We start from the raw sequence: 144,179 nt of genomic DNA, 5'->3' as shown, positions 1-144,179 counted from the left end.
CAATATCTTTATTTTGGAGGAATTTTAAAATAAAATATTGAAATCTTTGTAAATTCTGGTCAAAATATTACTGCTTGAAGAGAAAAATATTAATTTCCACTATTCTAAAAATTAAAAGAATAAATGAATGAAATGGAAAAAATAAAAGTAAAAGAAATCCCGAGAGGGCGTTTCGAACCTACGGCCACGGATTTGCATGCTGTCACTCGGACCACAAGGCCACATACGATCCGTTGGCAGATGGAATATAAAGTCACATGTTTATTTTTTATTTATACTCTATAATGGTGCAAATCCTTGCTTGAAAACCATGTGTATATCAAAAAGGATGACACTGCGCATGCCCAAAATCTCTGACCGAGTTTATTCTTTCGTGTCTACTATATCTTTATTTTGGAGGAATTTTAAAATAAAATATTGAAATCTTTGTAAATTCTGTTCAAACTATTACTACTTGAAGAGAAAAATATTAATTTCCACTATTATAAAAAATTAAAAGAATAAATCAATGAAATTGAAAAAATAAAAGTGAAAGAAATCCCGAGGGGGCGGATCGAACCTACGGCCACGGGTTTGCATGCTGACACTCAAACCACAAGGCCATTTACGATAAGTTGGGAGATCGAATTTAAAAGCCACATGATTATTTCTTTATTAATACTCTATAATGGTGCAAATCCCTGCATGAAAGCCATGTGTATATCAAAAAGGATAATTCTGCTCATGCCCAAATTCACTGACCGAGTTTATACTTTTTTTTCTACAATATCTTTGTTTTGGAGGAATTTTAAAATAAAATTTTGAAATTTTTGTAAATTCTGGTCAAAACATTACTACTTGAAGAGAAAAATATTAATTTCCACTATTCTAAATTTTAAAAAAATTAATCAATGAAATGGAAAAAATAAAAGTAAAAGATATCTCGAGAGGGCGGTTCGAACCTATGGCCACGGATTTTCATGCTGGCACTCGGACCACAATGCCATTTACGATAAGTTGTTAGATCGAATTTAAAGCCACATGTTTATTTCTTTATTAATACTCTATAATGGTGCAAATCTCTGCATGAAAGCCATGTATATATCAAAAAGGATGACTCTGCGCATGCCCAAAATCTCTGACCGAGTTTATACTTTTATTTCTACAATATCTTTATTTTGGAGGAATTTTAAAATAAAATATTGAAATCTTTGTAAATTCTGGTCAAAATATTACTACTTGAAGAGAAAAATATTAATTTCCACTATTCTAAAAATTAAAAGAATAAATGAATGAAATGGAAAAAATAAAAGTAAAAGAAATCCCGAGAGGGCGGTTCGAACCTATGGCCACGGATTTGCATGCTGACACTCGGACCACAAGGCCACATACGATCCGTTGGCAGATGGAATATAAAGTCACATGTTTTTTTTTTTTATTTATACTCTATAATGGTGCAAATCCCTGCTTGAAAACCATGTGTATATCAAAAAGGATGACACTGCGCATGCCCAAAATCTCTGACCGAGTTTATACTTTTATTTCTAAAATAACTTTATTTTGGAGGAATTTTAAAATAAAATATTGAAATCTTTGTAAATTCTGGTCAAAATATTACTACTTGAAGAGAAAAATATTAATTTCCACTATTATAAAAATTAAAAGAATAAATCAATGAAATTGAAAAAATAAAATTGAAAGAAATCCCGGGGGGCGGATCGAACCTACGGCCACGGGTTTGCATGCTGACACTCAGACCACAAGGCCATTTACGATCCGTTGGGAGATCGAATTTAAAAGCCACATGATTATTTCTTTATTAATACTCTATAATGGTGCAAATCCCTGACTGAAAGCCATGTGTATATCAAAAAGTATGATTCTGCGCATGCCCAAATTCTCTGACCGAGTTTATACTTTTATTTCTACAATATCTTTGTTTTGGAGGAATTTTAAAATAAAATATTGAAATTTTTGTAAATTCTGGTCAAAATATTACTACTTGAAGAGAAAAATATTAATTTCCACTATTCTAAAAATTAAAAGAATAAATGAATGAAATGGAAAAAATAAAAGTGAAAGGAATCCGGAGAGGGCCGATCGAACCTATTACCCCGAGTTTTCATGTTGAGGCTCGGACCACAAGGCCACATACGATCCGTTGGGAGATCGAATTTAAAGCCACATGTTTATTTCTTTATTTATACTCTATAATGTTGAAAATCCCTGCATGAAAGCCATGTGTATATCAAAAAGGATGTCTCTGCGCATGCCCAAAATCTCGGACCGAGTTTATACTTTTATTTCTACAATATCTTTGTTTTGGAGGAATTTTAAAATAAAATATTGAAATTTTTGTAAATTCTGGTCAAAACATTACTACTTGATGAGAAAAATATTAATTTCCACTATTCTAAATTTTAAAAAAATAAATCAATGAAATGGAAAAAATAAAAGTAAAAGAAATCCCGAGAGGGTGGTTCGAACCTATGGCCACGGATTTGCATGCTGACACTCGGACCACAAGGCCACATACGATCCGTTGGCCGATGGAATATAAAGTCACATGTTTATTTTTTTATTTATACTCTATAATGGTGCAAATCCCTGCATGAAAGCCATGTGTATATCAAAAAGGATGATTCTGCGCATGCCCAAAATCTCGGACCGAGTTTATTCTTTCATGTCTACTATATCTTTATTTTTTAGCAATTTTAAAATAAAATATTGAAATCTTTGTAAATTCTGGTCAAAATATTACTACTTGAAGAGAAAAATATTAATTTCCACTATTCTAAAAATTAAAAGAATAAATGAAGGAAATATAAAAAATAAAAGTAAAAGAAATCCCGAGAGGGCGGTTCGAACCTACGGCCACGGATTTGCATGCTGACACTCGGACCACAAGGCCATTTACGATCCGTTGGGAGATCGAATTTAAAAGCCACATGATTATTTCTTTATTAATACTCTATAATGGTGCAAATCCCTGACTGAAAGCCATGTGTATATCAAAAAGTATGATTCTGCGCATGCCCAAATTCTCTGACCGAGTTTATACTTTTATTTCTACAATATCTTTGTTTTGGAGGAATTTTAAAATAAAATATTGAAATTTTTGTAAATTCTGGTCAAAATATTACTACTTGAAGAGAAAAATATTAATTTCCACTATTATAAAAATTAAAAGAATAAATCAATGAAATTGAAAAAATAAAAGTGAAAGAAATCCCGAGGGGGCGGATCGAACCTACGGCCACGGGTTTGCATGCTGACACTCAGACCACAAGGCCATTTACGATCCGTTGGGAGATCGAATTTAAAAGCCACATGATTATTTCTTTATTAATACTCTATAATGGTGCAAATCCCTGCTTGAAAACCATGTGTATATCAAAAAGGATGACACTGCGCATGCCCAAAATCTCTGACCGAGTTTATTCTTTCATGTCTACTATATCTTTATTTTTGAGGAATTTTAAAATAAAATATTGAAATCTTTGTAAATTCTGGTCAAAATATTACTACTTGAAGAGAAAAATATTAATTTCCACTATTCTAAATTTTAAAAAAATAAATCAATGAAATGGAAAAAATAAAAGTAAAAGAAATCCAGAGAGGGTGGTTCGAACCTATGGCCACGGATTTGCATGCTGACACTCGGACCACAAGGCCACATACGATCCGTTGGCCGAAGGAATATAAAGTCACATGTTTATTTTTTTATTTATACTCTATAATGGTGCAAATCCCAGCTTGAAAACCATGTGTATATCAAAAAGGATGACACTGCGCATGCCCAAAATCTCGGGCCGAGTTTATTCTTTCATGTCTACTATATCTTTATTTTTTAGGAATTTTAAAATAAAATATTGAAATCTTTGTAAATTCTGGTCAAAATATTACTACTTGAAGAGAAAAATATTAATTTCCACTATTATAAAAATTAAAAGAATAAATCAATGAAATTGAAAAAATAAAAGTGAAAGAAATCCCGAGGGGGCGGATCGAACCTACGGCCACGGGTTTGCATGCTGACACTCAGACCACAAGGCCATTTACGATCCGTTGGGAGATCGATTTTAAAAGCCACATGATTATTTCTTTATTAATACTCTATAATGGTGCAAATCCCTGACTGAAAGCCATGTGTATATCAAAAAGGATGATTCTGCGCATGCCCAAATTCTCTGACCGAGTTTATACTTTTTTTTCTACAATATCTTTGTTTTGGAGGAATTTTAAAATAAAATATTGAAATTTTTGTAAATTCTGGTCAAAATATTACTACTTGAAAAGAAAAATATTAATTTCTACTATTCTAAAAATTAAAAGAATAAATGAATGAAATGGAAAAAATAAATTAAAAGAAATCCCGAGAGGGCAGTTCGAACCTACGGCCACGGATTTGCATGCTGACACTCGGACCACAAGGCCACATACGATCCGTTGTCAGATGGAATATAAAGTCACATGTTTATTTTTTTATTTATACTCTATAATGGTGCAAATCCCTGCTTGAAAACCATGTGTATATCAAAAAGGATGACACTGCGCATGCCCAAAATCACTGACCGAGTTTATTCTTTCATGTCTACTATATCTTTATTTTGGAGGAATTTTAAAATAAAATATTAAAATCTTTGTAAATTCTGGTCAAAATATTACTACTTGAAGAGAAAAATATTAATTTCCACTATTATAAAAATTAAAAGAATAAATCAATGAAATTGAAAAAATAAAAGTGAAAGGAATCCGGAGAGGGCAGATCGAACCTATGACCCCGAGTTTTCATGTTGAGGCTCGGACCACAAGGCCACATACGATCCGTTGGGAGATCGAATTTAAAGCCACATGTTTATTTTTTTATTTATACTCTATAATGTTGAAAATCCCTACATGAAAGCCATGTGTATATCAAAAAGGATGACTCTGCGCATGCCCAAAATCTCTGACCGAGTTTATTCTTTCATGTCTACTATATCTTTATTTTGGAGGAATTTTAAAATAAAATATTGAAATTTTTGTAAATTCTGGTCAAAATATTACTACTTGAAGAGAAAAATATAAATTTCCACTATTCTAAAAATTATAAGAATAAATCAACGAAACGGAAAAAATAAAGTAAAAGATATCCCGAGAGGGCGGTTCGAACCTATGGCCACGGATTTTCATGCTGGCACTCGGACCACAATGCCATTTACGATAAGTTGTTAGATCGAATTTAAAGCCACATGTTTTTTTCTTTATTAATACTCTATAATGGTGCAAATCCCTGTATGAAAGCCACGTGTATATCAAAAAGGATGACTCTGCGCATGCCCAAAATCTCTGACCGAGTTTATACTTTTATTTCTACAATATCTTTATTTTGGAGGAATTTTAAAATAAAATATTGAAATCTTTGTAAATTCTGGTCAAAATATTACTACTTGAAGAGAAACATTTTAATTTCCACTATTCTAAAAATTAAAAGAATAAATGAATGAAATGGAAAAAATAAAAGTAAAAGAAATCCCGAGAGGGCGGTTCGAACCTATAGCCACGGATTTGCATGCTGACACTCGGACCACAAGGCCACATACGATTGGTTGGCAGATGGAATATAAAGTCACATGTTTATTTTTTATTTATACTCTATAATGGTGCAAATCCCTGCTTGAAAACCGTGTGTATATCAAAAAGGATGACACTGCGCATGCCCAAAATCTCTGACCGAGTTTATACTTTTATTTCTAAAATAACTTTATTTTGGAGGAATTTTAAAATAAAATATTGAAATCATTGTAAATTCTGGTCAAAATATTACTACTTGAAGAGAAAAATATTAATTTCCACTATTCTAAAAATTAAAAAAAAAAATCAATGAAATGGAAAAAAATAAAAGCAAAACGAATTCCGAGAGGGCGCTTCGAACCTACGGCTACGTGTTTGCATGCTGACACTCGGACAACAGGGCCACATAAGACCCTTTGGAAGATCGAATTCAAAGCCGCATGTTTATTTCTTTATTTATACTCTATAATGGTGCAAATCCCTGCATGAAAGCCATGTGTATACCAAAAAGAATGACTCTGCGCATGCCAAAAATCTCTGACAGAGTTTATTCTTTCATGTCTACTATATCTTTATTTTGGAGGAATTTTAAAATAAAATATTGAAATCTTTGTAAATTCTGGTCAAAATATTACTACTTGAAGAGAAAAATATTAATTTCCACTATTATAAAAATTAAAAGAATAAATCAATGAAATTGAAAAAATAAAAGTGAAAGAAATCCCGAGAGGGCGGTTCGAACCTATGGCCACGGATTTGCATGCTGACACTCGGACCACAAGGCCACATACGATCCGTTGGGAGATCGAATTTAAAAGCCACATGATTATTTATTTATTAATACTCTATAATGGTGCAAATCCCTGACTGAAAGCCATGTGTATATCAAAAAGGATGATTCTGCGCATGCCCAAAATCTCTGACCGAGTTTATACTTTTATTTCTACAATATCTTTGTTTTGGAGGAATTTTAAAATAAAATATTGAAATTTTTGTAAATTCTGGTCAAAACATTACTACTTGAAGAGAAAAATATTAATTTCCACTATTCTAAATTTTAAAAAAATAAATCAATGAAATGGAAAAAATAAATGTAAAAGGAATCCCGAGAGGGCCGATCGAACCTATGGCCACGGATTTGCATGCTGACACTCGGACCACAAGGCCACATACGATCCGTTGGCAGATGGAATATAAAGTCACATGTTTATTTTTTTATTTATACTCTATAATGGTGCAAATCCCTGCTTGAAAACCATGTGTATATCAAAAAGGATGACATTGCGCATGCCCCAAATCTCTGACCGAGTTTATTCTTTCATGTCTACTATATCTTTATTTTGGAGGAATTTTAAAATAAAATATTGAAATCTTTGTAAATTCTGGTCAAAATATTACTACTTGAAGAGAAAAATATTAATTTCCACTATTATAAAAATTAAAAGAATAAATCAGTGAAATTGAAAAAATAAAAGTGAAAGAAATCCCGAGAGGGCGGATCGAACCTACGGCCACGGGTTTGCATGCTGACACTCAGACCACAAGGCCATTTACGATCCGTTGGGAGATCGAATTTAAAAGCCACATGATTATTTATTTATTAATACTCTATAATGGTGCAAATCCCTGACTGAAAGCCATGTGTATATCAAAAAGGATGATTCTGCGCATGTCCAAATTCTCTGACCGAGTTTATACTTTTATTTCTACAATATCTTTGTTTTGGAGGAATTTTAAAATAAAATATTGAAATTTTTGTAAATTCTGGTCAAAACATTACTACTTGAAGAGAAAAATATTAATTTCCACTATTCTAAATTTAAAAAAAATAAATCAATGAAATGGAAAAAATAAAATTAAAGGAATCCCGAGAGGGCCGATCGAACCTATGGCCACGGATTTTCATGCTGGCACTCGGACCACAATGCCATTTACGATCCGTTGTTAGATCGAATTTAAAGCCACATGTTTATTTCTTTATTAATACTATATAATGGTGCAAATCCCTGCATGAAAGCCATGTGTATATCAAAAAGGATGACTCTGCGCATGCCCAAAATCTCTGACCGAGTTTATACTTTTATTTCTAAAATAACTTTATTTTGGAGGAATTTTAAAATAAAATATTGAAATCTTTGTAAATTCTGGTCAAAATATTACTACTTGAAAAGAAAAATATTAATTTCCACTATTCTAAAAATTAAAAAAAATAAATCAATGAAATGGAAAAAAATAAAAGCAAAACGAATTCCGAGTGGGCCGATCGAACCTATGACCCCGAGTTTTCATGTTGAAGCTCGGACCACAAGGCCACATACGATCCTTTGGGAGATCGAATTTAAAGCCACATCTTTATTTCTTTATTTATACTCTATAATGTTGAAAATCCCTGCATGAAAGCCATGTGTATATCAAAAAGAATGACTCTGCGCATGCCCAAAATCTCTGACCGAGTTTATACTTTTATTTCTACAATATCTTTATTTTGGCGGAATTTTAAAATAAAATATTGAAATCTTTGTAAATTCTGGTCAAAATATTACTACTTGAAGAGAAAAATATTAATTTCCACTATTCTAAAAATTAAAAGAATAAATGAATGAAATGGAAAAAATAAAAGTAAAAGAAATCCCGAGAGGGCGGTTCGAACCTATGGCCACGGATTTGCATGCTGACACTCGGACCACAAGGCCACATACGATCCGTTGGCAGATGGAATATAAAGTCACATGTTTATTTTTTCATTTATACTCTATAATGGTGCAAATCCCTGCTTGATAACCATGTGTATATCAAAAAGGATGACACTGCGCATGCCCAAAATCTCTGACCGAGTTTATACTTTTATTTCTAAAATAACTTTATTTTGGAGAAATTTTAAAATAAAATATTGAAATCATTGTAAATTCTGGTCAAAATATTACTACTTGAAGAGAAAAATATTAATTTCCACTATTCTAAAAATTAAAAAAAAAATCAATGAAATGGAAAAAAAAAAAGCAAAACGAATTCCGAGAGGGCGCTTCGAACCTACGGCTACGTGTTTGCATGCTGACACTCGGACCACAGGGCCACATAAGACCCTTTAGAAGATCGAATTCAAAGTCACATGTTTATTTTTTTATTTATACTCTATAATGGTGCAAATCCCTGCTTGAAAACCATGTGTATATCAAAAAGGATGACATTGCGCATGCCCAAAATCTCTGACCGAGTTTATTCTTTCATGTCTACTATATCTTTATTTTGGAGGAATTTTAAAATAAAATATTGAAATCTTTGTAAATTCTGGTCAAAATATTACTACTTGAAGAGAAAAATATTAATTTCCACTATTATAAAAATTAAAAGAATAAATCAATGAAATTGAAAAAATAAAAGTGAAAGAAATCCCGAGAGGGCGGATCGAACCTACGGCCACGGGTTTGCATGCTGACACTCAGACCACAAGGCCATTTACGATCCGTTGGGAGATCGAATTTAAAAGCCACATGATTATTTATTTATTAATACTCTATAATGGTGCAAATCCCTGACTGAAAGCCATGTGTATATCAAAAAGGATGATTCTGCGCATGCCCAAATTCTCTGACCGAGTTTATACTTTTATTTCTACAATATCTTTATTTTGGAGGAATTTTAAAATAAAATATTGAAATCTTTGTAAATTCTGGTCAAAATATTACTACTTGAAGAGAAAAATATTAATTTCCACTATTCTTAAAATTAAAAGAATAAATGAATGAAATGGAAAAAATAAAAGTAAAAGAAATCCCGAGAGGGCGGTTCGAACCAACGGCCACGGATTTGCATGCTGACACTCGGACCACAAGGCCACATACGATCCGTTGGCAGATGGAATATAAAGTCACATGTTTATTTTTTTATTTATACTCTATAATGGTGCAAATCCCTGCTTGAAAACCATGTGTATATCAAAAAGGATGACATTGCGCATGCCCAAAATCTCTGACCGAGTTTATTCTTTCATGTCTACTATATCTTTATTTTGGAGGAATTTTAAAATAAAATATTGAAATCTTTGTAAATTCTGGTCAAAACATTACTACTTGAAGAGAAAAATATTAATTTCCACTATTCTAAATTAAAAAAAAATAAATCAATGAAATGGAAAAAATAAAAGTAAAAGGAATCCCGAGAGGGGCGATCGAACCTATGGCCACGGATTTTCATGCTGGCACTCGGACCACAATGCCATTTACGATCCGTTGTTAGATCGAATTTAAAGCCACATGTTTATTTCTTTATTAATACTATATAATGGTGCAAATCCCTGCATGAAAGCCATGTGTATATCAAAAAGGATGACACTGCGCATGCCCAAAATCTCTGACCGAGTTTATACTTTTATTTCTAAAATAACTTTATTTTGGAGAAATTTTAAAATAAAATATTGAAATCATTGTAAATTCTGGTCAAAATATTACTACTTGAAGAGAAAAATATTAATTTCCACTATTCTAAAAATTAAAAAAAAAAATCAATGAAATGGAAAAAAAAAAGCAAAACGAATTCCGAGAGGGCGCTTCGAACCTACGGCTACGTGTTTGCATGCTGACACTCGGACCACAGGGCCACATAAGACCCTTTAGAAGATCGAATTCCAAGCCACATGTTTATTTCTTTATTTATACTCTATAATGATGCAAATCCCTGCATGAAAGCCATGTGTATACCAAAAAGAATGACTCTGCGCATGCCCAAAATCTCTGACAGAGTTTATTTTTTCATGTCTACTATATCTTTATTTTGGAGGAATTTTAAAATAAAATATTGAAATCTTTGTAAATTCTGGTCAAAATATTACTACTTGAAAAGAAAAATATTAATTTCCACTATTATAAAAATTAAAAGAATAAATCAATGAAATTGAAAAAAATAAAAGTGAAAGAAATCCCGAGAGGGCGGATCGAACCTACGGCCACGGGTTTGCATGCTGACACTCAGACCACAAGGCCATTTACGATCCGTTGGGAGATCGAATTTAAAAGCCACATGATTATTTATTTATTAATGCTCTATAATGGTGCAAATCCCTGACTGAAAGCCATGTGTATATCAAAAAGGATGATTCTGCGCATGCCCAAATTCTCTGACCGAGTTTATACTTTTATTTCTACAATATCTTTATTTTGGAGGAATTTTAAAATAAAATATTGAAATCTTTGTAAATTCTGGTCAAAATATTACTACTTGAAGAGAAAAATATTAATTTCCACTATTCTTAAAATTAAAAGAATAAATGAATGAAATGGAAAAAATAAAAGTAAAAGAAATCCCGAGAGGGCGGTTCGAACCAACGGCCACGGATTTGCATGCTGACACTCGGACCACAAGGCCACATACGATCCGTTGGCAGATGGAATATAAAGTCACATGTTTATTTTTTTTTTATACTCTATAATGGTGCAAATCCCTGCTTGAAAACCATGTGTATATCAAAAAGTATGACATTGCGCATGCCCAAAATCTCTGACCGAGTTTATTCTTTCATGTCTACTATATCTTTATTTTGGAGGAATTTTAAAATAAAATATTGAAATCTTTGTAAATTCTGGTCAAAATATTACTACTTGAAGAGAAAAATATTAATTTCCACTATTATAAAAATTAAAAGAATAAATCAATGAAATTGAAAAAATAAAAGTGAAAGAAATCCCGAGAGGGCGGATCGAACCTACGGCCACGGGTTTGCATGCTGACACTCAGACCACAAGGCCATTTACGATCCGTTGGGAGATCGAATTTAAAAGCCACATGATTATTTATTTATTAATACTCTATAATGGTGCAAATCCCTGACTGAAAGCCATGTGTATATCAAAAAGGATGATTCTGCGCATGCCCAAATTCTCTGACCGAGTTTATACTTTTATTTCTACAATATCTTTGTTTTGGAGGAATTTTAAAATAAAATATTGAAATTTTTGTAAATTCTGGTCAAAACATTACTACTTGAAGAGAAAAATATTAATTTCCACTATTCTAAATTTAAAAAAAATAAATCAATGAAATGGAAAAAATAAAAGTAAAAGGAATCCCGAGAGGGGCGATCGAACCTATGGCCACGGATTTTCATGCTGGCACTCGGACCACATACGATCCGTTGGCAGATGGAATATAAAGTCACATGTTTATTTTTTTATTTATACTCTATAATGGTGCAAATCCCTGCTTGATAACCATGTGTATATCAAAAAGGATGACACTGCGCATGCCCAAAATCTCTGACCGAGTTTATACTTTTATTTCTAAAATAACTTTATTTTGGAGAAATTTTAAAATAAAATATTGAAATCATTGTAAATTCTGGTCAAAATATTACTACTTGAAGAGAAAAATATTAATTTCCACTATTCTAAAAATTAAAAAAAAAAAATCAATGAAATGGAAAAAAATAAATGCAAAACGAATTCCGAGAGGGCGCTTCGAACCTACGGCTACGTGTTTGCATGCTGACACTCGGACCACAGGGCCACATAAGACCCTTTGTAAGATCGAATTCAAAGCCACATGTTTATTTCTTTATTTATACTCTATAATGGTGCAAATCCCTGCATGAAAGCCATGTGTATACCAAAAAGAATGACTCTGCGCATGCCAAAATCTCTGACAGAGTTTATTCTTTCATGTCTACTATATCTTTATTTTGGAGGAATTTTAAAATAAAATATTGAAATCTTTGTAAATTCTGGTCATAATATTACTACTTGAAAAGAAAAATATTAATTTCCACTATTATAAAAATTAAAAGAATAAATCAATGAAATTGAAAAAAATAAAAGTGAAAGAAATCCCGAGAGGGCGGATCGAACCTACGGCCACGGGTTTGCATGCTGACACTCAGACCACAAGGCCATTTACGATCCGTTGGGAGATCGAATTCAAAAGCCACATGATTATTTATTTATTAATACTCTATAATGGTGCAAATCCCTGACTGAAAGCCATGTGTATATCAAAAAGGATGATTCTGCGCATGCCCAAATTCTCTGACCGAGTTTATACTTTTATTTCTACAATATCTTTGTTTTGGAGGAATTTTAAAATAAAATATTGAAATTTTTGTAAATTCTGGTCAAAACATTACTACTTGAAGAGAAAAATATTAATTTCCACTATTCTAAATTTTAAAAAAAATAAGACAATGAAATGGAAAAATTAAAAGGAAAAGGAATCCCGAGAGGGCCGTCGAACCTATGGCCACGGATTTTCATGCTGGCACTCGGACCACAAAGCCATTTACGATCCGTTGTTAGATCGAATTTAAAGCCACATGTTTATTTCTTTATTAATACTCTATAATGGTGCAAATCCCTGCATGAAAGCCATGTGTATATCAAAAAGGATGACTCTGCGCATGCCCAAAATCTCTGACCGAGTGTCTACTTTTATTTCTGCAATATCTTTATTTTGGCGGAATTTTAAAATAAAATATTGAAATCTTTGTAAATTCTGGTCAAAATATTACTACTTGAAGAGAAAAATATTAATTTCCACTATTCTAAAAATTAAAAGAATAAATGAATGAAATGGAAAAAATAAAAGTAAAAGAAATCCCGAGAGGGCGGTTCGAACCTATGGCCACGGATTTGCATGCTGACACTCGTACCACAAGGCCACATACGATCCGTTGGCAGATGGAATTTAAAGCCACATGTTTATTTCTTTATTAATACTCTATAATGGTGCAAATCCCTGCATGAAAGACATGTGTATATCAAAAAGGATGACTCTGCGCATGCCCAAAATTTCTGACCGAGTTTATACTTTTATTTCTACAATATCTTTATTTTGGAGGAATTTTAAAATAAAATATTGAAATCTTTGTAAATTCTGGTCAAAACATTACTACTTGAAGAGAAAAATATTAATTTCCACTATTCTAAATTTTAAAAAAATAAATCAATGAAATGGAAAAAATAAAAGTAAAAGAAATCCCGAGTGGGCCGATCGAACCTATGGCCACGGATTTTCATGCTAGCACTCGGACCACAATGCCATTTACGATCCGTTGTTAGATCAAATTTAAAGCCACATGTTTATTTCTTTATTAATACTCTATAATGGTGCAAATCCCTGCATGAAAGCCATGTGTATACCAAAAAGAATGACTCTGCGCATGCCCAAAATCTCTGACAGAGTTTATTCTTTCATGTCTACTATATCTTTATTTTGGAGGAATTTTAAAATAAAATAATGAAATCTTTGTAAATTCTGGTCAAAATATTACTACTTGAAAAGAAAAATATTAATTTCCACTATTATAAAAATTAAAAGAATAAATCAATGAAATTGAAAAAAATAAAAGTGAAAGAAATCCCGAGAGGGCGGATCGAACCTACGGCCACGGGTTTGCATGCTGACACTCAGACCACAAGGCCATTTACGATCCGTTGGGAGATCGAATTCAAAAGCCACATGATTATTTATTTATTAATACTCTATAATGGTGCAAATCCCTGACTGAAAGCCATGTGTATATCAAAAAGGATGATTCTGCGCATGCCCAAATTCTCTGACCGAGTTTATACTTTTATTTCTACAATATCTTTGTTTTGGAGGAATTTTAAAATAAAATATTGAAATTTTTGTAAATTCTGGTCAAAACATTACTACTTGAAGAGAAAAATATTAATTTCCACTATTCTAAATTTTAAAAAAAATAAGACAATGAAATGGAAAAATTAAAAGGAAAAGGAATCCCGAGAGGGCCGTCGAACCTATGGCCACGGATTTTCATTTTGGCACTCGGACCACAAAGCCATTTACGATCCGTTGTTAGATCGAATTTAAAGCCACATGTTTATTTCTTTATTAATACTCTATAATGGTGCAAATCCCTGCATGAAAGCCATGTGTATATCAAAAAGGATGACTCTGCGCATGCCCAAAATCTCTGACCGAGTTTATACTTTTATTTCTACAATATCTTTGTTTTGGAGGAATTTTAAAATAAAATATTGAAATTTTTGTAAATTCTGGTCAAAACATTACTACTTGAAGAGAAAAATATTAATTTCCACTATTCTAAATTTAAAAAAAAATAAGACAATGAAATGGAAAAATTAAAAGGAAAAGGAATCCCGAGAGGGCCGTCGAACCTATGGCCACGGATTTTCATGCTGGCACTCGGACCACAAAGCCATTTACGATCCGTTGTTAGATCGAATTTAAAGCCACATGTTTATTTCTTTATTAATACTCTATAATGGTGCAAATCCCTGCATGAAAGCCATGTGTATATCAAAAAGGATGACTCTGCGCATGCCCAAAATCTCTGACCGAGTGTCTACTTTTATTTCTGCAATATCTTTATTTTGGCGGAATTTTAAAATAAAATATTGAAATCTTTGTAAATTCTGGTCAAAATATTACTACTTGAAGAGAAAAATATTAATTTCCACTATTCTAAAAATTAAAAGAATAAATGAATGAAATGGAAAAAATAAAAGTAAAAGAAATCCCGAGAGGGCGGTTCGAACCTATGGCCACGGATTTGCATGCTGACACTCGTACCACAAGGCCACATACGATCCGTTGGCAGATGGAATTTAAAGCCACATGTTTATTTCTTTATTAATACTCTATAATGGTGCAAATCCCTGCATGAAAGACATGTGTATATCAAAAAGGATGACTCTGCGCATGCCCAAAATCTCTGACCGAGTTTATACTTTTATTTCTACAATATCTTTATTTTGGAGGAATTTTAAAATAAAATATTGAAATCATTGTAAATTCTGGTCAAAATATTACTACTTGAAGAGAAAAATATTAATTTCCACTATTCTAAAAATTAAAAAAAAAATCAATGAAATGGAAAAAAATAAAAGCAAAACGAATTCCGAGAGGGCGCTTCGAACCTACGGCCACGTGTTTGCATGCTGACACTCAGACCACAATGCCATTTAGGATCCGTTGGGCGATCGAATTTAAAGCCACATGTTTATTTCTTTATTAATACTCTATAATGGTGCAAATCCCTGCATGAAAGCCATGTGTATATCAAAAAGGATGACTCTGCGCATGCCCAAAATCTCTGACCGAGTTTATACTTTTATTTCTACAATATCTTTATTTTGGAGGAATTTTAAAATAAAATATTAAAATCTTTGTAAATTCTGGTCAAAACATTACTACTTGAAGAGAAAAATATTAATTTCCACTATTCTAAATTTTAAAAAAATAAATCAATGAAATGGAAAAAATAAAAGTAAAAGGAATCCCGAGAGGGCCGATCGAACCTATGGCCACGGATTTTCATGCTGGCACTCGGACCACAATGCCATTTACGATCCGTTGTTAGATCGAATTTAAAGCCACGTGTTTATTTCTTTATTAATACTCTATAATGGTGCAAATCCCTGCATGAAAGCCATGTGTATACCAAAAAGAATGACTCTGCGCATGCCCAAAATCTCTGACCGAGTTTATTCTTTCATGTCTACTATATCTTTATTTTGGAGGAATTTTAAAATAAAATATTGAAATCTTTGTAAATTCTGGTCAAAATATTACTACTTGAAGAGAAAAATATTAATTTCCACTATTATAAAAATTAAAAGAATAAATCAATGAAATTGAAAAAATAAAATTGAAAGATATCCCGAGAGGGCGGGTCGAACCTACGGCCACGGGTTTGCATGCTGACACTCAGACCACAATGCCATTTACGATCCGTTGGGAGATCGAATTTAAAGCCACATGTTTATTTCTTTATTAATACTCTATAATGGTGCAAATCCCTGCATGAAAGCCATGTGTATATCAAAAAGGATGACTCTGCGCATGCCCAAAATCTCTGACCGAGTTTATACTTTTATTTCTACAATATCTTTATTTTGGAGGAATTTTAAAATAAAATATTAAAATCTTTGTAAATTCTGGTCAAAACATTACTACTTGAAGAGAAAAATATTAATTTCCACTATTCTAAATTTTAAAAAAATAAATCAATGAAATGGAAAAAATAAAAGTAAAAGAAATCCCGAGTGGGCCGATCGAACCTATGGCCACGGATTTTCATGCTAGCACTCGGACTACAATGCCATTTACGATCCGTTGTTAGATCAAATTTAAAGCCACATGTTTATTTCTTTATTAATACTCTATAATGGTGCAAATCCCTGCATGAAAGCCATGTGTATATCAAAAAGGATGACTCTGCGCATGCCCAAAATCTCTGACCGAGTTTATTCTTTCATGTCTACTATATCTTTATTTTGGAGGAATTTTAAAATAAAATATTGAAATTTTTGTAAATTCTGGTCAAAACATTACTACTTGAAGAGAAAAATATTAATTTCCACTATTATAAATTTTAAAAAAATAAATCAATGAAATGGAAAAAATAAAAGTAAAAGGAATCCCGAGAGGGCCGATCGAACCTATGGCCACGGATTTTCATGCTGGCACTCGGACCACAATGCCATTTACGATCCGTTGTTAGATCGAATTTAAAGCCACATGTTTATTTCTTTATTAATACTCTATAATGGTGCAAATCCCTGCATGAAAGCCATGTGTATACCAAAAAGAATGACTCTGCGCATGCCCAAAATCTCTGACCGAGTTTATTCTTTCATGTCTACTATATCTTTATTTTGGAGGAATTTTAAAATAAAATATTGAAATCTTTGTAAATTCTGGTCAAAATATTACTACTTGAAGAGAAAAATATTAATTTCCACTATTATAAAAATTAAAAGAATAAATCAATGAAATTGAAAAAATAAAATTGAAAGATATCCCGAGAGGGCGGGTCGAACCTACGGCCACGGGTTTGCATGCTGACACTCAGACCACAATGCCATTTACGATCCGTTGGGAGATCGAATTTAAAGCCACATGTTTATTTCTTTATTAATACTCTATAATGGTGCAAATCCCTGCATGAAAGCCATGTGTATATCAAAAAGGATGACTCTGCGCATGCCCAAAATCTCTGACCGAGTTTATACTTTTATTTCTACAATATCTTTATTTTGGAGGAATTTTAAAATAAAATATTGAAATCTTTGTAAATTCTGGTCAAAACATTACTACTTGAAGAGAAAAATATTAATTTCCACTATTCTAAATTTTAAAAAAATAAATCAATGAAATGGAAAAAATAAAAGTAAAAGAAATCCCGAGAGGGCCGATCGAACCTATGGCCACGGATTTTCATGCTGGCACTCGGACCACAATGCCATTTACGATCCGTTGTTAGATCGAATTTAAAGCCACATGTTTATTTCTTTATTAATACTCTATAATGGTGCAAATCCCTGCATGAATGCCATGTGTATATCAAAAAGGATGACTCTGCGCATGCCCAAAATCTCTGACCGAGTTTATACTTTTATTTCTACAATATCTTTATTTTGGAGGAATTTTAAAATAAAATATTGAAATCTTTGTAAATTCTGGTCAAAATATTACTACTTGAAGAGAAAAATATTAATTTCCACTATTCTTAAAATTAAAAGAATAAATGAATGAAATGGAAAAAATAAAAGTAAAAGAAATCCCGAGAGGGCGGTTAGAACTTTCGGCCACGGATTTGCATGCTGAAACTCGGACCACAAGGCCACATACGATCCGTTGGCAGATGGAATATAAAGTCACATGTTTATTTCTTTATTAATACTCTATAATGGTGCAAATCCCTGCATGAAAGCCATGTGTATATCAAAAAGGATGACTCTGCGCATGCCCAAAATCTCTGACCGAGTTTATACTTTTATTTCTACAATATCTTTATTTTGGAGGAATTTTAAAATAAAATATTGAAATCTTTGTAAATTCTGGTCAAAATATTACTACTTGAAGAGAAAAATATTAATTTCCACTATTCTTAAAATAAAAAGAATAAATGAATGAAATGGAAAAAATAAAAGTAAAAGAAATCCCGAGAGGGCGGTTCGAACTTACGGCCACGGATTTGCATGCTGACACTCGGACCACAAGGCCACATACAATCCTTTGGGAGATCGAATTTAAAGCCACATGTTTATTTTTTTATTTATACTCTATAATGGTGCAAATCCCTGCTTGAAAACCATGTGTATATTAAAAAGGATGACACTGCGCATGCCCAAAATCTCTGACCGAGTTTATACTTTTATTTCTAAAATAACTTTATTTTGGAGGAATTTTAAAATAAAATATTGAAATCATTGTAAATTCTGGTCAAAATATTACTACTTGAAGAGAAAAATATTAATTTCCACTATTCTAAAAATTAAAAAAAAAAAAATCAATGAAATGGAAAAAAATAAAAGCAAAACGATTTCCGAGAGGGCGCTTCGAACCTACGGCTACGTGTTTGCATGCTGACACTCGGACCACAGGGCCACATAAGACCCTTTGGAAGATCGAATTTAAAGCCACATGTTTATTTCTTTATTTATACTCTATAATGGTGCAAATCCCTGCATGAAAGCCATGTGTATACCAAAAAGAATGACTCTGCGCATGCCCAAAATCTCTGACCGAGTTTATTCTTTCATGTCTACTATATCTTTATTTTGGAGGAATTTTAAAATAAAATATTGAAATCTTTGTAAATTCTGGTCAAAATATTACTACTTGAAGAGAAAAATATTAATTTCCACTATTATAAAAATTAAAAGAATAAATCAATGAAATTGAAAAAATAAAATTGAAAGAAATCCCGAGAGGGCGGATCGAACCTACGGCCACGGGTTTGCATGCTGACACTCAGACCACAATGCCATTTACGATCCGTTGGGAGATCGAATTTAAAGCCACATGTTTATTTCTTTATTAATACTCTATAATGGTGCAAATCCCTGCATGAAAGCCATGTGTATATCAAAAAGGATGACTCTGCGCATGCCCAAAATCTCTGACCGAGTTTATACTTTTATTTCTACAATATCTTTATTTTGGAGGAATTTTAAAATAAAATATTGAAATCTTTGTAAATTCTGGTCAAAACAATACTACTTGAAGAGAAAAATATTAATTTCCACTATTCTAAATTTTAAAAAAATAAATCAATGAAATGGAAAAAATAAAAGTAAAAGAAATCCCGAGAGGGCCGATCGAACCTATGGCCACGGATTTTCATGCTGGCACTCGGACCACAATGCCATTTACGATCCGTTGTTAGATCGAATTTAAAGCCACATGTTTATTTCTTTATTAATACTCTATAATGGTGCAAATCCCTGCATGAATGCCATGTGTATATCAAAAAGGATGACTCTGCGCATGCCCAAAATCTCTGACCGAGTTTATACTTTTATTTCTACAATATCTTTATTTTGGAGGAATTTTAAAATAAAATATTGAAATCTTTGTATATTCTGGTCAAAATATTACAACTTGAAGAGAAAAATATTAATTTCCACTATTCTTAAAATAAAAAGAATAAATGAATGAAATGGAAAAAATAAAAGTAGAAGAAATCCCGAGAGGGCGGTTCGAACTTACGGCCACGGATTTGCATGCTGAAACTCGGACCACAAGGCCACATACGATCCGTTGGCAGATGGAATATAAAGTCACATGTTTATTTCTTTATTAATACTCTATAATGGTGCAAATCCCTGCATGAAAGCCATGTGTATATCAAAAAGGATGACTCTGCGCATGCCCAAAATCTCTGACCGAGTTTATACTTTTATTTCTACAATATCTTTATTTTGGAGGAATTTTAAAATAAAATATTGAAATCTTTGTAAATTCTGGTCAAAATATTACTACTTGAAGAGAAAAATATTAATTTCCACTATTCTTAAAATAAAAAGAATAAATGAATGAAATGGAAAAAATAAAAGTAGAAGAAATCCCGAGAGGGCGGTTCGAACTTACGGCCACGGATTTGCATGCTGACACTCGGACCACAAGGCCACATACGATCCTTTGGGAGATCGAATTTAAAGCCACATGTTTATTTTTTTATTTATACTCTATAATGGTGCAAATCCCTGCTTGAAAACCATGTGTATATTAAAAAGGATGACACTGCGCATGCCCAAAATCTCTGACCGAGTTTATACTTTTATTTCTAAAATATTTTTATTTTGGAGGAATTTTAAAATAAAATATTGCAATCATTGTAAATTCTGGTCAAAATATTACTACTTGAAGAGAAAAATATTAATTTCCACTATTCTAAAAATTAAAAAAAAAAATCAATGAAATGGAAAAAAATAAAAGCAAAACGAATTCCGAGAGGGCGCTTCGAACCTACGGCTACGTGTTTGCATGCTGACACTCGGACCACAGGGCCACATAAGACCCTTTGGAAGATCGAATTTAAAGCCACATGTTTATTTCTTTATTTATACTCTATAATGGTGCAAATCCCTGCATGAAAGCCATGTGTATACCAAAAAGAATGACTCTGCGCATGCCCAAAATCTCGGACCGAGTTTATTCTTTCATGTCTACTATATCTTTATTTTGGAGGAATTTTAAAATAAAATATTGAAATTTTTGTAAATTCTGGTCAAAATATTACTACTTGAAGAGAAAAATATTAATTTCCGCTATTCTAAAAATTAAAAAAAAAAATCAATGAAATGGAAAAAAATAAAAGCAAAACGAATTCCGAGAGGGCGCTTCGAACCTACGGCTACGTGTTTGCATGCTGACACTCGGACCACAGGGCCACATAAGACCCTTTGGAAGATCGAATTTAAAGCCACATGTTTATTTCTTTCTTTATACTCTATAATGGTCCAAATCCCTGCATGAAAGCCATGTGTATACCAAAAAGAATGACTCTGCGCATGCCCAAAATCTCTGACTGAGTTTATTCTTTCATGTCTACTATATCTTTATTTTGGAGGAATTTTAAAATAAAATATTGAAATCTTTGTAACTTCTGGTCAAAATATTACTACTTGAAGAGAAAAATATTAATTTCCACTATTATAAAAATTAAAAGAATAAATCAATGAAATTGAAAAAATAAAAGTGAAAGAAATCCCGAGAGGGCGGATCGAACCTAAGGCCACGGGTTTGCATGCTGACACTCAGACCACAAGGCCATTTACGATCCGTTGGGAGATCGAATTTAAAAGCCACATGATTATTTATTTATTAATACTCTATAATGGTGCAAATCCCTGACTGAGAGGTCATGTGTATATCAAAAAGGATGATTCTGCGCATGCCCAAATTCTCTGACCGAGTTTATACTTTTATTTCTACAATATCTTTGTTTTGGAGGAATTTTCAAATAAAATATTGAAATTTTTGTAAATTCTGGTCAAAACATTACTACTTGAAGAGAAAAATATTAATTTCCACTATTCTAAATTTTAAAAAAATAAATCAATGAAATGGAAAAAATAAAAGTAAAAGGAATCCCGAGAGGGCCGATCGAACCTATGGCCACTGATTTTCATGCTGGCACTCGGACCACAATGCCATTTACGATCCGTTGTTAGATCGAATTTAAAGCCACATGTTTATTTCTTTATTAATACTCTAAAATGGTGCAAATCCCTGCATTAAAGCCATGTGTATATCAAAAAGGATGACTCTGCGCATGCCCAAAATCTCTGACCGAGTTTATACTTTTATTTCTACAATATCTTTATTTTGGAGGAATTTTAAAATAAAATATTGAAATCTTTGTAAATTCTGGTCAAAATATTACTACTTGAAGAGAAAAATTATAATTTCCACTATTATAAAAATTAAAAGAATAAATCAATGAAATTGAAAAAATAAAAGTAAAAGGAATCCCGAGAGGGCCGATCGAACCTATGGCCACGGACTTTCATGCTGGCACTCGGACCACAATGCCATTTACGATCCGTTGGCAGATGGAATATAAAGTCACATGTTTATTTTTTTATTTATACTCTATAATGGTGCAAATCCCTGCTTGAAAACCATGTGTATATCAAAAAGGATGACACTGCGCATGCCCAAAATCTCTGACCGAGTTTATTCTTTCATGTCTACTATATCTTTATTTTGGAGGAATTTTAAAATAAAATATTGAAATCTTTGTAAATTCTGGTCAAAATATTACTACTTGAAGAGAAAAATTATAATTTCCACTATTATAAAAATTAAAAGAATAAATCAATGAAATTGAAAAAATAAAAGTAAAAGGAATCCCGAGAGGGCCGATCGAACCTATGGCCACGGATTTTCATGCTGGCACTCGGACCACAATGCCATTTACGATCCGTTGTTAGATCGAATTTAAAGCCACATGTTTATTTCTTTATTAATACTCTATAATGGTGCAAATCCCGGCATGAAAGCCATGTGTATATCAAAAAGGATGACTCTGCGCATGCCCAAAATCTCTGACCGAGTTTATACTTTTATTTCTAAAATAACTTTATTTTGGAGGAATTTTAAAATAAAATATTGAAATCTTTGTAAATTCTGGTCAAAATATTACTACTTGAAAAGAAAAATATTAATTTCCACTATTCTAAAAATTAAAAAAAATAAATCAATGAAATGGAAAAAAAATAAAAGCAAAACGAATTCCGAGTGGGCCGATCGAACCTATGACCCCGAGTTTTCATGTTGAGGCTCGGACCACAAGGCCACATACGATCCTTTGGGAGATCGAATTTAAAGCCACATGTTTATTTCTTTACTTATACTCTATAATGTTGAAAATCCCTGCATGAAAGCCATGTGTATATCAAAAAGGATGACTCTGCGCATGCCCAAAATCTCTGACCGAGTTTATACTTTTATTTCTACAATATCTTTATTTTGGCGGAATTTTAAAATAAAATATTGAAATCTTTGTAAATTCTGGTCAAAATATTACTACTTGAAGAGAAAAATATTAATTTCCACTATTCTAAAAATTAAAAGAATAAATGAATGAAATGGAAAAAATAAAAGTAAAAGAAATCCCGAGAGGGCCGTTCGAACCTATGGCCACGGATTTGCATGCTGACACTCGGACCACAAGGCCACATACGATCCGTTAGCCGATGGAATATAAAGTCACATGTTTATTTTTTTATTTATACTCTAAAATGGTGCAAATCCCTGCTTGAAAACCATGTGTATATCAAAAAGGATGACACTGCGCATGCCCAAAATCTCTGACCGAGTTTATACTTTTATTTCTAAAATAACTTTATTTTAGAGGAATTTTAAAATAAAATATTGAAATCATTGTAAATTCTGGTCAAAATATTACTACTTGAAGAGAAAAATATTAATTTCCACTATTCTAAAAATTAAAAAAAAAATCAATGAAATGGAAAAAAATAAAAGCAAAACGAATTCCGAGAGGGCGCTTCGAACCTACGGCTACGTGTTTGCATGCTGACACTCGGACCACAGGGCCACATAAGACCCTTTGGAAGATCGAATTTAAAGCCACATGTTTATTTCTTTATTTATACTCTATAATGGTCCCAATCCCTGCATGAAAGCCATGTGTATACCAAAAAGAATGACTCTGCGCATGCCCAAAATCTCTGACTGAGTTTATTCTTTCATGTCTACTATATCTTTATTTTGGAGGAATTTTAAAATAAAATATTGAAATCTTTGTAAATTCTGGTCAAAATATTACTACTTGAAGAGAAAAATATTAATTTCCACTATTATAAAAATTAAAAGAATAAATCAATGAAATTGAAAAAATAAAAGTGAAAGAAATCCCGAGAGGGCGGTTCGAACCTACGGCCACGGGTTTGCATGCTGACACTCAGACCACATGGCCATTTACGATCCGTTGGGAGATCGAATTTAAAAGCCACATGATTATTTATTTATTAATACTCTATAATGGTGCAAATCCCTGACTGAGAGGTCATGTGTATATCAAAAAGGATGATTCTGCGCATGCCCAAATTCTCTGACCAAGTTTATACTTTTATTTCTACAATATCTTTGTTTTGGAGGAATTTTAAAATAAAATATTGAAATTTTTGTAAATTCTGGTCAAAACATTACTACTTGAAGAGAAAAAATATTAATTTCCACTATTCTAAATTTTAAAAAAATAAATCAATGAAATGGAAAAAATAAAAGTAAAAGGAATCCCGAGAGGGCCGATCGAACCTATGGCCACGGATTTTCATGCTGGCACTCGGACCACAATGCCATTTACGATCCGTTGTTAGATCGAATTTAAAGCCACATGTTTATTTCTTTATTAATACTCTATAATGGTGCAAATCCCTGCATGAAAGCCATGTGTATATCAAAAATTATGACTCTGCGCATGCCCAAAATCTCTGACCGAGTTTATACTTTTATTTCTAAAATAACTTTATTTTGGAGGAATTTTAAAATAAAATATTGAAATCTTTGTAAATTCTGGTCAAAATATTACTACTTGAAAAGAAAAATATTAATTTCCACTATTCTAAAAATTAAAAAAAATAAATCAATGAAATGGAAAAAAAATAAAAGCAAAACGAATTCCGAGTGGGCTGATCGAACCTATGACCCCGAGTTTTCATGTTGAGGCTCGGACCACAAGGCCACATACGATCCTTTGGGAGATCGAATTTAAAGCCACATGTTTATTTTTTTATTTATACTCTATAATGGTGCAAATCCCTGCATGAAAGCCATGTGTATACCAAAAAGAATGACTCTGCGCATGCCCAAAATCTCTGACCGAGTTTATTCTTTCATGTCTACTATATCTTTATTTTGGAGGAATTTTAAAATAAAATATTGAAATTTTTGTAAATTCTGGTCAAAATGTTACTACTTGAAGAGAAAAATATTAATTTCCACTATTCTAAAAATTAAAAAAAAAAATCAATGAAATGGAAAAAAATAAAAGCAAAACGAATTCCGAGAGGGCGCTTCGAACCTACGGCTACTTATTTGCATGCTGACACTCGGACCACAGGGCCACATAAGACCCTTTGGAAGATCGAATTTAAAGCCACATGTTTATTTCTTTATTTATACTCTATAATGGTCCCAATCCCTGCATGAAAGCCATGTGTATACCAAAAAGAATGACTCTGCGCATGCCCAAAATCTCTGACTGAGTTTATTCTTTCATGTCTACTATATCTTTATTTTGGAGGAATTTTAAAATAAAATATTGAAATCTTTGTAAATTCTGGTCAAAATATTACTACTTGAAGAGACAAATATTAATTTCCACTATTATAAAAATTAAAAGAATAAATCAATGAAATTGAAAAAATAAAAGTGAAAGAAATCCCGAGAGGGCGGATCGAACCTAAGACCACGGATTTTCATGCTGGCACTCGGACCACAATGCCATTTACGATCCGTTGTTAGATCGAATTTAAAGCCACATGTTTATTTCTTTATTAATACTCTATAATGGTGCAAATCCCTGCATGAAAGCCATGTGTATATCAAAAAGGATGACTCTGCGCATGCCCAAAATCTCTGACCGAGTTTATATTTTTATTTCTACAATATCTTTATTTTGGAGGAATTTTAAAATAAAATATTGAAATCTATCTAAATTCTGGTCAAAATATTACTACTTGAAGAGAAAAATATTAATTTCCACTATTCTTAAAATTAAAAGAATAAATGAATGAAATGGAAAAAATAAAAGTAAAAGAAATCCCGAGAGGGCGGTTCGAACTTACGGCCACGGATTTGCATGCTGACACTCGGACCACAAGGCCACATACGATCTGTTGGCAGATGGAATATAAAAACACATGTTTATTTTTTTATTTATACTCTATAATGGTGCAAATCCCTGCTTGAAAGCCATGTGTATATCAAAAAGGATGATTCTGCGCATGCCCAAAATCTCTGACCGAGTTTATTCTTTCATGTCTACTATATCTTTATTTTGGAGGAATTTTAAAATAAAATATTGAAATCTTTGTAAATTCTGGTCAAAATATTACTACTTGAAGAGAAAAATATTAATTTCCACTATTATAAAAATTAAAAGAATAAATCAATGAAATTGAAAAAATAAAAGTAAAAGGAATCCCGAGAGGGCCGATCGAACCTATGGCCACGGATTTTCATGCTGGCACTCGGACCACAATGCCATTTACGATCCGTTGTTAGATCGAATTTAAAGCCACATGTTTATTTCTTTATTAATACTCTATAATGGTGCAAATCCCGGCATGAAAGCCATGTGTATATCAAAAAGGATGACTCTGCGCATGCCCAAAATCTCTGACCGAGTTTATACTTTTATTTCTAAAATAACTTTATTTTGGAGGAATTTTAAAATAAAATATTGAAATCTTTGTAAATTCTGGTCAAAATATTACTACTTGAAAAGAAAAATATTAATTTCCACTATTCTAAAAATTAAAAAAAATAAATCAATGAAATGGAAAAAAAATAAAAGCAAAACGAATTCCGAGTGGGCCGATCGAACCTATGACCCCGAGTTTTCATGTTGAGGCTCGGACCACAAGGCCACATACGATCCTTTGGGAGATCGAATTTAAAGCCACATGTTTATTTCTTTACTTATACTCTATAACGTTGAAAATCCCTGCATGAAAGCCATGTGTATATCAAAAAGGATGACTCTGCGCATGCCCAAAATCTCTGACCGAGTTTATACTTTTATTTCTACAATATCTTTATTTTGGCGGAATTTTAAAATAAAATATTGAAATCTTTGTAAATTCTGGTCAAAATATTACTACTTGAAGAGAAAAATATTAATTTCCACTATTCTAAAAATTAAAAGAATAAATGAATGAAATGGAAAAAATAAAAGTAAGAGAAATCCCGAGAGGGCCGTTCGAACCTATGGCAACGGATTTGCATGCTGACACTCGGACCACAAGGCCACATACGATCCGTTAGCCGATGGAATATAAAGTCACATGTTTATTTTTTTATTTATACTCTAAAATGGTGCAAATCCCTGCTTGAAAACCATGTGTATATAAAAAGGATGACACTGCGCATGCCCAAAATCTCTGACCGAGTTTATACTTTTATTTCTAAAATAACTTTATTTTGGATGAATTTTAAAATAAAATATTGAAATCATTGTAAATTCTGGTCAAAATATTACTACTTGAAGAGAAAAATATTAATTTCCACTATTCTAAAAATTAAAAAAAAAAAATCAATGAAATGGAAAAAAATAAAAGCAAAACGAATTCCGAGAGGGCGCTTCGAACCTACGGCTACGTGTTTGCATGCTGACACTCGGACCACAGGGCCACATAAGACCCTTTGGAAGATCGAATTTAAAGCCACATGTTTATTTCTTTATTTATACTCTATAATGGTGCAAATCCCTGCATGAAAGCCATGTGTATACCAAAAAGAATGACTCTGCGCATGCCAAAATCTCTGACAGAGTTTATTCTTTCATGTCTACTATATCTCTATTTTGGAGGAATTTTAAAATAAAATATTGAAATCTTTGTAAATTCTGGTCAAAATATTACTACTTGAAGAGAAAAATATTAATTTCCACTATTATAAAAATTAAAAGAATAAATCAATGAAATTGAAAACATAAAAGTGAAAGAAATCCCGAGAGGGCGGATCGAACCTACGGCCACGGGTTTGCATGCTGACACTCAGACCACAAGGCCATTTACGATCCGTTGGGAGATCGAATTTAAAAGCCACATGATTATTTATTTATTAATACTCTATAATGGTGCAAATCCCTGACTGAGAGGTCATGTGTATATCAAAAAGGATAATTCTGCGCATGCCGAAATTCTCTGACCGAGTTTATACTTTTATTTCTACAATATCTTTGTTTTGGAGGAATTTTAAAATAAAATATTGAAATTTTTGTAAATTCTGGTCAAAACATTACTACTTGAAGAGAAAAAATATTAATTTCCACTATTCTAAATTTTAAAAAAATAAATCAATGAAATGGAAAAAATAAAAGTAAAAGGAAACCCGAGAGGGCCGATCGAACCTATGGCCACGGATTTTCATGCTGGCACTCGGACCACAATGCCATTTACGATCCGTTGTTAGATCGAATTTAAAGCCACATGTTTATTTCTTTATTAATACTCTATAATGGTGCAAATCCCTGCATGAATGCCATGTGTATATCAAAAAGGATGATTCTGCGCATGCCCAAAATCTCTGACCGAGTTTATACTTTTATTTCTACAATATCTTTATTTTGGAGGAATTTTAAAATAAAATATTGAAATCTTTGTAAATTCTGGTCAAAATATTACTACTTGAAGAGAAAAATATTAATTTCCACTATTCTAAAAATTAAAAGAATAAATGAATGAAATGGAAAAAATAAAAGTGAAAGAAATCCCGAGAGGGCGGTTCGAACCTATGGCCACGGATTTGCATGCTGACACTCGGACCACAAGGCCACATACGATCCGTTGGCAGATGGAATATAAAGTCACATGTTTATTTTTTTATTTATACTCTATAATGGTGCAAATCCCTGCTTGAAAACCATATGTATGTCAAAAAGGATGACACTGCGCATGCCCAAAATCTCTGACCGAGTTTATACTTTTATTTCTAAAATAACTTTATTTTGGAGGAATTTTAAAATAAAATATTGAAATCTTTGTAAATTCTGGTCAAAATATTACTACTTGAAGAGAAAAATATTAATTTCCAGTATTCTAAAAATTAAAAAAAATAAATCAATGAAATGGAAAAAAATAAAAGCAAAACGAATTCCGAGAGGGCGCTTCGAACCAACGGCCACGTGTTTGCATGCTGACACTCGGACCACAGGGCCACATAAGACCCTTTGGAAGATCGAATTTAAAGCCACATGTTTATTTCTTTAATTATACTCTATAATGGTGCAAATCCCTGCATGAAAGCCATGTGTATATCAAAAAGGATGATTCTGCGCATGCCCAAAATCTCTGACCGAGTTTATACTTTTATTTCTACAATATCTTTATTTTGGAGGAATTTTAAAATAAAATATTGAAATCTTTGTAAATTCTGGTCAAAATATTACTACTTGAAGAGAAAAATATTAATTTCCACTATTATAAAAATTAAAAGAATAAATCAATGAAATTGAAACAATAAAAGTGAAAGAAATCCCGAGAGGGCGGATCGAACCTACGGCAACGGGTTTGCATGCTGACACTCAGACCACAAGGCCATTTACGATCCGTTGGGAAATCGATATTAAAAGCCACATGATTATTTCTTTCTTAATACTCTTATAATGGTGCAAATCCCTGCATGAAAGCCATGTGTATATCAAAAAGGATGATTCTGCGCATGCCCAAAATCTCTGACCGAGTTTATACTTTTATTTCTACAATATCTTTATTTTGGAGGAATTTTAAAATAAAATATTGAAATCTTTGTAAATTCTGGTCAAAATATTACTACTTGAAGAGAAAAATATTAATTTCCACTATTCTAAAAATTAAAAGAATAAATGAATGAAATGGAAAAAATAAAAGTAAAAGAAATCCCGAGAGGGCCGTTCGAACCTATGGCCACGGATTTGCATGCTGACACTCGGACCACAAGGCCACATACGATCCGTTGGCAGATGGAATATAAAGTCACATGTTTATTTTTTTATTTATAATCTATAATGGTGCAAATCCCTGCTTGAAAACCATGTGTATATCAAAAAGGATGACACTGCGCATGCCCAAAATCTCTGACCGAGTTCATACTTTTATTTCTAAAATAACTTTATTTTGGAGGAATTTTAAAATAAAATATTGAAATCTTTGTAAATTCTGGTCAAAATATTACTACTTGAAGAGAAAAATATTAATTTCCACTATTCTAAAAATTAAAAAAAATAAATCAATGAAATGGAAAAAAATAAAAGCAAAACGAATTCCGAGAGGGCGCTTCGAACCTACGGCCACGTGTTTGCATGCTGACACCCGGACCACAGGGCCACATAAGACCCTTTGAAAGATCGAATTTAAAGCCACATGTTTATTTCTTTATTTATACTCTATAATGGTGCAAATCCCTGCATGAAAGCCATGTGTATACCAAAAAGAATGACTCTGCGCATGCCCAAAATCTCTGACAGAGTTTATTCTTTCATGTCTACTATATCTTTATTTTGGAGGAATTTTAAAATAAAATATTGAAATCTTTGTAAATTCTGGTCAAAATATTACTACTTGAAGAGAAAAATATTAATTTCCACTATTATAAAAATTAAAAGAATAAATCAATGAAATTGAAACAATAAAAGTGAAAGAAATCCCGAGAGGGCGGATCGAACCTACGGCAACGGGTTTGCATGCTGACACTCAGACCACAAGGCCATTTACGATCCGTTGGGAAATCGAATTTAAAAGCCACATGATTATTTCTTTATTAATACTCTTATAATGGTGCAAATCCCTGCATGAAAGCCATGTGTATATGAAAAAGGATGATTCTGCGCATGCCCAAAATCTCTTACCGAGTTTATACTTTTATTTCTACAATATCTTTATTTTGGAGGAATTTTAAAATAAAATATTGAAATCTTTGTAAATTCTGGTCAAAATATTACTACTTGAAGAGAAAAATATTAATTTCCACTATTCTAAAAATTAAAAGAATAAATGAATGAAATGGAAAAAATAAAAGTAAAAGAAATCCCGAGAGGGCCGTTCGAACCTATGGCCACGGATTTGCATGCTGACACTCGGACCACAAGGCCACATACGATCCGTTGGCAGATGGAATATAAAGTCACATGTTTATTTTTTTTATTTATACTCTATAATGGTGCAAATCCCTGCTTGAAAACCATGTGTATATAAAAAAGGATGACACTGCGCATGCCCAAAATGTCTGACCGAGTTTATACTTTTATTTCTAAAATAACTTTATTTTGGAGGAATTTTAAAATAAAATATTGAAATCTTTGTAAATTCTGGTCAAAATATTACTACTTGAAGAGAAAAATATTAATTTCCACTATTCTAAAAATTAAAAAAAATAAATCAATGAAATGGAAAAAAATAAAAGCAAAACGAATTCCGAGAGGGCGCTTCGAACCTACGGCCACGTGTTTGCATGCTGACACCCGGACCACAGGGCCACATAAGACCCTTTGGAAGATCGAATTTAAAGCCACATGTTTAATTCTTTAATTATACTCTATAATGGTGCAAATCCCTGCATGAAAGCCATGTGTATACCAAAAAGAATGACTCTGCGCATGCCCAAAATCTCTGACAGAGTTTATTCTTTCATGTCTACTATATCTTTATTTTGGAGGAATTTTAAAATAAAATATTGAAATCTTTGTAAATTCTGGTCAAAATATTACTACTTGAAGAGAAAAATATAAATTTCCACTATTCTAAAAATTAAAAGAATAAATCAACGAAACGGAAAAAATAAAAGTAAAAGATATCCCGAGAGGGCGGTTCAAACCTATGGCCACGGGTTTGCATGCTGACACTCACACCACAAGGCCATTTACGATCCGTTGGGCGATCGAATTTAAAAGCCACATGAATATTTCTTTATTAATACTCTATAATGGTGCAAATCCCTGCATGAAAGCCATGTGTATATCAAAAAGGATGATTCTGCGCATGCCCAAAATCTCTGACCGAGTTTGTACTTTTATTTCTACAATATCTTTGTTTTGCAGGAATTTTAAAATAAAATATTGAAATTTTGGAATTTTTGGTCAAAACATTACTACTTGAAGAGAAAAATATTAATTTCCACTATTCTAAAAATTAAAAAAAATAAATCAATGAAATGGAAAAAATAAAAGTAAAAGGAATCCCGAGAGGGCCGATCGAACCTATGACCCCGAGTTTTCATGTTGAGGCTCGGACCACAAGGCCACATACGATCCGTTGGGAGATCGAATTTAAAGCCACATGTTTATTTCTTTAATTATACTCTATAATGGTGCAAATCCCTGCATGAAAGCCATGTGTATACCAAAAAGAATGACTCTGCGCATGCCCAAAATCTCTGACCGAGTTTATACTTTTATTTCTACAATATCTTTATTTTGGAGGAATTTTAAAATAAAATATTGAAATCTTTGTAAATTCTGGTCAAAATATTACTACTCGAAGAGAAAAATATTAATTTCCACTATTCTAAAAATTAAAAGAATAAATGAATGAAATGGAAAAAATAAAAGTGAAAGAAAGCCCGAGGGGGTGGATCGAACCTACGGCCACGGGTTTGCATGCTGACACTCAGACCACAAGGCCATTTACGATCCGTTGGGAGATCGAATTTAAAAGCCACATGAATATTTCTTTATTAATACTCTATAATAGTGCAAATCCCTGCATGAAAGCCATGTGTATATCAAAAAGGATGATTCTGCGCATGCCCAAAATCTCTGACCGAGTTTATACTTTTATTTCTACAATATCTTTGTTTTGCAGGAATTTTAAAATAAAATATTGAAATCTTTGTAAATTCTGGTCAAAATATTACTACTTGAAGAGAAAAATATAAATTTCCACTATTCTAAAAATTAAAAGAATAAATCAACGAAACGGAAAAAATAAATGTAAAAGATATCCCTAGAGGGCGGTTCGAACCTATGGCCACGGATTTTCAGGCTGGCACTCGGACCACAATGCCATTTAAGATCCGTTGTTAGGTCGAATTTAAAGCCACATGTTTATTTCTTTATTAATACTCTATAATGGTGCAAATCCCTGCATGAAAGCCATGTGTATATCAAAAAGGATGACTCTGCGCATGCCCAAAATCTCTGACCGAGTTTATACTTTTATTTCTACAATATCTTTATTTTGGAGGAATTTTAAAATAAAATATTGAAATCTTTCTAAATTCTGGTCAAAATATTACTACTCGAAGAGAAAAATATTAATTTCCACTATTCTAAAAATTAAAAGAATAAATGAATGAAATGGAAAAAATAAAAGTAAAAGAAATCCCGAGAGGGCGGTTCGAACCTATGGCCACGGATTTGCATGCTGACACTCAGACCACAAGGCCACATACGATCCGTTGGCAGATGGAATATAAATTCACATGTTTATTTTTTTATTTATACTCTATAATGGTGCAAATCCCTGCTTGAAAACCATGTGTATATCATAAAGGATGACACTGCGCATGCCCAAAATCTCTGACCGAGTTTATACTTTTATTTCTAAAATAACTTTATTTTGAAGGAATTTTAAAATAAAATTTTGAAATCTTTGTAAATTCTGGTCAAAATATTATTACTTGAAGAGAAAAATATAAATTTCCACTATTCTAAAAATTAAAAGAATAAATCAACGAAACGGAAAAAATAAATGTAAAAGATATCCCGAGAGGGCGGTTCGAACCTATGGCCACGGATTTTCAGGCTGGCACTTGGACCACAATGCCATTTAAGATCCATTGTTAGGTCGAATTTAAAGCCACATGTTTATTTCTTTAATTATACTCTATAATGGTGCAAATCCCTGCATGAAAGCCATGTGTATACCAAAAAGAATGACTCTGCGCATGCCAAAATCTCTGACAGAGTTTATTCTTTCATGTCTACTATATCTTTATTTTGGAGGAATTTTAAAATAAAATATTGAAATCTTTGTAAATTCTGGTCAAAATATTACTACTTGAAGAGAAAAATATAAATTTCCACTATTCTAAAAATTAAAAGAATAAATCAACGAAACGGAAAAAATAAAAGTAAAAGATATCCCGAGAGGGCGGTTCAAACCTATGGCCACGGGTTTGCATGCTGACACTCACACCACAAGGCCATTTACGATCCGTTGGGCGATCGAATTTAAAAGCCACATGAATATTTCTTTATTAATACTCTATAATGGTGCAAATCCCTGCATGAAAGCCATGTGTATATCAAAAAGGATGATTCTGCGCATGCCCAAAATCTCTGACCGAGTTTGTACTTTTATTTCTACAATATCTTTGTTTTGCAGGAATTTTAAAATAAAATATTGAAATTTTGGAATTTTTGGTCAAAACATTACTACTTGAAGAGAAAAATATTAATTTCCACTATTCTAAAAATTAAAAAAAATAAATCAATGAAATGGAAAAAATAAAAGTAAAAGGAATCCCGAGAGGGCCGATCGAACCTATGACCCCGAGTTTTCATGTTGAGGCTCGGACCACAAGGCCACATACGATCCGTTGGGAGATCGAATTTAAAGCCACATGTTTATTTCTTTAATTATACTCTATAATGGTGCAAATCCCTGCATGAAAGCCATGTGTATACCAAAAAGAATGACTCTGCGCATGCCCAAAATCTCTGACCGAGTTTATACTTTTATTTCTACAATATCTTTATTTTGGAGGAATTTTAAAATAAAATATTGAAATCTTTGTAAATTCTGGTCAAAATATTACTACTCGAAGAGAAAAATATTAATTTCCACTATTCTAAAAATTAAAAGAATAAATGAATGAAATGGAAAAAATAAAAGTGAAAGAAAGCCCGAGGGGGTGGATCGAACCTACGGCCACGGGTTTGCATGCTGACACTCAGACCACAAGGCCATTTACGATCCGTTGGGAGATCGAATTTAAAAGCCACATGAATATTTCTTTATTAATACTCTATAATAGTGCAAATCCCTGCATGAAAGCCATGTGTATATCAAAAAGGATGATTCTGCGCATGCCCAAAATCTCTGACCGAGTTTATACTTTTATTTCTACAATATCTTTGTTTTGCAGGAATTTTAAAATAAAATATTGAAATCTTTGTAAATTCTGGTCAAAATATTACTACTTGAAGAGAAAAATATAAATTTCCACTATTCTAAAAATTAAAAGAATAAATCAACGAAACGGAAAAAATAAATGTAAAAGATATCCCTAGAGGGCGGTTCGAACCTATGGCCACGGATTTTCAGGCTGGCACTCGGACCACAATGCCATTTAAGATCCGTTGTTAGGTCGAATTTAAAGCCACATGTTTATTTCTTTATTAATACTCTATAATGGTGCAAATCCCTGCATGAAAGCCATGTGTATATCAAAAAGGATGACTCTGCGCATGCCCAAAATCTCTGACCGAGTTTATACTTTTATTTCTACAATATCTTTATTTTGGAGGAATTTTAAAATAAAATATTGAAATCTTTCTAAATTCTGGTCAAAATATTACTACTTGAAGAGAAAAATATTAATTTCCACTATTCTAAAAATTAAAAGAATAAATGAATGAAATGGAAAAAATAAAAGTAAAAGAAATCCCGAGAGGGCGGTTCGAACCTATGGCCACGGATTTGCATGCTGACACTCAGACCACAAGGCCACATACGATCCGTTGGCAGATGGAATATAAATTCACATGTTTATTTTTTTATTTATACTCTATAATGGTGCAAATCCCTGCTTGAAAACCATGTGTATATCATAAAGGATGACACTGCGCATGCCCAAAATCTCTGACCGAGTTTATACTTTTATTTCTAAAATAACTTTATTTTGAAGGAATTTTAAAATAAAATTTTGAAATCTTTGTAAATTCTGGTCAAAATATTATTACTTGAAGAGAAAAATATAAATTTCCACTATTCTAAAAATTAAAAGAATAAATCAACGAAACGGAAAAAATAAATGTAAAAGATATCCCGAGAGGGCGGTTCGAACCTATGGCCACGGATTTTCAGGCTGGCACTTGGACCACAATGCCATTTAAGATCCATTGTTAGGTCGAATTTAAAGCCACATGTTTATTTCTTTAATTATACTCTATAATGGTGCAAATCCCTGCATGAAAGCCATGTGTATACCAAAAAGAATGACTCTGCGCATGCCAAAATCTCTGACAGAGTTTATTCTTTCATGTCTACTATATCTTTATTTTGGAGGAATTTTAAAATAAAATATTGAAATCTTTGTAAATTCTGGTCAAAATATTACTACTTGAAGAGAAAAATATTAATTTCCACTATTATAAAAATTAAAAGAATAAATCAATGAAATAGAAAAATTAAAAGTGAAAGAAATCCCGAGGGGGCGGATCTAACCTACGGCCACGGGTTTGCATGCTGACACTCAGACCACAAGGCCATTTACGATCCGTTGGGAGATCGAATTTAAAAGCCACATGAATATTTCTTTATTAATACTCTATAATGGTGCAAATCCCTGCATGAAAGCCATGTGTATATCAAAAAGGATGATTCTGCGCATGCCCAAAATCTCTGACCGAGTTTATACTTTTATTTCTACAATATCTTTGTTTTGCAGGAATTTTAAAATAAAATATTGAAATTTTTGTAAATTCTGGTCAAAACATTACTACTTGAAGAGAAAAATATTAATTTCCACTATTCTAAATTTTAAAAAAATAAATCAATGAAATGGAAAAAATAAAAGTAAAAGGAATCCCGAGAGGGCCGAACGAACCTATGACACGGAGTTTTCATGTTGAGGCTCGGACCACAAGGCCACATACGATCCGTTGGGAGATCGAATTTAAAGCCACATGTTTATTTCTTTATTTATACTCTATAATGTTGAAAATCCCTGCATGAAAGCCATGTGTATATCAAAAAGGATGACTCTGCGCATGCCCAAAATCTCTGACAGAGTTTATTCTTTCATGTCTACTATATCTTTATTTTGGAGGAATTTTAAAATAAAATATTGAAATCTTTGTAAATTCTTGTCAAAATATTACTACTTGAAGAGAAAAATATTAATTTCCACTATTATAAAAATTAAAAGAATAAATCAATGAAACGGAAAAAATAAAAGTAAAAGAAATGCCGTGAGGGTGGTTCGAACCCATGGCCACGGATTTGCATGCTGACACTCGGACCACAAGGCCACATACGATCCGTTGGCAGAATGAATTTAAAGTCACATGTTTATTTCTTTATTTATACTCTATAATGTTGAAAATCCCTGCATGAAAGCCATGTGTATATCAAAAAGGAGGATTCTGCGCATGCCCAAAATCTCTGACCGAGTTTATACTTTTATTTCTACAATATCTTTGTTTTGGAGGAATTTTAAAATAAAATATTCAAATTTTTGTAAATTCTGGTCAAAACATTACTACTTGAAGAGAAAAATATTAATTTCCGCTATTCTAAATTTTAAAAAAATAAATCAATGAAATGGAAAAAATAAAAGTAAAAGAAATCCCGAGAGGGCGCTTCGAACCTACGGCCACGTGTTTGCATGCTGACACTCGGACCACAGGGCCACATAAGACCCTTTGGAAGATCGAATTTAAAGCCACATGATTATTTCTTTATTTATACTCTATAATGTTGAAAATCCCTGCATGAAAGCCATGTGTATATCAAAAAGGATGACTCTGCGCATGCCCAAAATCTCTGACCGAGTTTATACTTTTATTTTTACAATATCTTTATTTTGAAGGAATTTTAAAATAAAATATTGAAATCTTTGTAGATTCTGGTCAAAACATTACTACTTGATAAGAAAAATATTAATTTCCACTGTTCTAAAAATTAAAAAAAAATAAATCAATGCAATTGAAAAAATAAAAGTGAAAGAAATCAAGAGAGGGCGGATCAGACCTACGGCCACGGGTTTGCATGCTGATACTCGGACCACAAGGCCACATACGATCCGTTGGGATATCGAATTTAAAGCAACATGTTTATTTCTTTATTTATACTCTATAAATGTGCAAATTCCTGCTTGAAACCATGTGTATATCAAAAAGGATGACTCTGCGCATGCCCAAAATCTCTGACCGAGTTTATACTTTTATTTCTACAATATCTTTATTTTGGTGGAATTTTAAAATAAAATATTGAAATCTTTGTAAATTCTGGTCAAGATATTACTACTTGATAAGAAAAATATTAATTTCCACTGTTCTAAAAATTAAAAAAAAAAAAAAAAAATAAATAAATGCAATTGAAAAAATAAAAGTGAAAGAAGTCAAGAGAGGGCGGATCGAACCTACGGCCACGGGTTTGCATGCTGACACTCGGACCACAAGGCCACATACGATCGTTTGGGAGATCGATTTAATGCCACGTGTTTATTTCTTTATTAATACTCTATAATGGTTCAAATCCCTGCATGAAAGCCATGTGTATATCAAAAAGGATGACTCTGCTCATGCCCAAAATCTCTGACCGAGTTTATACTTTTATTTCTACAATATCTTTATTTTGGAGGAATTTTAAAATAAAATATTGAAATCTTTGTAAATTTTGGTCAAAATTTTACTACTTGGAAAAAAAAATAATAATTTCCATTATTCTAAAAATTAAAAAAATTAATCAGTGAAATGTAAAAAAATAAAAGTAAAAGAAATTCCGAGAGGGCGTATCGAATCTACTGCCAAGGGTTTGCATGATGACGCTCGTACCACAAGGCCATAGGCATTGTAGAATTATTTTATATGTAAAATTTGGATATGTATTTGAAATTAGCCGTTACTAATAAAAATAATGGATTTTTTATAAGTCTAAAAAGAAGACAGTCCCTCCCCCATTGAATTGAAAAATATTTTACAGGCTACTTTAGAAGGTATTCGGTTTTCTTCGGTTTCTTCCTATCGCATTTTTCATTTTTCTTCATTATAAAAAACGGAAAAAAACAATTAAAACAATGAAATAAAACGAATTTAAATGGCAGAAAAGGGAAAGAGGTTTTATATCCAATGAAGAATTCCGGAATGTACAATAATATAGCTATAAAAATAAAGGCAAGCATATCCAATTAGCTAGTACTAATTTGCAAAGTAGAGGACGCTGCGATCGCTTATGAAACATTTTTTTTTATGAATAACTGATTTGGAATTTCAGTCTAAGGACTTTCAGCTATTTTAATTTATTCCTAATGAAGGTAAATTTTCTGAGCTTGTCATATTTAATGAGTAAAATGTTATATACTTTTGGTAAAATTGTTTCTCTTAACTGAAATGGAAAATTATTTCGTCATTCTTATTTCCTACCAATTTTTATTTCTCAAAAACTTTCTCACAAATTTCAGATGAAAATGAAAAATATTTGTAAAAGATATTTCGTGTTCGTGCAGACGAATATCATATACACCCTACTCATTTTTTTTCCCATCCAGTTAGTTATCTATCTCTGTGCATTTTTACATGTTTATCTTTCTGAGGAGCTTTTGTTAGATCAGAAAAAGGAAAAATGTGTGTAGGAGAAAAATGCTCATAAATGAATGAATAAAATGCATGAATACTATGAATAAAAGAAAGAATTGTACAATAAATAAATATGTGAGCTGTTACAAAAGTGTCAAAGATTTTGTTTTCAATTTCGATTGGTATACCACTAGATAAGAATACAGTTCTTCCAGAGTTTTATAAAATTTGTCTAGAATGAAGCAAATATCGTGAAGGTTGAAGAGCTTGTGGAACTGAGTGTTGACCGTCAATGCGGCAATCATACGTGACCGAATTCATTCCCGAATTCGGCAATCTTACAAATGGCAATGTTCATGTCTATTTACCTTTTCTTAAGGATACAACTAATAACAACAGAAAATGACCAAAAAATAAAAATAATTGAATAGTTATCAGTCAGACTAGCGTCTCAATCGCAACGTCTATCCCTAAGGGATGGGCGAATTCATCCCAAACCATACTTTCGACAGGTAGGGACGTTTGACCGAGATGGGCAGCAGGGATAAACGTTGTCTTTTAAATGTTGAGTTGTAGCTCTGCTTGTAAAGTATTTTTTTTTTCTTACTTTCGTCGATTTTTCTTGTGGTGTAAAATGGCTGGTATGAATGTGACAAATGAGGAATCCCTTAAATGGAGGGGTTTTTTTCGATTTAGAACGTTTGGTAGCGAAAGCGTGTGTTGAATGGTGCATGAAAATGGATTTAATTGCTGATGGAAGTGTGGTGAATGCGGGCAGGATATGGTATTAACAGAAAGGAAAGGTTTGTAGAAGAGAAGGGCATTATTGTAAATTAACGAAATTCACATCGTTAAATCGGGTGAGTTAAAAAAAATTTGTATTGTTATTTTTGAGCATTTTTTTAAATTTAACATTGTTCAAATTGTGCTATTTTTAATTATTTCTTATATAATTATTCTTATTTTATAATTATAATATTCTAAATTCTATTATTCTAATATTCTATAATATTCTAAATATAAATATAATATTATAATGTTCTATTAAATATAATTATTCTTATTTTTGTTCTTTTTGTATACTTCATGCCAAATTTTTCTCCTGCCATCGCCCCAAGGACACTGTAATCTTCAGAAAAAAATCTCTTGAAAATAGTCATAATATTCAGAAATACAATTCTGAAGATTACAGCGTCCGCGGGGCTTGGCGAGAAAAATTTGGCAGGAAATCGCCAAATGGTACCCGTCTCTAGAACTGTACCGTTATTTAAATTCAATAAGTTATTTCATTCCTGTTAGTTTATTACCTTTACAAGAATTTAACATGCATTTACTTAAAACTACAAAGCACAAGAGTAATATAATGACAAAAAAAAATCAAGTATGAAAATGAAATGGTTAATGATTTGCTTTATTTCCATATTACATACTGAAACTTAAATATCAATATCACATTACCTCTTCATTCACAATGTAATTTTATACATTTCTAAAAATTATATATGATCCGTTTATGAAATGCAACACAAGAACAAATTTGTAAACATTTTCAAAGATAAGAAATAGTGATTTAAAAATAGACATTAATAGAGAGGAAAACTATATCCAAATTCACATGCTAAAGTAATGACAACGTATTCCCTCGTGATCAACGAAAAACGATTCAAATGAACCGGGATAAGCGTTGAGCTACAACTCAACATTTAAAAGCCAACGTTTATCCCTGCTGCCCCTCTCGGGCAAACGTACCTACCTGTGAAAAGTACGGTTCATGATGGATTCGCCCATCCCATAGGGATTACGTTGCGATTGAGACGCTAGTATAAAAGACTAGACATGTTTTTTTAAATTGTCCTGCATCTCGAGTCGTACGGTGCCATGTGGTCTGAGTATCGAACTGCCAGTCAAATAACACAGGTTCGATCCCAGGGAGGTATTAGTTTTACTCCCATTACTTTTTTTAAATTTTCTTAAAAATATTTAAATTATTAAAGTGAGAGCAAATTATTTTTGTCTTTTCAAGTAATGACATTTTTTCAATAAATAAAAAAAATAGTTTTCAATCTTTTATTTAAACATCGTACAAACTAATGAAATAATGAAATAAAAGTCTAAATTAATCCGGAGATTCTGGACATGCGCAGACTAACCCGTTCATTTAAACACACTTCTTCCAAGCAGGGATTCGCACCATTATAGAGTATAAATAAAAGACTAGGCATGTTTTTTTAAATTGTCCTGCTTCTCCAGTCGTACGGTGCTTTGTGGTCTGAGTATCGAACTGCCAGTCAAATGACGCAAGTTCGATCCCAGCAAACAATTAGTTTTACTCTCATTTCTTTTTTTTTTAAAATTTTCTTAAAAATATTTAAATTATTAAAGTGAGAGCAAATTATTTTTGTCTCTTCAAGTAATGACATTTTTTCAATAAATAAAAAAAATAGTTTTTAATCTTTTATTTAAACATCGTACAAACTAATGAAATAAGGAAATAAAAGTCTAAATTGTTCCGGAGATTCTGGACATGCGCAGAATGACCCGTTCATTTAGACACTCGGCTTCCAAGCAGGGATTCGCACCATTATAGAGTATAAATAAAAGACTACACATGTTGTTTTAAATTCTCCACATTTGATTTTCCGATTCAGTCTCCAGTCATGGAAGGTGACGGTCGTTCTGAGAGCAGATGCTCAAGTAGCTGTTCTATGAGCATCAAAGGCTCTACTAATGCAGTAGGATTTAAAGATAGAGTTTATGATAGCGCTTCCTCTAGGGGAACTAATTACTCCTACAAACACACAGCACCTATGGGATCGGACATCACGCCAAGGAATGTTGCAAATCCCAGAGCAAGCAGTCATATTAACAATAAAGAAAAACAAGGTTCTTCGGAATTATTGATGACCCCATATAGACAGGAAATACGAAAAGCTTTGGAAAAAATAAGAGCAGGGAAAAAAGTCAAAGGCAATTATCCCAACTTTGAGATTGACCTAGATGTTAAGGATGATAAGCAAATGGATATCGATAACACATCCCAAGCAAAACACAAGATAGACGAAAATAATAGCGATAAATTCCAGCAAGTAAACCCAAAAAAGGCTGCAAAAATCAAGAAAACGGAGGAAATCATTGACAGCATGGACACATCAAACAGATATGAAATACTTAGCCAAACCCAGAAAAACCAAGAAACAACCACCAGTAGACCCGCTGCAATAAACCTGAAATTATCAAGTAACTGCAATATTACTCTCCAAGACGTCCATAGAAAATCCCCCCGAACTGAAAATAAGCTAATCAGAAACATGATCGCAATTCACCCAGCAACTGAAGAAGAAAGATCCAAAATCATAGAAATCCTAACAGAGAAAAGAGAAGAATTTATTTTATCAGAAAATAATGATGAAAGGCCTCCCATTAAACGCAGATAAAGACGAAATCACAAAAGAATTAGAAGAGAAAAATTACGAAATCATCAGAATCTCCCAACTTAGAAATTACAAGCTGCAGTCCCTATATCCAATATTCCTGCTGGAAGTTAAGAAAACTAAAAGTGCTATCAACATATATAATGAAAAATTTCTCCTCCACCTAAAGATTAAGATAGAAACCTACCAACGAAAATCAGCTGCAACAATGTGCTACAACTGTGCAGGATTTTACCACTCCGCTAGAAATTGTAGATTAGCACCCAAGTGTATCAAATGCGGTGGAAATCACGCAACAAAAAACTGCAACATCACCGAAAAAATCAAAGATCCAGTGTGCGTAAACTGCAGTGAAACAGGACACACAGCTGCCTGGAAAGGATGTTCCAAATTTCCCAAACTGACAACCATCAATGGAAGACCCTCCTACGCAGAAATGACTAAGAAAAATCATAGAAAACAAGATCCTCATCTCGTTCCCCCACCACGAAAACTGAATATGGAGCCCACTTTGACAGCAGCTGATGAATTCCCTTCCCTCCTAGAAACCCTCCAACTACTAAAAGAACTTAGAGAAGTATTGGAAGAATTCCCCAATTTAATAGAAGCAGCCAAGCTCGCAAGGAAAACCGAAAATAAAGAAGAAAAAAAGATGATAATCCTTAACGCACTGATCGGCTAAGTCCCAACAAAAGTAAAGTTAATCCTCTGCAATAACCCAGCTTTCTGATTGGTCACCTACGTACAATAGTTTATCCCTCACCGAGCTCCGAAAACCCACTGCATCACCCTCTCCTACTCCCCTGACAACCTGCTTTCCTATTGGCCGAGACATCTCACCCACTCTCCCTCACCTGCAAAGACGAAAATTCGTTTGAAGTTCCAAGGCAGTTTCTCATGCTTAAAAGAACGGACAAATTCCTTGAGGATATGAAATTTATCAACGAAAAATGTTTCCCTATTGAAAGCAAATTAAGTGGACCCTACATAAAACTTTACGTTAATGAAGAGGAAGAACACAGAAAGCTAACTAAATTTCTAAAAAACAACAATCTCGACTTACTTCATAATCACCCCTAGAGCAAACCATCCCATCAAAGTTGTGATTAGAGGACTACCTCATAATATGTCAACACAAACTATCAAGGAAGCTCTTGTGACAGATTGCAACTTCAAAATTGAGAAAGTGGCGCAACTAACTAGATTCAGGACCAAAGACCCCCTCCCTCTTTTCCAAGTAACTCTCCCTAATTTGGAAATAAATAAACAAATCTGGAAACTGTCATCACTACTTTACCTAAAAATTAAAGTTGAAAAGTTTATCAGGAAAACCGGCACAATTCAGTGCTTCAACTGTAACTACTGGCATCACAGCGCAGCCGCATGTCACATGAAACCGCGCTGCATTAAATGCGGCAAGGAACACACTAAGGATCAGTGCGAATCACCCCCGGAAAAACTTACCTGCATTAATTGTGGAAAGGGTCATTCTGCATCTTACAGAGGCTGCGAAAAATTTCCTAAATCCCCGCGCAATAATACAACAAATAAATATAAAATGGTCAACCCCAACATTAGCTACGCAAACATTGTAAACAAAGAACCCTATCTAGTCGAATTACCCCCCCCCTGAAAAAATGTCAAAAGCAGATTTCGTAAATAATGTGCAAGCAGAAGTCCACTTCCCTGTGCAAAACATTACTGAGCTGGAAAGCATTAAATACATCTTAAGTGAATTTCGAAGGCTGTTTGGTGGTCACGACATCATGAAATTCTGCACACAACTTCAAAACGCTCACAGCGATGTTGATAAAGTGGCTCTTTTCTTCAACTCAATGACTGTTTTTAACAGTACCAAGACTGCTTAATTGCCTTTTCTCTGACACGCCTCTGGGCTGCAATCCAAAGTAAACTCCTCCCCCCACGTACCTACTGATTTTCTCTTTTTTTTTTCACATCAAAACAGTGACTGTACACAAATTCCCCAATAGTTCAATTAAATGGTGCACACGTTAACCTAACAGGATAGTTTCATTTGCGCTAAGTTCCAATAATACCAGATTTGCAGATGGTGGGGCCTGAGGCCCCAATGAGCTGCAACTCCCCCCCTACAACAAGCAAGGCAGTTTCTCTCCTTCCACCGTATAGTCAAGACCCATCACAGTTATCATGGCAATATACTAAAAGTCATGTTTTCCACCAGTTTTGTCATTAAGGGGATAGTCCTATTCCAAGGACGGGTGCCCAATAAGCTATCACCGAGTTCGAGTTTGTTTTAAATTCTCACTCATCTCGAGCCGAATGGGGCCTTGTGGTCTATCGATCTGAAAGGCAAATTACACAGGTTCGATCCCAACAAAAATTTTGTTTTACTATCATTTCTTTTTTTTTATTTTATTAAAAATATTTAAATTATTAAATTGAGAGAAAATTATTTTTTCTTTTCGAGTAATGAAATTTTTTCAAAAAGTAAAAAAAAAAAAAAAAAAAAAAAAATCAATCTGTTATTTACACATTGTACAAAGTAATGAAATAAAAGTCTAAATTGTTCCGGAGATTCTGGACATGCGCAGACTGACCCGTTCATTTATACACACGGCTTCCAAGCAGGGATTTGCACCATTATACAGTATGAATAAAAGACTAAGCATGTATATAAATTACTTATGACATATATATTATTATTTTTTAAGACATGTATATTATTATTTATCAAAACTATTTACAGTACATTTCAGCTTACATTAAATAAAGCTTCCCACATGTAAAAAGGTTCTTGAACATTCATGAAAATTAGTTCTCCATTCCAGTTTCAATGCAGAATTGATTACTTCAGCTGAATCTAAAATACCTAAAAGGAACTTTCCTAAAAGTTAAAAGCTTAAGAGAAAGCCAGAGAATATCTAGACAATGACTTAAACCTAACCATTGGGAATGTTATTCCTTTATTAGAAGACAAAATAAATAAAGTGGCATTTTTAATAATGCAAGCAACAACATGAATACTTAACAATTTTTTCATTCCTTCCAGCACATAAAAAAGCACACACTTCAATATCTAGAATTTACATCATAATCTTTTAATTAAAAAAAAAACACCTCTAATAATCATAAAAATACATTTCTTTTTCTACTGGTTCTTTTATCATATAGAACTAAATATCGTTTGATGTAAATTAAACATTTTTTTTCATTTAATATATTACATATTAGCATTTTATTAAAATTATTTTACTGCCAGAGAAGGAGGATGCACAAGATTTATCACTTTATTCCATTTTTTAAAAAAAAAATAATATCTATTATAATAATAATAAAGATGATTGTATGTGTGTTGACTCTCTACAGGCCACATCATTTGACCTACAGTGTCAAATTTGGGACATAATTGAAATTAAGTACTACCAATATCCTGATAAACTAGCTATGTCGACAAAGACATCTAATAAAGTTGATGATTTTAAATTCTAACATGATTTTTTTATTGGCTATATTTCTATACTAAACTTAGATGAATAAACTCACAGCTTTTGCATTTATACTTTATTTAGATGTGCTTGATTTTACAATGATCAAATTCTAATTAATATATATAGTTCTAAAACATCATCATAAGATCCTATGATTTAAAAAAATTTTCAGCAAATAAAAGTATGAAAAAGTATCTTTATTAATAAAAATTAACATATTCATTTTAAATCATAAAATCTGAGTTTTTATATATATATATATATATATATATATATATATATATATATCAGTAAATATTTATATTGCAATCATAAACATTAATATTTCAAAGAAAATTCCAAAGGCATTGAGCTGATTATAACTGTCGGATAAATAAAAGTTATTTTAAGTTACAGAAACCCTTTTCTTACATTTGTCGTCTAAAAAAATCATGTTTCTTATTTTTTTTCATAGATACCTGTTCAGAATTACATTTTCCTAGATTTAATTTTTTTGTGAACCTATTAGTTTTAGCTTTTTTTTATAGACTATTAATTTGAGCTTTTGTTAACGTGATAGCAAAACATTGAAAGATCATTCTTTTTCACTTCATACAAGCATAATGCATGTTATTTGCCTTGTGTGTGTGTGTGTGTATGCATGTACACAAACATATTGTTGAAACACATGTTTAAATTATTTAAAAACTGACTCAAAATTGAAAACAATTATTTTTTTATGATTTTTTGATGCTTGAAGGGTTATTGCCAAAGACAACAACAACAAAAAAAGATCTAGAAATAAGATGAAGAAAGTGAATACGGCTTTTAAGTTGGCTGTTAATAAATAAGTAATAAGAAAAAGTAACAATTTTAATGGAAAATAATTACATTTTCAATTCCTATAACAGGATTATTTTAGATGCAAATGAAAACCACTTTAATTGAATTTTCATTTCCTATTACTCAAAAATATTTACAGTACATTTCAGCTTGCATTAAATAAAGCTTCCCCCATGTAAAAATGTTCTTGAACATTCATGAAAATTAGTTCTAGATTCCAATTTCAATGCAGAATTAATTACTTCAGCTGAATCTAAAATACCTAAAAGGAACTTTCCTAAAAGTTAAAAGCTTAAGAGAAAGCCAGAGAATATCTAGACAATCACTTAAACCTAACCATTGGGAATGTTATTCCTTTATTAGAAGACAAAATAAATAAAGTGGTATTTTTAATAATGCAAGAAACAACATGAATACTTAACAATTTTTTCATTCCTTCAAGCACATAAAAAAGCACACACTTCAATGTCTAGAATTCACAACAAAATCTTTTAATTTATATTACAGATTAAAATTCCAGACACTTACCAGGAAGTTGGGTTCTACTTTCTCACATCAATGCAACACTGATAATTCGCATTTGATTGTTACTGAAACTGAAATAAACAAGGAATTTTCCAAAAAGTTAAAAGCTTAAGTGAAAGCTAGAAAATGTCTAGACAATCACCTAAACCCAATCATTGGGAATTTATCTTAACAAATGGTTAAGATCAAAATATTCAAATATTTTATTTTTCAAATCAGCTATAATTAAAGTCCAATGGGAATTTAAATTTACAGGAATTATAAGAAAATCAAAATATGCTACTTCTCGAATCCAAGGAAATTGAAGAATGTTTTTTTGATTAAAAATCAAAAAAGAGTGTAAAGATTCTATAGCTTTAAAATTTATGAATCTTCTAGTTAATACAAAATTAAATGCATCAATAACTGAATTGTGTAGCCAAGCTTTTTGGAAATTTGATGATATTGATGAAAGATATTCTTCTTCTTTGACAGTAACATATGGATCTAAAGATTTTAACATATAAAATGAAAGATCAATATTATTAATAGTTAATATTGTAGCAATAGGATTTGTGACATTAAACTTACTAAATCTATGAAACACATCAAGATTAACACATTCAGAATTTTTAACATTAAAGGATTTTAAATCTGTCACTTAATCAAAAAGATTATTAGGTTCATCAAGAAGTTCTTGATTTAATTTTTGCTTCTTATTTAATTTTCACGGGCCGAGCAGTTCTTTTTTTTTTCCTCGTGAGAAGTTTTAAAAAACTTAATCTGAGGATTAATTTTTTCATTGGGTGCAACATATAATTTAGGTGTAACAGAAGCCGGATTATTTTTAAGATTCAAAATTCCTTGCATACCAGCTACTAAACTATTCAAACAACTAACTATATTATTTAATATTTCTTTAATCAGAGGAATTTCTATTAATTCTAATATTTCCAAACATCACTTTTTGCACTATGCCTCCTTTGATCTGCACTTCTCGGTAGATAACATGTTGGGATTTAATTTTTCACTTAAAATATCAGAACTAATCGTAAAACTATTTTCTTCATCAAATTTATGAAAATCCTCAGTTGTGTACATATTAGGTTTGGAAGACATTAAATGAATTTCATGTATGTGCTTACACAAGTTGCTGCAGTCTTCGCAAGAGCAATGATACAAATGACTGCACAATTAATATTTGAACATTTAAAGCTGCAATGATCAAATAAAACACAAGCATCTGCCATTTTTCTTACTACATATATCTTTCCTTTTACAGATTGAGATTTAACCTCCCAATGATTGTCATATTCAATGACATCAATATTCTGCATCTTTACAACCATCTCATGTTTACATGATATGCATGCTACAATTCACTGCATTATTTAATTTCAATGATTTTTATTTAATTTTTCAGATACAGAAATGTAGGAAAAACATGTTACAAAATGCTCATATAGTGATTTTAACACTGTATCACAATTATCAGCATACTGTCTCTCTTTAAATTAATCTTATTAATTATCTCTTTATTTTTTTTAATAATGATTTGAATTTTTTATTAGGTTACTTCCTTATTTGATTGATGAATCAGTTATCTTTCTTCATTAGCAATACTGAAACACTTTATAATGGATATTGAAAATACTTATTTAAGAGTTGACATATCTTTCACTAAAATGTTATAAATATGGATAACTTCCTACACTCTTACTCGATACTATGAATGCATTAATCATCAAAATGACCATAAGATAAGTTTAAATATCAGTAATTGAAAATGATAAATACTAATTACAACATTCAGAAAACATTCTAGTATATGGATTAGAATATTTACTTAAACTCATGCAATCTTATCAATCAGATACGAATCAATATCTTTTCAATCAAATAAAAATTCAGTTCCCACCAATAATGAAATGATTAATGCTATATTTTAGAGCATTTTTATGTGAAAAGACGTAATTGATATAACAGAGAAAACAACTATACACACAAAAAAAACTTGAGAAATAAATAAGAGATAGTATTAATATAGAGACTCAAAACTTTAGCGGCGCTCACACTTTTTAGTGACGAAATTTGTAACTAAGTCGTAACAAAATTCGTAACTATTCACATGATAGCGGATCTCAAACAACTGTCGCAATTGTTTCATTTCTGGTGCAATGTTTTTTACGTTGAAGATTTAATTTTCAGCATTGGAAATCTACTCAGCATTTTATTTAACAATGTTAATTAGCATTTGAATTTTTTTATTGTCATGGCTTGAGAACAACATGAAACATTAAAAAAATTATGTTTCTATTTCAATTGCGTTAGATGTTTAATTAAATGCCAAATCTCAGTTTTTGAAATAACTATAGTTATTACTTTGTTTGGTATCATTTTTATTGATAGGTAAACTTTTCTTATTTAAAAGTAACGGAAGTACTCCTTCAATTACTTGAATGAAACCTCACTGCTGTCTGAGGTGGTGCACTACTCTGCAAATTTCTTTTCTATAACATTGCGAAGATGTTTGATTCTTCATTAACTGGACGGTTTCGGGTGAAGAATTATCAAATATCTGACACTCCCATTAAGTCACCGAAGCCTTCTAAAGAATTTAATACAGCTGAATTTAGGTCCCTTTTAAAAGCAGCACGAAACTTTTTTGGAAAGGAATTCGTAAAAAAAAAAAAGCTACCTTAACTTCCACAGGAGTATTAACTATTTAATGAAAATAAAAATGAATAATTTTTTCATATTTTTTCCCTCAAATTTCTAAAACCATTCAATAACAGAATTCATAAACTTGTATGATAAATGTATACTTGCATACTTCTAAAATATCTCATTAAAAATGACATACAATGCAAATAAGATTATTCTAATCATTATCAGTACCACTGTTTTTGCCATACACAAAAAAGTTCTATATTATTTAATCGGGTGTCTCATCCTGAGTGTTGACAGAAATTATAAAGTAAGGAGCATGTATATATCGGGTGTCCCATAAATTTGTAAATACTTTAAAAATTCATAAAAATAGAAGGACTGGGCATATTTGAATGCGGTTTGCAAAACTATTATTCTCATGAAGGGGGATTTTTTTTTTGATATAGAAAAAAAAATAATTTAAAAATTTGTTAATAGAGGGCGCTGCAGACAAGCAAATCTGTGGAAATATGCAAATTAAAGTCTTATGAAAGGCAGAGTGAGCGATTGACACATCATTTCTAAAGGTTTGTATTAAGATGTTGACACTGTTGGATAAAGCACTATTGGTAAAGTTGTTTTATGTCAGCAACGAATCGGCGGCTAAAGCCTTACGAAAGTTTAGGACCCAGAAAAGATTGAAGAAAGGTTCAGGTCCGATCATTCCTGCTGGACTTGTTTCCCTAATACGCCGTTTCGAAGAAACTGGAAGTTTGTGTCATCGGTCACGCAGTGGTGCACCTCGTTGAACAACAGTCCGTATCCCCGATGTCTCTTCGCAAATGGACACGCTAAGGGAACAGTCTACAAGTGCAGTCAGTAGCGCACGAGAAGTGGCACGAATAACTGGTATACCAAAGACTTCGGTGTACCGTATCCTTCATGGTGTATTGCAATTGTACCCATACAAATTGCAATCGCTACATCAGCTCTTACCAAATGATACAGCTAAGAGATTGGAATTCTCAAATTGGGCTTTGGCGAAAATTGAAGATGAACCGCGAAGGCTGCTGAAAATATTGTGGACAGATGAGGCTCATTTTGCTTTGCATGGAGCAGTTAATACCCGTAACTGTAGAATATGTGCACATGAGAATCCACATGCTTACACTGAGAAGCCCCTGCATTCACCACGGGTTACTGTTTGGTGTGGTTTCACTGCATCCATTATTGTAGGCCCTTTTTTCTTTGAAAAGCCCTGTAAAAAAGCAGGATCGAAGACATGTTCAGTTAATGGAACAAGTTACTTGGAAATGTTACAGAAGGAAGTGATACCGTCCTTATTGGAACACGATGTCCTTGACACAGTGACATTCATGCAAGACGGGGCACCTCCTCACATCGACACCGAAGTGAAGGCATTTTTGAGAAGAACTTTTACTGAAGAAAGGATAATTTAACATGAATGGCCCCCACGCTCACCAGATTTAACACCCCTTGATTTTTGGTTATGGGGTTACCTTAAGTCTCGGGTGTACCGCCATAGGCCAACATCGTTAGTGCAGCTAAAGGAAGCCATTCGCCACGAAATCTCATGCATTCATCCGGATATTCTGTATGATGCAGTTACCAGTGTTGTCTTCCGCTTCCAAACTGTTATTTGTGGTAATGGCGGACACATAGAACAAGTATTGTAGTACTGGTGTGATACGCATGTAAACAATTGCTTGCATGCAAATAAAAGTATTTTTCCCGTAGAATTGTATGTTTTGCTTGTGTTTAGCGCCCTCTATCGACAAATTTTTGAACTATTTCTTTTTTTTTGTATGAAAAAAAATCCCCCTTCATGAGAATAACAGTTTCGCAAAACGCATTAAAATATACACATTCCTTCAATTTTTATGAATTTTTAAAGTATTTACAAATTTATGGGACACCCGGTATATATGTAGTCCCATTATTAATGATTTTATTTAAATTTTATGTTATTAATATAAACATTTTTACAAGATAATTATTGATAGATGTGTTTATGAGTATATATTTTCTAAAATTCAGTTACATTTCTGTTATTTGTTAGCATGCGTGCAGAAATTCTCTTAATATTTCACCTTTCTTATTTCATGCCATACCATTTAGGTTAGTACAGAACATACAAATTTAATTACATTATAAAGAAATAAAAATATTAAAAGGAAAGAATCTTTTTACTAAAGCAATATCATTTTTAATATTTTTTTCTTTTTGCATAATGCTTTTGAAATAGTTAACACAATTTGAAGAGGAGTAATGATTTTTTGCCACTCTTCAGATAGCAAAACATATACTGAATCATAAATCTTTAAATAAAGTATTTTTAGATTTAAAAAAAAAACACCTCAAATAATCATAAATATACATTTCTTTTTTTTTATTGGTTCTTTTATCATATATAAATAATTATCGTTTGATGTAAATTAAACATTTTTTTTTCATTTAATATATTACATATTAGCATTTTATTAAAATTATTTTACTGCCAGAGAAGGAGGATGCACAAGATTTATCACTTTATTCCATTTTTTAAAAAAATAATATCTATTATAATAATAATAAAGATGATTGTATGTGTGTTGACTCTCTACAGGCCACATCATTTGACCTACAGTGTCAAATTTGGGACATAATTGAAATTAAGTACTACCAATATCCTGATAAACCAGCTTTGTCGACAAAGACATCTAATAAAGTTGATGATTTTAAATTCTAACATGATTTTTTTATTGGCTATATTTCTATACTAAACTGAGATGAATAAAATCACAGCTTTTGCATTTATACTTTTCAATAAGTTAAAAAAAAAACATTTTTTTATTTAAACATCGTACAAACTAATGAAATAATGAAATAAAAGTCTAAATTCTTCCGGAGATTCTGGACATGCGCAGACTGACCCGTTCATTTATACACACGGCTTCCAAGCAGGGATTCACTACATTATAGAGTATGAAAGAAAAGACTAGACATGTTTTTTGAAATTGTCCCGCTTTTCGAGTCGTATGGTGCCTTGTGGGCGGAATATCGATCTGCCAGACAGATTACGTTGGTTCTATTCTAGCTTGGAAACCGTTTTCTTTTTCCTTTCTATTTTCATTTTATTAAATATCTTTAAATTTTTAAATTTAAAGCAAATTAATTAATTCTATTTAAAACAAATTAATTAAGCTGTATTATTTTTTTCAGAATTAATAAAAAAAATTAATCTTTTATCTAAATATCCTCTCAAAGTAGAGAAATAATGAAATAAATGTGTAAATGTATGCCAGAGATTCAGGCCATGTGGAAACTGATTCTTTCTGATATACACACTGCTTGTATACAGGGTTCACACCATTATAGATTATGCACAAAAGACTAGACATGTGGCCTTAAATGGCTGCATTGGAGGACTCGCAAGTTGCGTTATGGTCCGAGTGCCGAGCTGAGGACAAACTTACGCAGGTTCGGTTCCAGCGTTTGGAGTTCGTTTTTCTTACACGAGGTTTTATTTTTATTATTCCTATATTGAAACTTTTTTAATTATTGCACTTAGAGAAAAAAAAAACTTTTTTTCTTCAAGTTATGACAATTTTTGGGATACTTATTATTATGTAAGAAAAATAAACTTTGTTAAATGATTGAAATCCTCAAATGTCTCAGTAAAAATAATTAGAATAAGAAATAAAAAAAGACTTTTTATTTAGACTATATAATTTTAAAAATTTAAATAAAAGAAATTAGAGAAAGAAAACCGAAACGAAAGAATATGGAATCGAACATGCCTGCACTGGGGGACAGCTGGATTATTTGATCAGAACGCTAAATGCGATTCGTCCAAAAAGATATATGAAGGGTACATAAGAAAACCGAAACGAAAGAGTATGGAATCGAACATGCCTGCACTGGGGGACAGCTGGATTATTTGATCAGAACGCTAAATGCGATTCGTCCAAAAAGATATATGAAGGGTACATAAGAAAACCGAAACGAAAGAGTATGGAATCGAACATGCCTGCACTGGGGGACAGCTGGATTATTTGATCAGAACGCTAAATGCGATTCGTCCAAAAAGATATATGAAGGGTACATAAGAAAACCGAAACGAAAGAGTATGGAATCGAACATGCCTGCACTGGGGGACAGCTGGATTATTTGATCAGAACGCTAAATGCGATTCGTCCAAAAAGATATATGAAGGGTACATAAGAAAACCGAAACGAAAGAGTATGGAATCGAACATGCCTGCACTGGGGGACAGCTGGATTATTTGATCAGAACGCTAAATGCGATTCGTCCAAAAAGATATATGAAGTCTACATAAGAAAACCGAAACGAAAGAGTATGGAATCGAACATGCCTGCACTGGGGGACAGCTGGATTATTTGATCAGAACGCTAAATGCGATTCGTCCAAAAAGATATATGAAGGGTACATAAGAAAACCGAAACGAAAGAGTATGGAATCGAACATGCCTGCACTGGGGGACAGCTGGATTATTTGATCAGAACGCTAAATGCGATTCGTCCAAAAAGATATATGAAGGGTACATAAGAAAACCGAAACGAAAGAGTATGGAATCGAACATGCCTCACTGGGGGACAGCTGGATTATTTGATCAGAACGCTAAATGCGATTCGTCCAAAAAGATATATGAAGGGTACATAAGAAAACCGAAACGAAAGAGTATGGAATCGAACATGCCTGCACTGGGGGACAGCTGGATTATTTGATCAGAACGCTAAATGCGATTCGTCCAAAAAGATATATGAAGGGTACATAAGAAAACCGAAACGAAAGAGTATGGAATCGAACATGCCTGCACTGGGGGACAGCTGGATTATTTGATCAGAACGCTAAATGCGATTCGTCCAAAAAGATATATGAAGGGTACATAAGAAAACCGAAACGAAAGAGTATGGAATCGAACATGCCTGCACTGGGGGACAGCTGGATTATTTGATCAGAACGCTAAATGCGATTCGTCCAAAAAGATATATGAAGGGTACATAAGAAAACCGAAACGAAAGAGTATGGAATCGAACATGCCTGCACTGGGGGACAGCTGGATTATTTGATCAGAACGCTAAATGCGATTCGTCCAAAAAGATATATGAAGGGTACATAAGAAAACCGAAACGAAAGAGTATGGAATCGAACATGCCTGCACTGGGGGACAGCTGGATTATTTGATCAGAACGCTAAATGCGATTCGTCCAAAAAGATATATGAAGTCTACATAAGAAAACCGAAACGAAAGAGTATGGAATCGAACATGCCTGCACTGGGGGACAGCTGGATTATTTGATCAGAACGCTAAATGCGATTCGTCCAAAAAGATATATGAAGGGTACATAAGAAAACCGAAACGAAAGAGTATGGAATCGAACATGCCTGCACTGGGGGACAGCTGGATTATTTGATCAGAACGCTAAATGCGATTCGTCCAAAAAGATATATGAAGGGTACATAAGAAAACCGAAACGAAAGAGTATGGAATCGAACATGCCTGCACTGGGGGACAGCTGGATTATTTGATCAGAACGCTAAATGCGATTCGTCCAAAAAGATATATGAAGGGTACATAAGAAAACCGAAACGAAAGAGTATGGAATCGAACATGCCTGCACTGGGGGACAGCTGGATTATTTGATCAGAACGCTAAATGCGATTCGTCCAAAAAGATATATGAAGGGTACATAAGAAAACCGAAACGAAAGAGTATGGAATCGAACATGCCTGCACTGGGGGACAGCTGGATTATTTGATCAGAACGCTAAATGCGATTCGTCCAAAAAGATATATGAAGGGTACATAAGAAAACCGAAACGAAAGAGTATGGAATCGAACATGCCTGCACTGGGGGACAGCTGGATTATTTGATCAGAACGCTAAATGCGATTCGTCCAAAAAGATATATGAAGGGTACATATCTAGTGTTCTGAATATATTCTATAATAGAGTGTATCCCTGCATAAAAGCGATGTATATATCAGAAGTAATAAGTTTGCGCCTGCCTAACATGCTTGACAGAATTTATTTTTTAACTATAGTGATTTATTGTATTTCTTAAAGATTTTTAAATAAATGATTGTAATCATAATAAGTTTAGCAAAAAACATCGCAACATGTAAATAAAAAATTACTTTTTGTCAAACAATATATTTTCAAAAAATAAAAATAAAATGAAAAAAGTAGAGATTGAAAACCCTGCGGAAGTGTGAGAATCGAACCTGCTTACACAGAGTGACAGCTACATTCTTTGACAGGAATGCATTAACCGCATGCCTGAGAATTAACGTCAAAAGTGTCGTGAATATTGCAATTGGCGATTAATTGCCAAAAAATTTATCAACTCTCTCATATTAGTCCATTGATCACATTCGACATGTGGTTAATATTGTTACGAATCTGTGAGGCGGCTTCCCAGCATAGTCGGTTCCATGAGAGGTCCTAGAGCTTGGCGACCATTTGGCGACTTTGACGCCAAAATAGATTATACCCGAAACATCGAGAATTTTCCCGAACCGTCCAGTAGGAACGGAGATACGCCTCGAACGTTCCTGATTGGTTGAGAGGCTTCTAGTCCCGCCTCCTGAGACCTAAAAAAGGAAGCACCCGCAGCTGCCGGGCAGTGGTGAGTCGAGTGGTGAATTGAGTCGTGGACCAGTGGAGTCGAAGAGTAGTCGGAAGCGACAGTGAAGAACTCGTCTTCCAGGGACTAGCGGAGCAGCGTCGGAGTACAGCTGCTGTGTATTCTGTCGTATGTTGCTGTGTATACTGTTGTGTGCTGCTGTGTATACTGTTGTGTGCTGCTGTGTATACTGTTGTGTGCTGCTGTGTATACTGTTGTATGCTGCACGTCTCAGCTGAAGATAATCGTCTTCTGTGCTGTATATAGTTGTTGTCTTTGTGCTGTCCTGTGTGTCTTCGTGTAAATAAACGTCGTTGTTTCATTTTCTACTGCCGCCTGCTGATTGAGTGTTCTCCACACCATATAACTCCCACTATCCAAACAAACCGCGGAAATTTCGTAACAATATACTAGTACTCAAATCTGCATAAAAGAAAAAAAATACAAAATAAGGCACATAGTATAATATAATATGCAGAAGTTGCATTTTTTGTTAATCAACCGCATCTGAAATAGCGCCAAATACATTAAGTGCTATTTCTTAAGCTATAAATTTTTTACGCCAATTTTCTGAATCAAATTGTTGTTCATACATTGGAAGGCTTTAAAATTTTATTTTTTGGTAAAACCTATTCTTTTTTAGGAACCAACACGAAATTCTGAGTAAAAAATTTTAATAATAAAAAGATTCGACTAAAAATCGCTGTATGACCAAAAGATTTCACGAAAATACTTTTACTAATTAATAGCTGTATGTAAAAGAATAAATGTTATATACATTAAATAATGATAGTACTATTTTGACGAACCGTGAATTGAATTAGTGGTTAACGGAAGCTAAACTAAAGGAAACTATAAAAAAATAAAACGAGATAGTTATTTTATTTTAATAACATCATGCAATATGTTTATTTCGAAATAACGACAATTAGATGCAAAATGGCATTAAAAGAACGGCAGTGTCAAAATTGGTTTGTCGAATTTCGTTCTGGTGAATTTTCACTCAAAGATGAAAAACTCTCTGGTCGTCCAGTTGAAGTGGATGACGACCTAATCAAAGCAATAATCGATTCGGATCGTCACAGTACAACACGTGAGATTGCAGAGAAACTTCATGTATCACATACATGCATTGAAAATCACTTAAAACAACTTGGCTATGTTCAAAAACTCGAAACATATGGGTTCCTCACGAACTGAAAGAAACGCATTTAACGCAACGCATTAACAGCTGCGATTTGCTAAAGAAACGTAATGAAAATGATCCATTTTTAAAACGACTGATAACTGGCGATGAAAAATGGGTTGTTTACAACAATATCAAGCGGAAAAGATCATAGAGCAGGCCAGATGAACCAACTCAAACATCAAAAGCTGATATTCATCAAAAGAAGGTTTTGTTATCAGTTTGGTGGGATTACAAAGGAATTGTCTACTTTGAACTCTTACCACCCAACCGAACGATCCATTCTGATGTCTACATTGAACAACTAACGAAATTAAACAATGCAGTTGAAGAAAAGCGGCCCGAATTGACAAATCGAAAAGGTGCTGTATTCCATCATGACAATGCAAGGCCACACACATCTTTGGTCCCTCGGCAAAAATTATTGGAGCTTGGTTGGGATGTTTTGCCTCATCCACCCTATAGTCCTGACCTTGCACCATCTGATTACTTTTTGTTTCGATCTTTACAAAACTCCTTGAATGGTAAAAATTTCAATAATGATGATGATGTCAAATCGTACCTGATTCAATTTTTTGCTAATAAAATCCAGAAGTTTTATGAACGTGGGATTATGATGCTGCCTGAAAGATGGCAAAAGGTCATTGATCAAAATGGGCAATACATCACAGAATAAAGTTATTTAGTTCCATGAAAAAATTGTCTTCGATTTTCTAAAAAAAATCCGCAATTACTTAGTTGCCAACCCAATATATATATAGAGAGAAAGAGATGATTCTTGTGCCTTAACCGCATGCCATCTTCCTACATAATCAATAGATTGACGGCATTTTTGATATTTTTTAACGACTTTCGTCTGGTTGCTATAAACATAATATCATTGGTAATTAATTACTGCCATAGAATTAATACACAAACAGACTCACTTATAGGTTCCGTTATTTACTGATAAAAGCTGCACAGCATTTGCATAAAAAAATAGAATTTCTTCACGAATTTAGACATAAAATAATTTAATATTCTTTCCTTCACTTATTCTTTTTTGTTTTTATCAGAGAAGGAACGATTTATTCAAATTCACTTGAATTTAAGGCGAAAAAAATTAAATAGCTTTGAAACAAGCAAATGTAGACCTTTCCATACAGAAAAAATGTCATTCATAATTAGTATTTATTAAAAATGTTTTGTTAGCTTTAAATTTAAGAGGAGAAAAATTTACACATCAGAAGTTAAAAAATAATATCATTCAGGCATTTATAACATGATAGAAAATTTTTTGTTTCCATTAACTCGATGCACCAAGAATAGAAATGAAATACATTACTTGAATAAGCAAACATACAAATTCTTGTCCAGGTTGTGAATTTATTTACTGCTCATAGCAGGCATTCTCACAAATAAGTACAAATTAACTTAAAAATAGGTTCCGTTCCCCTATTTTCTTTAATTTATTCATCTGATGAATGTTTTGGAACCAACATAAAAGTACTGAAACAGTCTAAATTTTGACGTTAAAAATTTGTATAGCCAACAATTTTTATTTTTAAAGGAATAAGATATTTACTAATTAGATAGTTTTTCGCCCGAGAATAAATGTGATATGTAATAAATATAAATATCAAACATTTTGAAACACTGAATTAAAATAAATGTGACAGAAAATAAAAAAAACTGATATTAGGGAAAAAAAACCCACGAGAATAATAAATATATCAATCAAGTATCAGGTAAAATATGCATTTTAAAACAAAGTCAGTTGGAGGCAAAACGCTAATACAAGATCAAGTGGTCGATTCAACTAAAATTTTGAGATAAAAAAAAATACAGCAGATTTTCTAAATAATAAAACAAAGCTGTAGATGTTACATCATTAAGGCCGCTGAAAGTTTTCGAATTCCAAACAATTAGCGATGTTTCGATAATTATGATGGTATTATTTCTTTTTAACTAATTTACAAGAAGATTGCTTCTTTTAAAAGATATTAAACGGCATTGTATATAAGGCTGTAAATGTTAATAGATTTTGCAGAAATATTTTCTATCAAAGTCATGTGAAATGAAAAAAAAAAAAAAAAAAATCGTTCTAAACAAATTTTTAGTACAAATTTTCAAGACAAGTATGAAAGATTTTTTTCTTAGCATATATCTAGAAAATAATGATTTTTAATGTTTATAATATATGCAAAGAACGTTGCTTACAAAGATATATAAAAGTGTTTGGAACAGTATGTACAAGACATATTGTGAAGATGGTTAACCGGCATTGAAAATATAAACATTTGGACTTGCTTCAACAGGATTTTTTTCCGGACGGAGCGGAATTAAAAGAAAGTTCTTCTCACAATTCAAGATGATATTGAAAAGACGCTTTTACAAAATTAATCTGGATAATATTGAATTTTGACACTGTTCAAAGAATGTATTGTTGTTGTTGTATTGTTTAGAATATAAACATTTGAACTTGCTTCAACAGTATTTTCTTCCGGACGGAGCGGAATTAAAAGAAAGTTCTTCTCACAATTCAAGATGATATTGAAAAGACGCTTTTACAAAATTAATCTGGATAATATTGAATTTTGACACTGTTCAAAGAATGTATTGTTGTTGTTGTTGTATTGTTTAGAATATAAACATTTGGACTTGCTTCAACAGTATTTTCTTCCGGACGGAGCGGAATTAAAAGAAAGTTCTTCTCACAATTCAAGATGATATTGAAAAGACGCTTTTACAAAATTAATCTGGATAATATTGAATTTTGGCACTGTTCAAAGAATGTATTGTTGTTGTTGTTGTATTGTTTAGAATATAAACATTTGGACTTGCTTCAACAGTATTTTCTTCCGGACGGAGCGGAATTAAAAGAAAGTTCTTCTCACAATTCAAGATGATATTGAAAAGACGCTTTTACAAAATTAATCTGGATAATATTGAATTTTGGCACTGTTCAAAGAATGTATTGTTGTTGTTGTATTGTTTAGAATAATAATGAGCCTCATTTAACAGTTGAGACGCTTTGTAATAGGTTATCAACATTTTTTTCAAATTGATGTAAAGGACATTGTTAAAGAATGACATTAAATTGAATAATATGCGGCAATAATGTTCCAGAGTAGTATCGAAATTTTTTATTCAATAATGTTTCTTTCTATTGCGTTGAATCTTTATATCCAACAATGTTTCGCACTGTTTCAGCTATTTGTTTTCTTCTTTCTAAAAGGGCAGTTAATCGTATAGCTTAATATGTTAAATTTGAAATGATTTTTTAAAAGTAATATATGTCTTTATAAAAAAGTTTTTAATGTGTTAGGCAATGTTCTACAAAAGACTCTGGGTAAGTAAATGGGTTTTCATTTTTTTAAAAAACATATGTATACATTAGGCGCAGCATTAATAAGAGGGACTTTTTTCTACCAAATTGCGTGGAAATAAGACAAATCAAATGTTTTCGAGGGGATATACTGAAGGTTCAGGGTTCAATTAATTCTATTTCAATGACTAAATGTGCCCCTTTTTTTCATAGTTATGTTTTAAAGGGTAATGGTATTTAAAAATTCAACCATCTTTTCCAACCATTCACCATTTTTTCAATTTCCAGATGGTGATGAAAGAATTCTCTTCAGAAATGATTCTCGATAATAAAAGTTCTTTAACGTTGTTCAATAATGTAAATGTATTGGAGGAAACAAACTAAGTACAATAATGATTTTCGCGTAGCAATTGTTATGTATTGTTACAGGAAATAGGAAATGAAGTTAAATCTTAAACCATATTTATCAATCTTTGTATGAAATTATGTAGGTTGGCATCAGTTCCGACACATTTTTTTTAGTAAAACAGAAATTAAGATACTTCAGTTCTTTATCTCAGACAAAATGATGCGTCTTGATTTGTTACTTAATTATTAATTTACCAAATTAATGAATCAAATTAAATGTATCTAATAAGCTAAATGAATCCCTTTTCTTATTCTAATTTCAAGTCTAAAAATATTTTAACATAATATGACTAGAAGAAAATGGCCGTTTAAATGGTTAAATTATTGATGCTTTTAAGAGAAATTGGATGAAGCTATAATCATTACATATTATAGAGCAAGAAGAAAGTTGCAGAAATATTTCTAATCGGGTATGCAAGTTAAGTCTAATTTAGTGTAGTTATATTAACGTCCCGTTTTTAAAGCAACAATAGAGCTATTTTGGGACGAACCTCGTAATTTTGAACCCGATCAGGTGTTTCGAATTTGAACAACTCCGGTCCCGAAGAAGTGACCTTACCACCAGGGCCATCATTACCGAGATGAATCAATATATTAAAATATTCAAAATTCGAAATGAAAATGTAATGGTTGCAGTTTACTGCAGACGATTTGAAACTTGGCTGCTTCTTTCTCGGTGCATGATGGGAAAGCATGGGTTCAAGAAGACCCAAATAAGGTATGGAATCGTCATTAACCGAGCCATGGCAGAAGAACATTTAGTGGGGGTCGCAAAAGAAATGGCAATCTTTGTTCTAAGAATTCCGAATTTGTTGAACGATTGCGATAGTTTGCATACCTAGGCCGGGTCAAGAGTTTGAATTCCTTTCTTCGGAATTCTGGTTTGTCCAGGTATTATTTTGATGTTATATCTTCATTAACTAAAGAGACTTGATATTTATCAATTCTTTAAAACGGTTAATTATATTTGATATTTACACACAATTATAAAATATCCAATTTTATGCACTACATCATTATGAGAAAGAAGGAAAAAGTTACAATCCAAAATTCCATAAAAATTCATTTTATTAGAATAATAAAAAAAATCCAATACAATAGACAATTTTACAAAACGAAGCTAAAATCTATATTCCATATTAAATTAAACATTTCACTAGATACATTTAACATATTTTAAGAAAATATTCTAAAAACAATACAAAAAAGGATCTTTGATAAATTTATACATGCATATTTACTATTAACACATTGCGTACGGCGCACTGCGCGCTCCCAGGATCCGCACATTTTTGAAAGCTCTAGAAGCATGTCTGGCAAACAATAGGATGCATGCGTGCACATTTTTAATTTGCAATTGGCATTATATTTAAATAAAGTATTCTTAAATATTACTATATATTTTATACGTGTATTATATACGATTTTTTACACTTCAAAAAGCTTTTCTCCTTACAAATTAAAACACGAACTTTGAAATAACAAAATGTACAATAATAAGGCATTTTATAAGTTACGGTAAATGATCAGCACAGATCTACCGACGTACTGGCTATACTGACTGATTATTTCCACATGTTTGGAATGTCGACATTGTTATTTTGTTACGCATTTGTCATAAGAATGCGTAAAGCTTCGTTTCCTTGATAACCTAACAAAAATACTTGCCTCTAGTTGGTTATGCATCGATTTAGCCGATAAAACATGAAAACGAGATCTCGTGACTCGGCCACAACGTTCGGTCTGCTGAAAACGAGAAATCTCGCGACTCGGCCGCAACGTTCGGTCTGCTGAAAACGAGAAATCTCGTGACACGTACGCAATGTGTTTAACATTATACAATTATGCAGCATAAAGCAAGTGCTTTGAATACAAAGCATCCCAAAATACACAATACTTTTAGAAATAGTTTCAAAGCGTATCGTACTAAAATATAGTTTAATGAGAAATAGCAAGAGACTCAATAAGATACAAGACAATTTTTAAGGCTGGTGATGTATATATATTAAAGAAAACTATAGTTTTTCACAGATACAACACCTGAAACTCGTGATTATAAATTTGAGACATGATCACTTCATAGCAAGTTAAAATCAAGAGCAGAAAACGTTTTCCTCCAAAAGATTTTTTTTAGGGGTGAAATATCAATTTCCGATTCCAAGAAGAAATTTTTTATCTGAAAAATTAATAGCAACAGTTCCAAATGGAAATAAAAGAATTTCATACCAGCAAACCGAAAGACAAGAGCAGATTTCTTCTGTTGGAGGGGGGGGGGAGAAAATTTCATCCATACCTGCCATTTTCCACTTTAATTTCGTAAGGCTTGAAGCTACGAAGAGGGAAAGAATTGAACGGAATGGAAAAGGGCTCTAACAAGATATTGCACACGTAGTTTCAAAAGCAATTAAAAGTTGATAATGAAAATCAACCTTTACCCATTACGTCCGAGCAACTGTAGAGAACTAAAAGTGTTCAATCCAAAACTTATTTAATTAAATAATTTAAACCCTTACTATTCGTAGGGTAAATTCGTTAGGTGAATTAAATTTTCATACACCCACTACTTCCATCCTCTAAGAGCTAAACGAATTTACAAATATGGCAGAATGTTGCTCCTTTCTAACAATTTATTTTCAGCCGGTTCGAATCCAATAAAAAAAAAACACCTCTAGTAATATTTATAAAACTTCTATGTGAAAATAGGGACTGGTTTTAGGTTTATAGGGACCATAATGGAGGGATGGTGATGAATAGCAATTTTTATGTTACGTCATCAGAGCCACTTAAATAAGATGTTGATTTTTCCTTTGGATTTCACCTATTTGAACACGATAACTCGAAAAGACAATGAGCTGGGTCAATCGAAAATAGCAAGTAAATTAAATTTCAAAAGTGTCATAAGATTCTGAATAATCCATCAGAGAGCCCCGCTCATTCCCATGAGGAAACGATAAATGGAAATTTAATTAACCAAGTGAATTTTGGTATAGGATTTTATCACCAGAAATTTGTTAAAGCAATAATTTGAAAATTGATTAATTTCCAAATACAATTATACCAAAACTATAGAGGGAATCAACCAACTGACAAGTAGATTTTATATCAAACAGTTGATAAGTAGCCTTTCAGTAGGCTTGTCAACATGATATCAAGAAACACACGAATTCAGCCAAATGGAATTTGTTGTGTCCTTACCCCATAGAAGACCTACCACAACTTTCGATCAAGAAGAAGAGACCCAAAATGCATATTCGGTTATCTTCACTATATAACGGAGCTGGTAGAAAGGCACCAGCAGGAATGTAGAAATCGACATCGCTCTTAAATTGTCTTGCAACATATGATTTGAGTAAAAAACGATCCGATAAAGGAATTATTTAACTAAAGGATAGTTGATGCTTTGCCCTGATGTAATATTTTAAATCGTACAAAAGCTTGAAGTCCTCCAAAATAAAAAGCGCACCAAATAAGCATATACCATGGTTTATCAGAAGTATTTCCAATTCACTACAGGCCACAAAATGTTCTTGCATAGACTGGTCAAAAATGAAATCCAAGCAGTCAAGGTGAAGCAGAGCAACCAGGCTTCAAGGTTCAATTACGATGGAAATAAGTTTATAGAAGAAATTCCACCTCGGAAAATAAAAGCAAGAGTTATACAATCTTAAATACAAGGAAAGAAAAAGAACTGCACATTTTTCTGTAATTTTAAAAACAAGGTTTTTGGGACTACTTAGTGTACAATCTCGGTAATAACCTTTCCATTGCTAGTTTAAGAAACAAGGTAGTACTCTGAATTCTGATAACTCACTGAAACAAGTTTATCAAACCTATGTAAACTGTAGATTTCAGCACGACTGTCAGTTATTCGTTTTCTCGGAAACGTCCATATCTTTTCATATTTACTGACTCCAGTAGATTAAAATACTGAATTGATGTTCTTGAATCTGTATGAAGTAGATGGGGGTGAAGAGTATTTAAAGAATACTTCGTTCAATGTGCATGATTAAAACTGCATTCTCATCACATCAGAATCTTCTCGGTAAAAGATTCATTAAGACATCAAAAGCCCAGAAAACTACAAAAATTATGAAATTGGCTTCAAAATATTTCCCACAGAGAATCGCTGATATAACTTCGGAGTGATCCGAGCCAGAGAGGATTTTAGCGCTTTCGCTCCAATAAAAGTGACTCACGATGTGATTAACTGTTTGCACAACGCAATTCAACATTTTAACCTAATTTCTATCCTAAAAGATATTGATTACAAAGAGAAACAAAGTTTTAGAATATTTTATTGAATAAATGGTAAAAACTCGGCCTAACTGGCACTTATGTCGTAAAAACTGCTTTACTCACATTTATAATACCAGAGCATATTTTAAGCAATGAAATTGGTATTTGGCAGCAAAAGAGCTACAAGACTCAATAAACGAAACATTATTCCAAAGTAGTGAACATACAATGAACAGACAATACGTTGAAACTGACAGTTTCTCACTTCTGCGAAATTCGAGATTTGACGCAAAGTGTTAATTGATACTGAGAATGAGACCAGATCTTTAGTCATTTCATTTTTTTCACAAATGATGGAATAATTTATTTTCAACAAGACAGATAGTGAAGGTAAAGAGATGGAAGCTAGGATAATGAGAAATGATGTGTTCTCAATAAAGTTCGACAGAACAAGTTGATTCTGCGATTCCATGAATACTCCAATCGATTTGGAAATCGCAATTGGAACACATTAAGAATACAAGCGCATTATGTGCAAAAGCATTTCGTAACATTTACAACTTTATTCTGACAGGCATTGCCACGTTTCTTTCATCAATCTACGTAGTGGATTTAAAATGCGATAATTTGCTAACTGTTAGTAAATCGACTTCAAAATTTGAGTTAAAAAGTGCTCTCCATAATGAGGAATATTCGAACTTTGACATTTGTTCGCCTTTCTCACATCTGTGCACCGGTACTGATAATCAATTTACATGAATTTCTATTCGTAGATTGCAGTTCTCATGGTCTTAAAAATAACCAAGACGCATGTTAAGCATGCAAAACAAAATTGACGATTCAATGGAAAATAAGACTAAGGATGCCAAGTATTAGAGAAGAGAAAAATTTTGAACGAAGAAATACAAAATTCAAAGAAAAAATTGTTTGCTATACAAGAAAAGCCGAAACCGGTTAGAAAATTGAAATTAAGTTCGATTATTAGGAGTTAAGTTCTAAATAATGGGTACGGAGGGAAGGATGCTTGCATTATTCCGACACAAAACACTATTTAGGTATATTTTATCCTACAAAATTTTCGGTGTTTTTTAAACATTTTAGAATTTAAAAATGAAACTAAGGATAAAATACGATTTTAAAAATCATCAAAATACTTTAAATGTCATTTATTTACTTGCCGTAATACGAGGATCTAAAATGAAAAGCGCTTTCTTAACTACTAGAAGCTTATTTAATAACTCGCAAATAGAGTCAAACTAAGTTTAAGAGGAGCCGAAAAAAACCACACACACCAAGGGGAGCCGAAAAAAACCACACACACCAAGGGGAGCCGAAAAAAACCACACACACCAAGGGGAGCCGAAAAAAACCACACACACCAAGGGGAGCCGAAAAAAACCACACACACCAAGGGGAGCCGTAAAAAACCACACACACCAAGGGGAGCCGTAAAAAACCACACACACCAAGGGGAGCCGTAAAAAACCACACACACCAAGGGGAGCCGTAAAAAACCACACACACCAAGGGGAGCCGAAAAAAACCACACACACACCAAGGGGAGCCGAAAAAAACCACACACACACCAAGGGGAGCCGAAAAAACCACACACACACACACACACACCAAGGGGAGCCGAAAAAAACCACACACACACACACCAAGGGGAGCCGAAAAAAACCACACACACACACCAAGGGGAGCCGAAAAAACCACACACACACACCAAGGGGAGCCGAAAAAACCACACACACACACCAAGGGGAGCCGAAAAAACCACACACACACACCAAGGGGAGCCGAAAAAACCACACACACACACCAAGGGGAGCCGAAAAAACCACACACACACACCAAGGGGAGCCGAAAAAAACCACACACACACACACACCAAGGGGAGCCGAAAAAAACCACACACACACACCAAGGGGAGCCGAAAAAAACCACACACACACACCAAGGGGAGCCGAAAAAAACCACACACACACACCAAGGGGAGCCGAAAAAAACCACACACACACACCAAGGGGAGCCGAAAAAAACCACACACACACACCAAGGGGAGCCGAAAAAAACCACACACACACACACACCAAGGGGAGCCGAAAAAAACCACACACACACACACCAAGGGGAGCCGAAAAAAACCACACACACACACCAAGGGGAGCCGAAAAAAACCACACACACACACACCAAGGGGAGCCGAAAAAAACCACACACACCAAGGGGAGCCGAAAAAACCACGCACACCGCACGATGAGAAATGGCCCACAAACACCGATGAGGTAACGCAAGATTTCCTAACTCGTACAGAATTGGGTGAGTTTGTAATGCGTATGAAACCCGATATACGAATTCCTGGTCTAAATTTTAGAATTTAGATATCGACATTTCCATTATAAGCCAATTGCACATTTCTATGATAATTTTAATGGTTATATTTTATTAAAGGTATGAATGAAAGTTTTAGCAGATGTGTGAAGTACTCGGCACTTTAAATATAGAAATAGAAGTATGAGTATAGAAGCGCTGGTTTAGATAATCTATTAATTTTGAAAGTCCTGATCACTAAATCAAAGCATTAAGGTTTTAAAAACGGATTGTAATCTTAATATAGAACAAAACGCCAAATGATTCCCAGAAGTAACCACACGAAAACAAGTACTACGGAGAGAAACATCGGCCTGGCACCCATTTCTGTTCCCTATACACTGAAGCAATCTTCGAATCGCCAAAGCAGATCCCATACACTTAGCCAAGACGGCGAGCTTACGCGCCCTAATGGCAACGAAAGTGGGGCTTGATGTGAGCGTTCATTCCGAGATACGGTAACGACGGCAACCTCTTCGCCACAGTTTTATTCGATAGTGCTTGTGAATGAATAGCTCCTTTCGATAAAACACTAAACATCTTCCTCTTTCAAGATGTTCATTTTTATATCAAGACTTCCAGCTAATATTTACAACGCAATGATTTTTAAGAAGAAACTTTAAAAAGGCACCCAAAATGCGAGCTTTCAGATAAGGTCAAGTTTAACAAAATGTCAAATTTGTGGAATTAAATGTCCGTTTCTTTTTCTCGAAAAATTACCTTTGTAATTACAAAATCTTAACTACAAACATTTGTTGTACAACGTTTGCTAATCCCGATAATGTAGGTCGAAAGTGGAAATATTAGTTACATTTTTGATTCTTCGCTTTATCAAAAGATTACCTTCTAATAAATAAAGCAAAGATATTTAAGGTTTCTTCAATCTCAATTGTTATGCAAAAAGAAAACGATTTGACATTAGGTTGATTACATTTTAGGCAAACACAAGAAGGCTAACTTTAGTCACAGAACATTATATTGCATTAATGCATTGAATTCAGATCGATTTTATTCTAAACATGAGGTCTGTTTTTCAGTGATGTCTGTTTAATATACTATTCTGTTTCATAGCAATGCAGTTCCAAGGCAATAAATCTATTGGACAGCGACAAAGGCCAGATGTATTTCTGTAGAGCCTTGAATTCTAGAATTTTATCATTTGCCAATTTTTAAACTACTTGCATCTCAAAATCTTGGACAGAGTGAAGCTCTTGGCTGGAATGAAAAAATTCACGGTTTTAAGACAACCATGAGATCTTTGGCAAATACGGAAATGCACTTTAATCGGTGTTAGAAGGGCGGACTAAACAAAGATGTACGACAGTCCATTTTTATTGAAATGATACTGAAAAAGCGTGGAAAACCCACAAATAGAAATAAAAAGATCCATTTCTTTTCGATAATGCCAGATTTCTATTAAAAGAGACTTTATTAGTGTCAAAAAATTCTGACTGAAAGAAAAAAAATTAAGGAATATTTGCAAAAATGACATTTTATTTTACTAGCGTTTTATAGCAACAGTTGGATCTGATGACTGGGTTCCATTATGAAACTACAAGAAGTTTCTTCAGAGAATCAGTATGAGCAAGATGAGAAAGGCACAAGACAGAATACGATGTAATCATTGAACCAAGATTTTTACAGACATTTTAGGTAAAGAGCTTGGAATATTGAGAAAAAAATCTTCAAAACGTCGATTTTTCCCTTCGAAATAACTAAATATTAAAATGATCCAAGTTTTCAAAAAACTGGTACAACAGCAAGGAATATTAAAATACAACTCGAGTAATTTATGATGTTTACTTTGTTATTCTGATTGTTGTTGCATTGCTGATTGGCAAATCATCATACAAGTTAAGTTTAGTTTGTTATATTAACGTCTCATTTTAAAGCAATACGAGGACTCGTAATTTTATATCGCAGGCAGATGACGAGGACGATACCCGAGCTGGCACCCTCCCCCCTTCTCCAAACTTCCACATTACATCAGCGGAAGGACGTTTGCCCCGATGGATGTAGCATGCACCAGTTCCGCATACACAACGGTTCTTCGGATCTCGAACCTGAAACCTCCCTCTCCGAAGCCGAGACCCTACCACCAGGCCACCGCGGCCCTACAAGCTACGTTAATAAGGCATGGGGATCAAGTGGCGCAATACATTTCTAAATATTGCAAATCTTAGATCAAGTAATAAGTTCGTAATTTACGATTAGGTAGATTGAACAAGTTTCAAGAAATTTAACATTAAAAATTTCAGATACTCAATTTTCACAAGCCATTTGTTATTAAAAAAAAAATCTAGTATTTAGGACAATTTAATAAACATTTAAGTCATTGATGATTCCAATCACCATTGAAATACTTAATTTGCATCTATCGATACTTAAAAATAACCGGAAAGGTTTTACGCACACTCAAATTTCATTTTTTTAAAATTCAGATCTACAGTGTTTTGTAATAGGGAAAGAATTCGTTTTCTTTCAAAATATCACCCAGCCTCGATAGTAAAGTTATTTAAAGTAAATTCAATATTTAAGCACAATATGGAAGATGCAAAATATTACACACACCATATTTGAATGTCTAAGATAGATAAAAAGTTTTGATTGACTACATTAACATTACAACTTAAATGCAAACATAATACAATAATACAAAAACTTGAAACAATGCTATACAAGTAATAAAGCTATTTATAAAACACAATTTATGTAAAAGTTTATTTTGAAAAATACAGTAAATAAAAAAGCATTAATATAAGCATTTCCTTTAACGCATTTCCTTTTTCCTCCTCCGGAAAAGGAAATAGAAATGATTACAATTACAATTTTTGAAATTGAACGAAGACTCGTACTACTCCTAAGTGAAGAACCTTAAAAGAAATTCTCTCCAAGAGAAGTAAAAAAAATCCATCTTTCTTAAATTTCAAATTTAAATTTAGCTTATATTAAAAATCTAGGAACTTCAGTGAAACTGAATTTCCCATTGCCTCCATTTTCCCTAAAATTAGAAAAATTTTATTTTTAAAGAGAAAAAAATTGGAGAAATTGAACATTTGGAGGAAAAAACTGATAATTGTTTCTTCAAATTTCAAAATGTTTGTTCCTTCTAGGATTCTTTTATGAAAAAGGATCAATTTAACAGCTTCAAAAAAGAGATAAATTACTTGTTATAAACTATTATATCGGATGGCAATGCACTACAGAATGCCATAAACCATGTTTAACTTGTCAATTTAATATGCTTGAGCTGGAATGATTTATGCGTAAAATTGAAATATAAATAGGCTGGATCACCATTTGACAAAATTAAGCCCAAATCATTATCAATTAATGTGCATAACCTTGGAGTAGTTCAACCATTTCAATTTTAACATTTAATGCTTCACCATATTCACAACCAAGAGAATCCTTATAGGAAATCGGATTTTGCATAAAAAATACATGAAATAATTAACATTTTTTCGTATTTAGCGTTTACAACCAGAAAAATTCCAATCTTCCAATTCCGTTCCATCGTAGGACGAATAGGTTTGAAAATTATATACTCGGAATTTCTGAAAATGTTCAGATGTTTCATTTGAGTATACAGGAAATGAAATAGAAAAAAAGGAATCAAAATTGATAATTAGCATGCAAGACGCTTGCGCTATGTATTAATGCTCAGGCATATGGCAACCAGTTAAATGAAGCGTAGCTGCAGTTTTGTAATCTTTACCAAATCTAATGCAAACCCAATTACTTCGAAATACTAATGATTGCTGATGAAATTTCCACTATTGGAATGAAACTAGGTGGAAACTCGAGAAATTAAAAGTTGCATACTCTACAAGGCAGATTATTCAACTATTCTAGAGTGAAAAAATGAGAAACGCAGCCAGCCATTTTAAATATTACATTGCAGCTCAAGAAAAAATTGATACTCAAAAATTTCAAACTTATAATGTTGGGCACTTTAAAATTTCAAATTTAGTTTTAATAAATATGAATTGAATACTAAAAAGCAACTATCAAATATTTCTGAAGACAATTCAACTTATGGATGAAATTTTAGGTACACGTTTTTCTTAATTTCTCAATTGATAACATTAAAGCAAAAGTTGTCTTTTGTCCAACTTAAGATTGCATTGAGGCATTCAAGTGCAAACGTACGCATATTGTATTTTTGAAGAAAATATTAGAAAATTTGTATTGTATAGCGATATTAACTGCAATAATTTGTTTTTTAAAGTCTTTATCAAATTGATTTTTATCTGCCTTTCAGAAGAGTGCCTTATTTTAGTATTCTTATCGAATTATTTTATCTGTCAGAAAATTCATAAAACTTCAGAGAAGTTAATTACCAAAATGAAAAGAAATGCAGTCAGAAGGTAAATAGTCTGCTCAGTATCAAGTGGTTATTATGCTCCAACCATGAATATTCAGAAAATATTCAAATATACACAATCCCTATCAATACACAATGTTCTATCTATACAATATCCTGTCTGAATGATTTTACGTATTCGGTTTCTAATCTCGGCAACTAAGCTTTAAATTTAGTTTCAATTGGCCACGGAAGTTATTAAAATTTAAATCTACAGTTTATACACAGAAACGCTGCACTTCTTAGCAATATTTAAAATTCCCTTTTAAAATTTAATCTAAAGTAAAAAGTAAAAAATTGGCGCGCTGCTTTCCCTCCCCTGGGTAGATTCAGATATCCCCCCATTATTCAAGATTTGAAAGTATATGTTAAGCTTCTTTATAAAAATACGACTGTTAGTAGAACTAATTTGTTAATTTATAAGATTATTAAGTTTTAAGACGGGTTTTCTTATTCGATATCCGTAAATTACCTCCCTCTCACCAGCCGGCTGGCACCTAACCCACCCTTGGAAGTATGATTAGACGATTTGAACTACTCTTATCCCTCTACACCGCACCCCCCCCCCGCCATTTGTAACCCTCCCACCTCTCATTCCGTAAATTACCTTTATAAAGAAGCTTAGCATGATACTACAAACACCAGAATATGGAAGAAATCTGGAGATTAAAGTCTATCCGTGTTAATAAATTTTCCTCAATCCTTAACTACCACCAATATTTGAAATTAATAATTAGATGAACATTCCTTTAATATTCGAACCGTAAAATTGAAAAACGATGGACTCTTACCCTATTTAATTAAACTTTTAGCTTACAAATCTTAAATACTTAAATTTAAAGATTCCCCCAAAAATTGTTTTGATAGTTAATTAGAAGTTTAGATTGTCGAGTCCAGCGGAAAACCGATAGCGTGTCATTTGAATACCATCTCAATATTCATGTTTAGAGCCGAACTACTTGTTGATCCAGCGCGCCTTCAAGTGAGATCCTCACTTGAACTCGGGAATTGAATACTTTAATATTTGGAGTTTATTCAAAATCTTAAAATTTCTATAACCCCATAAATTGGAATATTTTATACAAGATAAAATGAAAATTTGGATATATTTATAATACGATTTAAATCATTTTTACAAAAATTTATAATTTGGTCTTTCATATTTGCTTTGCCTTTTAAGTTTGTTCAGAATTTATATTTTAAGATACTGATATTTTATGTGTAATTCAGTACTTGTGTATTGTTTGCATTCGCATTAAAACTGCCTTTAAGAATTCAAATCCTTCAATCTAAATCATTATCTTACACTCTGTGGGCAGGCTGTGTCGGCATGGGCAAATAAACATAAATTTATTTCACTAGAGCAATATCCAGATGGCTAACTGACAACTACTTTATTGTACAACTATTTTATTATATTGTTGAAATTTATCGAAATAAGCGAACTGCTTGTTTTCCAGATAGAGAAGTCTTACTTGCAATTTATCTCCACTTTTTAATATCAACCAAGTTAATATTGAAATTTATATTAGAATCCTTAGTGGTTGGCCTTTTACCCAATTGCAAGCAAGGTATTTTCAATATTTAAAAAGTATATGGAATTCTATATCCATTTCAAAATCTGAATCTATCTGAATCGAGTGAAAAGAATCCATATACCCTTTCTGGCTCGCTTTGTAATGCTCAGCATTCAGACAATTCGGCACCTTTACTTGGGATTGCATTCAATTCAAACGATTAAAATTTTTGCTCCTAAAGCAAGTTCACATTCGTACTACAAACTGAAGGCACTATTTAAATTTCAGCATAGCTTATATTTTAAAATCTTGTACTTCAATTTCTCTACTTTTTTCACACATTAAAAGTTTTTTTTTTCAGCACAAATATGGGAAATTAAATTTCGGCGAGTTCGAGTATTTTACATGCCTTAATCTACCAAGATGTTTGGATATGCAAGTCCAGTTTTGGGGCCGGTTGGATGAAATGTGACAATAGCAAGTGTAAGCTAAGCTACGCCAAACATACATTCCATAGAAAAACGAAGTCTGAAGATGGCAAGTAAAAAGTACAGTCTCAAAATACTTAGTTTCCAAGGAAAATAAAAATTTAACAAGAAATATTCGTAAAGCAAACTAAGAAACATCCTAGTCTGAAGTAAAATCGCATGAAGCACAATTTATGAATTAAATTTGTTATAGAAATATTTCAAAGAAAATCTCGTACGTATCGAGTCCTTCAGAACTAAAACAATTGTTTTGAAAATTTGAACTGATTTAGTTCAAATCAGGACAATAAAGCATGGTCAATAGTTTGAGTTACATTTCAGATTGTACACGTAGGTACTGGATATATATATCATCTCCGAAAGAATTACGCAGTGTAAATTTAACACCAAATTGTAGAGTAGAAATAGCCGGCCATAATAGAATAAGAAGCTTAATACATTGCCATCTTCCAGTTTGAAAATTTCAATATTGCTGCCATTTATTAAGAATAAGTTACGGTTTTACTGATGTATGCAAAAGGAACAGAAACTGTTCTCAGTTGAGTTTTATTCCCTTGTTTGACATAAAAGCCATCTTTAGTTGTGCTATGCCGAAATCTTTGTATTAGAATATTTTTATCCAATTAAAACAAAAGATGAAATAGAAACCTAGTTCCAATGCATAAAAATGCAAATACCATTGTAATCACAAAATGGAATAAAAAAAAAGACATCTCAGAAACCAGAAAACAAAACTAAAATGTTTCAGTATTAAAAATAATAATTTTAATAAAATGATAGATTGATAAGAGGAGTTTTGAAAATCAAATCGCGTAGATGTGGGCGAGACATCTGAAAGAATGTTCGTCGATCTGGTGTAAAACATAGACATTCTACAAGAATGCGCAAGGCATACAAAGCATTTATAGTTTGAATATACGTGTGTGCAGTCGCCAAGGAGCAGATCTCGGAGGGTAAAAGCTGATCAGAGTGTTCAGCATGCTTTGATCTTACTGAGAATGAGAACATGGTCAGGAGTAAAACACAGGATATCAGATATTCTTTAGAAGGAAGAAACTCAGTGTTAAATAAATTGCTATTATACCAACTACAATAGTGCGTAATAGAGCATGAAGTAGAACTGAAGCAATTACAAATCGAGTGAAATCTGGATGCAAATGGAATCATTAATGACACCAGTAACTGTTCACATCCATTTGAATCAACTCTAAAAGCAATTCTGTAGTCAGAATACGAATAGCTGTGGTAAATTATTTGATTCATTTCTAGATTCATGTCCAATTTTATTGAAATAGATTAATATGTCGGACGAAAATACTGTCCAAAGCGGCTAATGATAAGCAGTATTATTCTGGGCTTGAAAACCAAGACATGAACGAAGCATCACGCTCTGGATGCGTTTGAGGAATTTTACTGGCAGAATGATTTATATAGAGATCTCCAAGCGTGGGTTGACACAATTTGAAACTCATCCGATACCACATCCAATGCCTCAGTTTTTATTTAGTTTGTGTCGCTTGATCTAAGGAATGGTTAACTACTCCAGGAATGCACGAAATACTTATGCTTAAAACAATTTTAAAGAATATCGTCAAAATAAACAAGCATCAGTTCATAATTTTACCAAGACCTCTTGACAAGACTTTCCATTTTAAATGGCATTTCGACCTTTAATCTGTCCGGTACTTCGTCACAAGCACAGATGTCAAAAGCAGAGCTTTATGGTTCAGTCGGTGCAAGAAAGTCGACTTCAATAGGTCCTGAAAAAAAAAGAGTTTAGTGTTATGAAAATATTTACAAAGTTGATCGATGCTTCCGTTTGATTAACAAAGCAAATTTCATCCTCGATATTGCAATATATTATAGCAATACAAATAGAAACAACTATAACAAATGATATTTTGAAATGTATCTCAAAACAAATGCAACATGAAAAAAATCATGCGAAATGTAAAGATAAATATTTTACTTACTCTTTTTACATTTGTGAAAATGAGTGGTCTTATTTTGCAGGCTGTGCATTCATAGCAATAGCTTGGGGCTTCTTCGACAAGCCAAGGTGATCCGTATATCCAAAACTTTTGAAGCCTAAGTGAAAATTTGGAGTTTTTTTGGAACATCAAAATTAGAGAAATTTCTATTCACTACCTGTAAAGAGAAAAATTACTTTTCCATTAGGAAAATGATCCAACAGGCACACTTAATAGTAGTTTCAACTAATTAACCTGTCCAAAAACAAATACTGCAGTATTTATTTGCTATGTTCCGGAAATGAATAAACAGAAGTATTCATTGTTGAAAAAAATAAACCAATTTTTAAACATTCTCCTCAAGCTTCATATGGAAAAATAAGTATAACAATATTCAAAAATATTGAATACCGTAAAAACCTTATATAAATACAGGTGAAATTCCAGACGGTTTCTCCAGAGATATTACACAAACCTTAACCAAAAATATCCTTCAATTCAGTTGCCTTATTCTAAACTTCTAGGCAGCTTACTGCCAGTGAGCAATTTTTGTGAAGTAAATAAGCCGAGAATATTAACCTTTGAGGCCCATTGATTTTATTAGTGCTGGTAGCTGGGTCCAATTTATAGAAGGGAATGATTTGAAAGAAATGGAAAGAGTTCGATATGGAAACAAGACTAAGAATTATGTCCATTGCTAGCGGACAGTTGACTGTAAAGAGTTAAATCTCATTTTCACTTTGGAAATCGTTCACTTGTAATTAAATTTAGTCCACTCATCTGAAATATCACCTACATTTGCTCAATTCTTGGAGTGAACCCAATTATTTGTCACTTTTCTTTTGCACTTTTTAACGAGATTTGTAACCGCAACATTTATGGTATCCAAGGGAATTTCGGATTTCTACTGAGAATACTTTTCCTGCGTAATTCCCGCATGTATAAATATACCAAATATTCAGAAAAGATTTTTACTATGCTGCCTACTTTAGGAAAGAAAACCGTGTTAGAATGGTCTATGAGAGAGTTTTGTTCTATCGCCAAGTGTGTGTGTGGTTTTTTTTTTTTTTTTTTGTTTTTTTTTTCGTTAGAGAGGATGAAACTCCAAGAGGCACGTAAAAGAGCACACCAACTTTTGCCATGATCTCGTCTCGCAAGGCAATTTTGAAAACCGCCCTAAAATAGTGGACGATTCTTCATTTTCCCCAATTATAATTGCTTTACAGATAGTGCAGAGAAACAATTTTTTTTTCCCAATCTGGTTTCGAGCTTCATAGTCAAAACCATGACTCTCATGCCAGAAAAATTCAAATAAACCAAAACTATTTTCAATATTAGGCAAGTAAATACTCGTTACGTGAATTCAGAATGTCGTCGCTTCAATGAGCAAAGCAACCTAGTAATTTTTAAACTTCCACAGAACCAAAATTGAATTTCGAGCAAACAAAACTAATATTTAAATGTCTTTTCATATCTGGTACGACCCCTAAATTGCTGAAACCAGTTACGAAAACGAGCAATATTTGTTATTGGACACGGAAAGATCTATTTCAACTATAACATTCGGAAAAGTTAAGGTATTTGTATTGCTTGTGAAGTCAGGATGCATGTAAAAATTTATGAAATTTAAGAACTACATAATCTTTGAATTGTCAGATATGCGAGAACAAATATTTCTCAATTAGGCATTCAAATATTATATTCTGTATTAGCTTCTTTGCTTCTCCATTTATTGAAATTAAAGTTTGAAAATTACGAACAATGTTGAAATGAAGTGTAATGTGAGCATAACGTACAAGTTTAACGAAAAAAAACCCAAGCAGGAAGACTAGATGACCTATTTTGCAAATTTTCAGAAATTGCGCAAGAAATTCGAACTTCTAACTTGAAACTTGGTAAGCATAATACTTTTAAAATGATTTCTCCATTTTCAAATTTATTGTATGGCATTCGCAAAAGCACGAAAATTGTACTTAATGTCTTCGCAACTCATGCGAGTACAAATCCAGTAATTGAAACAATTAAAAGTTTTGTAAAATGTATTTAGAACAATTTGTTAATTTATTATAATTAGATAAAAAAAATTGTATGAAACTGACGTTGGTATCAATGAACAAGCAGATTATTAAATCTTGAATAGGTCCTATTTTTGTGCGACAAAATGCTTCTGAGGATGAACATTAACTCTTCAGTTAACTTCGTATTAAAATACAGCAAACTTCAACTGAGCATTTACCATTCGGTTCAATTTGGTTGCACTATAAGAAGATTTACCCTTTGAAACGATTTTTAGCGTGTACGTCACAATTTACAAAAGAAAATATGACTGACGATAAGAATTTTGTTTAAACTATGGCTTTATAAATAATTGTTTTCTCAAAATTTATAATGTCAAAGTTATATTAATTACCTCGATATTTTTCTGTCCATAACATGTCCTCGATATTTTTCTGTCCATAACATGTCCTCAATATTTTTCTGTCCATAACATGTCCTCAATATTTTTCTGTCCATAACATGTCCTCAATATTTTTCTGTCCATAACATGTCCTCAATATTTTTCTGTCCATAACATGTCCTCAATATTTTTCTGTCCATAACATGTCCTCAATATTTTTCTGTCCATAACATGTCCTCAATATTTTTCTGTCCATAACATGTCCTCAATATTTTTCTGTCCATAACATGTCCTCAATATTTTTCTGTCCATAACATGTCCTCAATATTTTTCTGTCCATAACATGTCCTCAATATTTTTCTGTCCATAACATGTCCTCAATATTTTTCTGTCCATAACATGTCCTCAATATTTTTCTGTCCATAACATGTCCTCAATATTTTTCTGTCCATAACATGGACTCAATATTTTTCTGTCCATAACATGGACTCAATATTTTTCTGTCCATAACATGGACTCAATATTTTTCTGTCCATAACATGGACTCAATATTTTTCTGTCCATAACATGGACTCAATATTTTTCTGTCCATAACATGGACTCAATATTTTTCTGTCCATAACATGGACTCAATATTTTTCTGTCCATAACATGGACTCAATATTTTTCTGTCCATAACATGGACTCAATATTTTTCTATTATGGCTTTTCGTCCATAACAGTTCCAAGACGTTAGCTGTCATAATATCCTCGCCAAATCTTTCAGCATCGTCCTAGAAATTATGCAAAAATTTTCGAACTACTGAAAAAATTACAACTAAATCAGCAATAGTCATTCGAACAACGTTTATCTTTTAAAAGAATGAAAGATACGAATCTTAAACATTGCAGCGTAACAACCAAATCCACTTTCTGAACCATTAGCGGTATATAGGTACTAGTTCAATGCTTTCATATACGACTTATAATAAGTACATCTATGAGAATGGAAGTTTTATATGGACTTGTAACCTGTTGTCCCCTCATTAGTGGACAAATATTTGCCTGGGAGATGAACAAAAATCTACATCTGCCTCAAACAATACTGAAGCATACAAAGGGCGTCATGTCTTATGTCACGTGTATGTAACGTTAAATGAGAGTAGTTCTTGCGTCTGAACAGAGAAGTGAGGATGGGAAAAGGAAGTTTTTTTTTTAACTGAGCTATCAACATTATAAAACATACATTTTATTATAAGCGGTTTTTTTTAAACAAGAGTGGGAATGGTACCGACAAGATTTTCTAATGAATGTGCTCGTGTACCTTTAACCGCATACCATTGAGGGATAATAGCTACATAAGAGACTATTAGCATGTACATGTATGCAAAAATACGGTCTGGTAGACAGACAGAAACTAACAGATTTGGCACCAAATTTGATGTAGTTCTATACTTACAATTTTAAATATGTATACCAAATTTCATTCATCTTGTTTATTTTTATTAACACGATAACTTCTATTCGCGCAGACAGAAACTTTCAGTACTGGTTTCATTTAAAATTCAATATAAATATACACATTCTATGTAAAGGCTACATATCAAATTTCACCTGTCTAGCTCAAAGCGTTTGAGTTATCTTGTTCATAAACAGAGTCATTGCCAAAAGTATATTTTTCGGACTCGGGAGGTTCCAAACGTGGGAACTCAAGATATCGAGAGCGAATTTTTTGACGATTATACATTCTCTTTGTACGAGAAATCACAAAAATTGAACATATTTTGTCTGTGCACATAAAAAGGTTTTTCATAGAATCAATTCATAGAATTTTTCATAGAATCAATTTTGGAAATTTTAAATACTTACATATTTGCTTTTCTTTGTCTATTCTAAATAAGCCGATAATTTTTCCACAGTTCTAATTGCTGCACATCAGCTTTACATTTTCCCAGAACCACTTTGAAACTCCTCGCAGCAGCTGTAAAGTCGGTGGACTATAGCTTTTCAACTTCTTACAGACCTGAAAAACAAAAAGAAACAATATATAGATTTGTAAAATAAATTTTATTTGAAACTATTGCATTACTCTCAGAATTAAAAATTAGCAAAAATTCTAAGTGATAAAAATTGGAATATTTTGTGGGGAAACTGAAAAACTGCGATTTAATGAATGGTTGTAACAAAATGCGAATATAGAATTTTCATATTATTTATCTAATAATTAAGCATGCAATTTTCATTTAAATTCATTGTAAAATATTAAGAATCTTTTTTTAGGAAATATCTATAAATATTTAATACAAGGCACAAATGTGGATGCTAATGTTAAAGAATCTGCCCTGTAAATGGATGCGAAATACAGCAAGCTGGATAACGAGAATGGATGCTTTATTAAAAAAAAGTATTAACACACAGCCGTAGCTTACACAAGACAAAATCTGCATCAAACAATCTTAATGGATTACCAGAAATTCTTTCAGCCTGCTGCGAGAAATCTCGCTCAGGAAATTCATTATTGACTCTTTAATTCTCGCATTTTATAATCCTCATGACAGTGGATCGAATATTCTAGAAGAAATGCTGGATCTCGGTAGAAATATCGTCTTAATTTTTTCATCCATTAAAATCTACAAAACTTCCTAATTACGACACTAACTTCTCAAGGAAGCAATCTCAGATTCGTGACAATATATTTAAATATTTTAAATAAGTTTAATGCTCTGTCAAAGTGATCTGATCAACATCTAAATTTTAAAGAATCTAAAATGCAACGTTACAAAGCAATGCAACATGGAGAAGTAGAATTCTTTCAGTACGTTTGATATAAACAGAATTCCGATAATCTGAATTGTTTGGGCCGAAATTTAAGAGCCAAATTAAGAGCCATACTCACAAATTGTTTTCTACTAGAAAATTACCTTTTCTTGCCATGAATAAAGACGGATCACTTCTGAAAATGTTTATCGATTGTAATTGATAATTTCTGTAGTCTTTCTTTAATTTGACCTTCCAGTTTGGACCATATTTGAAATCAACGCGAGGTCTCAAACTTTTTCGCATACTCTTTAATGAAGTAGTAAAGGTCTTAACATAATGCGCCTGGGATCGAATTTTTTTTAAAACTTTTAATTAAAAGATAAGCAAATTTGTAGCGTTTTCTCGCGATGACATCTGAAAACATTACAGTGCAAATTATTTTTAAATCACTTAAAATTCAAAGAAATCTATGTTTTCATTTATACCAATTTTTTCAACATGTAAATTAAGTTTCTATTTTCAATTAAAAAGCTACCTCAGAGCTAGTTTTTAAAATTTAAATTGGAATTCAAATTGGAAATAAAGATTGACATTTTATCATTATAACTTTCCAATATCTAGCTCAAAAAGGATTTTTACATCATTTTAAAGTTTTAAAAAATATCTTTTCAATGATACCAATGTTTTAACCTATACATTAAGTTTCTATTTCTAATATTTATTAATTAAACATTTTAATCATTTTCCAACAATTATCTATACTTATAATAAAGCTCAATGTGTGTGTGTGTGTGTGTGTGTGTGTTGGCGCTCTACAGGCCAGGTCATTTGACATACATCTATCAAATTTGGTACATGTATACCTTAGAGGTCGCGAATGTGCCCCTGGGATCCCTTTTTTTTGAAATTTTAATTAGAATTTTAATTATTAATTAAAAACTAACTTTCCCGCCAAAAAAAACTTCCATTTTCCCCACCGCCAACTTTTCCGCCAAAAAAATCTTCCATTCTCCCCACCGCCAAATGAGTAAGGATTCAGTTACTTTTTTCTCCCAACAGTAACGAGGCTTGGGTTAACATTTTTCGGCGGATTATTTCAAACGATTCTGTTTATTTTCTTAATGTTTTATGGATTTCAAATTAAACATTTTTAATGAATCGATGTTTCAGATTCATTTTGAAGTACTTTTGAATTAAAATAACACAGAATAAAGGAAATTAAAAATGTATAATCTGCATAGCGTTACCCCAACCGGCGTAGAAAAATTCACGCATTTGCGTTACTGTAATTGGAGAAGAAAATTCACGCATGCGCATTGTGTTCTGATTGTTGCCATGACAACCATTATCAACGGATGATTTAAATTATTTTTAGGTTAGTTGCATGCTTTTGAAAGTTAATTGTATTTATGTTAGTTATATATTTTTTGTATATGCTTATAGTTTTAAGTACATCGTTTTTTAAGTAGTTTTTTTAAACCTGTTGTAGACCGATTATTTTAAACGATTCATTTTATTTTCTTAGTGTTTAATGCATTTAAAATGAAACATTGTTCATTAATCTATCTGTTCATTATGAGTGAGAAAATTTTGTTGACAAATTCTTGAGATATTACACAAATTAAGAAAGATATTCTTTAGTGCCCATAAAGTTTAAACGCTCAGTGACCATTATCAGTAATCATATTATTAAAAAAATGCTTTGTTTCAGTAAAAAATATTATATTAATTGCAGATTAATCATTTACACTTTAATTTAAAGCATAAATTCTACGAGGGGTAACAGAAAATTAGAGAGATACATATCACGTTATGACTGAAGGCCTTTATAATATTATGAGTGAATTATATGACTATCAAAATTTGAAGTTTTAAAATATTTTGCTGAAAAATCTATTAAAGTTGGAATTGCATAAAATATTTAATTATTAAAATTTTAACGAACATTAAGATTGGCGAACCGGCTGGTCGCCAAAGGCGGCTAGTATAAAATAAAACTTACCTACACCAGCACTAATGCATTCATGGGAATAATTAGCTTTTTTCAGAGAGTTTCAATCACGTTGGCTAAAGCCCAAATTAAAATTTAATTCTTACTGCAAACTAAACCTTAGAAAAGGAATTTTTAGGTTAATTAAATTAGGTTGACTAAAGTAAATTCAGCTTCCTGAAAAATTATTACATCTTTTAAAACATGTAAGTGATGAATTCAATAATTCTGCATTAGTTACGTTAAGCATTCTGGCATATAATGGGTATCTACTCTAATTGGGGCCCAATACTTAATTTATAAGCAATCAATACGAGACATACATGTAATAGAGGAAAGAGTACAGTAAAGAATATTATTTTATGCAGCTTGAGTCAAATGTTTCGATGAATAAAGAATTATGTACACTTGCCAGAAAATGTCTGCGTACAAATGCACAATAAACATTCAAGAGTCAACAAAAGCGCACTGTAGTGACTATATTAATTTTTATGCATTTCTTGAACAATTTTTTTTGACTAACAATAACAATTTCAGAAATATAGCGCACATTGTTTTCTAGTAATTACACAAAAAGTTAACAGAAAAAATTTACGTACAGGTACAAATTAAAAGGATATTTGGAAACTAATCTTTAGCCTCCATGAACTTGGATGAAATATCGTTTGCATTTATTTTTTGCTACATATTCATTTTAACTCTGGTGGTAATTACAACAAATAGAATAAAAAAACATTGTTTTGTTGATATGATACACACTTGCAAACAAGTATTTAGTTTTGTTAAGTCAATTTAAAATTGCATTTTGAAGGTTTTTGAAACATAATTAGCATTACGTTTATTTTAAAATAGATTCTAATAGGAAAAGAGATTGCTCCGAATGAAAGGAAAATCATCTTAAGATTAAAGAATGAACGTAAAATTCTTCGAGCAAATTCCAAGAGAACCGATTCTTCTGTCCAAAGAGTGATCAATAGTTACATGTCATCGAAATCTTATCTCAAAGCCACGTAACCCCCGCCTGACTAACTTTACGAGAGAAGAGATACATCTTGAAATTGGTACGTTTAAATCCAAATATTACTGCATCTCAAATGGTAATTGACATTAAAGATGCAAAAAATCTCTTCATGAAAACACTATACGGAAAATACTGAAAAGGCCGACCATCATGACCATACAGTGACTCGGTAGAAAGCCACACATTTCAGCTGTCGATAAGCGAAAGCGTTTCGATTTTGCCATTGAGCATATAAATAAGCCTTCCGAGTTTTGGGAAAAAGTAATTCTCTGATGAAAGCAAATTTTGCATCTTTGGCATCAAAGGGCGTAAACTGCTTAGGAGAAAACAAAGTACGCTTTTGAGAAGCAAAATCTTGTGCCTACAGTTAAACAAGGTAGAGGTGGCGTAATGATTTTGGGGTGCATGGCAACAAGTGGAATAGGTCCATTAACTTTTATAGATACCACATTAGATAATATAGCATATCTTTTCTAATGGCACTTGCCATGGAGAAGCTCGTTGACGAAGTCTGCAATTTTAAGCCAAGGGAGCAGCGTCTCTTGTTTTAGCAACTCCTACTAGGGCCAAGAGGACCTTTTAGCTATTCACGCATTCCTTAGCTATTCACGCATCATATTCGCTTGCACAACCTCTTTTTACAGGGGGGCACATTCCTACATCTCACAGATACAACAGATGAACAACCATGACCGAACCGGGACTCGAACTCAAGACGCCCAGATCACAGGGAAGATGCGCTACCCCTAAACCAGGAAGCCGGCATATGGAATATCTGAATATATTAAAAGAAAATTTGAAACAGAGCGCACAAGATTTGAATGTTTTCGGTGACATTTGGTTTCAACAAGACAATGATCCCAAACACACTATCCACAACGTAAAGCTATGGCTGTTGTACAATATCAAAAATCAGTTGCATACTCTTCCACAATCAGACTGAAACCCCATCGAATATTTATGGAACTTATTGGAACGCATGATTTGGCAACACAAAATATCGAAAGATATGCTGAAAAAAGCGATTAAGATGGAATAGAATACTATTTTCATCTGAAGAAACCACCAGGCTCGAGCAATCTATGCCTTGTGCAGGTTTGGGACGAGTGAGGATAGAACCTGGGACCTTGTGGTTAGCAGTCCAGTAACATTCCGATTTTGCTAAAACAGCTGTTCGGGCAGAAGCGCTGTTACTGGCTTATATGCGATTCACCACAGTACTCTCCCTCCAGTGAGGCGAAGGGGAGACGAACGATATGGCGTTGAGTGGTGATGTATTGAGTAGTAGCTGTTGTCTTAATGGGTCGTACCCTTATTTGAGTAGCGCCAAGCGTTATGGCGAGAGTTTGTGGGTGCTAATGCGCCAAGTGTGTCTGGCGGCTTTGGGGTTGCTGCGTCACGTGAGTCTGACGACTTTGCTGCGCCAAGTGAGTCTGGCGACTTTAGTTGCGGGTAGATGACGCCACAACAGCTGTATGAAGGTTGAAGGTTCAGCGTCCGAGGTCACCAATGAAGCGGTATGCGACGCGTGAAGATAGAACCTGGGACCTTGTGGTTAGCAGTCCAGTAACATTCCGATTTTGCTAAAACCGCTGTTCAGGCAAAAGCGCTGTTACTGGCTTATATGCGATTCACCACAGCCTAAACGATTGATAGAGGTTATGAGATAAAGGTTATCCAACCAGATATTAAAATTTAGTTGACAGTCTATGGAAGCTATTTTCTGAAGACTTCATCTGCAATCAAACTTTCTGACAACTTTATGTAATTTTAAATTATTATTACTTGAAAGCGATGCGTGTCATATTTCTGAAATTGTTAATATTTAATGAATTGTTTAAGAAATGCTTTAAATAAAAATTAAATTAATATTGTTACTATAATGTACTTTTCTCTCTAGAATATATATTGTGTGTACGCAGACATTTTCTGGCAAGTGTATATATATATATTTTTTTTTACAGGCACTCGGTCCTATGAATCTATTTAGTAAAATATTCCTAAGACACAGCCATTTTAAATAAAACAAAGTCTGACTATTGCATCTAAGACTGAATAAGCTATGAATCTTTGAATACTGTTTTATAAAAACGTGCGTTTGAAACCACTCCTCTGATCATTTCAAAGATACGCTAATCGGAGCCCAGAATCTCCCTATGGATGAACAGTCTAAAATTATCAAATTGTAGATTTTCCGAAAATACTGATATTTAAGGCTACGTGATCAGGTTTGGATGCAAAAGAAATTTTTTTTATATATATATAAAAGTTAAAGCATCAAGAATATTTCACTGGAGATGGTTCCTTAGGACTAAAAAAAACTATAAAATTATTTTCTAGAAGTACATTTATTGACTGATAAAATTTATACGCCACTTAAATACTTTAGAAAATGCTGAAAATTAAATTCCATGATAAACCGGAATTTTTATTGCATTCTTTGAAATGTCGCATAAATTACAAAGTATTCTGTAGTGCTTATAAAACTTCGGAGCTTAATGGTTTTATTTTCCTTCTCATTTAAAAAAAAAAGTTGCATTTCAGTAAAATTCCTCTTGTATGAATTGAAATTTTAATCAAATCCACTTCAATTTAAAGTTCAAAGTTTTTAAGCGCTGATAGAAAATTAGATGCATTGTACAATGAACAAAATGACGCAAGGCTGCTACAATAGTGCGAAATATAGGATTATCAAAATTTAAAGCCTAAAAATATTTTTCTGAAAGAACTTAATATTTCATGAAATATTTAATTGAAATTTTTAGTACGCATTAATCTTGTCTAAACATTTCATTACCAAAAGTAGCTAGTTTTAAATAAAATAAAGGAGCGGAAAGATGCATAATTAACACTGCAAAATAACCGATTAGAAAATTCCTGAAGCCGAGTTTTTTCCTCCTTTTTCTTTAAAGCATTTTTAGTATAATCTATTTTTGAAGCGAAAATCTAAACGCTTTTGTTTGTCTTTATTTCATCTTTTAAAGTAAGCTAAACTGAATTTTCTTCGTGACATTTTAAGAAGCCTTTTTATTAGTCAAATTTTGCACCTGCATTTTTGAAGCCATAGAGAATTTTAGGTAAGAGGATGCAGAATTGATCTTCGATTTTCTCCATTTCGCTTTGCATTTCTTCGATGATTTTTCCTCAACAAGTTGAAATTCTGACATCGTATTTAAGATAACTTTCTTGACGAAAATACATATAATCTGCTCACATTATAGAAATAGGGAACTTTTTCTATAAAATATTTAGGTACAAAAAAAGTCTTTTTGTAGGACTAGCTTTTGCGTCGATACTTTACACCCATCTTCGTGGGCTGGGGTAGGTCAGGGCTGGTAAACGACAGCTTTTTCAAGGCATATCTTGAAAGCTTATTTTATAACTACTGAAAAACTGAGAAATATTCCTGTAACTTTGCCGTGCACTCAACTTCCACATCCATCATAACTATTGTCTATTTTGAGAAAAGCAATGGATGCTGAGTACTCAAGTTTTTATTTTCTGTGTTGCTCATATGCGGTTTGCGTTTATTATATTGAGAAAAAACTGACTTCTGATCAATCGGTTTACACCAAAATTGGACAATTTTAATAATGATCACATACTAAATTTTATTTAAGCCGCGAAAATTATGAAATATTGCATATACATGAATGTGGATATATAAGACGATATACGGTCAATAAATGAAAATTTGTCAAAGATTTACTTTTCAGATTCTGCTAATTGCATTTTACCCATTTAGCTGAAGTGTTTTTATAATTACATTGATAATTACAAAACGTATTTGAATAGCCAGACAGTCCAAATACAAGTTTTTTTATGTTAATCTACAAGTTAGAATTGTCTGTATACGAAGCATGATTTTCCGAATCAGGGAAGGCTGAAGAGTGGAGACGCGTTCAAATCGATGATTACGATACTTTCTCTTGTATACTTATATAAGAAAGTAAAAACTGAAAATGCAATTCAATTATCTGCTTCTGGCTTAATAGAGCATCAGTCGACAGAGACCAATAGTTTAATCGTGTATATTCAATACAGCTAGAGGCTGTATTGAATATACACGATTTAAACTGGATTTTCCGCAATTTAAAAATATTTGATTTCAAATTTATAAGCTCTTTGTTTTACTTACGTTTTCCCTCGATCTACTCATTTATGATGCATGTCTATTATGATGCATGTCTATTATGATGCATGTCTATTATGATGCATGTCTATTATGATGCATGTCTATTATGATGCATGTCTATTATGATGCATGTCTATTATGATGCATGTCTATTATGATGCATGTCTATTATGATGCATGTCTATTATGATGCATGTCTATTATGATGCATGTCTATTATGATGCATGTCTATTATGATGCATGTCTATTATGATGCATGTCTATTATGATGCATGTCTATTATGATGCATGTCTATTATGATGCATGTCTATTATGATGCATGTCTATTATGATGCATGTCTATTATGATGCATGTCTATTATGATGCATGTCTATTATGATGTCTTGCATTAATCAGAAATAACTTTCGAAATCCACTAGTTAAAGAAAGTAACTGCTTTTGCAGAAAAGTTCTTCTCGAGTATCTGGACGTTTAAAACTTATTCAAATACCACTTATCTTTGACCGTCTTAAAGAGGAAACCTTTTTCCTGACAATGAAGAAAATTGAAAGGTTAGGGTTATTAGTTAGAATTAGTTAGGGTTATAGTCAGTTGAGATTATTTGTCTCATTTCAAAACCCCACTTGCATATAAATAGACATGCTGTATGTTTTGTATCTGATGAAGTCGAAGATTAAGGCCATAACTTTCAACTGTTAAGACTATCAAGCATCCTAAAGATATCAAATATGAAGCTTTTTTTAATATACAGATGGTTAAAAAATGAACCTTCATTGTAACGACTCCCATAAATTTTAGAACATTCTAAAATATCCTTTTATTCCTAGAATAGTATAAAACTTGTAAAAAGTTCTCATTTGAAATGATATATATATCAAAGATATAGCAACTGAAGGATAAAAACTAATATTTTTAACACATTAAGCGCCATGTCAGACACCGATGACAGTGACGCAGAACTTTTCGTTTGTAACTCATTACTCAATGGTAACCATTTTTCTTTCAGACTGCATGTTACAGTTGATTAAGAATGTAATTTTCGTTCCGGTTGTGCCAGACGATATTAATTTTTAAAAATTATACCATCTTAAGATCACAAAATAGGCCATCTTATAGCAATTTTACATTGATTTCTGTTTCCTAGCATATCAAAGAACTCGGATGTAGAGCGCTATAACGGAGATTGTAGTGATCGTAGCGCACTGTGGTGATGTTCATGTAGAGTGTTGTATAAAGCATTGCATCGCTATTAGAAAAATAAACTCTTTATTTCACTAACAACTATCGGAACATCACTGCTTAGCGCACGTATACATAGAACGGGGATTCCCGTAGGGATGACGAATATTTTCAGAGCGGTTATTACGTAACCAATATCAAAAAGTCACAAATACAAGTGATCAATACTTTTCAAAGAGGGGTGTGATTCAAATCCTTGATACGATCTTACTGATGATATTTCGATGACAGGTTTTGGATCACGATAGAAAGTAATAATCGATACGATATCACTGAAATTTGCCGGAGTGGTAACTTTAATGGAAAGTAAGAATCTATACGATCTGTCTAATAGAAGCTCTCTAAAGAAATCTGATTGGATTGAAAAGTGAACGGACTGGTTATTGGAATTATCGTATCGTATCATTGAATTGCGTATCACTGAAATTTATCAGAGCGGTGATTTCACCGGAAAGTGCGAGGCTTCACTGGAAAGTGCGAAGTCACCGCTCCACTCTACGGGAGTGACCGATATTCGTATTTGATGATGCACTATTCCATACAGCTCATTTTTAATTGCTCGTGATATGATTGACTTTGATTACATGGACTCTGTTTACTGCTGGCGCCATCTATTGGTAGAATATAGGACTAAAGTAAACATTTTAAAGAAATGACATATTTTTAACTCATCTTTTCCAGAAAATGGTTTACTCTAATAAATGAATTAAATAAATAAATAGTTGAGAAAAAAATAATAGTTGAAAAAAATTTAAGAAGTAAGCTGAAACAGATAAATGAATTCAATCACACGTTAATTAAATTAGTAAATTAAGTATTAATTACAATTAATAAATTTTATATTAAGTAATAATTTTTAATTAATAATATGATTGAAATAACAGATATTTGGAACGCATATTTAAAAATAACAATAGCAATATTTGTTATTCAAAAAATCGTGGATTATGCATCTCTAGTATACATAGAACGGGGATTCTCCGGGCGAAGTATTAACATAGATTGTATTAGGGAAAGTAGATAGGTAGCGCTTTAGAATAACATGAATGAAAGATGGGGCTACGATCACTACAAGATAATACCCAAATAAACTTCCATAATTTAACGTGCCAAGAATACTGTATTAATTCCGAATGCCCAGCACAGAAATATAATTGCATTTGACCACGCAATCTAATTTTTATTAAACTTAAGGTATTATGTCTACAATAGACCAGGAGAATAATAAGCGAGATTCGACAGTTTAGTTCGACAAATAGAGTGATAATGTTTGGAGATAGATTCCTCTAACCTTACTGTTAACTTTCAACTTCACTCCAATTTTGTCAAAATTCTCTTAATTATTGCAAACATATACACTCACACTAAATTATATATATTAGTATATATTTTAACAAACTTTGAATGTAAATAAAAGTTTGCAGAAAAATAACTGACCTTAAAAGTTTTTAATTTTGAAATGGCGTATAATTGGTTTTGGCATACCGGTTATTTATATAAACCAAAATTTTGTTTCTTTATTAAAAATCCAATTTTTAAAAACTCTTAACGAGCACCTGAAAATAAAGTAACGGCTAATTTTATAGTTCGCTTGTCAATCGCGCAGAGAATTATGCAGGATTTTAATCAAACATTTCGCATGACAGTTTGCAAATAGGATTTCAACTTAAACACCTTGTGAAAATGCAAAAGAAAATAAGCAGGAAATACATTAGCATTTGAGCAAAATGGATGCACAAACAAATGCATTGAATATTTTAATTTTTTTTATTTAAGCAGTTTTATTTGCAGATAAATGAAGAGATTTCTAGAAAACAATTGGTCAAGAAACTTTGACACCAGAATATATTAAATCTACTTTTCAATAGAATGAACAAATTCCCAAGGTAACTAATAGGTAAGAAACATTAAGGTAATTAAATAATTTTAAGGGACAATGTTTATAAAAATTGAGGTTTGAAAACTAGTCCTTTATTTTGAATTTTTGATTTTAAAATCAAAATAGAATTGTTCAACATACCATGAAAACGAAGAAATCATCTTTCCGATCATTGTTGTGTTCCCAGAAGACGAGGCATATTGGCCGTTTCTTATTTTACCAAAATCCAAATCCTCAATTGGGCAACTTCACCTTGTACTTCATCGAGAGACCGCATTGTGCTTGACATGACTAGAAAAAAAATGGATTTTAAAATGCATTTTTAACACATTTAAAACACATTTTTTACTAATAAAAATAAAATTATAACACACATTAATGGCGTTGCAACATGCGGGAGCATAAATGCAGTTTACTAAATTGAAAAGTATTGCTGAAATCTATATTTAAAAGTATTTACAGAAATATTTAAAATTAGAAATATATTCATTCGGAATTTAATTCGGGTTGTTTAAAAGCTTATTTATTTTTAATTTTAAAAATTAGTGTGTAATTACCGTGTATGCGATAATACGCTTTAAAGTTATTGAGGAAAGTGTTAAAAGTTTAATTAGATTTTAATTAAAAACAATATTTTAATCTTTTTTCAATGAGTACCTGATAGGCGAGAAGAAATTTAAGCGACAAATTTGGTTGCTCTAGTCCGATATAGGCACCTGCAGAGCATTACATTCTACGACCGTTGATTTTCCCATCATGCAAAAGACAGCTTAAAACATCATGTTAAAATTACAAATCTAAATGGTAAAATTACAAATCTAAATGGTAATATTTCAATAAGAGATTTGAAACTCTAACGCAAATTAGACATTTTTGCTTACTTATAGTTTTAAGCATTCAACAGCTTCCAAAACTTTTTCGTAAAAACTATTACCCCTCAAATTTCGGAATATTTCACCAATGCTTAATCAGTCATGACTTCATAGAACTATCCTAAACATCAAAGGGATAGAAAAAGCGATACGATCAGACCTATTTTCGTCGCTTAATTTCTCCCGAACGGCATGTTTCAGTGGATAAAAACTTATGGGCAAAACTAGAGTATGTTGTTTTTTTTTTTCTTCTGTCATTTAAATAGTTCTAGGATTATTCAGAAGGAACTACTTAAATCATATTTGTATTAAGATGACATGTACTAGAATGGTCAGACGATAAAACAACAACAAGCAAAAGATTCACATATATTTTCTCTTATGTTAGTTTTTAGTTTATGTTAGTTTATGTAGTTAGTTTTTAGTTTAGTTATGTTTCTCTTATGTTAGTTTGTTTTGAACCCGATACAAAGTCTCAACCTCTCAACCACAATCATGCAGCTGAAGTTCCCAAACTTACATAGTTCTCCAAATGATGCCATTTGTTACAGAGATTTATAACAATAAACATGAAAGATCTAAATTTTAAATCTAGTCTCTAACTTAAAAATGAAAAATCTAGTCTAAATTTTGAAAAGTAATTGATAGTTTACAAGACAGAACCATTATTTAAATTTGGACCAGTAATTAAATATTTGGACCATATGTTTGGCGCAGCATAGCCAGATATGGCTCTTGTGCCATAAAACCCTGACTAACTAACTAATTAAATATTTGGACCATATGTCTGTCGCAGCATAACCAGATATGGCTCTTGTGCCATAAAACCCTGACTAACTAACTAATTAAATACTTGGACCATATGTTTGGCGCAGCATAACCAGATATGGCTCTTGTGCCATAAAACCCTAACTAACTAATTAAATATTTGGGCAGTAAAATTGATAATTTATATTACAATTGTGTCCGATGTAATCATTTTACAATGTTGATATTTTTATCCGCAAAATATTTCAGCAAGAAAACGAATTAATTTATGATATTTTAAAGTGAGTAGCAAAACATTCTCACAGAGAAAACTTGCTGGCCCACTCAATTACTATTTTTTTTTTATTGTAAATATACTTTTACAAAAAATACTATAATGATCCAAATCTAACTGGTCGACGATCAGAATGCCTCATCTTTTCATCTTGATGTCCACAAAAAAATGAATATCGAATTTCAAATTAAAACGTAATTTGAGATTATATTTTGTTTATGTACGTACAAAAGAGTACATTTTATTTATTTTTCTTATCATAAATTGAGACAAGCTGAAACAAAGGTGATCTTTCAGAAAAACGTAGTGATTATTTTAAATACTATGAGTGTAATAAAAAATTAATGATCCAGCAACGTAGGTGTTAATGAAGACACAGGTTGAAAAGATTTGGATCCGAATCCTGCCTACTCCTTTCTTGAAATACTCTAGAATACTTCGTTATATTATCAAGATAGCCGGTCAAGCAGTTTTTGTTTTAATTTGATTTCGTTATTCGTTATTATGGATGCTCTTGTTTAAGTCCCGCTTCTCAAGTCATAAAGGGACTGAAATTGAATCGAAAATGTCCATTACGAAGGTAAATGGCATGCGGAAAATCAGAAATCTAAAAAAAAAGGGTATAAACACCCAAATGTTTTTTTATGAATGAGCTTGGAAATGGAATTTGAAACTTCAGCTTTTATTTCTTATTATATACACTTTTCGTTCCATAAGGGGGGGGGTACTCATTACTGAGGATGAGAAGCTTCTAGCATGGTGGTTGGTTCTCTCCACTCTGGTAGGTACACAAAAAGGTTGAGGTCTAGAGCCTTCCATCAATGACGGGGCGTACTTCCCAAGGGTAGGGTTGTCCCGTGGCTGGTAATGGCTCTTAGGACTCAACTACAGTTCCCGCCAGGGTTGCTGTTGCGTAAGATTTTCCCGTGTGCCTTCTCGCAGGTCGGAGTTGCCAGTTTGTGGTATATACACTTTTTAGTGTGTATACGTTATATTTTTTGTTTTGACTCATTCAATTAAATTAATGTTTTTCTGTACATTCTACATTACTATATAGCAGCCCAAAAAGCTAATAATCTGGACGATCAAGCTGGTCGCCAAAGGCGGCTAATAAATAATATAAATCTGTTTATAGAATGATTATCATAATTAAGAGAGAAAGAGAAAAATTCGGAATATACCTTCGAGAATTATTTTGTTTACATAAGCACTTGATCACCTTTTTCACTCTACCTCGTCATTATATTTGGGAAATGTAAATATCTCAGTTTCTTACAACACCCTTCACGTCTGTCTCTATAAAAAGCCCCTTAAGTCGCCCCTTGTCTTGACGCCTATCTAGAAACGTGACTTCTCAACTGTATAACATTTGTGAAATTGTTTTCTTTTTCAATCCTCAATTAGAAGCAAATTTTTCAATTAGTTTAGTTATATTAACGTCCCGTTTGAAGCAACACAAGGTCTATTTTGGGACGGACCTCGTCATTTTGAACCGTGGTCAGATGACGAGGACGACACCTGAGCTGGCACCCCCTTCTTCACGCCACACCACAACAGCGGGAGGATGTTTGGTCAGGACGGATTTAACGTGCAACAGACCCCCTTACACGACGGTTCTTCGGTGGAAGCGGGTCTCGAACCTGAAACCCTTCGGTTCCGAAGCCGAGACCTTACCACCAGGCCACCGCGGCCTCAAATTTTTCAAATTGCTCGCAATAGATTTTTTCTCTTTGGCTCAGAATTGTGAACATTTCTAAGCATGTAGTATGTTCGAAGAAATTAATTCTTGTTTTATATTCAAAGAAAAATATTTTGATTCGTTGCCAAATGGTTTTTCTGCCATTTGTTTAAAATTCTATTCATCATTTTTAGCGAGTTCAAGCATCTTGTCAATCTATATCGCATATCATTTGTACGAGATCAAATAATGTATTCAGATTAAAATCAATTGTTGTGGTGTATTATTCTAATTATATTTTTAATTATATACTATCTGTTAATTTTATGTTATGTTATTGTATAATTCTAAAAAAATCTCTTCCCGAGGTTGAATGCTTTGATGGATGTGTTTTAATTTCATCAGAACATTTAAAAGCATTGAATCAAATCACTTGTGTGTTAAATTCATATAATTAAAAATAAGTTTTTGAAATAATACAAAGACAATCTTGCAAGATAATTGGTTTTGAAGATATGAACATTAATTTCCGTAGGCAAGTCATTTTGCAACAATTAGCCTTTTGTGTTCAGTTAAGCTTTCTGTTTGAAACTTGTTTCTTTTATATCTTCTTTCCTTCGACTGAATGGATTTTTTGTGAACACAGCGAACATTCTCCAGAACGTTTCTAGTTCAACTTTCCTTTGCACTTCCATTAATTACTTAAGCAGAGAGTTGGATTCAATGAAGCATTAACTCATGCAATGGTTTGTTTACATTTAACTGTTGCCATTCGATAATAAGTAATAAGAGCGATTTCTGATCTACTTATGTTTTCGTTTTATATATATAGACTTTTATTTGGGTGGTGTTTAGTTTAGTTATATTAACGTCCCATTTTTAAAGCAACACTAGGGCTATTTTGGGGCGTGGTCAGATGACGAGGACAATACCCCTTCTTCAAACTTCCACACCACACCAGCGGGAGGACGTTTGGCCCCGACGGATTTAATATGCACCAAATCCGCTTACACGACGGTTCTTCGGTGGAATCGGGTCTTGAACCTGAAACCTCCGGTTCCGAAACCGAGACCTTGCCACCTTTTATTGGTGAGGAGAACCATTATAATTTTAATACAGAGGTAATTAAGCAGCTAGGAATGGCGAACTTTTATGCTAGGACGGCTACTTTTAAGAACTTCTGAAATGAAGGGGAAATTATCAGCTGTGTTCAAGAAATGCAGAATGAAAGAGGAGGTTTTTAATAAAAATGGAAGCAAGCAGCCTTTAAAAAGAGTTCGACTTTAACACTATTTTTATGCTAATTTGTTTAAATCAGCTTATACAACATAGAGGTACAAAAAGTAAAAAAAACTTTTAAATGAATCATAAAAATTTTCAAAAAATTGGAAAATAACTAAAAAAAATAATATTTTCTATTTTATAATAGGTATTTAAAGCGATCAAAAGTTCATTACTGTAAGAAATAGTGTGTTGCTTTTGCCTTTATATTGCAAAATTACAGAAGTTAGAGTTATTAATTAATCTTTTAATTTCAATTAACTTTTAATTCAATGGAAATCAATACAACTGCTTATTAATACAGTAGTAAATAATCAACAGTTCTGTGGATAATTTTGCGCAATGTTATAAAGACACAAAAGAGGATAATGTTATGAGATTAAGTAGAGAGAAAGTTTGGGAGTTAATATACTGCATTGGAGATACTTTTAAACAAGAAATTGTATTGAGTTCTACAAGATCAGCTTATTCATAATTATCCATGCACAAAAGGCTTAAATAACCTCAAAAAAAATATATATATATCTGAGAATAAAGAATTGCTATTATTAATAAAGGATCTTGTGTGCATGTATGGGATGCTTTAAAGAGAGGTAATTTCATCCATAGTGGACAGATTTATTAAAAATATAATTTGGAAGAAAGAAATTAATTGCTTGGAAGTTTGTTTTTTAATTTTTAAGTTAAAGTTTATATAGATTTTGGCATTTCTCCACAGTAAGCCCCAAAAATATTACTGTACAAAATTGATCTTTTACATTATTTTAAAGATCACCTAAATGATACAAACTTACTTGCTATGTTAATTTTTTTAATGAATTTTGATTTTCTGAATATCTAGCTTAATGTGGCAGAAGGGCAGGTCGGATAACAAAAAAGCCGGACAGGCCAGAGTTCTATGCCCAAATAAAAAAGTTTTTAATCATCCATCACTGGTATTAAACTCTGAATGTTGGCCTAGTTACATGGTACAACTTTTCCACTTAAGTGCTCATGTCATAAAAAATAAAACTTCTTCAACTTCTTTATGCTTACCTTTCAGCATGGTTTTTCTTACTATTTTTCCATTTCCACTAGCTTCTGCAATACACCATTTTTCAATTTCTGCCTGATTTTTTTTTTTCCAATTCCTTCCTCTATACATTTCCCAACTCTTAATTCCAAAGTTATATTTTTTGCTGTTACACCAGAATCTAGTCGCATGTAATTTTCTCCTCCATAGTCGCTACAACTTTTTGTTTTGTTTATCAGTCATTTTGAAATCTTCACTGTAGTGACTTGAACAAAACATTAAGCATACCACAAGAAAATTTACCAATACTGTAAGTACTGTGCAATTATAATCAGGAACAGCTGCAACAATTGAGGTCTGTTACACATTGACGAAACAATAAACAACAAGAATGCTGCTCTCTTCCTGTCAACTTGCATTTTGCACGTGACAAGTAGGAGGATTATAGGATGCCCGGTTTCAATGTCTTGTCTTCCTCATTTAATTACGATAAAAGAAAACTAGGCTGGATAGTACAAAAACCAGATAGTCGTGAATGTACTGCATATATTTGCATAATTTTCAACAACATATCTCATTAATGCAATGGAATTTAAAACATTTTTATAGTTTATTCAAATATTTAATAGCATGATTTATTTTCATTCTTTTAAAGCTATGGATTTTTTTGTCAAACAATACTAGAATTAAATCATGGCAAAATAGCATGCAATTTGAATATGCAAAAGGCAATGCACAATGAGATGATGGATTGCTGAGACATTTAAGTTCTAAATGGCATTATGACACTGTAGGATTCGACTCTATTAGGAAGATTCATTTACACAAAAAAAGAACAGATATAAGGCTATAAAAATAGTATATATTTGATATCACCATTTCATAATTAAGGGAATACAAAATAATTAAATTACATATATTAACCGTAACTGAAATTAAATACAAGCAGTGTTGGCAACTGATCATGGTGAAAGAATAAAAAAATTATTGAAAAGTGCTTATTATTAAATAAGTTCATGCTCAGGACATTTGCAATCAGGACAATATCTTTGGTGATTAATTGTTGGGTACAATAAACACATTATCTTTTTCTTTTTTTTTTGTTTGACAATTGGTTGCTAGCATGCACTTAAGTACATTTTCCGATATCTAACTGCAAAAACTTCAAAAAATAATTATACTAATTTCAAATTATTAAAAAATTTTAATTTCATTAAAATAGGCAATTCAATATGTACTCTTTGTACATAATTTACTACTTATGTTCATAAAAATTAATTATAATTATTAAATTTACATTAATTAATAGTAATTATTGTAAATGTTTGAGTCCTATTTTTTGTCTCATTGTATTTATAGATACTCCCATGAAATAAATTGTCCCAATGTTATGATACACTTATAATTCTTAAAAAATTAAATCTTTTATTATTAGAGTTCTGTGTGTTTCCAGAGTATATTAAATTACATAAATTCTCTTTTAGAATAAATACTTTTTCATAGAAATAAAAACTTTTTTATCACATTTTAAACTAAGCAATCTCAAAAATTTAAACTGCAATTTTTTAGTAAAGTCTATTAACATTAAATATGACACTGATAAGGCAACGCAAATTTTTCCCATTCTAGTGATATCCTTTAAAGCATTGTACTTGTTGACCTAAGTTTTTTTTTTTTTTTTTTTTTTTTCTAAATTGAGAAAGGAAAGAATTTTAAAATTTTATTTTTCTAGATAGTCTAGTTTTTTAATGATATAAATTTGATTAGCTTATTTCACAAACTTTCATCAGCCGGCGTCCTGATTTAGGAGTAGCATGTCTTCTCCATGTTTTGGGCATCCCTGGTTCGAGCATGGTTGTTCTTTATCCTGTGTTCTATCTGTGAGGTGTGTGAGCCCCCCCCCCCTCCCGTAAAAAGGGGTTGTGTCAGTGAGTGTCATCTTCATATGAGCTAGAAGTCGACTTCTGCCCTCGAGTGCTCAAGGGCCTTTACCCTCAAAACCTACTGCACTCACTTTCTGTTGTAACGCGGACATGACATCATCATCATCACAAAGTTTCATCACAAGTGTATCTAATTTTATTTAAGAAAAACACATACAAAGTAGAGCACACAATTCTTTAATTTCAACAAATAATTTTTTAAACTCTGAGTTAATACAGAAATCAAAGCATATATATATATATATTGAATGCATTTGCCAGGTAGTAAAATAAGACAATGTACAAACTATTTAAAAACATTCTACATACATTCTGTGGTTCTAAAGTGTTATATACATTTGCATATATCACTGAATCTTCAATACTATGTGATAAAAAAAATTTGTAAAACGGTGTCAATTTTGTAAAATGGTCAAATAAATACTAAATTATTAAATTCCATATAATTTATAAGATCACTCAAAATCAACTAACAGCATTTTTATAAAGTGGAATTAAGCATCAATATGTGATTAAGACACGAGTTTACATCATCACAAACAATTAAAAGATTAAAAACAACAGCACAAAATAACTTAACATCTTTACAAAAAGATATTCTTTTCATATGTACAGATATATACATTTGATGCTAAACGATTAATGAAATATAAATAAAATAATGAATTTTCTCCAGCAATATCTTACTTTCACAAAACATGAGCCGAGCTTGTCACAGACTCATTAAGCTTAGAGTTGACCGTTCATGGTGATGTATGAAAAAATGAAACAATACTTCCAGCTCAAGAAACATAAAATTTGTTCTGGGTATTTTAAATTATCTTAAACCAAATGCATTAAAATTACTTACTCAGAATTTAATGTCAAAATAATGTAAATATTCTCATTTTTAGAAAGGTGGCACTAGCTAGTCTTTGGGAATTGAAAATTCTTGAATGATCATAAAAGAGTACAGTAAAACCCACTTAACAAGAGATTCCCATAATTAGCAAAACAAAATGTAAAAAAGTGACTCGCTAAATTAGCAATGTCTTGATGAACGAGCGATGAAGAGACACCATGACATCACACGTATGCTGGATTGGCATCTATCAGACCTTAACCCTGATAAGGGAGTAGCTGTGAGCATTTCAAATTCATTTAAAGATAATGCTGTATCTCATTTTCATTAAAAGCACAGCCAAAGACAAGCGTCTTTAAACAGTAGTGACTCACTAAATTAGCAATGTCTTGATGAACGAGTGATGAAGAGATACCATGACATCACACGTATGCTAGATTGGCATCTATCAGACCTTAACCCTGATAAGGGAGTAGCTGTGAGCATTTCAAATTCATTTAATGATAATGCTGTATCTCATTTTCATTAAAAGCACAGCCAAAGACAAGCGTCTTTAAACAGTAGTGACTCACTAAATTAGCAATGTCTTAATGAATGAGTGGTGAAGAGATACCATGACATCACACGTATGCTGGATTGGCATCTATCAGACCTTAACCCTGATAAGGGAGTAGCTGTGAGCATTTCAAATTCATTTAATGATAATGCTGTATCTCATTTTCATTAAAAGCACAGCCAAAGACAAGCGTCTTTAAACAGTAGTGACTCACTAAATTAGCAATGTCTTGATGAATGAGTGGTGAAGAGATACCATGACATCACACGTATGCTGGATTGGCATCTATCAGACCTTAACCCTGATAAGGGAGTAGCTGTGAGCATTTCAAATTCATTTAAAGATACAGCTGTATCTCATTTTCATTAAAAGCACAGCCAAAGACAAGAGTCTTTAAACAGTTTCCTAGTAGTAAAAAAAAAAAAAAAATGCATTATAAATAATAAACTACAGCTTTGTAAATATGTTTGAGTATTTATTTTCAAAATGGAAACACACTTCTTGTGTACAGCCGACCACACCATCGTCACTGAACGAAAAAGTATTGATTTTTACATGGATTCCTAAGGAAAAAAATTGTCTAACTTAACAAGATGTTTCTTACTGAGTGTAAGATTCGGAAACGAATTACACTCATTAAACGAAGTTCCACTGTATTGGGATAAAACAATGTAGAACAAAACTTGTAGAACAAAACTTTATTTTAATACAGGTCAAATAAAAACAATATTATATAAGTTTTAAAAACTTACAAAGACCAAACAATTTGTTTTACATATGCTTCAATAATTATGCTTTAAGGATATATTACATTAACTTATGAACCGTTTTCAAAAAAATTCATTATAGGAGGGTGGAAATTTTTTCTCTCATGGCAATGAATTTGCTAATTTGCAGTAAATTATATTACTTTCCTGTTTAAATCTGTTTTTGGAATAATCTAAAATTATTAGATGGAACATTTTTAAATACTCAATTTAATAACATTGCAAAGAAGATTGTGAAATGGTCTTTGTAGAGTTCTATAAAAATTAGGGAATGAAGTTATGCTTTGACATTGATGCAAAATTCAAACTTTTACATAAAAAAAAGCTAACATTAATAAATTTTATTCAGGGTTATTCATGCTATGCTTATTTCAAATACCATACATAATACTGTAATATTACAGAATGCAAATTTTGACAGTGCATAATTTTGCAAATATAGTTGATAAATATATACAAATATAGTTATATTTGTATATACAATTATACAGTTATATAGTTTTCTCTTCACTCTACATATTTATAAAATTTAAAAAAAAAAAAAAAAAAAAAAAAAAGGAAATTTGTTTAAAAATTAATTCTGAAATTACATAGCATGCATTTTAGATAGATCATTTTTAAACAAGAACCAGATAACAAAAGAAAAGGGATATTTTCCAAACTTGTACATCATATTAATATCAAATAGTTTGCAGATATAATAGGCATCAGTACAAATATTACAAAATCAAATAATCAAGTTTTGATCTGTAGATCTTATATTTCATTACCATGCCATTTTGCATAAGTCAGTACTGAAACAAACTACAATGTATTCTATAACTCCATAAAGTGATATAGCATATTAAAATAGGAATAAACTATTTTAAGAACTTATTTCAAAATGTAGTATTTCAATTTCATGTTTCAAAACTTAACTATTATGAAAATCTGTTACATCATATGTATTTCTAAATCCAATACAGCAAACAAATGAAATTTGGAATATTCTGAAAAATAAAGACTTAATAAACACAAAATTACTAAATATAACTCGCAGTTCACTATTCCTTCTTATAGAAAAAAATTGAAAGAAAAAAAAAAAAAACTTCTTATATTGCAGCTAAAAGAAAATAGATTTATTTTACTATTCTGCAAATGAGACAAACATATTCTCAAATAACCATTTTTGTATCCTCACCATCATCAAAAATAGAAAGATTTTTACAAAATCAGAAAATATTAACAAAAGGGTTCCTTTTAGTAAAATTACTATTACCACCAGGAAAATTTTCTGCAAAGGAATGAAAAATGTCTTTTGCGTTTAATGGGTCTTTATTACAATCAGTAAATTCATCTGTCTTCTCAAGAAGATCTGGAAGACGAATACGAACTTTTGGGAATGGTGGCATTTGATTTTTTTTTGGAAAATTTATTTCTACATCTTTAAATAAGTCTTCAGATTTCCATGGAATATCAGTCTTGGAGATATCTGGTATAAATGGAACTGAATTTGACTCGCCCCTTTCTGGACATTGTGAATAAAGATATGTATTTGTATTTATTGATGTTGAACTCACTGGTGGAAATAACACAACTCCTTCTGTTTCTGACTGCTTATCTTCCCAAAAGTCTAAGTTCTCCAAATCATAGCAATGTTTATTGCCCTGGTCAACATGATTCTGAAATTCATCTTTATTTAAAGTTTGGTCAATGTTCAAAGATTCAGTTTGACTGATCTGAAAAATAAATAAAATACAAATCATTAAAAATGAATTATGATATGCCACTAATAACTAAAAATTTATGTAAAAACACATTTTTTCATGTTTCTAAATAAACAAACATTGATAAATATTGTTTAAATTCCTTAAATTTCCTAAATGTATTTCCATTTTTAAATAATATTTATTTAATATTATTTTTTTAAAAATTTCTAAAATTCCTAAATTTATTATGTTTTGTGACAGATATATTTTGTCAAACTCTGAACTGCCATCAGAAAGAACTCTGAGCAGTACTGAAAGTTGTGTGTGAGAGAAAATGTTAATTAAGACGTGAAGGGTACAATATGTTGTGGCCAACCCTTTGGTAAAGTTTATGTTTTCATTTAATTTCTTTCTCCACATTACTATTTGTAAATAACTGAAAATATTTAAATTTTTTCTCTTTGCAACTGCCTTGTCTTTGCATCTTGCAGTTTCTAATTTAATATTGTAATACCTAATTCATATTAAAATTTTATTAATAAATATAATTTTGAAACAGAAATATGATGGATTTGCAATAACTTTAATACAAATTAGTTGTGACAACATGGATTCAATTAATTTGTGAAGATATTCTGTAAAGAGTTAACACCATGCAGGGCAGTTCACAAAGCCATGGGAGTAGAAAGTGATGGAGATCTCCTAAGGACAGCATGTTGCAAAACATCCCATATATGCTAGATAATGTTCATGCCAGGGGAATTAATTGGCCAAAAGAGGGCACAAAATTCAAGAGTATTCACCACACTGTTTTTTGTCAGATTCTTATGCAAATTTAATTATATATACCAAACATGAACTTCGGTTTGTATAAAGCAAATATTTCAGTTAAATAAACTTAACACGCATTAATTTAACATAAAATCTTGACTTAGGATGATTATTTTCCTAGAATTTTGTGACTACAAATGTCACTTGACCCATTTTGTGTATAGCTTTTTTGGACGATTTAAATTACTTATTGATACAAAAAATCGTCAACTAACTGACAGGCTGACTTCTCTTTCAATGAATGTTTAAAACATTGCAAAGGTCCATCCATTAGCTTAATGTCAATTTTGGACGATTCCCCCTACTATGAATTTCTTCATAAATTTTCCAATATAATCAAACCTGTTCTTATTCTTATACCAATAAATCATTCTACAAGTCATTTGATACTCACTAAATGACTTCCACAGTCTTATAACATCAAATGGCTTACACTTCAGAAATTAAAAGTAGTCAAAGTTGAATTCTAGTCTTCACTAGAACAAGGCATTGTATGCACTTCTCTATGCCCATGGGCTAGTCTAATTTACTTTGTGAAGGAAAAGGATGATACTTGGCACATCTATGGTGATTTTTTCAAGTTAAAAGCAATTATAATTTCGAATAAATACCCTTCACCTCATAATTAAATTTTTTTTTTTTTTTAGGAATTAAAAGACAAAACAATTTTCTCTAAACTAGAAATGAGATCCCAACACATAGGATAATAGATACACTTAATTCATTTGAAGCATGTAAAAAAACATGCTATATACAGTACTGTGCAAATTAATTGGAACAAAAACAAATGTTAATTAATATAGGTTAACTTACATGCAGGGTTATAGCAATCTAATACAAAACAGGTCCACCTCTAACTTGAATGAGATCCTGTACACGGTTTGGCATGAATTCCATTAAATTAGAACATAAATTTTTGATCTCGTCATCACGAAACCAAACTTTTATAGCATTCTCAATCATTGTTTTCTTTGTTAAGCAATCCCCTTTACTAAGACGTCTCTTTACAATGCTCTACAAATTTTGGATGGGATTTACATCAGGAGAATTACCAGGCCAATCCAAAACCATTATTTTCTGTTCTTGGAAAGAAATTCATTGTTAGCTTAGAAGTATGGCATGGAGCAAGATCTTGTTGAAATATACCAACACTACCAGCGAATGTTTGCATCATAAGCACAATTAGACTTTCTATTATAGAAGTAAAATAACCACAAAATATCTGTTTCTGAGGGTGCTTGACTATTTGAATAAAATGTTGTTCCCTGATGGGTTCTCCACCACTTCGCCTGACAAATCTTGGTCGAAACCCTTGCACAAGAAAAGGCGTTTCGTCGCTGAATACAACCTTCTTCCAATCTTGTGCAGTTCAGAATTGATATTTCTTGGCCAATCCAAACGTTTTTTCTTCATTGCAAGTGTTAATAACTGTTTTGCGATTATTTTTATTGCAAATCTCCGAGCTTCAATAAGGCCTCGTTGAACTGTCGATGAATCCACGCTCGCACCAATAGCTAATAATTCGCTCTGAAGATCTCTACTTGTTTTGTAAGGATACATTGTACTATTTCGTACAAGAAATTTGTCTGTTCGAAGTGTGGTCTTGCGTTTGCGTCCACATTTACTCTTTCATTTTGGAGACACTGACCTAAAATTCTTTTGCTGATTAATAATCCTTGAAACACTGGATTTTCCAACTCCAATTACTGCAGCAATATCCATCACAGTCATAGAAGTATGCTGACTAAGGATAACAATTCTAGTCCTTTTCCTGGTAGTGATATCCATTTTTTTAATACATGTCAGAAGGAGACAATTCACACAAGCAACCACTTTTTACAGAAACTGAAGGGAAACATTTTCGACATGTCATTATCACGTGCTCAGACCGGTTTAGACTAATCAAGGGCAGTCATGCATTCTAAGAAAATGCAGTTGAAAACTGTTTGAGGCAGAAAATCCCCGAGAAAGGAACAATTTTCTTAAAAAATCTGTTTGTCCCAATTAATTTGCACAGCACTGTACATCTTTATTTGCACATCCAAAACATTAAGTGAAATTGTCTCATATGATTGATGCAGCGAGTTTTGCTATTGGTACTAATTTGAACCAACATGCCAATAACAAGACTCAATAACTTTTTCTTATAAATTATCTCCTACTGAAAAAATACTATATGGTCTATGACTAAAATCTACTGCAATCTACAGAAGTGTTCATCATTGTCTGGAAAAAAAAACACAATTCACAAATACTTTCTGCCAAAAAAGACAAATTTTCTCCTTATTAAACTAGACAGAATTTCCAGCTCAGTCTTCAACTGATAATCAATATGTTTCAGGTGATTCCAATGCAGTAGTTGGCATATTTTCTTGCATAGCTGAAATCCACTTGCCAATTAAAAATTATTATGAAATTAAGGTTAAGGTAGGTCAACATTAGTCTTAAGTTTTTAATAGAAGATGGCTCATTATTGAAACTTAAACCTATTAAACTTGTATGAAGATCAAAGGTCATGTATGAGGTTTCAACTGGCATCATATACTTATGTCCTTGGATTTTTCAGAAAAATTGTTTTCGATAGCATTTATTGCCTACCTCATCCAAAAGGGAAAATCATGGTTCACTTAATAAAAGATAAATGTATTAACCTTCTTTTCAGAAGGATTGCATTCAGTTCTCTAAAACTGCACTGAATGCCAAAAGAACAAAAAAATGAGGCATTTCAAATCCAGTCATACATTTCCTCTTGTTTAAGCATGATTCAATCACATCCATCTCAACAGCGTGAAGCCATTGCCACCATTTCATGCCATGCTTACTACCTTACATGTGTTGTTATATTTCCAAGATGAACCAGAAAAAATTTTTCTGATACCCCATATGAAAATCAAAACAACAGTTGAAATATTTTTTTAAAGCCAGATTCCAAGCTTTGGAATCCTGTAATTATAAGTACAAATCACAGATCAAGTTCAGGTCTTTACTCAAATTTTAAATTCATAGTGGATCCAAATAACTAATAGAATCTTGCTTTAAATGACATTGTGAAAAGATTTCATCAACTGTTCAAAGATACTGTTGCATACTACTTCCTTTTCATACTATGTTGGATGAGTATCTGGGGCAAATCTAAAATACTTTAGTATTTCCCCTAGTGAACCCTCATGCCTTTTTCAAGAATTTTTTCACACATCTAAAGGTAGTCCTGCAATTTCTAAATTCATCTGATAATTAAAAATTAACATCCAGAGTTTGTAGCCTACTTCTGTTTCAAATCACACAATTTCACAAGAAGTTTTTGCACAGGGATTTAGCTACAATTCATTTTTGTCCGAAGACATACTGAATATTAACCAATTGAACAGTCCTACAATGGGCCATACAAGGCCTTGTTGAGAATGACCAAAATTTGCATAAGCCATAGCATTTTTACGAAGCTATTAACATTTCGGTTTGCTCACTAATTTCCACATAGTCGCAGATCATCATTAATTTTAGCAGCTAATATTTTGATTCAAAATGTGAAGTGTACGCATTTATAATATGAAATGACGCTCCGCCATATTATAGATAAATTATTATTATTACTTAAATACAGTCGTATAAGGAAAGATATCAATCCTTTAACATGCACTTTCACAACATATGTGAAAGTAAGGATTTTGAATAGGCTAAATACTCTTTTTATAAAACACAGGTCATGAACTTGAAAATATGAGCTCAAAAATTTAAAATATATATATGTTACCGTTAAAGTATGAAATCCGTTATTTTATAGAATACCTAGTTATTCCATGAAATAACTGATCGTGTCCGTTAAAGTGTAAAACTCTCTTGTATTTCATGGTTTAACTAGTTATTTCATAGAATAACGATCTGCAGCCCGTTAAAGTGTAAAATAATCTATATCATATATCTCGCACGACAAATACATTTACCTTCCACCCCTGCTGCACTTATGTTTTTGTTTGTTTGTTTTAGAAATAAAAAATGTTTTTGTTTTAGAAATAATGTTCTTTGTCATTCCAAGTGTCATTTTAGTAATCCTTGTTGTAACAAATGATTTTATGGTACGTTCCCATTAAAATACCATTTATACGCTGCATAAATTAGATAAATTGCTTTTTTTTCATTTTAATTGTCTATCATTAGTTTAATTTCATTTTAGATAATATTTTACACTTTAACTGTCTCTCATTAGTTAATTTATAAAATACCTAGTTATTTCATAGAATAACTAGTTAAAGTGTCAAATTAATTACACACTTTAACGGACACGATCAGTTATTTCATGGAATAACTAGGTATTCTATGAAATAACTGCATTATATACTTTAACGGTATCATATATATCTTTCATTGATGAATATTATATCTAAAATATAATAGTTTTGAAAAGAAATTAATATATACTCACAGTTTTCTTTAACTTGCTTTCTTTATCCAAAACTGAAATAAAAGAAAATTCATGACATAAGATTTTTTTCTGAACAAAGAATAAATAAATATTAGATATATAAATATTCTAAAATAATTTGCTGAAATCATCTAGAATTAAAGAAAGAAAAAAAAAAAGCTATTAAAGAAAAACTGAATTTAACAAATCAGCTGAAATGTTATATTGATGGAAGTTGAGCTATATTTGAATCTCAAATTTTGATACAAAATTAAAATTACAAAACATGTATAAACTAAATGTACACTGGCTATAAATTATTGAGAAGGGATGCTTTTTGTAAGAAGTTCTTTTATAAGGGGGGGGACCCTGCAAATATCTGTATCAATTCCTCCTCTTGAAATTCAAAAATAAATAAAGTGTATGTCTGAGCAGTGCTGACTGAAAATAAATTCAATGGGTTAATAGTAACTGGATAATTTAATATTAATATATAAGTATAGGATTTTCATTATGCAATTATTTACTGTTGAAAAATCAAAACCAAAGTTATCAAAAAGAGCAAAATGACAAAAAGAACAAGAATACAGTGTATCTTTAATAAATGTTCATTTTAGATGCTAGTATGAGATTTTATCTATGTTAATAAAACAATTGATTGTAACCTAAGAAAATTCTTCTTAATCAAACATCAATAGTGATAACTTTATATGAAAGTATGAGAAATCCGAGTGGAAATCTAGCATTTCTGACACATTTCCTGATTAGAATTCGTTATTGCCCTTGTGTAGAAATTTGAATCATAGCACATCTACAGTTTTGGTGGATAGTTTATTAATATTGTTGCATATCCTTAATATTGCTTCTTAGCACAGTAAATCTCCTGATAATTAGGAGATTAGGATTTTACAGGTAGCTGAAATTACATGAAATATCAATGACTCCTCCCCTTCCCCTCCTTCATAGTTTTGGCAGCAAAAACAAAGGATCTCTGGAAAGTACTACAATTTTAGTGATATATCAATTAGGAGTTCAGATTCAAATTCTGACATTGGGAAAATGAAAGTAGTTTAATGCCATACTTTTTTTATGCTAATAATTAAGAAATATGTAAACCAACAAAATAATATGTTCAGATTTTACTTAAAACAAAGAAGCAAAAATAAACATAGCATTTCTTTTAAACATAAACTAGCTGTACCCACAAAGTGTTGCCCATGGCATTACATTCAAAAGGAAAAATTAGCTTTAAACTTAAGCCTAGCCTCTTCCCGATATGACATGGGCATGTCAAGCAACATAAAACAAACATAAAAAACAGATTTAGAAATCATCAAAAATAACTATAAAACAATTTTTTATAACACACATTCAGAAATATTTAGACTGTTAAAAAGGTAAAAATATGATATGTCATAGACAAAACAATTCGCTAAAAATATACAATAGAAAAGCCGTTTTAAAATTTAAAAATATACAAATAAGTCATTGTACCTACTGTTCCACACTTGTTTATCAACTCTGTATAATCTGATATTAAAATAAAATTTAGTTTGTTTCATAATATTTCATTGTAAACTATATTGGCCGTTTTTCCTACTGGTGCCAAGACAAAAAGGTTTTGTTTGGATGTAACTCTAGAAAATGTCACATAAAATTGTCCATGAGAAAAACATTCTTTGCTTAAGTCAAGTGTGGACATTCGCTAGCTGAACACTGCTTTCCTCTACATTCTCATTATAGCAAAACAAATGAACCATTTTGGCATTGAATGTGCTCATGAAAGGTTAGATTTCTTTTTTTAGAGCATAATGAGTTTTGAAACTTTGTTTAAAATCAGATGTAAAAAAGAAATATATCGCAAATGCATACCACAGCTCTTGCTATTTCAACATGTGCGGATACATGCGAAACATGGATACTGCTGTTTTACAAATGCACAAATCATAATAGGAAAATAATTAAAATCAGAATTATAAAATTTTATTTTTATTTTGATAAGACTTCAATATACTAAAACCTTTCCCAATAAATCCCCTACAAAACGGTACTAATATCTCCAATATAAGTTAAGTATTTCTGGAGTTTTTATCTTTCAAACATACAGACTTTATTTTATACAATATACAGATATATAAAGAAAATAACCTTGTCTAATATTCTTACAAATAGTTTCCTCTTCTGTCAGTACATCCATGGGAAGATTTGAATAAAATATCCTCCAATTGTTTACAAATAACGCATATTCATCAATGCTCTCATTAAATAAGTCACGAAGAGCATGACCTGGTCTCGAACTGCTTTCTTTCCTTAAATGTACACAGGAATTATCTACTGAATTGGGCTGATCTGGTTTACAATTTGATTCCATTTCACCTGGAGAATGACCAGCTTTATGAATGACTTCAGACTGCTGAGGAATTCTGGAGGCTATTAAATCATTTGCTAGGCCAGATGTAGAAGCACCAGTTACTGTAGAATCTTTCCTTGATGGGTTATCTGAAATTAAAGAATCATTATTAGAAATCAATTGCGGATAATTAGGAAATTTAGAAAGAGAAAATTTAAATATAAGAAGAAGTAGAAACAGAAGTATTTTAGAACATTTCCCTCACCTCCTCCAGATGAAATATGTGGGTTGCAGCAATGACAGCTCTTTTTCAATAACTGCTGAGATGATTCATGATCAGGGAGACTTTGATGATCTTCTTTTCTTTTCTTTAAACAAATTTCTTCCTCACACACAGCTACCCTTTTGATAGGCATTCGTTTGTGTCTACTAGCACCTTGTTCAGGATCATACTTTGAAGAATCCTAAAAATAAATTTAAACTCTTAAAATTGTTATGCTATTTAAATTCTTTAAAGTAGTAACTGATGACTAGTCCTTATGTCATTTTCTTATGGTTATTACCATCATCCTCATAGATAATGTTATGAACTTTAAGAAAATAATGATATTTATCAACTACAGAGAGCAAAGTTACAAACATTCAAGTACCTAAAAAGTATTCAAAAAACTTTTTACGACTTTTCCAGACAAAGTGTGCTTAACCCCCTGATCAACAAATATATTTAGTTTCCTAATTAGATGGCATTCTATTTCAGACATTTATTATTTTAATTCCTATAATATAAGGACATTTGAGATATTGAAGCATTTTTTGTAATTTTTGTTTTTCAAATTACTTAATACTTTCATTTAATTGCTAATTTATAATTAAGAATTTATCAATTCAATGCACAAATCAGACACGTCATTGTATGAGAATGTGTTAAAGTTCAAATAAGATAATTTTATAACTTCTTTGTAGCTTAAAACTATATAAAAACATTTGAAAGAATTTTAACAAAATTTCCTCGTCATTTTTTAGAGAGGAAAAGCAGGCACATCCTAAAGATTAAATTAAATACAAAATACTTTGAACTTTTATAATTATACAAATTTACGAGATTCCTATAATATTTATTTTAATTTTAGTTTTATTTGAATAAAGAAATTAAATGAAACTCAAAATGCTACTCCAGCCTATCTTTTAGAAAAAGAATTAAGATTTTTCGGCAAAAATTTTTTTTAGTAGCCATTTTCTATCACATAGTTTAAATATTTGTCATCTGATATAACACCTGAGGAATCCTATAAATCCTTTGGGAGCATGTAAAAAAATGCAAATCACATTTCATAGTACAGAATGTCCTGTTTCGAACAACAATACAATTTTTAAAACAAAGTGCCAAAACGATCTTGTAGCTATATCTTATCAGTTCTTGTGAATAGATGTTATTAGTAAGAAGAGTACAGCATCCTGTACTCAGCATTTTCATTCCTACAACACTTTTTGCTTTGGTGCTTCATGATAACTAAAAATTGAAGGTGTTATCTTCTCAACCTTCTTAGAAACATTATGGAAATAGCTCATATAATCTCATATTATAATGAAAATCAAGGGTGTATATTGAAAAGGTAGCATTTTTCATTCCTACAACACTTTTTGCTTTGGTGCTTCATGATAACTAAAAATTGAAGGTGTTATCTTCTCAACCTTCTTAGAAACATTATGGAAATAGCTCATATAATCTCATATTATAATGAAAATCAAGGGTGTATATTGAAAAGGTAGCATTTTTCATTCCTACAACACTTTTTGCTTTGGTGCTTCATGATAACTAAAAATTGAAGGTGTTATCTTCTCAACCTTCTTAGAAACATTATGGAAATAGCTCATATAATCTCATATTATAATGAAAATCAAGGGTGTATATTGAAAAGGTAGCATTTTTCATTCCTACAACACTTTTTGCTTTGGTGCTTCATGATAACTAAAAATTGAAGGTGTTATCTTCTCAACCTTCTTAGAAACATTATGGAAATAGCTCATATAATCTCATATTATAATGAAAATCAAGGGTGTATATTGAAAAGGTAGCATTTTTCATTCCTACAACACTTTTTGCTTTGGTGCTTCATGATAACTAAAAATTGAAGGTGTTATCTTCTCAACCTTCTTAGAAACATTATGGAAATAGCTCATATAATCTCATATTATAATGAAAATCAAGGGTGTATATTGAAAAGGTAGCATTTTCTATTGATGAAAGAAAAAATATAATACATTGTATATATATATATATATACACACACACAAGGCGACAAGTAGTAACAATCACAATAGCACACAATGCGGCCAGATAGGACTCAGCAGGAAGAGAGAATCCACATAGCTATTCACTAAGTCTCTTCAAACACCTGCTATTCTCCATTGTCTCTTCTCTTTAGTTGTACTCCACTGCCGACTCACTACTACATGACTGGCTACCCAGCACATGCTTCAATAATTCTCTCCAAAACTCGGTACACAGTTCAATTCTCAATCAAAAAATCGCTTGAGTTCCACTCAATGTTTCGCTGGACTGATCCAACTAATTTGTCGTTGACTTACTATATGACCCAATATACGACTGACTTTGGCTTGGACTGCTGGCCTTTTATAGCTTCTGGAGCAGAGCACAGCAGATTCTCGAACAGTCAAACATAATTCACCTCCTACTGGACCAATTGCCAAAATTCCTGATGATCCCATTATCATTCTTTGGTTGCCAAGCCCTGGAGTCATTCATCCAATCAGCATTAAACAGAGCTGTCCGTAAAACTATCTTTCTTACAATGGAACCAATTGTACTGGGAGGCAACAATACAGATTCGTAATAACAATATTTGACACAAGTATTTAATTGAAATTTGTTACAATTAATCTTAGATAACTAATTGATTGCCAAAGGTAGCTAATAATTCATAAAATATGCTTCATTATTACAGAGTACGTATTTCATTTATTCTCAGCAAACCAACTGCTTGCAAAAGCAACATAAAAAATATACTCCACTATTACAGAGCATATAATTTTTTTAAAAAAATCAATGAATTCAGTTTAACCGCTTAAATATATATAAAAAAATTATATAGTCTCATTATTTGATAGTTAATTACTGCTTATTAATTCTGAATACTTATTTTACTTACATTATTTAAACATATTTTAAGATTTTAAAAAGCATGAGAATATCAAAAATGAAGTTGAAATAATTAGCAAAGTGATGTTCCAATGACAATTGCAAATTTTTTTTAGATAATTATCATACATTTCTAATGATGCATATTAATAAAATAATGCTTAACAATTAAAAACAGTTCAAACATGTGTAAATGCAATATATATATATATATATATATATATAATCTACATAAATACTATATTCAATATATATATATATAGGAAGATCAATTGTAAATGAAAGCTGTTTACGAGTATAATATTCTCTAAATTGCATCATTTAAGAAATTATTCAATCTTTACAAAAGTCACAACAATCTAAAAAGCTTAAATTTGAAATTTTGTTCAATAATGATTTCTTTCATATGCTATTCATTTCAAAATTTAATATCAATGATTTGTCCTTCATTTGCACTTGAAGATATCAAGGATAATTAAAATTAGGAATAGATACTATAATCTTCCAATCCCTTTTTAAGGTATTTTCTGTACGTGGTTCAAGGTCACATTTTCTACCACGTTACTGGAACCAGACAACCAATAACGCAGTAGAAAATGCGACCTTGAACCACCTACAGATGATGCACAGACTATAGCACCTTCCAAAAGATGGCACTACAATCTCTTTTTGGTTGGGAGATTAGTGAATAGTACACAGTTGGGGTGGAGAGAGCACCTATGTAAAATGATACAACTTAGCATTGATTATCCATAGGCATGCAGGCGAAATCATCTATATATTTTAAATTATGAAACGAATGGTGGCTTGTGAACTGTTCAAAATTATGTGATTCGTTTTAGTTGCTATTCACCAAGAGCTGCAACATGTAATACCTTCTATGAAAATATCATAATTGATTTGTGTTTGTTTCTGTACATTGCCATCTATGTCCTTAATAAATATAAAACCAGAGCCTTTATTTCAAGCATATTTTCACACACACTAGGTCACCAATGCTATAAATATTTATTTCAGATATGGAAAGGGTAGTAAATATTTCAAAATTATTATTAAAATATGAAGCAGATTTTTACTAATAACTGTTATTCATAATGAATTTTAAAATATTAGTGGCTATCGATTCAAAATCTGCATATTGTTTTTTACAACTTCCTTTATTTTATGCTTTACAGGCAAAATAGCATTTGTTTCAATAAAGAATAATAAAAATTTTACCACAAAAAAAATTATCATCTTACACCACACTTCTTTCACACATTAACATATAAACTTGGCTTCTTTATTACTATTTCATCCATTCATTCCATTGTTAATTCAATTTATCCTAGTTTCTGTAACACATCTCAACTTGTAGCAAAAGTTTGTTTTTGACAGATTTATCAAGATAACCTTTTCTCTGAATTTCATTTAAAATGGGAAAACTTGTGTAACAGAAGAAAAATTTACTTTTTCATGAAAGATAACAATATAAACAATTCTAAAATATATTTAAATTAAAAAAAAAAAAACACTTTTTCATTAGTTTAACAATTATTCTTATGAAGCGTAAACATTGGTATTAAATAACACCTTTTGATGCATTGCAGGCGGCAAGAATTTATAAGATCTTACAGTGAACACTACGACATGAAGTTAGTAAAAAATTCTATTATAATCAGCTTAAAACTGCTTCACTTGGGATTTTAAGTAAATGCTTGCATCTTAACAAACAGACAAGCACCCAGTATTTAAAATCAAAAAACATCTCAAAGCACCAATAAAAAGGATACTTATACTCAAATAGTTAAAAATAATAATGTTTAGTATAATAGATAAATATTTAAGAATGAAACATCTTTCTCTTGATAGTTTCATACATTTCTCTAAAAATGACAATTTCTTTTGACAGTTTAAAAAAAAAAATTAAACTTTTGAAGTAATCATTCATTTTTAAATTTTACTTAGTTTCATTTTCATGATTTTTAACCAAGATAAAACTACAAAAGAACATTAGATCCAAACTTACTTCGCACATAAATACAAGCAGATTTCTGTTATTTGTATTTATAGTAACACTAGAAAAACAGCAAGAGGCAAGGATCAGGAAAATAACCATTTAGAAGAAATATATGAAGCAATTTACTTATTATATTATTTCAATTAATAACTTAACTATTTATTGAAAAATATTAACTTATTCATTGACAAAAATGCAAACAAAAACAATAAAATGGAACAATTCTGATGTTGATTGAAGTATAAAATCTATCAAAATTATCTGACAGCCTTGACTGACTGAATGACCTTGTACAGTCAACTTAAAATTTAACAATAAGGTAATAATTTTTTTAATCTATACATTGCAGTAGCTAGATATATTATTTATTAAAATTGATTTTCTTCAAAATTTACAAGTGAATTGAGACTTTTGCGATTGCCATTTGCTTCCAATAGATTTGGATCCAAGGAGTCAATTTCTATTTGTAAATTACTCATGTATCTCTATAAGCTTATTAACTTTTTTTTTTTAAACTTTGTAACTCATTAGCTCACTGAAATCATTGCAAGTTAATAACTCCATGAGCAACTTTATCAATTTCTTGTAATACTTCCAGTCCATTTCTGATAAATGGTCAAATTCTTTTACCTTTCCAGCCATTTTTTCCCTCTATGAATTTTGATGGTGCACTATATTTTAAATTGGAAGGGGAAAATAGGAACTGAGTGCCTTTGACTTCATAGTAATCAAAGTATTACTGTGTTACATAATTGGAAAATGAAATTAATGAGCATTTCTTTTTGTTGCTCCCTGTATTATATTTATAAGAATAAAAGAAAATATTTTAAATCTCAAGCATGTATTTTCTTAGCTTGTTGATCTTTGCTAAAATCCAACATAAAAAAAAAGTAAATAACTGTGAAAAATGCAAATGTTGCTAGATACCAAAACAGAAGTTGGGATTTTGCATCAGCAGAGATATTTTAAACTTTGCCCAGCATTACAGATTTCGTTGTACAATTCTGTTATTGTTATTATTATTCCAATTGTTAGAAAATTGTAAAGCGAGTGTACAATAAGAAGCCTGGCAAGCTTGATAATGCTTTATTCAACTAGAAAAATACAAAGCACAGCAAATGTGCACACACACAGCAAAGACAGTTTTTGCAGAAATCAACAGCACAAACCAAAACAACAAATTGTAATTAAACTAGACCAGCAGTACAACAGAAGAGCTTGCTCTGTGTTCAACACTCCAAAAACAGAATTCTCTCAACTGATTCACTTTAGCTCTCTCTTGCATTATTAGTCTCCATAAAAAGGTACTAAATGTTCTAGAAATATCTACAAATCATAACTCCTAATAGAGATAACATTATTATTCTTGTAGTTTCTATAACCTTCATTTTTATAGCAAAATGTTTATCAAAGTTGAGAATCCTTGACCTGCAAGCCATTCATTATTCATTAAAAATATATGTTAATCTATCTTCCTTATAATGAGATTAATTGTGCATGAAAGTGATATTACAAATTCATAACATTATTTTAAACATGCAATAGTTTTGATGGGCAATAATTAGATATGCCAATACACTGTAAATTTTCCATTCCCAGTTTTTCATTTCACTATATGCATTTAATTTTAAAACAAAGAGAAATACGAGCTTATTGAAAATTTTTAGATGAATCCATAAGATTTTATAAACTACATCAATAAATATATATTTTTTCAAAACCTAAATATTTCCTTTATAAGATTATACTCATATCTTTAAACTCAAAATTTACTCAGAATAATAAAGCAATAGAGCATAAATTCAAAGAAGATCTATTTATTTAATATATGTTAAAAAGGTGTCAGATAGAAAGTTCTATGTATGAAATAACATAAATACTTTTGGGGTATTCAACTTAAAAATTCATTAAGATGCACATATCATTTCTTTTTATCCAAAAGAAAACGAACATAATATGAGAGCTTATAAAAGTTAAAGATGAAACAATGCAGATTTTAAAAACTCATTAGCTCAAAAGTAGAAAAATAAAAATCCAATCAAAGTAAAAATGAAATTTAAGGCTTATTTCATAACATTTATCAATTCTTGCATCTTAAAAATTCTATCAGTTATATTATTAAAGAAAGATAGTATTATATGTTTAATCATATATATCTAAGGAAACAATCCACTGACCAAAGGTAAGGAAAAAAAAGTGATAACTAATATTTAACCAGGAAGTAAATAAAATATTTCATAAAAAATATTCTTTTATTATTAAATCTTCTCAAACAATATAGAACAAATCTGAAATCTTGAATGAAAAATATTTTGAATATATTAACAGTTTAAGATTGCTCTACAATTAAATTTAAGTTTTTATGTTAAAAAGGTGTCTGATAGAAAATTCTATGTATGAAATAGCATAAATACTTTTTGGGTATTCAACTTAAAAATTCATTAAGATGCACATATCTATTTCTTTTTATCCAAAAGAAAACAAACATAATATGAGAGCTTATAAAAGTTAAAGATGAAACAATGCAGATTTTAAAAAAGGATTTAAAAAAACTCATTAGCTTCAAAAGTAGAAAATTAAAAATCCAATCCAAAAGTGAAATGAAATTTAAGGCTTATTTCATAACATTTATCAATTCTTACATCTTAAAAAAAAATTTCTAAAACTGTACAGCGATAAGTTCTTATAAGTCGTCACATGTAATATATATATAATTTAAAACTCACCATGTCTGGAACAAGATGGCAGGCAACTTTATTCTCACAACCCTTGGTTGTTACATTACAATTTTACGGAGGTCTAAATTAGAAATTCATCATCATGCGAACGCATCTGATTCATCACATATCGATACGAAGAACAAAAACATTCATTTCAAATGTCTAAAAAAATACGGTAACAAAAGCTGTTATATCCGATTGATGTTTGAAGCATATGTCGGCGTTCGCGGGTAACTAACGTCTCAACAGCCGCCTTATCCTATCGGATGGACGAATCGATCACAATCCATACCTTTCCGAAGATAGGAATATTTTAAAGAAAGGGATATCCGAGATAAGCGTAGTCTACAAACTTGTTAAATTTCAGCTGATAATTATTCACTGGTCAGAGGTCAAACCGGTATTCTCCAGACTAAATCTCTTGTCAAACTGCCGCTGTTTTATTTAACAACGAATGATCACATTCTGATAAACTATTTTTTGGATGCAAATACCGATTTGTGATGATTTTGAGATAGAGAAGTTTGTATTGTTTAAACTAACAAAGAATCTAATATCATTGTTTTCGGGAATTCTTACCTTACTGTAGATGGTCAGGATGTCGCCACTTTATTTACCTTTCGTATTGCCAAATCAATCTATTGTTCATCTCCCACACGGGTCTCTCTGGTAAACCCTGTTGTGACGTGCATATTTACGAAAAAGAAAAATTTACTTGCGATTCAAATGTCAGATACACAAAATTCTACGAGTCAAAAAAACGGAGTCAACTCCTGACATAAAACTCACTCCTTTGGCTACGAAAATAACAAATTTGTGAGTTATCCATCTTTAACTTGCAAGTCAAGTTTACCTCGTGTTGGTGAATACGGCTGCTTGAAAATAACTAACAAGTGAGAATCAACTCGCAACTGTGGTTTACCTGACTTTCAAGTTAACTCCAGTGTGGTGAATACGGCTGCAAATTCGAAGAGTCAGAAATCGGAGTCAACTTCGTTTAACTTGCTCCTTTGACTATGAGAAAAACAAATTTAAGTTATCCTCTTTTACCTTGACTGCAAGTCAAGTAACTCGTGTAGGTGATACAGGCTTCTACTTTCCTTTTAACATCCATTATCTCGAACCAAAGTAATCCTTTTTCATTAATCACAGCTTTAAAATAATAAAAAGAAACTAAAATATATTTCAGAAATTGATATGATTAGCATATTATTATTCTCTTACATATTCTTTTAGTTTTCATTAACACTTTTGTTTCGATTAGACAAATCACTGTGACTGCGATCGTCTGAAGTTGTTTGTCTATTAATCAAAGTCTGTCAATCGATAGCCATAACAAAACAAACTAGAATGGAAGAACCAACAATTAAGCCTGTGCAAGCGAAAAAAATGCGGAAATGGTTTGATAGTGAAGTTGACATTTTATTAAAATCATGGAAAAGTAATTTTCATATAAAACGGCAGGAAAACCCTAGACGTAAAAGTCTATTCTACGATGCAATTCGTAAAGATCTTTTGAAACATGACTATGAACGATCAGTGCATGAAATTATGGTTAAAACTCATACTTTACTGAAATCTTACAGGTATTTTTTTCAGATTGTTTTTATTCTATAATAACATTTTATATTCTTGATTACACTAGAGAAAGCTTGAACTCTGCTAATTGTATCTTCATTAACCGAGGCAATATTTGAAGTCAGTTATATTTTTTTCGATTACAAATACATTTTTCACATTATGCAAAGCATTTGTAAAAAATTTATCCTGAAAGATCCTTAATTTTTGGAAAAAAAGACATGAATGGTAGTTAATATATAATTATGAAAGCTTAAAGTAACATATCCAATAACTAAAATAACCTTAATAGTACCTGTAGCACCTCTGCCCTTTGTTTCCTTTCATTAATTCATTGACTAAAATTATGAGCTTTAAAAATTAATGGTAAAAGCAGACAAAAAAAGACCATTGCATGTGTAGTAATGAAATATATTAAAATAAAATAATTTCTTACGTATTTTATTGGTTTTTTTTATCTTAAAGTGCTGTGTTTTATTAATGTCCTCTGTATAAATAATTTCCTAATAAATTGGTTGGTAGGATTCTATAAAATGATATGCTACCAAATAGTGCATATATTGCTGTCTTGAGCAGCAATCAGAACTTGAGTTTGACATTTTAGGAGGTGATCATTGTAAAAAGTGGAATTTTTGTGATACTTAAATGGGCCCACATCACAATCTCAATATCTAATTTAATGTCCACCGTGCATTAACAGCAGGATTTATCAAGAAATGGTTTCATGTTGCCTTAGTTCTTGATCTATTTAGCCAGAGTTTGATGTCAAAAAGTTGCCATTCTGCAATTTATATTCCCCCTTCTTCTCTCTCTTTTTTTAGGCAACACAAAGAAGTCAAAAGCTTGTTTAAAAATATCTGAAAGAAAGATATTTTTTTTCATATTTTATTCAATTTAAAAGGTGTTTTTTTTTAATCCAAAGTCTTTTTAAATGATTTTTTTATCAATTTTTCAATTAGTATTGATTGTTAAAATCCTTTTTTTAGAATATAATTTTGCCTTGCAATTATCTTAGTCTTAGTATTTTTAACATAATTTAAAGGAATGTAACTGAAATTTATGTTTTGAATTGATTTAAGTGTTTGCAAATTACAACTCTGATTGACTAATTAATTAGATATCATAACATCCAGCTCCAAGGCATGAATTTTTACAATGGTTAAAGGGATTTTTTTTAAACATGTGATTGAACCTCCCTAATCTAAAATAATAAAATAAAGTATACAAATCAATGAAAATGCTTTACTTTGGAGTTTAACATACAAAAAAGAAAACAGTTTGTGCTGCCATTATGCAATTTCAATAATTTGTTTTTTGTGTCACCAAAAATAAAAAGTGGAATTTAAAACTCAACTTTTTTTTTTAATTAAAGATCTTCATTTAAAAATATGCAAAGGTGGATAAAATTATAAAAACCTTTTAATGAGATCATTTTCAAGATTTGATAGCTTATAACTATGAATCAATTTATTGTTTAAAGCTAAAGAATTATCATGTCAATACTACTAAACACTAGGTCAATATTAGGTTAATACTAGATCTGTAATTTTTGCAAGATTTATAAAATGCTGTCATCATAGTGTTCATGATACTAAAAATTCATGCTGTTTGTTCAAATAATCCATTTAGCTAAGGAAAATAACCATATATTGGGCTCCTATTAATTTAGATTTGTTCAAAAACTAGAGCCAATCTTTATTTGTAATTTTTCTTTTTGGTATTGAATATCATGAATTGTAATATCATGAACAATATTTTCGAATTATTCATTTCCATGTTATCATGATTTTTATGCAATTCATTGATGAAATTATTTCACTTGTTTGCTAATGATATTGCAATTTTGTACTAAGATTTTGTTTTTTATTTTTAGGATTAAAAAAAAATCCATTTTGAAGGATGGCAGAGTCGGAAATTTTCCATTGTTCTTCGATCTGATTGATATTGAGAAATTAGAATTACAAACAGAATCTGAAGTGGATCCATCTGCACCATCTGATGAAAAGAGTTAGTACATATATGTAATTTAATGTTGAAAATTTTCTTTTATTTTTAAGAAATTTTCATGTTGGTGTTTAGTACATTTCTAATTCCAACTGAAATTTGAGTTTAATTCAGATAATTGTAATATAATTCATGAATTTTGAAGCTCGGTTATAAAATAAATCATATGCAGTTTCTCCTGATTATTTGCATTTAGATAATCAAACAGCAAAAATTTATTTCAGCATTTCATTAACAGTGTTGAAGCTATATTATATATATATATATATATATATTATGATTGGAATTACAAAATCAACCACAAAATGACCCTTGTGTTTTTTCAAAACAGGATTAGTAGTTTAAAACTAATTTTTTATAGTTTGCTTGATTTTTTTTAGAGGACATTGAAATTTGAATGTCTTAGTTATATTGTTTTAGATTGATTGATACTTCCTATAAGTTTATGGTTTTATTTTTATATGGAAAAATATTTATATAGTAATAAACATTTGATCTCAATAATAAATTTTTTTAAAAAAATTGTTAATGAAATTCTAACAGTCTAAGGCAGTGGTTCTTAACCTTTTTAAGCCGCTACCCAAATTTGAGAAATATGTTCATGTCGCGACCCAAAAAAAAGTCAAAATTTTTTCATTGCTTTATTTTAGATCGTATTTTTAAAAAATCTTCAATCCTACGATGATAATTTTTTTTAACTTACAAATTTTTTATTATTTTTTTTTTAATAATAAAGATAAACAAAAGTACTTTTCGATCCAAGGAAAATTTAATTAATAATCAATGTTTTTAATAATTTTTATTGACCAAATTAAAATATATTTATAACTTTTTGAAAATAACTGACATTTTAACTTATTCCTTAAAAAAAAAGAAATATCAATACATATGTTAAGTCTTTTAAATTTTAAATGCAAGTCATACAGTTTTAATGAGAACCTTGTGCTTTGAATACATTTTGAAAGATCTTCAAACCTCGGTTGAATGCTTTTCAAGGAGCACCTTATATCTATTTCAGGATTTAACTTGTTCCGGTAATTGTTTTTGATTACACACAGAGCCGAAAAACCAGCCTCACACATATATGTTGTTGCAAAGGGCAATAATACTTATAGGGCTGTTTCACCCCAACTTGGCAGTATTGTAAAAGGCAGAAAATGTGACGCGCCGCGCTATGAAAGAGTTCCCCATCCATTTTGACTTTAAAACAACTAAAATGCGCTGACATTTATCAAATTATATCATAAATTACAGATATCGTTTTTTTTATCAGCATGTATTTAAAATTATTCTCAAGTTAGAAGTGCTTACTGTTAAATATTTTGTAAATAAAGCGAAAAATAAAACCAAAAGATTGACATAATGAAATATTTGGCGCGCTTCTCTTGTACGCCCTCGCCAGCTTTGCTCCATTTAGTTCTCACCGTTATTATCATCACACGTACTTTTTTTGCTCTCGCTTTTTAATCAGCTGATATTTTTTGATCTTGTTAATAACATTCATTTTCGATTGTTGATATTTATTCAAGTCGTCATTTCTAAAATGTCTGAAATTTGGTGTATTACTAACTTTTTTGGTTCGACTCAGAGCGACCCAAGAAATATGCTTCGCGACCCAATTTTGGGTCGCGACCCATAGGTTAAGAACCGCTGGTCTAAGGCACCTATAGGTTAAGAACCGCTGGTCTAAGGCACCTTGAAACTATTGATTTCAAAACTGATATTATTTTATTTATTTTGAAATAATTCATATTGTTATAGAAAATCCATAAAATCAATATATGGTGAAAATGCAGCAGGCTGAATAATGGATAACATGCTTTATTTTTATAAATGTTGTAAAAATGAACGAAGAATGTTGTAAGCATTAGGGATTTTCATACCTTCACTCGGAGCATAAGAACCTGCTGAGACCAGCATTTTTATAGAGTGCATCTAGAAGTATTTAAATGAAAAAAAGTGGGAATTGGATCAGGAAATAAGAGAACATTTTAGAATAAGAATGAAGTTAATACAAGCTAGAATAACTTAAAAAGTAGGAAAATAATTAGAATTTAAATTAGATTATCATATACAAGGTGATATATATATATATATATAATATATTGGGACACCCTGATGAGAGAACCAATTGATATTATGACTTCGTATTTGAAGGATATGCATTTCAGACAAAGAGAAATTGATTGGTGCCATGTGAAAATTAGTTAAAAAATCCTCTAGGTGAAATATGAGTGATTGGTTTAAGGTAATGAATATGAAACATGGCATAAACAATAGAGAACAAACTACGAGGTAAAAAATGAAATAAGCTTTACTGCACAACACAAACTTTTGTTACTATAAAAATTTCAATGATAGTAACAAATGAAAGACAGCAAACAAAAGTTTCTCTGATGGTTTTCAATATGCTCACTTTGCTTCAGAGCTAACATGTTACACCGTGTTATAACATGATTCACAGCAGCATGTAACAGATCTGGTTCAAATGTTGCATGTGTGCAAGAAAATCTGTTTCTTCAAATCTGCCAGATTTCCTATGTTTTCTTGATAAACTTTATCTTTCAAGTAACCACAAAGCCAAAAAATTATAAAGAGTTACGTCAGGTGAACATGGAAGCCATCTTGTAAGAAATGCACAAGTATACCGTGATCCTCAGTAAAATGATGTTGCAGTTATTGTAGAACTACAAGTGCTATGTCAGGAGGAGCTCTATTTTGTTGGAATATTGTAGTGAGGCATCCACGCTGCTATAGTTCTGGAGTTACAAATGTTTGCAACATATCCCGATAATGGGCTGCAGTTATGAAACAAGTTATTGGTCCCTGCGGAGTAATTTCCTCAAAGAAAAATGGCCCAATTAAAAAGGTCGCAGTGAAGCCAATCCAAACAATTGCAAGTGGTGAATGCAAGGGCATTTGTTGAACCTATTGAGGATTTGCAGTGGACCATATATATAGTTAGTTTTGGGTGTTCATTGTTCCACTCATGTGAAAGTGAGCCTAATCAGTCAATAGGATATTCCATGGCCAATTCTGTTCCACGTTCATCCGTGCTAAGATAGTTAAGCGAACATTTCATGCATATCATTAGCGACTGGTTTTAACTCTTGCAAGTGACGGATCTTATACGAATAGGCTTCAAGTGCTATCCGCATACACCTGTAGTATATGGCCTGTGGTATCTGTGTTTTACATCCACGGCCTGCTTTAACAGCAAATCTGTCTGTTTTTTTGTTTTTTTAATGTTTACTTTTATGGGTATTAAAATTTGTTGTGTTACATTTGCTCTTTAATGTATTCACTGATATATCAAAATATTTTCATATATGTTCACTGATAATGAAATAGCCAAAAAATGTATTTTAGGTTGTATAAAAATATCATGCATTAATTGTTCCGAATTAGCTCTATTTTTTTTACAATCTCTTAAGAAATCTTTAAATAATAAAAAATTAGTAATATGGTTTGACAAGGCTTTGAACCGCATTTCACAAAAACACCAAATGGATCTTGCTGTAAGATATTTGTGTGAATTAACCAATAGAGTCTTTACAACACATTAGAATTCACTATTTTTAAGACATACTACTGCTTTATGTTAGTGAGTCAAAGAAGTTATTTCGAATGTGTCCATACAATTATTTTTACAAATTAGTATAGACTTATGAATGCGAAACATGTTCAAGAACATCCGTGTGAAAATGATTAAAATTTTAGATCTAGGTATTTGTAGACTGCACAGAATCCATTGAGCATTTCAATATGAACATAAATCTATTGAATGGAAAGTAGATGTTATTCTAGGAGTGTATAAAATAATCTAGCTGGACATGCAAATTTCTTAGAATTTGTTTGTTCTTTTGAACTCTCATTGAAATTTTATTCTTTCCACTTGGTAGAATATATCAGTGTTTGCAAAAGTATTCTAAAAGTTTTTTGACAACATAAAGAAATACATAGATTTCAATAAAATAAGTCTAAAGAAACTTTTGGATCTGGCATGGGTGATAATATTATAAATACTTTTCAGGATAAATTGATTCTGATTAAAAATAGCTTCTCTTATTCTGCTAATATTCTACAGACATCTCTTCAAAATATTCAGACATCTGCATTGATGATGCCTTTGTTATATGAAAATCTTTTCATTTTTGTTAACAGTTAATGAAAAACATTGTTAAAAGAAGCAAAAGCATAAACTTATTTTTGATAGAACTTGATGATCCTAAAATCCTATAGATGAGAAAAGATACTAATACTGGAATAAGGATTACAAGTTACTTGATTACTAGTGGAGCTACTGGAACTGAAAAAAAAAAAAAAAAAAAAAGAGGCCTTTTAACAGAGTGTCTTATGTTTGTGAAGAATGCTATAACACATGTCCAATAATTTTACTGTTTTAAAAGTTGCATCTTGTTTAAATCCACATTTTTTGGAGAAGTTCTTTTCCATTCATTAAAACAATGAAGTATTGTCATTCCATTATAACTAGCATATGAATGCTATTTGCACATTTTCTCTCATATTGTTTATACATACAGAAAATGTTGATGTTGATGTTGAATTACTGCATGCCTTTTTTGTCTGGAATCTGCACTGTCGATGCTCATCGTCGCCTTTCCACCAATAACAAATTAAGAGGATTTCCACCAATAACCCGTTAAAGATGATTTCCCAATGGGGGATTTCTCTTCTCTCCCATCAAACACACCTCATTGCCTTCTTAGAGTTCACGTCTTTCGTTATTCCTTTTGGTGAAATTCCTAGCGAAACGCAAACCTTCTTCCTTTTGAGGTTTTTGAAAAAAAAACCACGATTCATCCCCAGTGACAAGATTCTCTAGAAACAACTCTCGCTCGTTTCATTGAAGAAAATCGGTAAAAACTTGAACACGTTCGGCTTTATTGTTATCGCTGAGTTCATGGGGAATCCTTCCAGCCCATTTCCATATCTTTCCAAGCTGGGCAAACCATTCCTTGCATTGACTTTTGCTGATTGTGCCTTCACTGAAAAGTTCGTTGAGATTGCCAAATGACTGCGTTGTTTTCCATCCTTTCTCAGAGTGGTACAGCATAATATGAAGAATGTGAGTACGATTATCGACACGCATTCATAAGTTTATAAAATATTGTAAATTTTTATTAAAATATAGCATGTCAAATAAACGCCTGATAATTATCTACCAACCCAACAGTTAAAAAGATAGCAGATAATAGAGATTTTCCTTCCGTAACAAAACCAAATAGCTTTAGAAATTGAAATTTGAAAAGTATAATTTAAAATGTAAATTTTAAATATTTTAATGAGATATTATTCTCAGTTCATTGTTTATATCTAATTATAGATTTCTTAATTTGCATTTGTTTCTTGTATTTTCCTCATCATTCTGACAAACATTGGTCAAAATTAACATTAAGACATATTTATAGGATTAACATTTTTTTAATGAATTTTATTTCAAGTAAACTGTGAATGTGTTTGGGAAGACTGTACCCTTTAGTAATTAATCTGAAATTAGTATCTAGTAATTGCTGTATGGTGGCTTGCAGTAAAGGTGCTGGAATTGTAATCTCAAAACCATCTTTTAACTACAAATTTTAGATTATTAACTGAAGATGAGCATGATAAATATCCTTAGTGTTCTTCTCTTAAATGTTTAGAAGCATGTTTGGAATATTTAGAATGTTTTTAAGCAAAGAAATAATCATGAACTTAAAAAATATTTATATATTTTATATGAATTTATTATTTGCATTTCTATATCTAAAGCATGTAATTTTATAATTTTTAAATTTTCTAAAAAAAATTCCTTGAAAGTTTTTGAAATGTTTCCTTCCACAGAAGGAGAATTCTGTAATTGTATATTATTACATGGCAACAATCACTATCATTTCTTATTAGCTATGTTCTATGAAATTGAAGGGAAAATATAAAGTTATTAATATATTTTTGCAGAAACTCTGCTGTCAGGAACCTCAGTGGTCTGTTTTTATTAATCTAAAGGTGATCTATTTCATTTGGGATAAATAAAGCTATTAAAAATTAACCCTGTTTCATTTGCCTGTGGAATGGTAGGACACATGGAAAATACTGGAAATTAGCAGAATTGGTATAAATTTTCTAAATTTACTTGTTTATATTATTAAATATGTGCAGTTGGTGAACAGTAGTTGCAAAAAAGCATATTAGAGTGTGACATTCGGTGATTAATCATTAGGATGCTATTAAAATTGAATATCAGTATATAAAACATCAAAATGTATATTTTAGATGCTTTTTCTGACCAATTGAGGCCAAAATTTAACACAGAACTACATTTGTATTCGCACAATCTTGTACCTTTGATCATCGCTTTGATATATTTTAGTCCATGTGTTTTTAAATTATCCCATTTGCATGCATGTGAAAGTACAGAACAACAGACAGTCGGCCACTTGATGAATTGGGTTCAAAATATGATGCATACTTACATTTTAGATTTAAAACCTGTGTAACAAATTTTATCCATCTTGACCTTTTCATCCTATAGTTTTTGTGTTTACTTCCTCTGAGTGGATTTCATTTATAACCGGATAGAAATCTACAAATTTGGAGTAGAGACTGTATACCAAATTTCATCTGTCTAGCTCAAAAACTTTTTGAATTATTGTGTTTTGCAGACAATTACAACATTTTCTCTTTGTTTTACTTCATGTGCAAGAAAGTAAAAAAAAAGTTAAATGAGTTTTAAGAGAATGCTGACTGTAGGCGCAACAAATGTTATTATGCAATTTTTGTTTCATAGAAATTTCTCCCACAACCCAATTTATATAAAACTGTATCTAATGAATTTGTTAAAGTAAACACTAATGGCAGGGAATTTTGATGTATCTTAAATCCGTAAGCTTATTAAAAATTCAAATTTTTTTTAGTGTGTATGATCAGTATTATGTCTTCTATTTATTATGAAGTATTGTAATTACTTTTTAAGATAAAATAATTTCAAAAAGAATAATTATTATTAAGATAAAGTTTATATGACTGCAAATCAAAGGTTTATTAAGAATTATTGTGAAATCTGCTTAAAAATTTTGATTAATTTTTGTAATGGGGCAACAAAGATGCATTTCCTACATTTATTCCTTGGATGAATTTCCAGACTAACTGGACAATTTTAATGAGGAATAAGTTGAAAAATTTCACAAAGATCTAAAATTAATAAAACAAAATTATGAAAGCAATTGGGAGATACATAAATTGGTAAATTATTGCTGTAATCTTCAGTGCTAAACTTTCTCTGTGCATAAAAGGAAATCACATAAGAAATGGCATTTTGTGAATTAATTGAACCAACTTATTAGTTTTCATTTTATTGAGTGTAAACCAACATCATTAAGTAGTTTTAGCATGCTATTCTTTTAGTGTATCATTAAGATAAATTAATTTTGATTTGTAAATTTTCTTTTTTTATTTCATTTATTAATACACTTTTAAATTTCAGTCTTTAATTTGGCTCAGATTTGACATGATTTTTATATCGAATTATCTTATGATTTATATAATAATTACTCATTAAGATTAAATTGTTTTTTTTTACTTTAATTAATTTTATTATTTATTTACATGTGAGATATTTTACAATGCACTCTGAATTCTGCATGCACCTTATGCTTAAATTTAATTTTTATTTATCTTTGAAAACCAAAGCCAATATGGCAAATCAATGCCAGGTATGGAATCAGTGACATAAAATTATTTTAATATCTTCTTTACTTTCATTGACAATGAAATTAGTATATAGCGGTGTCATTGAAAAACTTTTTCCTTAAAAAGTTTTATTAAAAAAGAGAAAGAAACAAGAATAGTAATTCCATGGGGAATTAATGAAGACCAATACTTTGTTTTCTATTTTCTTAAAATGAAAATAAAGCACTTTCTTGTTTCTACATCAGAATCCCCTTTTTGTGAAAATACTTGGAACATGTAATCTAAAATTTAATTTTAGGACGCAAAAGATAGGTATCCTATTAATTATTTGTATTAATAATGTTTGGTTTTTAAGTTATTGAAATATAGTGCCTCTAATTTTGTAGTTACTCTAAAAAGGATTTTTTACTTTAAAAAATTTAGTTTTGTAGAATAATTTTTAAATAGTTACTCTAGCTGATTTTAAATTTTTAGTTTAATGGAATTTTTCTCCTAATTTTAGTAGTTGATTTATTTCAACAGTTGAGTTACATTTAACCCTTTGCACTCATCAGATGCCTTTCTCGTTCTATTCTAGATGGTGCATCATTTTGCAGTGCTTAATTTTGATAGTTATGCCACTATCTAGAATAGATGCCTTTCTGGTTCTATTCTAGATGGTGCATCATTTTGCAGTGCTTAATTTTGATAGTTATGCCATCATCTAGAATAGATGCCTTTCTGATTCTATTCTAGATGGTGCATCATTTTGCAGCGCTTAATTTTGATAGTTATGCCACCATCTAGAATAGATGCCTTTCTGGTTCTATTCTAGATGGTGCATCATTTTGCAGTGCTTAATTTTGATAGTTATGCCACCATCTAGAATAGATGCCTTTCTGATTCTATTCTAGATGGTGCATCATTTTGCAGCGCTTAATTTTGATAGTTATGCCACCATCTAGAATAGATGCCTTTCTGGTTCTATTCTAGATGGTGCATCATTTTGCAGTGCTTAATTTTGATAGTTATGCCACCATCTAGAATAGATGCCTTTCTGGTTCTATTCTAGATGGTGCATCATTTTGCAGTGCTTAATTTTGATAGTTATGTCTTAATTTTGATAGTTATGCCACTATCTAGAATAGATGCCTTTCTGGTTCTATTCTAGATGGTGCATCATTTTGCAGTGCTTAATTTTGATAGTTATAAAAAATCAGAGATTACAAAAAGCTGTAAACACATGAAATAAAGTACTAAGATGAATCCTTATATTCATGTGAATATTTATGCATCTCATTCCAAATCATCATTCTTTCCTGATTGCTAAGGATAATTGCATAAAAAGAATGCCCTTGATCTCTATAGTTTTTATTGCATTATTTTAAGTATATTTTTATAATTGTAGGCGAAGAAATCATTGAAGAAGTAAATGATCCTGAAGAGGTTCAAATAATTGAAGGTCTTCCAAATCTTAGTTCTGTTCCTGAATCAACTTCCCAGGCTTGCTCCATAGATAATCAGTCTCAAAGAAAAGTGAGTTTCTGTCCTTAAAGTTTCTTTGTATGTTTAAGTTTTCTAAATGACTTTTACCTTTTAACTTTATTTTTAATGTGAAATAACTTTTAAAACCATAGTGTGGATGATAGGGTAATAAGTGTAGCATTCAGAGACACTGTTTGTGATCCAAATTATTTACTCACCAATCACTGGTTTAATAAAAAAATTTTTATGAAAATCCGAAACTTTTCAGCAGATTCCAAGAATATAATATTTTACTATCTTTATTTATATGTGTAGCAGTTGCATTACTCTTATCTTCTCTTTTGGATACTAGATGGCGATACCTGATCAGGTCATCCCATAGTGCATTGCGGATGTAATTAGAATGAGATGTGATGCTGAACTGTGAAGCCGCGCGCGTGAATGTCTTGTCTTTGTGTTTGTGCTTGTTTAGTGTGTGAATGTGATTATTAAAAGAAATGTTCCTAAAAACATTCGTCCTGGTGCTTCCTGCATGGATCATAATAATCTACATACCACCATATATGTAATTATGTGTAAAGTACACGTCTGAGTATCTGGCATACTGTGGTGGAAGGACTAGCCGTATAACAAAAAAGCCGGTTAGACTGGAATTCTATGAATTCATTTCTTTGCTCACCAATACCAGAAGACAAAGTTTTTATACCAAAAACTCACTGTTAAAATAAATATTTTCTTACTTTTTATTGAGTGCTAAACCCTCCATTTATCTTAATGCGAACGCAGCCGCGCCCTGGCGAATCATAGAAGCAATTGCCGGTAAAGTGTCGAGGTATAATAGAACGCTCTGTACTAGTAGTTTATATATATATATTTATAAACTGCACTGCACATTCCAGGAGTTTATTAGAAAAAAAGTAAATTAAAGGATATAAACTGTTCACATTTTAACATAAATTTTGTAATACCCAACTTAACCCTTTATAGGACCGTGGGAAGTATGCTTCCCACCAAATTTATCCATCTTTGTATGAAATTATGTAGGTTTTCATAAGTTCTGTCAAATTTTTTTAGTAAGTCAGAACTTAGATGCTTCAGTTCTTTATCTCAGACAAAGTGATGTGTCTTGATTTGTTACTTAATTATCAATTTACCAAATTAATTAATTAATGAAATTAAATTTATCTAATAAGCTAAATGAATCCCTTTTCTTATTCTAATTTCAAGCCTAAAAATATTTTAACATAATATGACTAGAAAAAAATGGCCCTTTAAAGGGTTAAATGCAGTAAACGTAAACGAAATCTTAAAAAATCTTAGGCCTTATTATTAAGAAAATTGGCTCAAACTGATTTTATTTTTCACTGATAAATGATTACTTAGATATGGAAAGGTAAGATAAGAAGCAAAACTTTAAGTTTTTAGACTTTGAAAAAGTCTTGAATAGATGTCTTAATAGACACTTTGCTCTCCTCATTTATTTATGGTAAAAGAAAACTAGGCCGGATAGTCGCTAACTAGACGCTAGTGTATTGTATATCTGTTGAATTTCTCTTAACAGCACCAATGAAATCTTGCTATAGCTAGATAAATGAATAAATCTCTAGAACTTATCTGATCCTATTTCATGATTTTATAAGAATAAATTATCACATGTGAAAACCCATTGATTATATTTATTTATTTATCAGAGATGATGAAATAAATAATTTAAAAAATCTTATATACTATTTAAAGTTAAAGCTCGTACGTGTAATTTCATATTTCAGCGAAGCAAAATTTTTGCCCATATCATCATAAGAAAGTCATGTATTTCGTAGAATGTTAACATATAACTTTAAATGTTACTCTCTACTTACTAGATTTGAGACAGGGTCTTAAATATTTTATGTGTGTTTTATATTACAGTGAAAATACAAAATCAATCAAAACCTGAATTAACTAGGTAAAACGGGTTTTAACTAACAGCGCTAGGGAGAACCCGAATTAACTAGGGAAAACGCGTTCTAACTGACAGCTCTAGAGAGAACTCGTTTTATTCATGTTTTGACTGCTTTGTTAGACAGTATTATTTGTATTTATCAAAAATTATTGTATTAACCTATAGTAAAGCAGTGTGTAGCTGGTTGTGTGTATTTAAGCCAAGGAAAGATGCCTTCTTGTCTCTTTTCTTATTTATTTTGCACACACACACATATAACAACACAAGGACGATGACTTCACATATATAAGGTAACACATAATACTATATACAATTAAAGTAGAAATTGCCGCTAACAAAGAGCGAACGAATACTTCTTTTTGCCGCTAACAAAAGAGCGAGCGGTGCCTACTTGCACTAGTTTCACACCAACTCTCAGGGAGAAGTGTCTACAAAAACAGCTTAAGTGCGCCTCCCCCACATTCCAAACATACATATGGGTTAGCGCATACTGCGCCATCTATGTTCAGTATTAATCTTTACTGTATAAATAAATATACAAAGAATAAAAGATACTAATAAAATAATTAAATAAAAACAAAATATTATATATAATAAATTCACATAAACACAGTGTTTGAGGAAAGAACCTATCATTGAAGGAAAAAATACTTTATTTGGATAAAAAAGTATTTTTTTCTTACCATAATTACAAATTACTTATTTCGACAAGGCAAATTACAGTGATACCAAGGCCGGCCATCTGGGGGGTGCGGCAGATGCTATGCATCAGGGCCCCGTGATTGAGGCCCTCCCTCAACGTGATCAAGAACTAAAATAATGTTCTGAACGGTAATAGAGGTATGGAGAGGAAGAAATTTAATTGGAACAACAGATGAGTTTTGAAATTTACGAAATTTACAGATATATTACAGTTTAGTGCAAGTGTGCAACATATTATAAACATAAAGTACTGTCATTTACCTCACCTATCATCTACTAGGTTAAATTGCATTTATAACTTTAATAATTCATACTATAAAACGTTTCATATTATTGGATCTAATCATTAACTGTGTTAAAACTTTTCTTTACCAGTTACTATAATAATTGCAGAGCGCTCTTTCAGCAAATTAAAATTACTAAAGAATTGTCTTCGGTCAAGCATGTGTGCATAATGCTTAAATGCACTTGCTATACTAAACATCGAAAAAAAAATTGCAAAAAATTGTAATTTTTCGGAAGTAATTAATAGCATCATGCATTAAATAACACCTTCATGATGTAATTCGTATTTGTAGTATTTTTTTTTTTTTTTTTACTTTGCAAAAAAAAACAAAAAAAAAAAAACCCGGGTAGGGGCACCTTGAAATGAGGATGAGATGCTTCCGGCATGGTGGTTGGAACTCGCCACCCTGGAAGGTACACTAATAGGTGGGAGATCTGACTCCTCCCATCGATGACGGGGCGCACTTCTTTCGAGGAGGGTTGTACCATGGCTGGTGACAGCCCTTAGGACTCAACCACAGTTCCCGCCAATGTTGCTGTTGCGGTGGTCCGGTCATTCAGTTTTTATGGTTTAAATCCGTGTGCCTTCGTGACCGGTCGGAGAGTTAGATGGCTTACTTATTTTTCAAAAAATTGAGGGCCCCAATTGGTTTCTTGCATCTAGGCACCTTCGTATAGGAGGCCGGCTCTGAGTGATATTTAAAATTGCAAAGAGAACCATTTTTCATACAGACATATCTCTTTGAAGAACAATCTTTTTGACAAGAACAGCGGACGAACCCTTCTGTTCTTACAGCTCCTTTACTTGCTGCTGTTCTCAGATTCCTGATTCGGCATTCTTGAGTCAAGTAAATTTGAGGCGATACAGCGAATTCAAAAATGAAAAGCAGTGATTACTTTGCATCAAATTTGTACCCTGATTAGCTGTAGTCTATTGTATAAATGCTTACAGAATTTAAAATAGTAAACATATATTTAAAGAAAATAATAGATCAATAATTAGATAAAATCGGTTCTCCCTATGCTGTCAGTTAAAACGCATTTTCCCTAGTTATTCCGGGCTCTCCCTAGTGCTGTTAGTTAAAACACGTTTTACCTAGTAAATTCGCGTTTTGATTGATTTTGGGTTTTTACTATAACATACAAAAAAATCTCCAATTTTTTGCCTGTTTCTTTCCTCATAACACTTTTTCTCTATCTGTTTGGTATCACCATCTTCAACCTCTCTACGTTTCAACATTTCTCTTTGTCATCTACACGTGTATGAATATATTTCACCATTATCAGAAGGCAGTGTGATGGAAAAAAACTTATCTGCATTCACTCCAATCTGCATCTTATCTGAAATGCTCTTTATCTTTTTCTTCTTAAATAAAAAAAATCTCATGTTTTAAGCGTATGTAATGTTCATCATCAAATGTAACATTATTTTGATATTATTAATTAATTGAGTTCTTAGTTCAAGTAATTTTATTTTGTGTCTGGCATTTGTTATAAAAACACTGCGTACACTAACACACTGCGTACGACGCTCAACGCGCACATTTTTGAACGCTCTAGAAGCATGTTTGGCAAGAATTAGGATGCATGTACGCACATCTTTAATTTGCATTTGGTTTTACATTTACATATTCTGGTTGGTTCGTGAGTGCTTTGAATAAATAGGCAAATAGAAAACTTAACAACAAATTTATTGCAGATTCGTTCGAGTTACTCTGCTCAGTAACTCCTTCTCCTCCAAGAGCCAACACTCGAATGACATCACTCTTTTAATTACACTCGCCTAGTTGTCTAGCGCCATCTATGAACGTTTATTTCCTAACGCTTCAAAATCCAATCACTACATATTCTTAAATATTACTGTATATTTTATACATGTATTTATTACATGAAATTTTTTTATATTTTAATTATTATTTATTTCACAGACTAGAATAATGCCTTAGAGTGTGATATTTGGTAAAGCATATTCCCTTGTGCAATGGTGTTCGGCACAATTTGCAGCAGTATCTTGTTTTGAGACATTAAGGACCGATCACGAATTTTCTCGTGTCTGTTACGAACTGCTCACGAGTTTTCTCTTGTTGAGTATCCCATATGTTATCGCTTCATAAATTACAAATTTATGATGATTTTAGAATGTACAAATTTGCCCAAAAACGTGCTGTCCCAGGCGTATGTCTCTCAGATTTCTTTGTGGTCCTTAATGTGTTAAATATTTGCCTCTAGTTTTATGCATCGATTAAGCCGAAAACACATTAAAATGAGATATTTCATGACCCGTCCATAATGTTCGGCCTGTAAAAAACGAGAAATCTCGTGATCCTTATGCAGTTTGCTAATAGTGCAGTTCGAGGTATTCCATTCTTTTTTGGTTCCATAATTTTATGTATTAAAAAAAATGTTCAGAAAAGAACTTCACCAAAATCTTCTGTATAGTGTGACAAAATTTTATCTATGCAGATGTCTGCATTTTGTACCTAGAAATATTCATATGTGCTTAAATTTTTTTGCTTTTGTCCTTATTTAACATTTTTATTTTTATTTTCCACTGTTAATATGGTGAGGGTTTTTTCTTCGTCTTCTATTTATGGCAGACCTTTGGTGTCCGATTTTTTTTTTTTTTTTTTTTTTTTTTTTTTTTTTCGCTGCATACAATTTGAAGAATTGCCTTTTGCAGCAGAAGTGACAAAATGCTATTCTTCAAATTGAATGAGATGGACATTAAAAGCTTTCTACAAAATTTCCAGTTTATTTCCATTTCAGGCTGTGTGTTAGTCTAAAACCTTTCTTAAATTCACTTTACAAAATTATTTTGTATTTCGTAGTTTTAGTTTGGAACAAATTTTTAAAAATGGATATAAAAATTGTAATTATATCATTTCTTCCATTAGTAAAATTTTGTAAATTTTCAAATATATTTTTATATATTAATTAATATATTAGTTTTATTGTACAATATTTAATTCTTCCACTTTAAAACATAACCTTCCCCTTTAAAAATATTTTACGTAATGAGCATAATATCCAACTAAACCCAGAAAAGTTCTTATTTGCGTTCTTGCTGTGGGAGTGGGAAAATCTAAGACTACCTTGATTTGGGCTTCCGCGGGAGTTCGTACTCCTCCACCTACGATATGTCTCAAATATTTGGTGTGGTTTTGGACAAATTTGTACTTAGACGGCTTTATAGTTAGATTTGGGTCGCCGACACGTTTTAAGATTTCCTTTATGTATTTCAAATGATCCTTCCAAATCTGCGAAAGATCGCAATGTCATCTAAATATGGGATGGCGAAGCCTTCGCAGTTTTTTAACACCTGCGGCATGAGCGGAAAGAAATACTGGTTATTGACCAACCCGAAAGGCATTCTTAATGGAAAATAGATGTCGAAACTTGTTACAAACTTGGCATAATGTTGGGCCTATTTACTAAGGGGAATTTGCCAATACCGCTTTGCTAAGTCAATTAATGTCATGAACTTTGCGGCAGACACTCTTTCGACGCGCTCTTCGATATTCGGTAACGGGAAATAACTGAGTTTGCACAATCGAATTCAAACATCTGTAATCTATCTATACAAAGACGAGGGTCTTTTCCCGGAACTTCCACTAAGATCGTTGGTGATGTGTATTCGAATTGACCGATTTCAATAATTTTTAAATTCAACATTCTTCTAATTTCAGTTTTCAGAATTTCAACCTGACTCTGACAAGTGTGGTACTGTTTGGACCTAACTGGTTCATTACTAATTCATTCTAGGTCGTGTTCTACTAAGTACGTTTTTCCTGGCTCATTTGAAAAAAAAAATTCGTTTGATACCGGCCTAACAATTTTCGCAATTCGTCAATCTCTAATGAACTGAGTCTTTCCTCTAAAGCGCTATCCCTAATTATCCCCTCAAAATCATACACATTTGGATCAGAGATCGGATGCGGAATTCTCAAACTCTTATTCATCTTCGAGAGTTACTTTACCTCCACTAATCACAAGATTTATTTGTACAAGATATTTTTGATGATGCGGTTTTAATAGGTTCACGTGATATATTTGAGTTTTGCCCTTTTTGGTTGCCATTTTTACATTATAATTTATGTCTGAAAGTTGACTTTCGATTACACCAGGGCCAATCCATTGTACCGCTATTTTATGCGGTTGAGAGGTTGCGAGAACCGAAACATGATCACCTACTCGAAATTTACGAAGCACCGCATTTTTAACAATTCTTTCGTTTCGTCTGGACCTCCGCCATTTTTTCAGCGGCTAATTCTTGACATCTCTTCATCCTATTTATCAATTCAAACATGCATTCGACTACTGAGGACTTTTTTTTTTTTTTTTTTTTTTTTTTTTTTTTGTGGTTTGACCCAATGTTTATATAACAGGACTTCTTGGCGCCCTTATATTTTTTCCGTGCACTAGTTCTGCAGGGCTAAACTTCGTACTTTCATGTGTAACAGTACGTAGTGCTAACAAGGTTGCTAGAAGATTTTTTTACTAATCACACCCTGACTCTAGACATAAGACTTTCAAGTGTCTTTTGAGAAATATTTCGACATGATTCGATTGCGGATGGTGTACAGAACTATGAATTATTTTAATGCCAAAACGTTCAAAAAATTACATCGTTAATTGACTGGTAAACGAGGTACCTCGGTCACACTGAACTTCGCGATGAAACCCCATACGGCTAAATATCTCTATATTCTGTTTCACCCTAACTTGGCAGTATTGTAAAAGGTAGAAAATGTGACGCTCGGCGTTGGGAAAGAGTTCCCCGTCAATTCCGACTTTAAAATAGTTAAAATGCGCAGAAATTTATCAAATAACATCATAAATTACAGAAATCCTTTTTTTATGAATATGTATTTAAAATTATTCTCAAGTTAGAAGTGCTTATTTGTTAAGTATTTTGTAAATAAAGCGAACGAATAAAACTAAAAGATTGACATAATGAATTCCACTTTGGCTAAAACCGGTCTTCAAGGTCAATATTTGGCGCACTTTTCTTTTACGTCTCCGCCAACTCAACTTCATTCAGTTCGCAACCATTATCATCTTTCGTACTTTTTTATTTTCGCTTTTTTAGCAGCTGATATTTTTGATACTATTAATCGCATTAGTAGTTATTAGTTTTGTTTGGTGAATATTTATTCGATTCGTCATTTCTATTAACTTCTAAAATGTTTGAAAAAGAGAAAGTGTTTTCACCGACTACGCTGTGCACACCTTCAAGACGAGTGAAACCAACAAGAAGGGCAACATGTAAAAACATATTAAATGTTTATTCTCGACTCCGAGAAAACCCTTAAGATTCTATCAATCAAATCGTCGATAAAGTTTCGCATCTTACAGATGTTTCGCAATGAACAGTTTTCCTTTTGAAAAAAGAAATAAAGGCATCCTTTAAGTACCCCTGGAAAGAAGCGATCAGGCTCTGTAGATAAACATTCAGGTCTTGTAAAATATGATGATTTTACATTAATCTGTATTTGACGAAAAATCCGTGCATTTTTTTCGCAGAAATGAGATCCCAACATTAGATAAAGTTTTAAAAGTTGTGAACGATGATACAGATATCTTTTCGAAAAACATTAACCGAACTACGCTTTACAGAATATTGAAAGATATATTGTTTTCTTTTGAGAAACGGTGAAACGAAATGAAATAACTTTAATGATTTATTAAAATAATGTGTCAATAATATTGAAAAAATAATGAAAATAAGGAAACAATTAATTCTCCGATAAAGTGATAATATGATAAAGTAAATAAATATTTACTATTTGGCGAAAAATTTGCGAGATAAAGTTTCGCCAGCGATCTGCATTTCTAGTAACATTGTACTTTAAAGTAACCCTGTTCCCCTGATGACGACTGCGATTCGGCATGCCTAGAATATACACTACTGCCAAGTTAGGGTGAAACAGAGTATAACAAAGCATCCGTCACCTATATGGAACTTATATTGTCGATAGGTATTTCGTCCGGATATTTAGAAGACATGCATATCGTCGTTAATAGATATCTGTTATTTTTATTATTAAGAGGAAATATCTCTGTGATGATCGGTACCAGTTTAAGTGGAGTCTTCTTCTTATCGTGGGCTTTCCCTGTTTGTTGACATGGGTCACATCATTTTACGTATTCTTTTACGCAGTTAATCCTTGCTTTAGCAGCCTATCCTTGGTTTTAGTGATGCCCAGATGTAAATTCTTGAAATAATGCCAGAATTTTCTTTCGGAAAGCCCTCGGTACGACTAAAGCCCCGTTCGAACAACCTGTGGCTTTACGGATTTGGTCATAAATCTGCCAACTGACCCATTGTTAAACCATTGCCGCCTATGGACGGTGATCTTGAGCTTCCCGTAAATTGTCGGTTAAATTAATAGACGTCAAAGAACAATAGGAAACCACAAGAGAGGGGCAAATGTCCCAGAATCAATCGGAACAAGGCTTACTGAAAACTCTCTTTTCCAAAATGATCCACCGTTTTCTGAAATAACCTGTTGTATCTATCAACTAAAGTCCGTTCCTCCTTCTTTACACGTTCGAAACAGTGTTTCAAGATTTTGCATTCCTTCTGCGACACTATAAATGCGTCGGCACTAACCTTCAAATGGCTTGTCTTTTTCCTCAGGAGGTAGATTGATATTGTTACGAATCCTCGATGCGGCTTCCCAGCATAGTGGGTTCCACAGGAGATCCTAGAGCTTGGCGACTTTGGCGCCAAAATAGATCATACCCGAAACATCGAGAATTTTCCCGATCCGTCCAGTAGGAACGGAGATACGCCTCGAACGTTCCTGATTGGTCGAGAGGCTTCTAGCCCCGCCTCCACAGACCTATAAAAAGAAGCACCCGCAGCTGCCGGGCAGTGGTGAGTCGAGCGGTGAATTGAGGAGAAGTCGGAAGCGACAGAGCAGAGCTGAGTAGAGTGAACCAGAGTCGTCGTCGTGAATTGAGTAGTAGTCGGAAGCGACGGTGAAGAACTCGCCTTCCAGGGACTAGCGGAGCAGCGACGGAGTAGTGCTGCTGCACGTCTCGACTGAAGATAATCGTCTTCTGTGCTGTATATAGTTGTCGTCTTTGTGCTGTCCTGTGTGTCTTCGTGTAAATAAACGTCGTTGTTTTATTTTCTACTGCCGCCTGGTGATTGAGCGTTCTTCACACCATATAACCCCCACTATCCAAACGAACCCCGGAAATTTCGTAACAATATCAATCAGACGTCCTTGACAATAATCGCCGGGTCCTTGGACGTGACAATAGCATTCGTGGGGGCTGTCTCTTGCTTGGCGGTCTGGCTACGTTTAGCTACCGCATTCGAATTCGTGGTTTGTTTTTATTCCGATATCAGATTTGCGTTGCCTAGCGGATAAACTCCGCTGAAGAAGACTCCATAGAGGATTGAAGAGCCTGTCTTCTATGTCTAAAAATTGCCCTTTCACGATCTGAAACTCCTGTGAAAATAATGCATAAAAATTAGTATACATATACATAAAAGACATATTAAAAATAGACAAATAAATTCATATCCAAAAAATTCTTCTAATGATTTGTATTATTTAATACAATATAAAAGAAGACAAAAGCTGACTGCAAAAGGCACAAAATCCAAACGAAGTGAAGCAAATGAAATAAAATTTGCAATTCATGAAAAATAAATTTTTAGACATAAGTCTGACTCTTTGCAAAAAAAAAAAAAATCTGCTTTGAATTTCAGACTAAACAACAACTGACCTTTGACAAAGCATCTGTGCCAAATTCAATATAATTAGTATTAATCTCTTATGTCATTTCCTTTTATTTTTCCTTCTTTTATTTATTACAAGACTATTAAGAAGCCATTGACAATGCATAAATGAAACAAATGGAATATGATAATTTTGTGTATGAAAATGTTAAATGTTATTTAATCACAAAATTTATTTGTTAATACTTTTGTTCTTGCCAACCCAAAACTTTTTGTAAATACTTCTAAAACATTCTATTTTGCTACTTCACCCTGTATCATACCTTATGATTCCTAGGTCACTATTTTTCTTACAAAATGGCACCAAATTGCTGGAAAGTTCAGTATGATCTCAAATACGATATGGATTAATATCAGAGTTCTTGCAATAGCTACAAAGTTGAATGTTTTTTAAATTTATAAAACCTTATTTATTTATTTTTTTAATTTAGGATGAAGATGTTCCGAAGGAAGTAAATAACCCAGATCCTCCAAGCAATGATTTACCAACCACCACAAAAGAAGTCCTTGTGAATTTTTTTAGATCATTTCGACAAGTCAGTCATCAGCTGAAAAAGAATGATAGAACGTTATTGGCATTACTTAGAGAACAAAATGACATCTTTAGAACTCAAAGTACATTATTAAAGAAGTTCATAACACAAGATTGAATATTTTCAAGCAACAAATCATTTTTATTTTATTGCTGTCATGTATATATATGCTCTACAGATTTATATGATGTGAAAAAAACATCTATAAAACGTTTTATCCACTCATTTTTGCATTTATGATTGAGAAACCAAACTACCAAAAATTTGCTTAAATATGAAAATGTTTAATTGTAATCATTAAAGACTATTAACTACAATTTCTAATTTTTTTATTGTGTTTTAAAATATTGTTTCAAATAAATCTTTTTTTTTCTAAAGTTTTATAATATAATTCCTTTATTTAAGCTTTTTTCAGTTCATTTTTCTGTTGTAACTTTTTGTTAAATAATCCATATTGATATGGAAAAAAAAAAAAATGAATTTTTACATTGAACCATTTGTACCATTATTATTCAAATATTATATATACTAGCCGTTTTTGGTGACTAGTTGGTCTGCTGAGAATATTGCATGTATTTAATTTTAATTAACTCTCAAAAACATTAAAGCCATATTATTTCAAATAGTCTTATATATGTCCTTTTCATTGTGTATATGAACTTATCTAATGAAAACCAATCTCATGCCATCATAGCACTATTAAAAACTTGTTTAAAAATCTTCTAACTTTTGCAGTACTGTAACCTCAATTTTTTAGTTGTAAACTGCTCAGGTATTAAGACATAAAATTCCTTCTTTTACTACCAAACATGGGAAAAAA

General features: G+C 31.8%; 2 protein-coding genes and 1 long non-coding RNA gene across 7 annotated transcripts; 1 reads left to right on the top strand and 2 right to left on the bottom strand.

The window, feature by feature from the left end:
* Window positions 1–76,303: 76,303 nt before the first annotated feature.
* Window positions 76,304–93,231, bottom strand: LOC129957623 (uncharacterized). 2 transcript variants are annotated; one of them, XR_008782795.1, is made up of 5 exons: window positions 93,149–93,231; window positions 92,409–92,558; window positions 81,110–81,263; window positions 76,867–77,041; window positions 76,304–76,653 (listed from the first exon to the last, which is right to left on the bottom strand). It is a non-coding gene; the product is annotated as an uncharacterized LOC129957623 (long non-coding RNA). The 2 variants fall into 2 exon arrangements; XR_008782796.1 differs by lacking the exon at window positions 93,149–93,231 and adding an exon at window positions 92,925–93,048.
* A 9,633-nt stretch (window positions 93,232–102,864) lies between these two features.
* Window positions 102,865–120,506, bottom strand: LOC129956979 (uncharacterized). 4 transcript variants are annotated; one of them, XM_056069067.1, is made up of 5 exons: window positions 120,329–120,506; window positions 111,793–111,991; window positions 111,326–111,676; window positions 109,199–109,230; window positions 102,865–103,977 (listed from the first exon to the last, which is right to left on the bottom strand). In XM_056069067.1, exons 2-5 carry the CDS (start codon window positions 111,941–111,943, stop codon window positions 103,471–103,473), a joined length of 1,041 nt encoding a protein of 346 aa, XP_055925042.1. In that variant the 5' UTR covers window positions 111,944–111,991; window positions 120,329–120,506; the 3' UTR covers window positions 102,865–103,470. The 4 variants fall into 4 exon arrangements, with proteins under 4 accessions (XP_055925042.1, XP_055925041.1, XP_055925039.1 ...); XM_056069066.1 differs by lacking the exon at window positions 120,329–120,506 and adding an exon at window positions 119,986–120,298; XM_056069064.1 differs by lacking the exon at window positions 120,329–120,506 and adding an exon at window positions 119,413–119,969.
* A 166-nt stretch (window positions 120,507–120,672) lies between these two features.
* On the top strand, window positions 120,673–143,678 carry LOC129956980 (uncharacterized). The gene is made up of 4 exons (XM_056069068.1): window positions 120,673–120,992; window positions 122,858–122,991; window positions 132,065–132,192; window positions 143,258–143,678. Exons 1-4 carry the CDS (start codon window positions 120,757–120,759, stop codon window positions 143,474–143,476), a joined length of 717 nt encoding a protein of 238 aa, XP_055925043.1. The 5' UTR covers window positions 120,673–120,756; the 3' UTR covers window positions 143,477–143,678.
* Window positions 143,679–144,179: the final 501 nt, after the last annotated feature.

Source organism: Argiope bruennichi, chromosome 11, assembly GCF_947563725.1.
Source record: "Argiope bruennichi chromosome 11, qqArgBrue1.1, whole genome shotgun sequence".
Classification (NCBI taxonomy): Eukaryota; Metazoa; Arthropoda; class Arachnida; order Araneae; family Araneidae; genus Argiope; species Argiope bruennichi.
The sequence above is the reverse complement of the archived record's forward strand: the minus strand, read 5'-3'. Positions and strand labels throughout refer to the sequence as shown.

What these genes read in the sequence shown, in the direction of transcription:
- LOC129956980 (XM_056069068.1), top strand. Translation starts at nt 120,757, where the DNA reads ATGGAAGAACCAACAATTAAGCCTGTGCAAGCGAAAAAAATGCGGAAA. An exon ending in ACTTTACTGAAATCTTACAG is followed by an intron (nt 120,993 to 122,857) that starts GTATTTTTTTCA and finishes TTTTATTTTTAG; the next exon opens with GATTAAAAAAAAATCCATTT. An exon ending in ATAATCAGTCTCAAAGAAAA is followed by an intron (nt 132,193 to 143,257) that starts GTGAGTTTCTGT and finishes TTTTTAATTTAG; the next exon opens with GATGAAGATGTTCCGAAGGA.
- LOC129956979 (XM_056069064.1), bottom strand. An exon ending in TTGTAAGAATATTAGACAAG is followed by an intron (nt 109,231 to 111,325) that starts GTTATTTTCTTT and finishes CTTTTATTTCAG; the next exon opens with TTTTGGATAAAGAAAGCAAG. An exon ending in AAAGCAAGTTAAAGAAAACT is followed by an intron (nt 103,978 to 109,198) that starts GTGAGTATATAT and finishes TTTATTTTTCAG; the next exon opens with ATCAGTCAAACTGAATCTTT.